Genomic DNA, 144,179 nt, shown 5'->3' on the forward strand with positions numbered 1-144,179 from the left:
TAAAAATAATATTTCAAAATGCCACGTCAGCAATTTAATTTTTGAAAAAAAGCCACCTCAAATAAAAATAATATACATCATATTATTACAGTTTTATCTTTAATAGAGCTGCAAAATAAGCATGTACCAATATACACACTATTGTTTTGTTTTAGGCCACTTTAGGACAAAGGGTGAGTAGAGCTAAGACCTCCCTTTTTTCTTTCCCAAGTTTGAATACCCCTTAAACAACCAAAAAAAAAATCCATCATTATTCAATTAAGGACTCAAGATTTTAGGATATCTCAAGAAATAACTTGGTTTGCCTAATTTCATTGGCCGAGGAAACAAGCATTTTATGAGTTGAAAGATATGATGTGGAAGAAAGTAAAGGGTTGAAAGAAAATTGTCGTCTCAAACTAGGAGGTGGAAATTATTCAAGGCTATGACTTTTATTTTTTATAATTCAATTATGACTTTAAAACCCTAACAGATTACACAATTTAACCAAAAAATTATATTTTTTTTAAAGATAGATGTCACACACGCATACATAAATACATACATACATATATATATATATATATCTTCTGTGTATGCTTTTAACTCCCTCTCTCTCTCTCTCTCTCTCTCTCTCTCTCATATGTTTTTCACCGTCAATTTTCTATTGACTAATTTTTATTTTTTTTAAGTAAATAATAATACTTATTAAAACATATGAACACAAAAGTAATATATAAAGTTTTTTAGACAATAAGAGTTATTATGATTCGTTTGGATTGAGAGGGAAGGAACTTCCTTCCCCCTCAAAATAAACAGACCATAAGTGTCAATTTTTTTTTATTTTTTAATATTTGATTATTCTTTTTGTTTCCCTTTTTTCCCCTTTTTATTTTAATCTTTTTGCATCCTAATCCGGATGTGGTTGGATTAGGATATAAGTATATCCTAAGAAAAATATATCCTAATAAAAAGCAAAATAGCAATTGGTGGGCTAGGCCATGTCCAATGGACACGTTAGATTGGGCCTCAAAAGTTTCAACCTTGCACCCTACTAATTATCTTTCTTATTAAAATGTACAAACTAAGGACGATTAAGTATTAACCCACTTTTTAGGACTTTGGGGTGATTTCAATTCCTAGTCTCCTGCAAGGCTACAATCTCTAAAATGTGTTGATCTTTTTCTATCTTTGAAAGTGTTGATGTTAGATCCCTTATTATTAATGCTTAAGGTGTGTCCACACGTGTGTGCTTGCCTTCGAGTGTGAAAACTTATATAATGGACCATGTATGTAATTTTGTGAGGATTAAGGATAGGCTCAAAACTAGGTTGGCATCCTTCTATTGAACTCAAACAAAATGCTTTTTGCATTGATTACTTATAACAATTCCACGCAAACAACTGGAAGCTTGTATTACAAGATACATGTGAAAAATGGCCTATTACTTAATATAAGCATTTATGCACTCTATTAATCTATTATACCATTTTATTAAAAGTTTTGGTTATATTTTTTAATTGATAAAACTTAAGTACAGCTTTAGAACAGAGGTATTGTATATTAGGTTTCATAATTAATTTAAACTACGTTACAATATTGGGAAATAAGCCACACAGTTAAATTTGGAGAACATAACACATCTTGTGTTGCATTGACCAATGCAATCGCATGAATAAATATAAATAAGGAATTTTTATGGTACAACATCTAAGCAATGTTATATTAATTTAAAATTTTATCCTTTACGCTTTACACACACACACACATATATATATATATGAAAATTTTTAAGAATCTTTGCAATTAATGCAATCAATAAATCACTACTAACTAAAAGTAAGTCACTAATTCATCAACCACAATAAATCATTCCGTGTATAATTTCAAGACATTTGGTAAGTATTGTGAAATTATATAAGGGCAAAATCTAGGTACAGTACTTAGGTGTTGTTTTTTAGATTCTCTTTTTAAAATTCAGTCATGTGACTTTTTTCTCTCTATTTTTTATAGGTAATAGATATTTTCATTAATAAAAAAGTACATTATGTTCACGATGATGAACAAACTGTACTTGAAACAAATACAAACAAATCAAAGAGAAACAAAAACAAATTGTAGGAAATCAAATACGAAAATACATTATGTAGAACCCCAAATATGAGACCACCCAAATAATGTCCCAACTAACAAAAACTTCAAAAGATCAATAGATTTTTCAATATCCTCAAAAGTGCGAGTATTTTGTTCCCTCCAAATTAGCCACATCAAATAGGTTGGCACCATATTTTAGACCAAAGAAGAGTGTATCCCCAAATAATTCTCCCATGTACAAAGAAAAGAAACAACCGTCCTTGGCATCACCCACTATACCAAACATTTAAAAAAAAAAAACTTCACTCCATAAGGCATGTGCAAACTTACAATGAAGTAAAAAATGATTCACTATTTCTCAATCACAGCGGCACAAATAGCACCAATTAACCAAAGGTAAGTTCCTTTTTACAAGATTACCAATAGTAATAATACTATCTCAAGCTATTGTCCATAAAAAGAAAGAAACTCTTCTAGGTTCCTTAACACTCCAAATTAGGGTTGTGTAGCCAATCAGCCAAAACCGACCCGACCCGACCCAACCTGCCGAGTTTGGTCAGTTTTTAGTGGTTGGTGGGTTGGGTTGAGTTATGAAATTTTTGTTAATAGTGGGTCAAGTTAGGTGCGGGTCATAACAATTACAAACCCGCCTAACCCAACCCAACCCAATTATATATTTAAAATTTAAATTATATATATTTTGGAAATATATTATATAATTAATAATGTTTTCTCGTATTCAACCCTACCTATCTAAAACTCAATTACCTTGCAAACCCTAACAATCTTATTTCTCTCTCTACTACCTCCCACTCCCGCTCTCCCATTCCACTCTTATTTGTTTATAACTAAGTTGGGATACTACTTCATGTATATTTTGTTTATCAACTCAGTTGGATATGTTTTGTTTATAACTAAGTTAAAATACTAGTTTATGAATATTTTATTTATCAACTCAAGTGGCAGGTGGGATATATATTTTTCTTGCTCAAGTTAATAATAATAGTAGTAATAAATAATAAATAAATAAAACAGTTCAACCCATGGGTTCAACCGGACCCAATCTGATCCATGTGGGTTAGGTTGAGTTGGGTTGTACTCCTATGATGGGTTAAGTTGGATTGAGTTGGATTTTTTTTAACCCACCGTGGTGGGTTGGGTCGAAACATCCCTTCAACCTAATCCAACCCGACCCAAGCATACCCCTACTCCAAGTATACTTCCAAGGGAAATGAATGGTAGAAGGAGTAGATAAGGAATTATAGAAGGAGTGCACATCAAAAACACCGTTCAAAGTTAACTTCCAAAACAAACTACCAACCCCTTCACCCCTTGGCATTTTGGAATAAATATACTTGTAAAAAGCATCCACTCTCTCCACCTCCCAATCATTAAGAGCATAGAGGAATTGAATATTCCAACTCCTATTACCACACCATGTGACTTTTTTCTCATGGAATAAAAGTGTTTTAGGTTAACGTCATTTAGAGATTTTTAATTAAGTAATCACATGACTGAATTTTAAAAAAAGAATCTAAAGAATAACATCTAAGTATTATACTTAAATTTTTCCCATTATCTAATTGTCAATCATTTAATTATTTTTATCAAAACATTCCCAATAAAATTAATATTATGTAAGTTCATTACATAAGTTCATGATATACATATATATTATATAACAAAGTTGGTTGCACTTTGCCAAAAACTTTGTTGCTCATTGGCATAACCCATCCTCCTTTATTAAGAGAACCAAGTTCAAATCTCCCCTTCCAATTGTTAAAAGTTAATTATAACTATCATCACCAGTTGTGAGGTTGTAGTCACTGGGTGTAGTTGAAACTTGAAAGTCGTCGGATTGATGGGTTTACACTTTAAAGTGCTGGAATTGGTTCTGCATCTCAGACAGTTGGAATTGTTCAGAAACTTGTGAGTTCATAACTTCATTGTGGTGCTCCACTCCAGGTTCACGTTTCACTTGGTTGCCTATATCGGATGTCAGTTGAGACTGACCAAAAGTATCATTATTTAGCATATTCTGGTGCTGTTGAAGCTAGTTCTGTTGGCGTTGCTGTTGAACAAATTGCTGTTGTTGAAACTGATGGGACTTCTGTTGAAATTGATGCTGTTGATGAGAGTGTAGTAGATTGTCTCTTGAAGCTATTGAAGCTTGAAAATTCATCTTTTCTGATTGATCAACTGATGGAGTCTTTATATAGGCAGCCTGTTGCGTTGCTTGCAAATTTGACTTAATTGCTTATCAGAGGAGAGTTGGTTTTGGATGCAAGCTAACTGAACTCAAGGTCTAAGTATTCATCGTTGATCCCACAGATGTTGCAGCACCATAGAAGTTTCTAGACCCAAAAGAATCGGAATTGCTCATTCCATATCCATCACCTAATCATTAAATTGTTCGTTGTGAGATTGCTAATTTGTGTCAAAATTAACATATATCTTCCCACATAAAGTACAATGTAATACACAGAAAAGAAGCCATAAACACACACACAAGAAAGGAGGGAAGGAGGGGCATTACCCTGCATTATCGGTTGCTGATGTTGATCGAAGTGAGGCTGAAAAGGTTTGGGTGAATTACTATAAGATGTGGCAGAAAGATAGCCCTCAGAGGTACCACGTTCTTTCACTAGTTGCAAATTATTCCCCATCAACCCTATCCCACCACCGTTTAAAGCCCCATTTGTAAACCCATAAGCTTTCTGCTGCAAGCCGGACCTAATTCCACTTCCCATTTGACTACTAAGGCTGTGCAATATGCGGCTATTTTGACCACCATGATGCTGCTTTTGATGCGGTGGTTGTGATACCATCGTTGGCTCAACATTGGAAAACCCACCACCATTATTAGAAGATTCCATGTTCATATAAGACTAACTGTTATTATTATTACTGTTATTGTTATTACTATTAAATCCAGGAGTGGGAATCATCTAGCTTGTAATTGTTTGAGCACCCATTGATGACAAGTTTCCACCAGAACTAATGGAAAAATTGGCAAGAGACAGCTGATATCCATTAGACAAAGATCCTGCAAGAGTAGAGACTGAAATGCTGTCGCAAAGAAGCAAAGAGAAATAACATTTGTAAAATCAATATCATATATATATATATAAAATTAGAAATCTCATGCAAGAGTATATAAGGTACTGCCATGTGGTGCTCTAATTTTGCATTTCTCCATTTTTACGTCTTTTTATTAAGTGTTTTTTTATCGTTACTTAATAAATCATAGTAACTTATTTTTACTATTATATAAAATATAGCTTCTTAACAAAAGCAGAAGCCTCATACAAGAGTATATGAAGTACTGCTCCATGTGGCGCTCTAATTTTGCATTTTTCTATTTTTACCTCATTTTTTAAGTTTTTTTTTTACCGTTACCTAATAAATCATAGTAATTTATTTTTACTATTATATAAAATATGGGCTACTCTTGACAATTAGAGTAAATGTTATTTTTTACAAAATTGCCTTCCTTTTACAAATAAACCAAACTTTATGAAAAACTCAAGCTTAATTATTACTTTACATATTATGATTCAAGCCTAACCCTTCCCTTGAGTAAATCAAAGCTAAAACTCTTACTCACTTACAAACTTTATTCTTCCTCCCCCACGTATAGATGATACTTATAGAAAATTTCATTCTCATGAAATCATCTTTTTCTTTTTTTTCTCAATTTCAATTCAATATGCTTTTTTCTATTAATAATATTCTATGCAATTTATGCAAGCAAATTCTCTTTGTCATCGACCAGTGCAACAAATATATATATATATATAAATCTTGAGATTCTTGTGGTGGCTGAAATAATTAACAAGTGCATACTTCTAAATGTTGTAATAACAAAAAAAAAAGTCTAACAATAGCATATACTATCTTACAAAACGTCATTTACGTAATATTTTCTTTCAAAAAAATTCAATTATAGTAATGATAAAAAAAAAACATGATTCTATAGGAACAATAAGCAACATTGATACAAGATTCAAATTGAAGTTTTTGATGCAACTGACAAAAAAACTTTTATGATATTTGATCAAGATTGTGAGAAAATCCTAAATAAATATACAAGAGATCTTATTGAAAAACAAATTGAGGTACAACTTATTTAAATTATTAAATTATTATAAAACTATTGATCATCATATATATTAAATTCCTTATATGTAAATTGATATTAGAGAAGACTCTAAAAAAAAAAAAAAAAAAGATTGATATTAGAGAATGAATCCCACACAAATTGAAAAAAAAAAAAAAAAAGCATTTTCCTACTTCATTTGAATGAATTCAATCTAAAAGATAGTTTTAAAAATTACAGAGTTATTAAGATTTTTGATGCACCTTCAAATGACAAAAAGGTATGGAAGAAAATAAATACACAACCCAATATGCTATATTAACTCTTTTGCTACGCTATTCCTAAATTAACAAAAAAATATAAAAACATTTACAAAAAAACTGTCATATCACTGAAATTTAATATGAATGCAAATACTTAAGAAAAATCTTAGCAACAAATCCACAAGTCCAAACTTTGTAAGATCCAATCAATAGTATGTTAGGGTTTATGCCCTAAAATCCAATTTATTGTCATGTTATAAATAATTAAATTGTTTAATTATATGAAACTATTTATAAATGAATTAATGGGACATTATCATAATCCTTAAGATGTATTGTATGTGATTTATGTGATTCAATTACAGAAGATATAAATCACAAGTTCCTTGAAAACTCAAAATATAGTTTGTAATTGGTGATGAAATTGGGCGTTTCATCTGCGAAGACTATAACTCATCAACTAAGATGGTTTGTCTTGATCATGGAAGTAGAGACATCTAATTGATGTGTTGATATATTTTAAGTGTGTAAAATATATTAAACTGGATCGCTGTGAGATTAATAATTCAATTAACAATTGTCACTTGAATAATTAATGTCACAACTTTTAATTTTATAGACTCTCAATCCTGAGAGAATAGTGAACCCGATCATGAAATGTAGGTTATTTTGATATATCATGAGTGAGATTTAGTTTAACAGACAAAACCTCAGTATGTTGGGTAACCACACATAGTGTTAAGGGAACACATATTCTCAAGATGGAATCTATAATCTCTTTCTATAGAGACACGAAATATCCTCTTGAGATAAATTTAATGAGAACTGGTTATTCAGGACTAGCTACTTTAGTAAAGAGTTACTAAAGTTTATATTTATAAAATTAGATTTCATAAATATAAATAACTAAAAAATTAAATTGGTACTCAAGGAATAAAATAGTTGTTTACAAACTGATAATTTATTATGACTTTGTTCACTATGGATATTTCATGGAGGGGTCTAATGATATCATATTAGAGTTTTGGAATATAATTTATTAATAAGGCCTAGAGTGCAATTATATTTTTATAGTGGTGCTTGTTATATAATTAATAGTAACTTTGGGCTTGTCAAGAGTTGACAGATAAATTTGAAGTCCATTGGAGCTAGAACCTTATTAGTTCATTTGGTCTCATCTCAAGCCACACACTTAAGCTCAATTGGGTTAGCCAAAAAGCTAACACAATTAGATAATCAGTTATTTATTTAATAAGAGTTATTAAATAAAGTAACTGCTAAGGCAATTAAAACATACGTATGATTAAAAGGAAAAGAAAACAGTTTTTCTCTACAGAATCTTGAAAATACACTTTTCTAAAAAGGAAAATTAACGTACGTAAAAACTGATTAAAAGACCACTTATCTTGGGCACCATATGAAATTGGGATGAAAATTGAAAGTATTCTCAAGTCTTGTTTTTTAATTTTATTACACTAAGGTACGTTTTCTTTTCTTTGTTCTAGAATTCAAGATTATATGTTATCTATCATGAATAAAGTAGATTCTTGTGTTACTTTTGCTGTGGGTTTTGTATGAGATGCAAAATTAATTTTTTCCATCAGAGTATTCCAGTACCAATTTATTAGTGATTAATACAAATAATACAACAGAAGAAAAAAGTGATGAAAGCTCAAAAATTAAACAAATAGGAGTGGACCAAACTTCAAACGTTGAAAATGAAGAAATAGACGATGATAACATAACCCTCAAGCGTAGTCATACCACAATAACAAAGTATTGAAGAAACAAGAAAAAAAAAAAGATTTAGTAATGAAGGTCTTTATTCATCACATAATAAAGATCAATAACATGTAATAAATTAATATATTTTTATCAACTTTTATTATACAAAATTACTCCAATTTTTTTTTTTTTTTTTGTGGCTCATTATTTGAACTCATTCCTAACAAAGTTTTATAACAAATATGCTATAATATTTGTATAACATTCTCTAAAAAGAAAATTACATAAAACATTATAACATTATGCATGGACAACCTACTAGTAATTTCAATTACCATCAGATCTATTGAAGGAACCACAATGTATGCCACCACTTGGCAACAGGCTTCCAGGGTTGACAGTCGTAGGCGCACTAGCAGCGATCATTGAAGCGTCTACAGAAGATGCAACGATCATGGTTGTGAATTCCCACTGTGTGACATGCCAGGTGTTGGTATCATTGTACGAACAGGGGAGGAAGAATTAACAAGCTGTGGATATTGAGTCCGAGGATTCATATGTGAGCGTTTAATCAATTGATGCAGACGGCTCTCAAGTGTTTCAAGGTTCATGTAATCCTCCTATGACAGAATTTACAAACATTAGATAACAGCAACAATATAGTCAGATAGATATATACAACTTCTGGGAACAATGCAAGAATGCAAAACATTTTCAGTAAAAAACAAATATTACAATAGCAGAAGGAAAGAAAAGTGCTATGCTTTTAGCGTGACTTTGAGAAACAGTGAAGACACCCACTTGTTTAAATAAGGGTAAGGACAACAAAAACCTTTGAATGAGCTGATCTCAATAAACCCTCCTCTAAACGCTTCACAATATCCTTAAACTTCCTTCTTGTATTTTCATCAAGTGGCTGCTGCTGGAGCCGCTGCAATAAGATAGTATAGCTGGAGAAAGAGCAGAAGATCATAAAGTTTTATCAACACAGAGCAATAAAAAATTGCACAAATGACTAAAGCAAATTCTTGGATAATAATCTAACACTATTATAAAAGAACATCAAGTTCATATTCATACAAGAATGATACCTCAATAATGGTCCAACAGCTGTCCCACATTTTCTGGACAATCTTCCCCCTCCCTTTTCCTTGTCCCAAGGGGAGGGGATGGGGAATTTAAGATAAATGTTTAAACAGAACTTAAAAAATAAGGATTAAATCAGAACCAATTTAATTATACTACCATTAATCATCCATTCCACCACAAATCACTCAGAGATTTTTTTTTTTTAAAATAAAAAAAGGAAGTATATAGAGCTCGAGAAGAGGATTAAATCAGAGCTGCTTCGACAATACTGCCATGAATCATCCATTAAACAATGTATCACTCCTAGTAAAAAAAAACATATTCACGCTGTCTATTCTAGGCATATGTTGATAGAAACATCTAATAATTTCTGTCCACATAAAAGACACAGTCAAAAACTAAAACAGCATATTCTCGCTAATGAATTTCATCTGTAGCCTAAGAAAAATTAATTATGAGAGACATAAATCATACTACATAAGTTATGTGGCACACTTAATTTGCATAAATTAACTTAGGAGTATTGTACGAATACAATTGGTTTTGCAATAATTGGGATCCATCATTATGTGATTGTATGCCTCCCATATGTGGTGGAGTAAAATCATATTATGCTTCATGTGCCAATTAACTCCTGTTTAAACTTTAAACCATCAAAATGGTGAAAAAAGAGTCAGGATATTGATGGACATCCATTAATACTATCATTTCTTAAATTTTGATAAGTAGTCCCTGTTACAAACACATTGAGAGAAATCTTGAAATGTCCAGCATATTGGGAAATAGTTTTTTTCCATATATATAGATTAATGAAACCTTTATTAAAAATAAAAATTTTATTTAAAAAGAAGTAAAAGAAACAGTACAGACCACTCCCAATTCACACAGGCATATAACAGGGAAGGCCAAGAATACCAACAGAAAGTTCACAAATCTAAAAATTTGTAATGCGGGAGACGCAAGAAGATTATTATTTAGTATTATTTATGTTTGCAAGTCAATTGTATTTTTATGTTTTAGGTCCTATTAGTTTATTGGGCTATTAGTATTTTAATTTGGAAGCAAGGTTATTTTTGTAATAAGGCAATTAGGGTTTCTTAGCCAATTAGAATTAGAGTTTAGCAATCCTTTATAAGCAACCTATTGTACTCCTTGAGGAGTTGATATTTTGATAAATAAAAAAAGTTGGTCGTTTAGTCTTTCTTTTGTCTGGTGCTGACTCCAAACAAGGCTTAGGTGCTGACTCCTAGTCATATCCCTTTATTTTATTGTTGTTTTAATTTTTTTTTTGGTTGTCCTGCGTCAATTTTGGTATCAGAGCAAACATCGATTTGTTTGAAGCATCATTGCAGTCAATCCAAAAAAAAAAAAAAACTATTGAACCACCGTCACAACCCATTAGAAATCCCAATCACCATTGCTTCTTACCACTACTACAGAAAACCCCACAAAATCCTGCCGGCAGAACCCTTTACATCCACCATCTCACCAATGTCAAAATCCCTTGCTCTGCATCCCATCAATCCATAGTAACCCACACACCATAAACAACCATCGCAAGTGACAGCTCTACCACCACCAGAGTCCACAAATCCTTCCCCCACTGTCATGCTCTTCTACACAAAAATCCCAAACCCATGCCACTGATAAACCGAAGCTCCTAGATTACAAGAACTGCCATCGCCAAACGCCCATTGACGCCGCTGCCACAAGTGCCACCGCTGCCATGGCCCTCACTTGACCAGTACGACGCCAATGCAATTCCACCAGCAACCAAGTGATGATATCAATAGGTAACCCATAGCCTTGTCTAAGTCTTTTCTTAATTCACCTCTTTAGTTTATCGTGTGAAGAGATTTTACCCGACCCATCTTTGGAAAAAAAAAAAAAAAAAGCTCAGCCCGTCCCACTAGCCCCAGTAAAAAAAATAAATAAAAAAAAAAAAAAAAAAATCTTTTTGCCCAGTGAGCTATGGTAATATCAGAAACACCTTTTTTGATGGTTGTAAAACTAATCCATGGGATTTTGTCCACTGGATGAATGGGATGGAACAATTCTTTGAGCAAAAAAATTTTGCAGATAACAAAAAGGTTATGTATGCAAAGCTGAAGTTAAAAGGTGGAGCACAAAGGTTTTAGAAGAATCTTGAATATTCCCGCTATATGCAATATGAACTTGTCATTAGTGTGTGGAAAGATATGAAAGAAAAGCTTTGTGATGAGTATTTGTCACTATATTATCGAGCTAAGTATCTATCCTAATCTCAGTGCGGTACTTTTCGAGTTGAAGCAAATACGATGAATCTGATCCTCATCCCATTTCATGTCCTCAACGCACTTTCGAACAATCTATCAAGGAATTATCTACCAAGGAATTAAAGGAATTATCTGTAAAGCTCATGAAAGATGTTCAAGACAGGATTGCTCAGATGAAGCAAAAGAAGACTCAAACCGATTCAATTGGGAAACCAAGGATACTTGATCACAATGAACTTATTGCTTCCCCAATAAAAGACAACATTGATGATGATATCTTGGTTGTGGAGAATCCTCCAGCAACACCAAAGCCTAATGTTGACACAAACGTACATGCCTCGACAAGTGTTGCTTTAATATGCGTGCAAGAAAATGAATCTATTGAAGAGCAACAAGGTGAAGAGATGGTGCCTAAAGAGAGTATTATGTTAGAGGGTGCACATGATATGATATTGGAAGCTAATGAATCTGCTTTTGATTAGCCTTCCATGGTACATGAAGACAAATAGTTTGCTAAAGTGGAGAAAGTGGATAATATAGTGCTTACAATGGTTCAAGATAAGATTATGTTGATTCTACACATTGATTTTGTTATTCCAAAAGAGTTTGACAAAGTGGAATTCAAGGTTTTTCTTTTCTCTATGCTATCTAGGGTGATTCCAGACTTGAAGCAAGTGTTACTTGTCAGCATCCTAATCCTTCAACGCTTTAGAACTCGAGGTCGAGTTTTCTCTGACCAGAGAAGAATGATGCGAGAAACACAAGAAGATTATTATTTAGTATTATTTATGTTTGCAAGTCAATTGTATTTTTATATTTTAGGTCCTATTAGTTTATTGGGCTATTAGTATTTTAATTTGGAAGCAAGGTTATTTTTGTAATAAGGCAATTAGAGTTTCCTAGCTAATTAGAACTAGGGTTTAGCAATCCTTTATAAGCAACCTATTGTACTCCTTGAAGAGTTAGTTGATATTTTGATGAATGAAAAAAATTGGCTGTTTGGTCTTTCTTTGGTTTAGTGCTGACTCCTAGTGGTTTCTCTGCTTGGTGCTGACTCCAAGCAAGGCCTAGGTGCTGACTCCTAGGTCATATTCCTTTATTTTATTGTTGTTTCAATTTTGTTCTGATTATCCTGCGTCAATTTGACAAGCAAAGAAAATGAGAGGCCACTCATCACAGACATCCAATCATACAAAGTATGCAAGAAAAAAGGTTTCAGCTATAGAATTGAAAGATCCTCCCCCTCAAGTATTCGATGGTTCCACTCTCCATATAGTCCACATGAGACACAACGTTTAAAATTTAAAAAAAAAAAAAAAAAATTGAATAAAAATATATCCTGAGATAGTGCTTAATCGCATCCAAATACCTACACAAATACTACCAGATCCTTCATTAATAAACCCATATCCAAGCTACCGACAATCTACCATTAATTAGTAACATTTGCTTTTCAGTAAAGACTATTTTTTGTTAGGGGTTTCAGTAAAGGCGAACAATGATATGATGAAGATCTCACATTTACATTTCACAGATGATATGCTCATTATGTGTGATGCAATGCCACAACAATTGTGGTATCTTCAGTGTACTCTTTTGCTATTCGAGGCAGTCTCTAGGGTGAAGATAAATCCGAATAAATCCAAAATGGTCCCTATAGGAGAAGTTGAGAATATGGGAGCACTAGCTGACATCCTAGAGTTTAAAACTTCAACCTTAGTTTTGATACATTTGGGCTTGCCTTTAGGAGCTCAATTCAAAGCTAAAGCTATTTGAGATGGCATTCTTGAACGAATAAAGAAGAGATTAGAGGGGGTGGTTGGATAAAGATTTTATCTCTCAAAGGGAGAAGCTTACTTTAATTAAAAGCACACTCTCAAGTCTTCCCACCTATTTTATGACTTTCTTCCCTCTCTCCCGGCTAGTGTGGTCTATCCTATGGAGAAAATTCAGACAGATTTCCTTTGGGGTGGTTTGGTGGATGAGTTAAAATTCCATCATGTTAATGGACCCATGTTGTTATCAAACTCAAGAGGGAGGTTTAGGCCTTTAGGGATTAGACCAGATTTTCTGGAATGGACAGCTTTACAAGCCCATGAGTCTTATTTTATGTTTAGAGTTCTTTTCTATAGGGTTTAAAATTCTTGATTTCTTTTTATTATTATTAGGACTCCCAGTCTTTCTAGGAAGAGGTCATTTAGAGTCATAATCCTAGGAGTAGTTTTTTGATAAGTACAGAAAGTTCACTGAATCAGAAACATCCAGTACACAAAAAGTATACTAGATGAATCAGTCTAAGAAACACGGACACTTCATTTAGAGTGCCGTACCCATGTTAAATCTGTATCGTGCGCACCGTGTCATACTCATGTCCTTGTCCGTGCTTCCTAGTGAATCACTACATTAAGATCTTAATCTACGAGTACAATCATGATCCATAAAATCTAAGAAATAAGAGAAAGGGTATAGCCTATAAAAGAGATAGCGAGAATGCTTTTAATAAATCCCAGCAGCTTATATTAAGCTTTGAGGGTGTGATTGCCTTCTTCTACAAACTGTGATTGCTTAGAATAACTTAAGTATGATTACCTAGTACTTTATCTTTCTTTATTTCATGATCAATTAATTGTTTAATATCAAACCCCCCACCAACACATTCAAAACCCCATCTTTTCAATATCAAAACCCTTAAACATCGAACCTTACTGAAGAAACCCTTCAAGATGAAGACCTATCACCCAAAAAAAAACCCTTCAAGACCAATCTAGTTTAAGTGTTGAATTCCCAAAAAGATCCCACCACAAAATTTTGGTATTAAAAGCCGATTCAAGCTTTGGTCGTGCAACACTAAACATTACTCAATTGGGTCAATATCTCTTAAAGCTTAACTTCCACTAGTAAAATTACCCCACATACAATTCAAAAAAATGTAAAAACACCAAAACAAACACTAACAAATCCCATCTTAACTTAAACTTCCAATAGCAACAAAATAAGCACGTTCAATTCAAGCATAACAACAATCAATCAAACGATCAAGCTTACATTTTCTCTTGCATATGAGCCCGAGCTCTAATCATCTCATTATCAGCTGCAAAAAAGCCACGCACTCCGCCGCCTCCTCCTCCTCCAGCTCCTCCAGCGCCCAAATTCTGCGCCGCCTGGTTCTGCGCAGCAGTAGCAGCAGCGGGACCCGAAATATGCGCCTGCAAATTCATCGCCTCTTCTTTTTTCTTCTTCTCACCTAGCCCCATCGGAGGTACAACACACAAAAACCGATCGTGATTTTTTTTTTTGTTGTTTTGCAGTGAACAAAAATTTGGGGGAAAAGATTGCAAGGTAACGAAAAAAAAAAGCAAAATTGAAAGATTTTAAGGGTTTTGTACGAATTGGGGAACGAGCTCGCACGTGCGGGGAATTTCACACGAGCGAATTTTTTTTTTTTTGGTTGCGAAGTGACGAAGAAGAAGAACAAGGAACGAAGGGCAACGAAGATGAAGGAAGAGAAAAAGGGATTGAATCGTAAGGGAACTAAAAAAAAGTCAGTGTGTAAGAGAGAGAGTTGGTATTAATTTAATTTAATTTTTTTTTTTTTTTTTATTTCATGTGAGTAATTGTAATTGGGAATTTTATGAGGGTTTCAATTTAGGATTTTTTTTTTTTTTTTGGGTACGGAGTGAGAGAGATAGAGAGAATAAAATTATTGTATAAATATAAATAGTTATGAAAATTTTCTAAAATAATTATACAGGGAAAAATGCTCATACACCTACCTAAACTTTAATCTAGTAGACATAACACTCCCTAAACTTTTACTTCGGCTAATTTAGAGCATTCACATCAGTCCGTGTATAAGTGTGTATAATAGAAAAAATGCTCAAATTTACACATTTTTATTCAAAAACAGCCCACATCAGTCTGTTTAAAATCTTGCAGAATCTTCTAAAATTATCCACGAGCTACAGTATCCGTGTAAATTTACACGGACACTGTAGCATGTGTATATAATTTTTTTATAGTTTTTTTTTTTCTCTCCCCAATACTGTAACATGACTTTGCCTGACATTATAGCACTGTAGTATTGGGTTAAAGAAGTGAATATTTTATTTGAATTAATATGTATAATAGACAAACTGATGTAAGCATTTTGTAAAAATAGGTGTGTAAAATAGAAAAAGTAAGTTTTAGACTTGTAAAATGGAAAAAAATTTCCATGTGGATGCTCTTACTCCATAAACTTTACATAACTGTTAAATCAACATCTCTGTTAATATCCGTTAAAATCACAAACACAATGCTCACATGCATTTCGTGTGAACTTCAAAAATACCAAATTAGCAAGGGCTGAACTAGTTGAGAGGAGAGAGAAACCAAGGGTTCAGTTGAGACTTTAAGAGAGATGATCTAACAAGAAGAATCATCATCGCCGACCGCCTCGCCGTCAAAAAGCCACCGTTGTTACCGTCGTCGTATAGGCGCTAGTATGCCTTTTTATTTTTCTCGCACTCTATTTTCCAATCCTCCACGAGAAAGGGAGACAACGCAAGTGCATTTATTCTAGTTTTGGTGGTGATTTACTATAATTTTCCCCGATGGTTGGTTTGTTCAAATTTTTTGTTGGGATTTGGTTGATTTCGAACTTGATGGTTGACTTCTCTTGCTAGCTATATACTGGGTTTTTGTTAAAGATCTTGTGCTTACTATATGTTTGTCAATATTGCTCTACAAAAAAGTGTCCACTAAACTACCATTTTGATTTCTGATTTCATCTTGATTTATGCTTTATTTTCACATTGTTTCTTACGGGTTTGGTTTGATTTGAAACGAAGTGGGTTTTCCCATTTTGTTTCTTTATTTTTAGCATCAAAATTATTATTCATTATTTGTTTGTGGGTCGTGGAGGATTGGGAAGACAAAGAGCAAAATAGAAAAAAAAAATTAAAAAAAAAAAAAAAAGCATAACAACGATAACAATGGTGGCAGTCGAAGGTAAGCTGGCCGACAATGGTGTTTCTTTTGGTTTGATCGTCTCTCTCTGTCGGTTTAGTTTACCAAGGTATTTAAAAGTTTCACATGAGATGCACATGAGCATTCCGTTTGTGATTTTAACGGAAGATTAACAGAAGTGTTGATTTGACAGTTGTATAAAGTTTATGGAGTAAATTGGGTGAAATAAAAGTTTAGGGGGGTGTTCTGACCACTAGTTTAAAGTTTAGGGGGGTGAATGAACATTTTTTCCGATTATATATATATAAAATTATAATTTTTGTTTTTGTTTTATTGTGTGTGTGTGTGTGTGTGTTTTTTTTTTTTTTTTTAAAGAGTAAAAGTAAATGGAGGTAGAGAGGAGTTGGAATAAAATTATAATTTTTGTTTTTGTTTTATTGTGTGTGTGTGTGTGTGTGTTTTTTTTTTTTTTTTTAAAGAGTAAAAGTAAATGGAGGTAGAGAGGAGTTGGACTTTGGTATGTGGAATTTTTACCATATTACCCATTAATTTAGCCACCAATCTTTCCCTAACTTCCAGCTATATGTATGATTTATAGGATAATTATTTTAAATAAAAACTAAAAAGATAAACAAAAAAATAACTATAAAAAAAAAAAAATCATAGGATAGGCACGTGCAAAATCACAAAATTTTATCTTGGTTTTCAAATTGAATTTTGATGTTACAATTACATTAATCCTAAATATATATAGGATTTAAAATTTTTGTAAATAGAGATCATTTTATTGTGCCTATTCCTATTTTTTTTGCAAGTACCATACTTGCATGATCTTAACCATTCATTTATATACTCTTGATCGAAAACAAAAACATTAATCTATTTTTTCTTGATCTATATATATATATATATATTATACCAAATAAAATTTCTGCTTTAGCCTAATTTATATGTATAGGTATGTGAAGCTACTTCCGAAAGACTTGAATCCCAAAATTTATCCTTCACACCTCACAAGTCCTTATTCTTATGAAGTGAATATTAAGGATTAGAATTTTGTATATATGGTTCATATATATATATATATATATATTGTGGGGAGTCCGAGGTCCGAGGAGGATAAGGAGCATTATGTCCTTCACCAATTCATTTGTAAAGCGCCTTTGACCCGAGAAGTTGGTTTACCCTAGAAGAGGATGGGAAATGTGCACAATGTCTCAAGAGTGCCCAAGTGGGAGAAATAGCCTTCTAGTAGAGGGCCAAGACAATGGGAAGAAGTTTCCTGTAAAAGTATACCTACCACCTCCGCATTGAATGCATAGCAACAACCTTATCAGCTACATTAATAAGGAAATGACGCCTGAACAGTAAATTTACAACTAAGCAACCCTTTCTACCACCTTTGGCAGAACTTTGATGGGACAAGTGTCCTAAGAAAAGCCTTGAAGTATACAAGTGGAGGGCCATGATGAAAAAAAAAAAGAATATATAAGGGAGGGGAACTTCCTAATTGAAGGGATTCCATCCATTTTTTGGGAAGCATAATTAAGAAGATAAGAACTAGAACAGTGGTGAAGGATTGAGATTATAACTTGTATTAATTCTTGTATAATAACTCACCCTCGAACTTGCCCAAAGATAGCATTAATCTTAATTACTCTTTGAATCATTCTACTCTATTCATACTTGGATCTTCGGCCTCAATCCTAAACATAGTTTAACTTACATTAAAATCATTTTCCCACTCTCTGTACAAATTCTATTGCTTTGGGCTTAATTTGAGGGAAAATGCCTCACTATTCTCATTGGGCTTGGGCCATCAAAATTCTAGTACTTATATATATGTGTATATATATTGAGTATAAAATATATGGTAGAAATCTCTTATAAGTATTACTCCCAGGCACATTTGGGTCACATTGCAAAGGACGTACAATACCTTGCCTCTTTTTTCCCGGCTTTTACCTTTTCTCATGTACATAGTCATTGTAACTATGTTGCTTATTCACTTGCAAGATGAGCAATTATAGGTCCTTAGTTGTTAGTTTGGATAGAAGATGTTCCCACAAACATTGAATCTATGCTTCTAACTGATTTAAAAAGCTTCCCTTAATAATAAGATCTAACCTTCTTCTCAAAAAAATAAATAAATAAATAAATAAATACTAATAAATATATTTAAAATCAAACAAATTGTAAAAATAAAAAATAAATAATAACATATCTAATTTAATTATAAATTATTTAGTAAATATAATTTAATTAAATAAGAAATTGTTTAACATTAGGATACTTTATCAAAAAAAAAAATAAATAATAACATATCTAATTTAATTATAAATTATTTAGTAAATATAATTTAATTAAATAAGAAATTGTTTAACATTAGGATACTTTATCAAAAAAGACAATGAATTCTAGGTAGTTTAAAGTTTATTAGGTGACTAAGTAAATGCTCAACTACTATAAAGGAATTTTCACATCTAAAGGGATCTCTTAATGCATAAAGAGTGTTGGATTGTGTGAATGGCCAGGTGAAACCTGATATGAATGATGTTTTGAAGAATCGTTTTACAGTTGATGAGGTGATAACAATGCCTCTTCAAATGCATCCATCAAAAACACCTAGTCTATATTATATGTCAATTTTTCTTTTATCATACTTGTTACGAATCTTTGTGACTGTAGTCGTGTTGTCCTTTTTGAATTCATTTTATGCACTCATCTAATTATAATTATATTGTTCTTATTCCCTAAAGTATATTGTCCTTCTTCAGTCAATAATTACCAATCCTATTATTTACGAAATATTAATTTTAAGTTGATCAGAAAATTTTTAGCAAATAGAATAAAACAAGTGTTTCCAAGGATATTTTATGATAGTTAAAGTGCCTTCTCAAATATTATAAAATTACCCCTAATTTTTTGAAAAAATTTCAAAATATATAGTTGGCCCCTGCAAACTTCTCAAATTTAAGTCTTTTACCCCTAAATTTACCTCAACTTTACAAAAGAGATATGGTTAGTCTCCCAAACTCTTCATATTTCTTGTATGACTCAATTAAATTAGTTCAATTTTTTATTTGTTATAATTTTGGCCCCCTCATTCATAAAATCCTAGTTCTGCCCCTACTTATGCATAAAGTGGTTTGAAGAGAGTGATGAATGTGAAGTTGGGTTTGAGCAAAATTATGGTAAGATTAAGTGGCCCTTCATAAGGGAAATAATGGAAATTTTGGGTTTGACAATAAATAAATAACGTTAATTATAGGTTGTGTTGATAAATTACATGTTCTCCTAGAAGCTTAAGTAAGAAATTGTAAATTTAATCATTTAACTATAATTTTAACATGTCTAAATTTCCTATTTAGTTCATCTTAATGGTTCACCTAAAGGATATAATATCCCTATCCCTACTAGGGCCTAAGGGTTTGAAGTAGGAGGATCTTTTATACTACTATCTATTTTTTACTTGTGTTGAGGGGCTTACATCTTTAATCAAACAAGCTAAGGTTAAAGGCTCTTTCAAATATGTTACAACTAATAGAAGTGGTCATCATATTATTTATTTGCTTTTTCATTGATGACAACCTTATCTTTAGTAGAAGTGGTCATCATACACGCTATTGATTTGGTTGAGGCCACTTTAGGACAAAGGGTGAGTAGAGCTAAGACCTCCCTTTTTTATTTCCCAAATTTGAATTCCCCTTAAACAACAACAAAAATCCATCATTATTCAATTAAGGACTCAAGATTTTAGGATATCTCAAGAAATAACTTGGTTTGCCAAATTTCATTGGCCAAGGAAACAAGCATTTTATGAGTTGAAAGATATGATGTGGAAGAAAGTAAAGGGTTGAAAGAGAGATTGTCATCTCAAACTAGGAGGTGGAAATTATTCAAGGCTATGACTTTTATTTTTTATAATTCAATTATGACTTTAAAACCCTAATAGATTACACAATTTAACCAAAAAATAATAATTTTTTTAAAGATAGATGTCACATGCGCATACACACACACACACACATCCATACATACATACATATATATATATATATATATATATCTTTTCTGTGTATGGAATAACAATTGGTGGGCTGGGCCATGTCCAATGGACCGTTAGATTGGGCCATAGAAGTTTCAACCTTGCACCCTACTAATTATCTTTCTTATTAAAATGTACAAACTAAGGACGACTAAGTATTAACCCACTTTTTAGGACTTTGGGATGATTTCAATTCCTAGTCTCCTGCAAGGCTACAATCTCTAAAATGTGTTGATCTTTTTCTATTTTGAAAGTGTTGATGTTAGATCCCTTATTATTAATGCTTAAGGTGTGTCCACACGTATGTGCTTGCCTTCAAGTGTGAAAACTTATATAATGGACCACGTATGTCATTTTGTGAGGTTTAAGGATAGGCTCAAAACTAGGTTGGGATCCTTCTATTGAACTCAAACAAAATGCTTTTTGCATTGATTACTTATAACAATTCCACGCAAACAAGTGGAAGTTTTTAATACAAGATACATGTGAAACATGGCCTTTTACTTAATAAGCATTTATGCACTCTATTATACCATTTTATTAGAAGTCTTTGTTATATTTTTTAATTGATCAAACTTAAGTACAGCTTTAGAACAAAGGTGTTTTATATTTGGTTTCATAATTAATTTAAACCATGTTACAATATTGGGAAATAAGCCGCATAGTTAAATTTGGAGAACATAACACATCTTGTGCTGCATTGGTCAATGCAATTGCATGAATAAATATAAATGAGGAATTTTTATGGTACAACATCTAAGCAATGGTTTATTAATTTAAAATTTTATCCTTTATATATATATATATATATNCAAACTTAAGTACAGCTTTAGAACAAAGGTGTTTTATATTTGGTTTCATAATTAATTTAAACCATGTTACAATATTGGGAAATAAGCCGCATAGTTAAATTTGGAGAACATAACACATCTTGTGCTGCATTGGTCAATGCAATTGCATGAATAAATATAAATGAGGAATTTCTATGGTACAACATCTAAGCAATGGTTTATTAATTTAAAATTTTATCCTTTATATATATATATATATATGAAAATTTTTAAAATTCTTTGCTATTAATGCAATCAGTGAATCACTACTAACTAAAATTAAGTCACTAATTCATCAAACACAATAAATCATTTCGTGTATAATTTCAAGACATTTGGTAAGTATTGTGAAATTATATAAGGGTAAAACTTAGGTACAGTACATAAATGTTGTTTCTTAGATTCTCCTCTTAAAATTCAATCATATGAAATTTTTTCTCTTTTTCTTGATAGGTAATAGATATTTTCATTAATAAAAAAGTACATCATGTGCACAATGATGAACAGATTGTACTTGAAACAAATACAAACAAATCAAAGAGAAACAGAAATAGATTGTAGAAAATCAAATACGAAAATACATTGTGTAAAACCCCAAATATGAGACCACCCAAATAATGTCCTAACTAACAAAAACTTCAAAAGATCAACAGATTTCTCAATATTCTCAAAAGTGCAAGTATTTTGCTCCCTCCAAATTAGCCACATCAAATAGGTTGGCACCATATTTTAGGCCAAAGAAGAGCGTATCCCCAAATAATTCTCCCATGCACAAAGAAAAGAAACAACCGTCCTTGGCATCACCCACTATATACCAAACATAAAAAATTTAAAAAAAAAAAAAAAAAACTTCATGTGCAAACTTATAATGAAGTAAAAGATGATCCACTATTTCTCCATCACAACGGCACAAATAGCACCAATTAACCAAAGACAAGTTCCTTTTTACAAGGTTATCAATAGTAAGAATACTATCTCAAGCTGTTGTCCATAAAAAGAAAGAAACTCTTCTAGGTACCTTAACACTCCAAATACACTTCCAAGGGAAAGGAATGGTAGGAGGAGCAGATAAGGAATTATAGAAGGAGCGCACATCAAAAGCACCATTCAAAATTAACTTCCAAAACAAACTATCAACCCCCTCACCTAGCATTTTGGAATATATATATACTTGTAAAAAGCATCCACTCTCTCCACCTCCCAATCATGAAGAGCCTGGTGGAATTGAATATTCCAACTCCTATTACCACACCATGTGACTTTTTTCTCATAGAATAGAAGTGTTTTAAGTTAACGTCATTTGGGGATTTTTAGTTAAGTAATCACATGACTGAATTTTAAAAAATGAACCTAAGGAACAACACCTAAGTACTATACTTAAATTTTGCCCATTATATAATTATTAATCATTTAATTATTTTTATCAAAACATTCCCAATAGAATTAATATTATATAAGTTCATGATATACATATATATTATATAACAAAGTTGGATGCACTTTGCCAAAACTTTTTTTTTCTTGATAATCTGCAATGCATTACTAAATAAAAACGGAACAACGGGAGTAATCTGCCTTACAAAGTGCCAGCAAGGCAAGGGGCAAATTATCCAACAGAAACACAAAAGCAATGCAAGAAAGTAAAGAAAATCTAGCTACTTGGTGTGCAACACTATTACCAGTCCTACTAGTCCAAACAAACGAACAAGAAGAAAAGAACTCAGCAACAGCAATGGTATTAAGCAGTTGGGTTCAAATACACCAAGGAAAAGGTTGGCTAGGGGCATTAATTGCATCGAAACAAACCTTGGCATCCCCTTCGAAAATAACACGGCTCTAATTCTCCATTTTAGCAAGTTGAACAGCCCAAAGCAGAGCTGCCGTTTCAGCTTGGAGGGGGGATTGTCTCCTTAATCAACCTAGCCCAAATTTTGATTAGCACTCCACGATGATCACGAGCCACCACAGCAATAGCAGCATTCGTTTTAGAGATGGCGGCATCAATGTTGATCTTAATGCAGTCAGCAGATGGAGGGGACCAAACACTCACAGGAAGAGGAAGAATGTGCGCTACAGGGGAGGTAAAGATCGTGGAGAATTCATGGCACCTGGTCTGAACCAGTCTAATAGAAAAAGCTACGTCCCAAACATAGTTCTGATGGAGGAAGCGATTTCTTGCCATCCAAATTTCTTCAATTGTAAACGCCACCCTCAAAGAGATTTGGCCATTGACAACAGTTCCGTAAGGGAGATTTGGAGGATTCAAGATGAACTTAATAATGTCCTCCGGTTGAGAAATTGCTAAGTTCTTTGTTTTGAGGCCCCAACAAACAGCAAACCAAAACGATCTGGGGCAGTTAAAGAAGAGGTGGCTTGAGGACTCAATACTATCCTTGCAAAAAAGGCAATTGGTATCACTAACATGGGGGCGGGTGAGGAGATTTTCCTTAGTGGGAATAGAATTGACTCCAATCCTCCATAGGAGAATTTTTAGTCTCTCGAGCAGGTTCAATTTCTAGAGCTTATTCCAGCAGATTTCACTGGGGGGGTAAGGAGGGTAGGTAGGAGTGGGTCGTGTGATAAACTGATTTAACTAAAAAGTTACCTTTTGGGTCCGGTGTCCATATGAGTTTGTTAGGAAGAGGTCTAAATGGAATGGGGATGGATAGGATTGCTTGTGCCAAGGGGGGGGGGGGGGTTTGAACAGCTCTTTAACTAAATCATGCTTCTAGCAATGAAGATCGGGTCAATCAGATAGCTTACAAGGATAGGATGTTGGGAATATACCTCTTCTTTTGGGGTTGGGATGAAACCTTCTATCTAGGGAACCCAAGGATCCGTCTAGACTTAATGGATGTCCCATTGCCTATAGTATAGCATGCTCCTTTAACAATGACTTTCTTTGCTAGCTCAATAGCTTTCCAGATAGGTTAGGCTCTCTTAGGTGGCTCGAAGTGCATCCAATCTTCTGAAACTCTGTACTTAGCCCTCAGAATATTCACACGAAGGCTATCCCTTTTGGAGGCAATCATCTAAGCAATCTGAGAAACTTTTTCCATGCACCGCCAAGTTTACTGACTAGATCCACTTCAACAACATCTCCTAGCCTTGAACCAATCTTCCTAATATTATCCTCAGTATTCCACAAGGCGGGGAAGCCATGGACTTGGACCTAGAAAGTTGGTGAGGAAATCCACTTCTTGCCAAGTGACTTTTGGGCTCCATTTTTGAGAATAAGGTGGCCTCCCTTACACGACCAAGGTCGCCTGTGGTAAGCTCTATGGGCATCCACTTCGTGGCTGAAGGAGAACATGAAGATGTCCTTACCCATTCGTTTCACCTCCACTGGGTAGACCAGATTCCATGCCTTCAGAACCACATCCCTCACGTAGGCGAGACCAATGTCTTTATTGGTGATAAGTTTGGCGAGGAGTATGGGTTTTGGAGAGGTAGTAGTGCCTTGGTTTGGAGGGAGCTCTATTCTGGCTTCTTCGCAAGATACTTTTTCTATGCGAGCTATGAGGTCCGAGACCTCCATGGTGATAAGTGAGCAGAGGGTGGTGTTTTCACAATGATGGGTGAGATGAGGAAGAAGGTCAAATGTGGTGGTAAGTGGGGGGAGTGGGTGGCGGGTGGACTGTTGAGGTTGGCTAAGCTACAAAGCTAGGGGAAAGGTGAAAGGGTAAAGAGTACTGTGAGAGTACGGAGAGAATAAGTTTGCAAATGCTTACTTCTGCCGAGAATGGAAGATGACTAATCAATACTTTGCCAAAAACTTTGTAGCTCATTGGCATAGCCTATCCTCCTTTATTAAGAGAACAAGTTCAAATTTCCCGTTCCAATGGTTATAAGTTAATTATAATTATCATCACCAATTGTGAGATTCAACTTAGTTGAGTTACCAAACAACCAAATGCTTATAAGAAACGATTTTTTTTTTTTTTGGGAGATGTGTGGGCTACCCATCCATTGTGGGTGGGGGTGCCCTTTAACCCAAGGGAAACGAATTGATTCTTAGAATCTAATACTAATTAGAGTTACCAAATAACCAAAACAAGGAGTGCATTAATTTTTTCTCGAGAAAAAAAAAAAAAAATTAATACATTACCAAACGTTGCCATAAATATTATTACCATTACCATTTAAAAACATGAAATTCTTCTCCCTGAGAGGTTTTATGGGGGAATTGTCTTGCTTCTTCCTGATATGATATCTGCACCACCACCAGAATGAACAGAACAAATAGTACAACAGTTGTGGGTTCTAGTCCTTAGAGATGGTAGGGATTATCTCCCTAGATCCAGAGAGAGAGAGAGAGAGAGAGAATGTACATGCTTGTTTAAGCAATATAATAATTAACATGGGCAAGGACAAGGCAGAGAAATACATTTTAAACAAACATCAACAGATGAAATGAAAATATACAATACACCCGGCTCCCTGCCCCAGCATCAAACAACCTCTATGCCTAACATAATGTTACTCAGCCTACAATTCCCTGAGATCCCAGATCCCACCGTATAATCAAACAAAAATGAATTGGGTCTGTTTTCAGTGGGCAGCTGTCACGGTTAGAGAATGGGGGCAATGCAAAGTGAATACATCAATTATACGTTGAAGACCGGGGTTTTGGTGGTATATAAAAAGAGTTACCACAGTCAATCGGAGTTTGCAACAATGGATTCCATCTATCAAATATGATTCGGCCTCCTCGGCCAATGCGTCCACGAAATTTACAAGGTGGTGCAGATACATTATTTCTTGTTGATGAATCAGATGGCGGTACAATGCCTGCAGCTGCCAGCTTCTCTGGAACTAGAGGTTTGGTGAACAATAAAATTGGTTCAAGAGGATCCTGCATCATCCAATCCCATTTTAAATTCACAATTAGTGATAAATTTGATATTCTTCAAGCAAAAGCAGATACTACCACAAGTTATAAAGATTGATCTTTCCTGACCCATTTTATATTGGGTAGTTAATATTTTACTCATGGCACAAAATTTCAGCTATTACTTTCGGATTCTTTCCCCCTCCAGAGAAGAGAGGAGAGAGAGATTTGGGGGGGGGGGGGGGGGAGAGGATTTATAGAAAAGGAGAAAGACAGTATGATTGGGCAAAAGAGCTATGAGAGTACCATCTTATGAAGCCATCCTTGTGGTACATGTCGCCGTCTAAACTCTTGTTTCATGCTTCCTGAGGGAACTGTAACCAAATTGGAGTCTGTGAAAGGAGGATTCTGTATTGCAGGAGGCCGTGTACGTGGACGGCTGTTTGCAAGGTCATCTGAATCCACATATTCTTCTTCGCTAGAACCAAACTTGCAAGAGAAGGGCGGAAATCCAGGAAGCACCAAGCTATCTTCCAGGAGCTCTGTTTCATGCTGAAGACCAAGAAGAATTCGCTCAACAATTAACACCAGGTTTCTAATAAACGGAATTGGCATATACTCGACCCTCGATGATACAAGTAACCATCCCAAGAATCACTTAAAATTGCAAAATGATTAATGCACCATATCCTTTTTTTTTTTTATAGGTAAATATGCAACATATTCAATACAAGAAAATATCATGTTAACCAAAACATAGGGCAGACGCAAAAGATTAAAAGGTTATCATGAGGACTCTTCACACATGCAGAACATATAATCTAAAACCACATTGTGGAGGAATCTCTCCAACTCTATACCATACCTAACGGATACATATTTAGAGGCTACCACCTTTAAAAAAAAATCTTTACTTGAAATATCCCCTACAAAATAACCTTTTCCAGCATGAAACTGCATACAATCATAGCATCCTAATCCATTACTGAAAATCATACTTGAACCAAAGGTCTTACCTAAATTCTGGTCTCTACTAAATTATGGTACCATCCCCCTCATTAAGACTATTTTTCTTTTCTTTTTTGATAATTTGTTTTTTGAGAGATAATTATAATATGCTGCTAACCTTATAGCTCGAACCCTTGCCCCTCCCTCCCCCCCAAATAGACCCCCAAGCACTTTGTGCATGGGGAGGTGCCAATTCAACTATGAGGCCCTTGGCATAGGGAATGCAACCCAAGTACACAAGAAGCATAGAAAACAGCACCCCAGAGGGTAAACAGGAAAAAATCACAAATCAGATACTAAGCTTAACAACATTGATACATCTGAGAAAGACTGAATAACCAAAAGCAGCATGAACTGAAGCCCATTCAAATAAAGCCTTGGGAAAACTCTATTTGATCTCTCCTAGTGACTCACTCTTTAACTTTAAATTCCTGTCATTACTCTCTATTCATATACACCACATAGGATGGAGTTAAGCTCCATTCAACTAGGCTCTTCCCACCACCAAGCTTCCTTGCCCCAAGCAGTCAACAATTGAACCATAGAATTGTCACAAAACACAATGGAGTGCGATAAAGATCATGAGCAAAGGATCAAGAAATAAACAGTGGTTCAATTATTCTCCATATTTAGAACGAACTAAGGATAAGATTCCTATTATTGCACTTCCAAAGATTGGCTATCAAAATGCAACCTAAAGCTGCGGTTTACACAAAATAAATTAATAGTGAGGGTTCTAGTACAACAGATGCTTTCCATGTGAAAGTACACAATCAAACCACAAAGTAAAAAGCTGAACGTCTTAAATTTAAATTACGAAACAAGCAGATAGCTATGCAGGGAAGAAAGGGGGGGGGGGGAATTCTCTTATTGTGACCAAGACTCTTTATTATTATGTTCCAAAAATACCATACAGCTACTAAGAAAGTAAATTCACTATACAAAGATAGAAGACACAAAGTTATGATGCATTCCCAGATATAAATGCAATCAAAGAGAATAATATACACTTATAAATAAAAAAGAAATAAAATCAAAGAGGATAATACACATCATATGCATACCTTATACTTCATTTGGATCCTTTGAAGGCTAACTTCAGTCTCCATTATTTCTCTCTTTTTCTCCTCTCTCTACACAAGATCAAATACTGAACATTGAGTCTTACAAGTCCATACAGAAGATCTCCATCCCCACATAAATGAAAAACTACCTAATTTATATTTCAAAACTTCAATTAGGAAGAACAAACCTTAATTAGAGCCTCTAGAATGGTCTTGGCTTGGTCAAGGTTCCGCCTGACCTGAAAAAAAAAAAAAAACCAAATGTACAAATTTAATTATATGTTTATCACCCAAAAAAATAACAAATAAAATTCAAAGACAAGAGAAATGTATACATTTGAAGTTCCCAGTCCTGCCAAGCTCTCAAAAAGGTAACATTTGAAAGCCAGCTCACTTCATGAAAGAGCTATAAGTAAAGTAGTAAACCAAGCACGCCTTGTTAATTGCTATACAGAATAAATCCAGAAACCTCTCTTCAATGTATCCCCACCACACCAAAGGTCATACCAGAATTGCACCTTACTACTCTCTCTTATCTTAAAAAATATAAAACAAGAGAGGGATTCCCATACTTCTTTTATACTCTTCCACAAACTCACACTATTGGATTCTCTAACCTCTTTAGACATTCAGGCACTCAAGCTTCCCCATATTTGCAGATATAAGTGACCTCCAAAGCTGACCTTATTCCACTCCAAACCTCCAATACCATTTACCTAATAATGCACGATTAAAAGGTTTAAATTTTCAAATCCCCAATCTGACTGCTTTAATAGGCAGACACACTATGTTCTAATATACCAAAGTTATTTGTATTCATCCCCAATACTTCCCCATGGGAAGCCCTTTGTAACTTCTCCAACTTGTTTGCAACTGAGCTATGCATTTTAAACAAAGACACAAATAGGGACACAAATAGGGGCAAGCTTAGTTCGGTTCAGAGTCATGGAAGGCAGAGAATTTCCCACCAAACCAAGCCCCTCAGGTTTTTAGTTATTTATTTATTTATAATTGGCAAGTTACACACGCACCCAATGGGTCTTGAACCCACAACCTCACCTTTCACCTAGTACTTACAAGGGGAGGAGATAACAATCGAACTAGAGGTAATGGCAAACCAAGCCCCTTGGTTTTAAGCACCAAATGCAGGAAGCCTGAAGATAATTTTATCTTAACATTGTTTTATTAATTTTTACAAGTCAATTATATTTTTATTGGTCATTTGGATTTTATTTTTAGTCTCATCAGTTACTTAGGTTATTAGTATTTTAATTTCATAGAGTTAAGGTTAGTTTTGTAATTCAGTTATTTAGGCTTTCATAAGTCAACTAAAATGAGGATCTAGTCCTAGTTGTCTATACATGCATGCTAATGTACCGACTTGGCTTGTAAGCTCACAAGCCCACATATATCAGCACACACATGCTTGGACTAATATACAATTTTTTTTAATATGTAATATTTGGACAAATCTACAAATTAAAGTACACTAATGAGTATATATTTGATTGGGCCAGGCGTAGGCTCATCAAACTAAACAAACTAAGCAACCTTAAGCTTGGAAATTTCCTCATAATGAGCTCAAGTTTTTATATTCATAATCACACACGCACCCAATTGGACTGAACCTAAAATCTTATCTTCCATCTTTAGAAAGTGCCATTTGAGCTAGAGCTCACTAGCACCTAAGCAAAGCATGATTCAAACTTGAGTCAAACTCAAAGACCAAAGTAAGCAAAAAAATCAGTAATGGATTAAGTGAAAGTAGTGCTAACCTGACGAAGCTTTTCAAATGATTGTACATTGTTTTCCCTCCTTTGCATCTAAACAAAATATCACCATGAGGATGTTTAGACGTTGATGTTTACAAATTTTATCATCTAGAAAGAGAACTATTTCACTCAAAAACTAAGTTAAAATGCAAAAGTGAGCCAAGCTCAACACTTACCCTTCTTGTGTGAAGTCTGTGGGTTTTCTCCCTTGGCCTAAAGACATTGTAGGGATTGGTGTCGTTAACAGGTGGAGGAGGCTGTAAAATACAAGTAGTAGAGGCTGTGAATAGCTTAAAATTAATGGGCAGTTGAATCAAATTATTTCATGCAAATAGTATGAGGAAAAGTTGCATTACTCAAGTAGTTTTGCAGCAAGTCTTGATTTTGTTGAAGGACCAGTCCAATAAATGTTTTTTTTTTAAATGTAACTACATGTTTCTTTTTAAACATAGCACAATTTTTAAAAAGGGCAGTTTTAAAATAGAAAAATATAATTAGTACCAACTCTAGGTTAGTTTTATGGAACTTATGGGTGAAAATGTTCCAAGAATCGGCATTTTCTAATTTGCTTGCGAACAACAAAAGAATTCCAGTATGGTAGTAAAACGCTGGAAAATGGCACCCCAAAAATTATTCTAAAATACATTTCCCTATAAGTAAACTGGTAAACATTCAGCTTATTGATAGGCCTTCAAGTATAAGTTCTATAAAAGAAAAGCATTTATGCCTTCATTATCTAATACTCTTTCCTTTTATAAATTATTGTAGAAAAGATTCAAATCCATTCCATGCATATTGAAAATCAGAAAAACATTTTTACCATTAAAATATATTTTCAATGAGAAAAATAGAGCCACAATTATGAACTTATATCCTAAAAAAGATTTTTTTTTTTTTTTAAATCAAGAATTATGAGTTTACTTATTCCCTACACTTGTATAATTGCATTAAATGTTATAAAAAAAAAATGTATTAAATGTCAAAATATGACTACATGCAAATCTTGGCACACAATCTAACCATAAAGTGACAATACGAACCTGCAAACGCCGTAAAATAGGCTTTTGCCATCTTTCACGCTGGCCAAAGAAAAGAAAAGGAGCATAAATATTCATGACAGAACAAAAACCACTTATATTGAACAGCAAATGAAATTTTATAATTATGTGAATTAACAATAAATTAATCCCCCCAACCTATAGAAGAGTTCCTACTATTTTTCGGTGTCTTCTCTTACTCGGTTGACTAAACTACATTCTAATTGCATAAAAACCACAACAGTGCATATTGCCATAGTTATACCACCATCTCCAATTGCTGAAGCTCATTGAACTCACATGTCACTGCTCACCATGATCACATGAAAGATGTAATATGGCAAGTCATTCAGAAAGCTAAATGCTCATCCATGTGAGGCATACATTGCACAAGTGTGGCATAAAAGGCTAAAAAGGTAAAACTTCCAGCCTAAACCTTTCCACACATGACCATTATCTCATTTTAGTAAGCTCATGGCCAGAATCAGTGCCTTGCCATGAGGTGAGCTTCAAAATTGCCATTTATAACCCTGGGTGTGTAAGTCCAGTGTAAGCATTCCAAAATTAGCCATGTGTTCTCTGATCGTAATATGATGAACATCAATATCAGTGTCATTTCTAACTCAAAAATCTGTAAAATTATGCTTGCTATTGCTGTATTGTTTAAGTCCATCAAAATATAATGTAGCCACCTTAAACTTATATTGCTTACCATGCATGGTTTTTTCTTATGTTACTACGAACCAAGTCCCTGTCAGGTTTTTTTTTAGCATTTTCTCATACGCTAAAATATTTTGCCACTGCTTCACAAACATTCAATTGCCAAGAACTTTATTTGAGTGGTCTCACACTCTTGGATGTAGTAATATGAATTCAAAGTTCATAGAGATTGTTTTTCTAATTGTAATCATAATCTCTTTGTATTCTTTTGGAGAGCTGTGTACACATCCTGTGTACTCACAGCTTCTTTTATATTAATTATCAAAAAAAAAAAAAAAAAAAAACAATAAATGCCTAAACCCACAAATAATACAAAACACTGTAGAGACCCAGCAGTTTCTAACAGATTCATGCTATCCCAATGACATAAAATCTCTCAATATCATTAAGTATAGTTTTTAAAACATACCTTCTCTTTCCAATAGTTATAAACAGACTGGATAACAGCATATCTGATGGAGTGAACTTGTAAAGCCTAGTATTCAAAGGAAAGGAAACAAAGAAAATTTAGATGCAACCTTTTATACCTACAACAAATAACTAAATAAAGCAACCAATGATATTTAAGAAAGCAAAAAATTTAGATGCAACCTTTTATACCTGAATAACATCTAATGTAATCCAGCAAATGATTTCTTTTTTTTTTTTTTTTGGATAAGCAACAACAAATGATTTCTATTTCTTGCATCAAAGGTACTTAATGACCATAAGGTAAGCAAATCATAGATTAAGGGAGCAACAAGACAGATGCTGATTCCCCACCCCCACCCCACTTACAGGGGCCATCATTCAGGTGGGAAAATACAGTAACTAATATTATTTCAAGAATATGCCTTTTTTTTGGGGACAAAAAAGATAGAAGATGCCATTTTATCTCCAAACAGTGGTTGATTTCTAATTGATGCATCTATGCAGCCAAATTAAGTGCTCTTGTAAGCTTGGGACTTTAAAGAACACTTTACAAGTTTCATTTCATGTTGAATTTCAACCTCATCAGGAACAGAGCAATGGGAACTTTTTCTATATATTCCTACACACATACCTAAGCAACTAATACCTCATTGAGCAAGACCAAAAAAAATGGTACCAATCATAGCCATTTAATGCACAAAGTAATGCAGAGCATCAACTAACATTAATATTGGTGAGAATATACACAATCAAAAAAAAATTTCACCTCAATAGCGGCATCCAGTTGCAGAAGTACAGGAATTGGTGAACCGAGAGTAGGTGTAATAACTCCTGCTCTTTCTCGAGCCTTATGGTCCAATACCTCCAACTTAAAAATAAGAAACTCTAACCTGCAATTACAAATGCACCTCAATGATTACATTATGACTAAAATTTGTGCACAGAAATTTGAAAAATAAATTGTGATTATAGTCCTTCTAGAATGATTCAGCATTTCTATTCACAAATTCATTTCCATTTTTAAACACTTCCTATAGCTTATAGCTGTTTCAGACCAATTTCCATAGACAAAGTAAAAAAAAAAAGGGTTATAACTTCTAGTTATTATGGTACAACACCATGAAACTATTAAGCCACTAAAAAGATATTGATTAAAGGAGAACATTAAACAAAACCAACTAGTGTCGAATAAAAGGATAGAACCAGGCAAACTGATAACGTAATGTTTGATGTGATTACTTTTCAGGCGCAAGACTCTTCCTTTCATTGTTGAAGTCTTGAAGCCAATCGTCATCCTCATTGTCCAAGTCATACTCAACAAATTCTCCAAGCTCAGCCCGAGCTGAAAATAAATTTAACAGAATTTAAGCATGCTACAACAATCAGATACAACTCAAAAGAACTTCCATGCTAATTATAACATCAAAAAGGATCTATCTAGTTCACAAACCTCCCCTTCCACGTAAGTAAGATGTTGGTTGACTGAAAGTGCGGGAATAGTCTCTTTCATATGTATCCACAACTACATACTGAGGAGTAGGTATCTCTGCAGCCACTTTCTTGGTAGGGGCTTGATGTACCTAATGAACATAAATCTTTAAAATTAATTTAAACAATAGTATCAAAACACCTCTCCATTTAAACACAATCATATGTTAAATTGACAAAATTCTAATTGTTGTAAAAGGTAATTTTCATGATGTTACAATATCATTTTTGGGAGCAGTACACATACAAACACACATATTAAGATGTGTACAAGCCCTTTTCAAAAAATACAAATCAAAGAGAGAGAATCAATAAACTCAACAAAAAAAAAATAGAAGGGATGCCAACCAGTGCACTCATCCAATCATACAAAGAAAATAAGGTATGCTCTTTGAATACAAAAGTAGGACGTTCAAGACCATCAGAGGCCCTCTTATTTCTTTTGTACCACAGATTCCACATGACACATAAAGGCACAGCTGGCCACACATTGGATGTTCTATGGCAATGAAAACATCTTTTTCAACACTCCAATAGCTCATAAGCAAATCTGAGCATCACCCACAGCAGCCCAAATAATGAAAAAAGTGAAGGACTAGATATCCGTTGCCTAAGAACAGTGAAGAAACGGGTGATCAATAGATTCCCAACTGCTTTTACACATATATAACCAATCAACTATCAACAAATGCCTCTTGTGAGTTGTGAAGATTATCTACTGTCAAGATTTTCCCAGGAGCTCTAGCCATAGAAAGAATGCCAGCTTACAAGAGACCTTGGCAATCAAAATTCTCTTCCATGGGAAGGAAGAACTCGTGGAACCCTTAAGGGCATTATAGCATGAATAAACCTAAAACACCTCTTTTCTTAATGGCATCCACGAGGCACATAAATACCTAACAAAGAAGGCAAATTATCATACATTAGCTCAAAAAAAGAAGCTACTGATTCCAGCTCCCAATCCTTGAAAGACATAATAAAGTGAGGATTCCAGCTACTGAAGCTTCCTTGTCCGTTGCTAAGGCATATAGGTCTGGCAACAAGTCCTTTAAGAGAGCAGTCATCACACCAAATGTTTCACTAAAATCTCACTCTGGAATCTTCTTGTACCTTGAAGCATAAGAATTTGGGGGACTCTCATCCCCTGCTTATACTCTTACACAAACTAACCTTATGTGGACCCCGAAGGTTTTGTTGTCCATCCTCCCCAACTTTCACCATACTTTACATAAATTACTCTTCTCCAAAGATGATCATTTTCCACTTCAAATCTCCATAGCCATTACCCTAAAATAGCTTGGTTAAAAGAGCTAAGATTTTTGATACTCAATCCTCCCTCTTTTATAGGGAATATACTACTCTCCAATCCACCAAATGGAACTTTTTGGCATCCCCAATCTTCCCCATAGAATGTTCCTTTGAACTTTCCCCAACTTATTAGCCACTTGAGTAAGGCATCATAAACAATAACAAAAAAAAGGCAGGAATAGAAGGGTGTACTCTTCATCACGATCAACCTCCTGCCTTTGGACAAAGACAGCTTTTTCCACCCTGCTAATCGTCTTCCCACCCAACTTATTTAAGCTGTACCTGACAAAGGCCTAATAAGAAATTATACCTTATTCTCCACCATATTTCCTTTTATTTCTTCTAATTCATTTCATGAGATAGACAAGGAAACTCATTTGTGCTATTTAGTTGCCATCTCTCTAGCTTTATGGTATCCTATATGAGTCCCAAAATATATCAACAACTTTTCTGCTTGCTAGTGGGCTCTATTAGAAATTACTACATGACCCACGCATGTAGCTACCAAAGCACCATTATCCATTGCAATATTGCATAAAATTGGAAAAGCTCTTCTCAAAGGGACCTCCACAAAACAAACACCAGAAACTCTAATATTGAAGAAAGACAATTTTTTATTTTAAAAAAAAAGACTCTCCATATACCTTTAGAAAACCTAATGGAAAGTTTGTCCACACATCCCTCTTACACAAATCCCTATCCACCACTCCATATTTGCAGCATCACATACCCCCACAGACTATCCATCTCTGTTGCTCCTTTGAAATGTGCCTCCACTTAAATTCTGACCATTTGACTGTCCCAAATTCCTTCCATGGAAGTTCACATCTCCTTAGTCACCGAAATCCATATAGAAGAATTACTCAAAACTTCTTCCTTCCAGATAATCATTACCCTAACCCATCCTTCCCTTCCTCTCTTATAGGATGCCACAAAGAAACCACCAAGAACTAATCAACCATGTCAAACTCCTATGATATAAATCCCTAAAAAAAAAATTTGGGTTCCAATTGCAAATACACAATCCAGCAAGCATATAGGTGTCAAAGCCTCCTTATTTGTTGCAATAGCTTACAAAATTGGAAAGCATGTTATAAATGGGCCTCCTCACACCACACAATACGCCAAAAACGACCACAAAATAATCCCCAATATTGGATAAACAAAAGCCTAGATAGAGACTTCCAACTCTTTTTTTTTTATAGGTAAGAAGCAAGTATATTCAATAAACTGCTAAATGCAAATAAGCACTAGCACAACAAACGAACAAGAAAGAAAGAAAACTTCCAACTCTTCTGATACTTTTCCACAAATCCACTTCATAACTAGTTCATCGGTGCATCTCCCATACACCAATTTCTAGTAACCACTCCACATTTATCATTGCCCTATTCTGAGTAAGAAGTGAGAAGGTGGCTCTACCGCTAAGTTGAAGCTGAGCTGAAAATCTGTTTCCCGGGCTGGACAGAGAAGGCCATCACCCCATATTTGCAAAAATTAGCAATAAAACATCACTTTAGACTATTCCTGTCAGTTGCTCCTCTGTCATTTCCCTCCACCTGAATCCTCTCCTCACCAACATCCCTCCCCCACTCCCCACCGGAAAAAAGGAAATGATCTTGCATTGACGGAACAAGACAAAGAAGAACTAGTGTAATAGCAGAATACATATAATGTCATGCCACTAACCTTTAGATCAAATAGTATTGAAAGTTTAAGAAACTCATCTATAGTTCAAAATTCAGTACGAGGGTGAGTTGCACTACATATGCATACACAAAAACACAACAATATTACGTCAAAAACTTCACCAAACCCGCCATATTAACAAAGTACTCACACTCCACAACCACAATTCACACTCTTTACTCAAAACCCACTTGACCCCATTCCTTCTCTAGCCATAAAACCAAAATCCCATCACAAAAAACCTCAAAACTCACCTGGGTCTCCAAAAAAATTCATAACGCACACCAACTGTTCGACAAAATGCCCCAGCGAAGAAACCACAAAAAAATATACCTCGGGTTCAGCTGCATCGGAAGAGAGACGAAGCAAGTGGGAATTGCGAGTGGAAGAAGCAGTGGTGGCGGCGTTGGCCGTAGTGGGGACATCGTCATCTTCGAAGTCCTTGACGCTCTTGACGATAGGAAGCTTCTTGTGAATGTCGAGCGGACGAGGCCTGAACGACAACCTACTCATGTCGTTTTCGTCGTTGCCACCATTACTACAGCTACTACTGCACTTTCTTCAATCCAATTCTCCTTCTAACACCTATAAACACTTGCATACACACACACAGCCATGTCTGTGTTAGAAAATTGATACAAAGAGAGAAGCAAATATGTATAGGTATATGTATATGTATGTAAATACTTACAAAAAAATTGGGGCTCTTTTTTTTGTTTGGAGGGGGAGGGGGGGGGGGTGTTTAATCTGTTTGTTCTTCTCAAAGCAAATATGTATAGGTATATGTATATGTATGTAAATACTTACAAAAAAATTGGGGCTCTTTTTTTTGTTTGGAGGGGGAGGGGGGGGGGGTGTTTAATCTGTTTGTTCTTCTCTGAATCTGCTTCGGTTTCCTTTGGATTCTTCGTTTTGGATTTCGAAATTCTATCTGTTTTTTTAGGGTTTAGTGTAAACAAACGGAGAGGAAATTGGGGAAAATTTAAAAATAATGATAAAAGAAAAAGAATATGGATTTTCTAGTTTGGTTTGGGTTTCATGGGCCGGTTTGGGTTGACATTCTTTTTTTTTCTTTTTCAATTTAATTTTTGCTATGGAAATACTTTTTCCTAGGTGTAAATAATGCAACTTAAAATATAAATATATATATATTCACAATAGAGAATAAGAGATTTAAAACCTAAAATGTCTCTTGATTCTAAATACCAAAATATACTATCAATTGAACTATAAGATTCTTTATATGTAAGTGCAGCTTGATTGTAGGGATTTGGAGACTCTAAACCAAATTCACTAGTTTTGGGTTGGTTTAATTTGATTTAGGTGAGATAAAATTTGGATTTGAATGTTTTAGTTGGATTAGAGATGACAAATTTTTGCTTTTGTCCTTTAGGTATTTATGTATCCTATCTCAAATGGGATAGAAAAAAAAATCCATGAGGAAGGGATAAGCTAGGTAAGGGCAGGGTTTTAAACTTATCACTCACAATAAGTGCTAGATAGGGGTTCATATTGGCTATCCACCTCACACTAAGGTAAGGAAAACCTACCCATGGAAATAAGGAGGACAACAGGACAAAGGGAAACAAGCCATAATTGTGAGGAGAGATTGAGAAGTATTTTGGAGATAATAATAAGATGTGCATAAACCCACAAAAATAAATAAATAAATGACACTAGTGCTTATGGGAGTAAATGAGAAAGAATAGGAAGGGATGACAATGAGAGAGGGAGAGAGAGATACACAAAAATAAAGCCTTAGTCACAAAACTTTTGAGGAAAACCATGGATTCTCAAGAGATTAATCGAGCGACCACATGTATTCTTCTTTGACATTCTATCTTATCCAAAATCACACTCTACCTTTTTTGATTTTCTTAAGAAGAATTACATAACTATTCCCCATTGGTGCATTGATTGCTCTCATTTGCATATGATCAAACAATCTTAGACGACTCTTACTCATATTTCTTCAAATATAAGAGCCACACTATATTTAAACAAATTTCTTCATTTTGTATCTCATCATTCATTTTATTTCCACTTACCTATATTAACATTTTCATTTAGTTACATTCATTTTATGAACGAGTTGCTTTTTAAGCCTAACATGCAATGTGTTAGGCATTGAAAATGTAAAATCATGATACATAGAGAGGAAATTTCTCTGTGTCTGATGTACTTTTTGCACCCACCATGAGACATAATCTCATTTATATTTATCGGTCGGATGAACAAGGATTTGAGGTTCGTTTTCTTTTTGGAAAAGTGTCAATTAAGAATAGGCCTGTCCACGGGTCGGGTCGATTCAAGTTTGGGACTGAACCGAACTCGACCCGTTTGAGTCGGGTTGTTGGATCTTAGACCCGTATTCGACCGAATAGTCAGGTTGGATCCGGTGATTCGGGTAATCGAATGGGCAGGTCGGAGTTGTCGGTTAGGCAGTTTGGGCCATTAATGGGCTCAGTTTTTGGACTTCTGTAAAAAAAAATTTAGGTTCAACTTTTTCAGCCCAAATTAAGGAGTTTGGCAGTTTTAAAAATTATTTTGGTGTCAAATTAGTTGGGCCTCCGTTGTCCTTTTTTTTTTTTTTTTTTAATAGCCTTCAAGTAAATTTAAATTAAACTTAGAAATACATTGGGCCTTAAGAACAAAAACTTCCTGGAAAAAAATCCTCACCCCAGGTCACAAAATAAGCCAATTTTTACCACCTCTTAAGCATTAAATATCCTGGACTTCATACCCCACAACATCACAAAATAAACCTATTTTTACATCTGTTAAGCATCCACAGTTCACACATTGACCACAAAAACTAAAGAGCACAACACAAGTAACACCAAATCCTATTTTCACCACCTGTGACTTCTTAAACAACCACATTGACTACCCAAAAATTAACACAACAAATAACCTTGACAAAATAGCAAAACAATACACAAAACATCAAAACAATACACAAAACATCAAAACAATACACAAAACATGTGTATTTCCAACAACCACACAAAGGCAGCAGTAATTCAATGTTTCCAACAACCACACAAAGGCAGCAATAATTCAATGTTTCCACAAGGCAGTAAATCATAAAAAGGCAGTAACCTTGCTGGCTATACAATGTTCTCAGCAATATAATTAATTATAAATTATAAAATACCACAGGTCCCAAAAAAATAGCTTTCCCAAAGCATTAAATGACAAAGGGAGAACTAAGAGTTTGAGAGAGTGGTCTGTTCATTGCTTTTAAAGAGTGAAGATTGAAGATTGATGAAGTGATGAAGATTTGAGATTTCGTATGAAATTGGTGAAGAGACTGCAGAGATTAGACTTTAGAGTTGAGGATTTGGTGAAGAGATTTCAGGTTTTGAGGATTTGAGATTAACTATGAGAGAGAGAGAGAGAGAGAGAGAGAGAGAGAGAGAGAGAGAGCGTCTGAGTCTATTATGTCTGAGAGTGAGAGTCTGAGAGATATGAGATTGAGATTAGAGAGAGAGAGTGAGGTCTAAGCTGAGCTGAGGGTCTGAGGCCATGGATTTGGTGAGAGAGTGGTTAGGTGAAGATTGAAGAGAGATTGAGGCCGTTGATCTTGATTTGGTGAAGAATGAGAGAGATTCTGTGTGAGACTTGATCACTTGAAGCAATTGGGAACTTACTTGGGATATGAGATGAAGATTGAGATATCTAATCAAATATTTTACCTTTAATTGTGACTGTGGATTGTGATATTAGTTTAATTGTAACCATTGATTTTTAATTGCTAGGGCTATAGAGTTTATGATGTCTTTGTACTGTGCTAGGGCTGTAGAGTTTAATTATAGTCGTTGATTTGAAACTGAATTGATTTAGACGGTTGGATTTAAAATTGGGAATTTGTGCCGATTGATCAGGCTTCTATCCACTGCACGTTACCCACTGACCAAAGTTGAAGATGTGATGTGAGTGCTTGGCAGGTAGAGGCTGAGTGGAGAGGGAGACCAGTAACTTATAATTATAAGTTTATTTTATCAAATATTCGGTCGGGTCAGGTTATTCAGATTTTTTATTGTGTAACCCGAAACTCGAACCAAAGAATTGATTCCTCTTAAAACAGCACTCGTATCCGACCAATGCATGCACTTGGATTCACCCATGGACCTTCGGGTCGAGCAGATTTGGTTAGGCGGGTCAGATTACACGAGTTGCTAGACAGCCCTAATTAAGAAGCATGGTAGAATCTTAACATGGAAACTAAAACTAATGGATTGTATCATCTTAGTGTGCGTTTGGATAAATGAATTTTGCCAACTTATTTTACTATTCAGCTTATTTTTGCTACTATTCATGAGCTCTATTGCACTATTTGGTATTATTCATGGGCCCCACTGTACTATTTCAACTAACTTTTACCTTTACCTACAGTACTTTCAGCAAAATAAACGGTTTTCAAACAGACCCTTAATATTGCTTTGTTTGCTCAAACAGACCCTTAGTATTGCTTTATTTGCTAATAGTAATGGATACCAGTTGGTGATGTCACTTATTTTAATGTGAGTTGGTGATTCTTCTTCTACTTATAATGATGTTTGTTTACGTGTGGATGATTCTTGTATATAAAATAAAAAAAGGATGATTAGAATGAGATTTAATTTAGAATATAAATATATATTTTACTACTTAAGAACCCTTGCATATTTGATAATGAATTATTAGCTATTGTATGTGGTCCACAAAATATTAGATCTAGTAGATGTGAATGGAATATTTTGTTGCATTCATAGATGATTTTTTTTGTTATAGACAAATATATTTAATGTGTACAAATCTGAAGCTTTGAAAATTTTCAAGAATACAAAGATGGAGTTGAAAATGAGCTAGGAAGAAATATTAAGATATTATGATCAAATTGTAGGGAGATTAGAAGATTTATTAAAAGGCAACGGGATAATATATTAACTTACTGTACACAATACTAGAACAAAATAGCTAAAAGGCATAATAAAGCCCTATTAGACATTGTATGGTCACTATTTAAAGCCCAATATTTATTTCAAAAACATCTTGATAACCATAGTCACATGACCAAAATATCAAAAGTGGACGCATTAGTTTAGACAAAAAAAAAAAACAAAAAAAAAAAAAACAAAAACAAAAAGAAAAAGAAAAAAAACAAAAACAAAAACAAACTAGTTAATGGCAAGCAATTTTATATCTTTAACCAAAGATGCATTAGTACATTCTTTTTCTCAAGAAGTAAATTAAGAAAGCGTTACAGGAAAAAAAGAAAGGCTAAAAATTGTTCTGGCAATAAGTATCGTAGCAAGTTGCAGCATTGTCGTACACTTGATTCATATTTGCCACATTGAGAATGCCCATGAGAATCTATTTGAAAGAACTTAGATCTTATATGTAAATAATCAAACCCAATTTTATGCTCCATTATTAAATAATGAAGTTCAAACATAATGTGTAATCATTGTGCATAGAAAAATGTGAAGTTCCCGTAATAGTTACAAGAATAATCAAATTTACATGATGTTTTTTTCTTAGTGTTTTATTTAAAATTTTAAATAATATATTACATATAAAGGGGACAAAATTGGCCTATACCATTTCTGGGCAAAATAAGTAGCATTCTACCCCCTTTTTCAAACTAATTAGGTAAATACTCTTCTTTTGAAACTCGACTTACTCAAAATCGAGTTAAAAAAAAAAAAAAAAAAAAAAATTTAAAGCCCTATAGTAACGTTTTTAAGAACCTATAGTGACGTTTTAAAGACCTATAATAGCGTTTTGTAACTCAAGCTCTATGAAATCGAGTTATATGTAATCTTTTTACGTATAACTCAAGTTCATGGAGCTCGAATTACAAAACGCCACTATAGGTCCTTAAAAACATCACTATAGGTTCTTAAAAACATTACTATAAGGCTTAACTTGATTTAGAGAAAGTTGAGTTTCAAAAGAGGGATATTTCCCTCATTAGTTTGAAAAATGAGGCAAAATGTTACTTATTTTGCCTGAAAATGGTAAAGGCCAATTTTGTCCCATATAAAGGTCAAAAGGAAGGAGTTAGGGGCAATTGTTGCCCATTTGGGGAGTTCTCTGATTTCTTCTTGGATCAAAGATGAATTCAAATCCTTTAGCCCATCTTAATGGGATTTTTTGAAGGCATTGGGCCTATCTTCACAAATATCATTAAAATAAAATTGTTAAACATCACTTTTTTCATTTATCAATAATTACTTACCATATTAGCAGTTTGTAAATTTTTTGTAAAAAAATTTGTATTTTTAGCATTTTACTATTAGAGTTACTGAGGAATAAAAAGGATTTCTATTTGGTGATGGGTTGCTAGATTCGTGGGAGCAGTTTTTTTTGTGGTGCTCTTTGGAGAATTTGGTGGGTATATATATTTTTAAAATATATATACGGGTGGGTCAACGGGTTGGGCTATTGGGCTAGCCCAGCCCGACCCGTCCCGTTAACTAGTTAATAGCCCATTATGCCCAGTCCATTGTACCCTTGGGCCAAGTAAAAATGGGCCGGGCCATCCTGACCCGGCCCGTTGACGACCCTTGAGATAGGCCAACGGGCTGGACTACTGGGCTAGCCCACCGGGTGCCCATGAGCATAAAAACTAGCCCACGGCCTAACCCACTGGGCTAGTGGGTTACCCATTGGCCTCAATAACAACGGGCCGGGCTGCCCATTAGCCCAATGGGCTGCCGAGTTTTTGGGTCGGGCCGTGAGCCATGGGCTATTTGATGACCCTTAGTATATATCAATTAAGTTACATGGTTTTTGGAATTTGCATCTCATGTATTTCAGTTTTGGAAAATGTAATTTAATCAACATCTACAATTTGATATGACATTAAATATGATGTTATCACATTTACTACATGATAAATAGATTTATGAATTATTTTCGTTTTCTATTTTAAAAATTAACGTATCAATTATTTTATAAAAATAGTAAAATTTATATTCGTTATGGTATCAAGTTTTCCATGAAACTAAAAATGCTTTAAGGAGTGCATTATTTATCTTTATATATTATTTGAGAAAAGTTAATGGATGAGCTAAAGATATTTTTTATGGGAAAAGAGAAAAAATATTTAATATTTTGATAGTTTTTTTAATTTCTCATTAAAATGATACCAAAACTTTCTTAAAATGGTTTATTAATAATTGCCCCAACATGACTCATATTACATCTATAATGATATACTGATTACTAAGTATTACGAAGGTAGCAACAACTGCACTACTGATCATTAGAAGGTAACATTCATGCAATTACAAATTATTGTTTAGTATGTCTTAGCAAAAAACAAAAAAAAAAACAAAAAACAAAAAAATCAAGAAGCCTTTAATTTTTTCATTTTTTGATAATTAACTGAGAAAAGACTTTATTTAAACACAAATGGAGTATAAAACAAAAGGAAATTCTAGGGCTTCTCGTTCTCAATAACATTTGCAAGAAAGAAGCCTTTATTGAAAACAAGAGTTGAGACACCACACATGACACATCCATTTAAAAGATTGCTTTGAAAAAGCAAATTTCTGGCTTCGCAATATTTAAAATGTTCATCAGCAGACTCGCAGAGGTTTGAACTTGAACATGGGGATCATCATCAGCTTGCACTACAACTAAGACAATCAGAATGGACATTGTTATCATCGCAACTCTCTTCATATAATTTCCATTCATGACTTCTTCTTCTTCTTCTTCTTTTTTTCTTTTTTTTTTTTCCTTTATAGAAATTTTCCTTTTTGGTTTTCAAGATGAGCTAAGGCTGTCATTTCTTAGATCTTAATCATTTATGGTGCATGAAATATAGGGTAATTTAAATGTGTAATAATTTAATTTGGAAAAGCCATTTATTCTTATAAAGATGTATAATATTTTAATTTTGAAAGCTATTTATTCCTATAAAGAGTTTTTATTTGCTCAATTTAAAAAAAAAAAATTAGTTGCTTGAAATGGTGAGTATGATGAAGCATGATGGTGTTTGAGTTGGTACTGGACCATTTAAGAAAAAATAATTTGAAAGAAAGATGTGCTGCTTACGAGAAAGTACGAAAGAGAAATAATGGACAAAAATGACATTTTGAAATCGCCAAAGACAAGGTCAGTTTACATTTGTATTTTCTTCTTGAATTGGAGAGGTTTGTTTTTGGTGGGCTTGGGTGAAAAATAGCCCGGACCACCAATATTCCCCTCCCTTTTCCTTGTACCAACTAATTACAATTTGTGTTTTTTCTCTAATTTTCCCATCTCCTTTTCGCTTCACCCTCTTTTCACCTCCAACCAATGAACCAAACACATACTTAGGTATAATGAGTTTTTGTAAGGCATACTGTCACAATTACTATTTTACATTTGACAAAAGCTTTTGCTACTTAAATGCATTTTTGGATACTAGTAAGGTAAAAATGTGATCTTAGTTTTAATTTTAAAAAAGTGGCATTGAAATAAATTATACTTGAAACCTATTCTAAAGCACTCATGTTGTGGTTCCTCAAAAAAAAAACACACTCATGATTTGATTTCTAATGGAATTCCATGGAAAACTGTGTTCGCTTTCACCATTTGGGCTCTATGGAAACACAGAAACAGAGTAGTCTTTGAAAACACTAATCTTAATGCCAACCTTCATAGTATAAGCACAAGGCAAGCAATTCACTATTTCCTCTATACTGAAAAATTTTTGAGAACCAGAAGATTTAGGACAAATGCAGGTTAAGTGGAGTAAGCCCAGGGAGGGATGGTGCTTCTCTAGGGATCCCAGGGAAAGTTGGGGGAGGAGGATTAATTCGTGAATACTGGGGAGCATGGTTGAAAGGTTTCAGTTGAGGCATTGGCTTTACTACAAGTGTAAGGCTAAGTTTTGGGCCCTTAGAGATGGCTTGCTATTGGTAGTCCAGATGGGGATCCTCTATTTAGAAGTTGAACTTGATGCAAGATCTGTTGTGAATATTGTTTAGTCTAGCTCGATGCCTAACAGAGCTTACTCACCCCTTCTAAATGATTGTAGGTCCCTACTCACTAGATTCCAGCAGGTGCAAGTGAACCATATTTTTCAAGAAGCAGATAGTTGCGCGGATGCGTTAGCTAAGAGGGGGTGCTTGCAGCAGGAAACTTTTGTGTTGTTTAACAACCTCCCATCGCTTGATATTTCTTCTTTTGAATCTAATGATGCCAGTGGTGTGTACTATGTAAGGCACTATGCCAATACTATGCTTTTACTGGCGCTATAGCCCACCAATACTATGCCTTTATTGGCGCTGTAGCCTGTAGCTCTTTTCTTTAATGAAGCTCCTTTTCACCCCAAAAAAAAAAAAAAAAAAAAAAAAACTAGGACGTCTATTCAAATATGATAAGTGTAAATTGACATATGTATTTTATTATTAGGAGGACCAAGAATAGAAATTAGAAGTTGTGAACGGCCACAAGGGTCAATCGGAGGGCATACTTGAATGTTAACATAACTTAAAGAGTAAATAAGGTTTTTAAAGTTTAACCCTTCTGTAATTTTTATTTTTATTTTTTGTTGAAAATAACCTTCTTATACTTAAGTGAATATCAGACACATAATACAAAAACTTGATAAAATGTTGGTTTTGAATTTTCGTTGTATGTCATCACCAAGTCATTTATCAAAACACGTTGACTGTGCAATATTTAACAAAGCTTTAGGAGCACAGTCAAGAGCCTCTTTTAGCAACAGACCTATTCACTTTAATAATTTTGCAAAGTTAAAAACTATTTACCAGTGTAGAAATATCATACAAAAGAGGAGCAATTTCATTTCTAGTGTCTTCTCTGAATTCCAAAAGCTATATCAAAGCCAACGATTATGTGCAAAAGAAAATGTCTATACATCTCACTTTCAGTAAGTTTTCTTAAAGAAAGCATCATTGGCCAATTTTTTGACAACCAAATTGAACCCTGCCTACACACAGAACCAACCTAACCCATAACATCCAGAACATTGCAGCATCACAAAGTGTATCNTTCGAATCCCCCCTAACTATCAAGTAATTAAAAAAAGAAAAGAAAGATATATATATATATATATATATGAGATTTTATGACTTATACATTCATTCCTATGAAAATCACCAACAATATTCATGTCTAGTGTGTGGATAATCATATGTGACGTGATTAAGCGAGCAGACACACGCAAGTCTTACTTTAGTTCATGTGTTTTGAGCAAAAAACAGATGCATAAATGTGTCTAATAAAGCTGCAAAACTTTTTAGATCGTAAGCATTCAGTAAACAACAGAAGGCTAAAGTTAAATGCCATTGTATAACAGAGGGGCTGAGCGTGAATTTTCTGTGTTAATTCATGCTGATTCAGCAATATGTTTTGGACTAGGTACAGTATCACTCAATTCACAGCCCTTGGTTTCAAAAGGGAATGGCACTACAAAAATCCATGAAAAGATTAAAATCTCAAAAAGAACAATGGATGCTGTTTGATGACAATCGTGTACAAAAACCCACTGCCACAAGCGGACATAAAATTCCACCAATTCTTCCAGCTGAGCTTGCAATTCTGATGCCTGTCGTTCGAACTGAGGTTGGGTATATCTACATTTCAGTGAAATAATATAAACATTAAATTCTTGCCACTAATTGAAACACTTTCAACAATAAACATGATAAGTAACACTAACAAACAAGATTAAAGATACAAAGAATCTAACATATTTGTCAACTGCCCATGACTCAATTTTCATAAGAATGTCACTTCCATAGGTTAAAACAATGAGATAAGACAAATTAAAAGTTAAAAAGTTGTGAAGACCTTAAAGCATCTGGATGATATTGGATCCAAATGAAGATTTCAGATGCAATCATCAGAATTCCACAAACAAAAGTAGATGAAATGAGGTAACTTAATGAGATCCATAACAAAAAGAGTGATGTAAGGGCTACTTGATTTATAGGAAAATGGTAATATGCAGTGTTATGCAGGCAGAGACAACATAAAAGATAAACATTTGTTATGCCATATAGCAAGGAAAGCAAAGATAAACATTTCCCACGAATATCTTTAAAGATTTTTATTTTTTATTTTTTTTAGGTAAAGTTATTAGTAAAGAACATTAAATGAATGGGGCATTCAGAGAATCGAACTTGAGACCTCTCGCACCCAAAGCGAGAATCATACCACTAGACCAAATGCCCATTTTTAAAGACTGTTATTATAAAAATAAAAATAAAGAAATAAGTGAAAAGAATATGCTCCTTGTTCCACATTTGAGTGGATGTATTATATGTCCCTCATATTATAATGGGTAATGATTATGACGCACTGGTTATTCTACACACATCAATCATTATACACAAAATGTTACATGATTTCAATTAAAATTGTGAAATGAAAACACGATTTTACCATTTTCACAATTTTGACTAAAATTGTGTTTTTTCACAGCAAGTCAGTGCATGTACAGAGTGTGCAATGAAGAGTTTGTAACAACACTTAGCCTATTTTAACTTCTCATGCACCCCTTTGACATAACTCACAAAAAAGAAAAAAGACGTTCTATATACACGTGTCACTCTCCAGTTAAAGCATACCATGACAACCTCATCTCTTCCATGACTATTCACTACAAAACAATACACACACACACATATATATATATAATGCTAAGTGGTGTTGAAATTGCCTTGGTCCTTCCATTGCCTTCTAAAGACGCATAAATCACATCAAACATTGGAATTTAGACAACCCCATCTCTGACAAAGACTCAAAACAAAGACCTTGACAAAATCAATTCAAGCAAAAAAATTAGAAAGTCATATAGATAGATAAATCCCACTGGAGAAAAACACAACCACTAATAATAAGAGTACTAGCAATAACAAAAACAAATGTGGTAATTCAACTTCAAAGTTAGTTCCTAAACTTTAGCTCATGAACGATTTTAGTTAGTCCCTAAAATTAAAATTAATTCAAAGACTTGAAGTGATCGATTTTAGTCCCTACCAAACTTAAATTGATGTAATTTAGTCCTAATGAAGCGGTAACATGTTAGTTTTTAGTTTGACCAAGTTATTAGAGGGACTAAACTCTCACTCATGAACTAAACTATAAGGGTTTTTTTTTTTTTTTTTTCCAAGCAGATTGTACACATTTATCTGGTTTTGCAGGTAAATGTCAACCAACCACTAGCAGGTATTTGTCTCCATCTTCTCTCGGTATTCTTCTGGATCTTGTTCCAGACGTAGCTCCCTTGCTCTCTGCTCCTTCAAATCTTTCATTGTTATAATCCGCTCTTTCAACACCAAAGAAATTTTCTGCTTTAACCATTCATAATCTACTTCTTCTAGATCCACCTCCTCCATATCTACCCAGATGATTGATACCTCCAAATCCAATGCTCTCTTCCCCTTAAAATCTTTCATTGTACTAAACAGCTCTTCCAACACAAAAGGAATTTTCTTCAGCTTTAGCCTTTCATAATCTATTTCTTCTAAATCCAGCTCTTCCATATCTACCTCTACCCGAATTGATCCCTTTTTCAATGATTTCACTAGTTCCTCCAGCAGGACTTTCTCCAATGCATCATTCACATGCGAGTGAAAAGTTTAGTCAACCGTCTCCATCCACTCTCCATCAAGCGGCTTAGGTGTTCTCAAAACATAAGTATCCCAAGGCATGCAAACGCAGAACTTGAGTTCATTAGAGTCGGCTCCCATTATAAAACGTTCGTAAGTCCTCACAAAGTATTTTGTGGGCCTATCTTCTTCTGATTTTGCTATTTCCATGGAAATAAGATACTTGCTCATGAAAGCACCAAGGATAGTCCAAGTGGCGCCAACAACCCTCACAAGTTTGTAAGACAAATCAAATTGCAAAACAACAATAATATTTCTAAGAAACACATAATAAATAAAATTAACCAACCAACAGAACAGAACAGCAACTCTAACAAAAAGCTAAATAAACCTGATTAAGCTAATTAGAATATAACAAATTAATTAAACATAAATTCAGATTCTACAAATAAACATGTAAATTAATTAATTACTTAGCGCTAATTAAATGAATAGTTCTTCATTGGACAAAAAGAAAAAGAAAAGAGAGAAGAATTCGATTACATTACCTTGTTATTCCAATAATCGAGAGTGGATTGAGCAACTATTCGAGTGTTTGGAGCCCCAAATGTCCCTTTACCTCCAATCGGGTTCCCAAAACATGCCTCCAAAAGTTTGTGACCTTTGTCGTCAACCGTGTCCATCGGCGTTGCCCACATGTGTCGACGACCTTTGACGTGAGCCGTCTTCCCCATGTGGCGGCGACCTTCGACATCAGCCATCGTCCACAAGTGGCCGCCTTCGTCTTCAACATTCACCAATGACATCGGCCTAGAGCTCCAATCATAACTTGGCTTGAGGATGTCGAAGTGCTTCAGCCTAGAGTCAATCGGATTCATGAAAATCAATCTTCTACATGTTTCTTAAATTACAGTAAGCGGTACAAAGGTAGCAGGGAAGTTGAGGAAATACTAGATAACATCAAAAGGCTTCTAAAAGCTGGAAAGTTTCCACACGGTCTGGTTTATCCTACCAGAGTTCCTAGAGCAGTGGAGCATATTCCTGGACCTTCAATTCAGGGTCAAAACAACAGCATCAAAAGTTTTAGAAACAACTATGAGGCTATTGTCTGATGATAGATTTCAGAGGATTGGTATTTGGGGACTGGGAGGAGTAGGCAAGACTACTATGGTAAGAACTCTCAACAATGAGCTCAAGAGTACTTCAAGGAACAATTTTGGCGACATCATTTGGGTTACCATTTCCAAGAATTTGGACATGAAACGGTTAAAAACACAAATAGCTCTGAGATTGAATTTGGAGACGAATCCACATAGTTCTGCTGTTCATCTATTAAACCTTCTGCTCGCCAATGCAGTACTAATTCAATTGAGAAGTCCTTAGGAAACAAAGAGCAGTATAGGAAACAAGATTTTGTGTTGTTACCTTGTAATGAGTCGTAACTCCACTTCAAAGGATTATAGACCTCATCCTCAATGCCTTCTACAGAAGGCATTGACCTTTGCAACTCTTTTAAGGCATCTTCTCATAGCTCAACCTTTGTCTTTCTTCTCATAGTAGCTCCCACTATGATGATGGCTAGAGGTAATCTGCAACATTCTCTTGCAATTGCTTCTGCAAATGGTTTAGTTCCTTCCAAATGAGCCACATCTCCTGCCTTTTGACTAAACAATTGCCAAGCTTCTTCATCATTTAAAACATCAACTTTAACTTCCACACCGGTCATCATTTTCCTACAAACTTCCATAAATCGAGTTGTCAATATGATTTTAGAACCTTTATGAACATCAGGCTGTGGAACACCCAAACTGTCCAAATCAAGTTTCTGCCAAACATCATCTAGAATGAGTAGATATTTTTCCTCATTCATAAGTCTTTGTTGAAGTCTAAGGGCCATTCTCTCCACACTTTCTTCCATTTTCGTCTCCAAATTCAATCTTAGAGCTATTTGTGTTTGTAACCGTTTCATGTCCAAATTCTTGGAAACGGTAACCTAAATGATGTCGCCAAAATTGTTCCTTGAAGTACTCTTGAGCTCGTTGTTGAGAGTTCTTACCATAGTAGTCTTGCCTACTCCTCCCAGTCCCCAAATACCAATCCCCTGAAATCTATCATCAGACAATAGCCTCATAGTTTTTTCTAAAACTTTTGATGCTGTTGTTTGACCTTGAATTGAAGGTCCAAGAATATGCTCCACTGCTCTGGGAACTCTAGTAGTTTTAGAAGCATTTTGATGTTATCTAGTATTTCCTCAACTTCCCTGCTACCTTTGTACCGCTTACTGAAATTTAAGAAACATGAAGAAGGCTGATTTTCATGAATCCAATTGACTCTAGGCTGAAGCACTTCAACATCCTCAAGCCAAGTTATGACTGGAGCTCTAGGCCGATGTCGTTGGTGAATGTTAAAGATGAAGGTGGCCACCTATGGACGACGGCTGACGTCGAAGGTCGCCACCACATGGGGACGACGGCTCACGTCAAAGGTCGTTGGCACGTGGGCGATGCCGATGGACACGGTTGACGACGAAGGTCACAAACTTTTGGAGGCATGTTTTGGGAATCCAATTGGAGGTAAAGGGACATCTGGGGCTACAAACCACCCAACACTCGAATAGTTGCTCAATCCACTCTCGATTATTGGAATAACAAGGTAATGTAATCGAATTCTTCTCTCTTTCCTTTTTCTTTTTGTCCAATGAAGAACTATTCATTTAATTAGCGCTGAGTAATTAATTAATTTACATGTTTATTTGTAGAATCTGAATTTATGTTTAATTAATTTGTTATATTCTAATTAGCTTAATTAGTTTTATTTAGTTTTTTGTTAGGGTTGCTGTTCTGTTTTGTTGGTTGGTTAATTTTATTTATTATGCGTTTCTTAGAAATATTATTGTTGTTTTGCAATTTGATTTGTCTTACAAACTTGTGAGGGTTGTTGGCGCCACTTGGACTATCCTTGGCGCTTTCAGGAGCAAGTATCTTATTTCCATGGAAATAGCAAAATCAGAAGAAGATAAGCCCACGAAATACTTTGTGAGGACTTACGAACGTTTTATAATGGGAGCCGACTCTAACGAACTCAAGTTTTGCGTTTGCGTGCCTTGGGATACTTATGTTTTGAGAACACCTACGCCGTTTGATGGAGAGTGGATGGAGACAGTTGACTTGACTTTTCACTTGCATGTGAATGACGCATTGGAGAAAGTCCTACTGGAGGAACTAGTGAAATCATTGAAGAAGGGATCAATTCGGGTAGAGGTAGATATGGAAGAGCTAGATTTAGAAGAAATAGATTATGAAAGGCTAAAGCTGAAGAAAATTCTTTTTGTGTTGGAAGAGTAGTTTAGTACAATGAAAGATTTTAAGGGGAAGAGAGGATTGGATTTGGAGGGATCAATCATCTGAGTAGATATGGAAGAGGTGGATCTAGAAGAAGTAGATTATGAAGGGCTAAAGCAGAAAATTTCTTTGGTGTTGAAAGAGCGGATTATAACAATGAAAGATTTGAAGGAGTAGAGAACAAGGGAGCTACATCTGGAACAAGATCTAGAAGAATACCGAGAGAAGATGGAGACAAATACCTGCTAGTGGTTGGTTGACATTTACCTGGAAAACCAGATAAATGTGTACAATCTGCTTGGGAAAAAAAAAAAAAAACCTTATAGTTTAGTTCATGAGTGAGAGTTTAGTCCCTTTAATAGCTTGGTAAAACTAAAAACTAACATGTTACCGCTTCATTAGGACTAAATTACATCAATTTAAGTTTGGTAGGGACTAAAATTGATCACTTCAAGTCTTTGAATTAATTTTAATTTTAGGGACTAAATAAAATCGTTAATGAGCTAAAGTTTAGGAACAAACTTTGAAGTTGAATTACCACATTTGTTTTTGTTGGTAGTGGTGTTTTTGTTATTGCTAGTACTCTTATTATTAGTGGTTGTGTTTTCTCTCGTGGGATTTTTCTATCTATGTGACTTTCTAATTTTTTTGCTTGAATTGATTTTGTCAAGGTCTTTGTTTTGAGTCTTTGTCAGAGATGGGGTTGTCTAAATTCCAATGTTTGATGTGATTTATGTGTCTTTAGAAGGCAATGGAAGGACCAAGGCAATATCAACACCACTTAGCATTATATATACATGTGTTGTTTTGTAGTGAATAATCATGCAAGAGATGAGGTTGTCATGGTATGCTTTAACTGGAGAGTGACACACGTGGTCTGGGTGGCCATATTTGGGTATGTTGATGTGGGCCATGTGGCTTGCATTGCCAAACCCAAACAGGCACAACTGATTTCCACACGACCTACTGTAAAAAACAATAACAGAACCCAGGAAACAACTCAACAATCCTTCACTACTATGAGAAATCAGCCTAATATGGTTAAGAGAAATGGGGTTTTTGAGCTCTCAAACCCACAAATTCAAAGGAGTACACAAAGTTGGCTGAATACTTTACAATAAAACAAAAAGTATGCAACAACCATTCTTCAAAAGCATGAAAGATTACCACTTTGGAAAGCCCAAAAAAGAGAACTTCAGAATAATCAAAGCATCCAAAGTCCCCAAATATATTCACCAACACAATACTTCACCTAACAAACAACCAAAAACTTGGAAGCCAGAACATCAAAAGACTGGTCCTCCTTCCAATGAAAGTCATAAACACAATAATGCTTAGCAAAGAACAAATTTTTAACCACTCATAGCTTAGCTAAAGCATTAAATGACTGAAATGTACCATACAAAGTGAGTCACTTTTAGAGATCTAACTAAAGCAAAAATGGAGCATTTTTCTTACCAATGTTCCTCCTTGATTCACAATGTAGGCTCAGCAGAAACTACCCCATCCAAAGATTCAATCTTTTTAGCAACAAGGTCACTTCCTTGCAAAGTTCAGACTTTAGAGCTTTGAACAATCTGATACCAACAAGTCCCACATGGATTACAGCAACAAAAACAAACCCATGAAGAAACAAGAAATGGGTCTCTTACTTTGGCAGGTAAATTCTGTGTGGCGGTGGTGGAGGTTTGGCGTGAAGGAAGAAAGAAAGCAGAGGAATGGCGTGAGCTTGCAGAGGAAGCTATGAGCGTGTGAGCATGAAATGTTTTTTTTTTTTTTTTTTTTTTTTTGAGGTTATATTTTCTAATGATCAGAAATGCAGTTGTTGCTACGTTTGTTTTACTATGCTTCTAAAATCACCACTTATGTAAATAGCAATGGGAAAAGGTGATCTTAATTCTTAAAGCAGCCCAAAGGTTTTATTTCGTTCAAATATAGCCATATACATGCTCCTTTCTTTGAATTGAACATATCAGAAACGAAAAAAAAAAACCGTAATGAAGTTTGTGTAATTCGCAACTCTAGCTTTCTGTATGAGAAAAGAAGGTTCATTTTTGTTCGTGGCCCCGACAGTGCCTGGGGGTTAGCAAATAACTAAAATTTGTAACGAAACAAATTTGTACTGTCTTGGACTCTGCCATTTGCTCTCTCTCTTTAACTTCTCCCTGAATCTCAAACTCTTTTTGTAACATTTCAGTAAGCCCAAAAAAAAAAAAAAAAAAAAAAAAAAACAGCAGAAGTGTAAAGTCAGATTTTTAATGAACACACGTGCCTCCCAACCACTCCCACCAACCCCACCCATTCCCACCACTCATTTTCACTGATCTTTTATTCTCTTGACCGGCTCCTCACTTCTCCTCTCTTTTCTTTGTTTTTCTTCATTTCATTTTCGGTAGACCACTCCTCCTCACTCCTTCAAACTCTCCCGCCGGTGCCTCCATATTATTATTTCCACCATCATTTTCCGGCATGACCACTGGAAAAATCTTTAAGAACCCCTAAGCATCATCATCACTTTTATTTGAGGTAAAATTTGCTGATCTTTTTTGTAGGTTTACACTTTTGCTTGAGGTTATTTTTATTTAAGCTTTAATAATGATACCTAGATGATTTATGAGCATTGTAAGTGATATTTATGTGTTTTTATGTATGAGTTTTGTATTGGTAGAATTATTTGATGAGTGGGTTTATAGTTTGTGCTAATGATGATTACCTAAGATTTATGTATGGTGAAAAATTTGGGAGTTTTGGTTATAACATATGATAGTTGGTAAATCTAATTTTTCTATTGTCATTGGGTTTATTTGGAGTTAGTTAAAGTTCTAAATTTTTTGTCTTTGAGAATATTTTGATTTTGCTTTCACGGGTCTCTTAATGATATAATATAAATTTTATGAAAGTTAGTCATGATGTTAGAGATGATATTGAATGGGTTAAATTTATAAATTGGAGTCTATGCCTTGTGAATTAATTTGTTGAGAAACTTTAGAAAATGAATATGTTATTGATGGGGTTAAATGCTAGACTTGCCTAATTAAGTGCATATTTGACTATTCTTAAATTGTAACTAGATACAATTTTAAGCTTTATGCTTGTTGTGTTAGGTTTGCTTAATATTGTTGAGATTCTAGCTAATCTCTTTTGGAGTTTGGAGAATTAAGCTTTTGCGGTTGTGAGGTAAGTAGCTTTTTAATGGGATTTTGAAAAATAACCATATTATATAAATGTTTTTGGGTTAGACACGCTTTTAGAAACTACCTATGAAAACTATATTTTTCTAAAAACTATAGTGTCTTAACCTTAATATATATATATATGTTTATATATGAAAATGCATCATATTTGATATTGCATTTAGAAAATGCATGATTTAATCTTTGATAAGAAAATCATTGATTTTATGGTATATTGAAAAATTTAAAGATACTTATCTTGTCTTGCATTATTTGGTAAATTGATAGAAAATCTCTTGACAAGAATGAAGTTGAAAACTTTACAAACTTTGTAGAAGTTAGATTATTTAAGATTTTCTGAAACTATCTGGATATGAATTATGTGTTTCAAAGTAATGTAACTTGTGAGTTTATGTGGTTTTAACATTATGCCATGTGTGATTTTCCGGTGATCACCCGATTTGGTCTCCATAGTCATTGTGACAATGGAATCAAATCAAGGTTAGTGCCCTTTCACTTTGGATGACGTGTTCTTCCCTGATGTCCATGGGAGGAAGAGATTCCTTGATTATATGTGGGTGAGACTGCTGCCCATGGGCCAAGAGTCTGCATACCAAAGAGGACAATTTTGTGATAAATTACTGTATGTTAAATTTTATGACTTTGGAAATTATATTGTTAGTGCTCACAGATCATAGTATATAGTTTCAAAATATCTACTTTGAGAAACTTTGTGTTTCATTTTTAATCATTCTTGTCATATTATTATTATTATTGAAAATGAAACTTGTATTTTCTCCACCCCCATTTATTATGCTACTTACTAGGCTTTAGCTCATCTCAATCTTTTACAGTCTTATAGATTAATTAGCTATATCATGGGAATAGAGCTTGCATTATTGATAATGATTGGAGTTTTATGCTGAATTGGGAGACTTACATTACTAATGGTTGGTGATTTGATCTAGTTGTTTTGAAGGGAGCTTGCAGTAGTTAATTTTATTAGAAGTTGGGCTCTTGAGGCTTGTTAGCCCAAGAGTTTTGTTGGGATTGCATATTTTAGAGAACTTTGGGACTTTCCATTTAAATCATCAGAGTTTTGTAGTATATTCATGTATTATGTGAAGGCACATGATTTTTAGTTATTGTTCGTAAATGTGTTATAGAGCTTTGACTTGTAATGTGAAGATTTTAGTATGGTTATATATTCTTATCATGTGGAAAAGAAGGGAAAAGAAAGATCTCTTATAGTTTGATTTGCCAAAAATGAAAAATCTACAAGTACCCTTGGGATGTATTTCTCATGCCTTGGACCCTTTTGGGTTTGGGGTGTGACACTTTTGGCTGACGAGAGTAAGAGACACGCACAGAGAAACAGAAAGACAACCTTTGTTGTAGGCTTGTGTTTAGTCAAGCCAACTAGTCACTAGCCAGCCTATCCAAAACATGTCATTCTGATTTTCACATTTGCCCCTCATGTTGAGGTTAGTATCCAAATCTCAAACCATAATTAGCAATTAGCATTTGGTTCGGCTCCCTATTTCAGGATAAGGCTCTATTTTATTTACTTATTTATAGAGAAGAGTCCAAAAATACTCTCATATAAATTTGACTGACTCTCTTAGGTTTTTATTTTGAGAAAACATTGGGTCCGGAACTGGCATAAAACCAATGTTTTACGCCAGCCAATGAAACCACGCCACGTCAAAGTTCACATGCTCACAGCTTAAAGAAACAATATAACCTCAAAAAAAAAAAAAAAANTTTTTTTTTTTTTTTTTTTTTTTGTCCAAGGGATCCCTCAAACCATGGGTATTGTTTCCTTCTTCTGGGATGGAAGCCCCTCGAGATCCTGGAGATGGGATATTCTAACTCATCATATCCCCAGGTTCTTCCAGGATCTCTTCCTGAGCTATCATGTAAGATGGTGGTCCGGGATCCTTTTGTAGGCTACATTACGGTCCCACGTGCCTTCATAAGTAAAATTCTGCCTTCCCTCCAGGGTTCTTTTTCTTCAGGGATAGGAACCCCTCGGGATCCTAGAGATGGGAGCCCCCCAGGATCCTAACAATAGGATATTCTTTAGCTGAATCCGATTTATCATAAAGTATATTTTCCACAAACTTTACTTTGTGCTGAATGAAAGGACCTGGATTGGCAATGACTTTTGTGGACTTCCCATTCAATCCATTTTTCATGTACTAGTGGTACATTGAGAGGATTAGGCAATACTTGTGATGTTATGGTTGGCCTTTAGAGCTAGTTGTAGGTTTCCTTCAGTGGTCTCTGTATCTCCTCCAAATCTTGTTATTTCCATAGGTGAGCCCAATTGTTGAGCTACAAGAAATGATAGATGTACTGTATAGTTGTTAAGCTTTCAATAATGTTGATTTTGCTGCTGACTTGCAATGTAGTGTTTCTATTAATTTTCTTCAAAATATATTCAAAACCCATCACACAATAGGCTTTAGCCCCCAGGGCATGAGGTAGTTGTTGAACCATGCTTGATCCACCTTCTCTTGACGCTATTGTGGAACTTCTATCAATTTTTTTTTTTTATGCCTCCATTTTTTTTTAATAACCATTTAACTTTGTTGGATCCATGGAAGTACTTTAACTTTGTTGGAACCAAATAATTGTTCCACTTTGCTAGAATCAGAAAACTATTCCATCAAGGAACAACTCGAATTTTTTATGGAACCAAAGAACTACTTCATTTTGCTAGAACCATGGTTGGAACCAAGGAACTACTCAACTTCTTTGAAATCAAGGAGCTACTCTATTTTTCTTGGATTTGTGTCTAGACCTAGGGAACAACTCAGTTATTTTATTTTATTTTTTTTACTGGAATCTAGGATCTCATTTGGAATCAAGGATCTCCTCAGCTTTATTGGGATCAAGGATCTCCTAGGCTTTACTTCCTGGAGTCAAGGATCTCCTAGGCTTTGCTAGAATCGAGGGTGTACTCAACCTTGTTGGAATAAAGGATCTCCTCAAGTTTGTTGGGATCAAAGATCTCCCAGGCTTTTCTTCCTAGAGTCAAGGATCTCCTAGGCTTTGCTAGGATCATGGAACTACTCCATTTTGCCAAATCTGTGGGAGGAGCCAAGGAAACTTGTCCATTTTGTTAACCTGTGCCATATGATATTATCATCAAGTTATTGTAAAATTATTTAGCCCCACAACGTGAGGTGATTGTTTTGCTATGTAATTTACATTTCATCAAGCCTCCTTGATTCACTTACTTCTCTTTCTTTTCTTTTTTTTCTTTTTTTTTTCTTTTTAACCAAATGAAACAATATCATAAATTTTTTTAAAAGAAAATACATTAGCTCCCAAATGTGGGGCAATTGCTTTATTATGTAGCTCATACAATCTTCATTTTATCAATTATTTTTTTATTTTATTTGCTCACTTCTCCATTTTTTTTTATACCAGTGAGACAATGTTATGATTGTTTAAATATTATTACATGACCCCTCTTACTCCATTTTTGTAAAGAGTAGAATCCTCATGAGAAACAAGATTTTGCTTCTTATAGTTGAGTTTAATATTTATTTTCAACTTTTTGGTTGTACTCTATAGGTTGGCTGTACTCTTAAAATACCTTTAGTATTAGTTAAGTTTTTATGAGACTAGTGAGTTGCCTTTGGAGACCAATGGTACAAAGTAGTTTCACACCACCAATACCTTATTTAACCATCTTCAAGTTTTGGACTTCAAAGTTTAGGACTAAAATAACTACATAAATGCTAATCAAACTGACCAGCTTTCTTCTCATCACTCCCTCCTACCCTTTCTATTGCTCAGGGTGTGGAGTCATCAGTTGCCAATCCCATACCATGTTAAAAACATTGTGAACTTTTGATCAATGTCAAAACCATTTAGCAACATGGTCTCAACCACCAATAAGCTGAAATAAAACAATATTGCAGTACCCCATCTCTAACACAAGGTTGAAGAATAAGTTGAGCTGAGCTAAGGGCTTGGCCACCAGAGATTCCAAGTCCTTGTGGAGCAAAGAGGGTCGAACCATTCAGCTTTTGGCCCTGATTGGTCCCAATCCAATCCTACATTTTTCAGTACTTTTGTACCTTATAAGAAGAAAGGGGCAAAAAAAAAAGAGGGCATGCCTTTCATTGTCAAACTAGATAATTTGTCCCTTGAATCATTTTTTATTTTTATTTTTTATACTTCTTCTCAATAGTATAAAGGAATTATCCAAGCCAAAATAATTTTTAAAATAAACATGAGTTTTTTGTTAAAAGAAAAAATTAATTTTTTTTTTATTCTTTTTCGAAACTAATTAATTCAGCTAGGCAGTTATCTTTTATGAATATCTTTAAATGAGGTCCATTTAATTTGAGGATGAGTAAGACAACTTAACTTATCTATGATTCTATATTGTGTAGAACAAGAGTCTAATTCTATTACTAAACAATACAATGCTTTTGCTTTCATACAGCATAGTGATAGCTATCCATTTGAAAACCATATACTTCAGTCCATTATGTTCAAAATATAAAATGGAGAAAATAATGATGCATAAAACTTATCTTGTGTTGGGAAGTTCCCCAAAATTCCATATAGAGTCCCATGGTAAAACGTTCGTTGGAGGAACTCGCACTTTTGGGATCTTGATGATGAATGCACTAAGAGGAACTTTCCTTCCTCTAGGTGTTTCCTAGCTTTGGAGCCATGCTTGCGAAGGGACTGCTTTTTCCCTCTCATTTTTTCCCAGTCCCCAACGGAGTCGCCAAAATGTGAGAGTGCTTTTTTCTTAACACACAGGCCTAAGTAGAGACAAGGATCCCAGGCCAAATATTTGTTGTTTGGTGGACTGGGTTTGGTTCACCACAGCTAAATGGAGGCTGATTATGAACCAAGTTGTGTGCAAGTTACATAAATCTCCTCAAGGCAAAAATGCGATTCCTCCTAAGCATAAAATACCATTATAAGTGTTTTAGTGTCATAAAATGACCATTTACGCTTACAAAATAAGTAAAATAAGTACTCATAATATTCACAATGAGAAAGAGATTGAAATAGAATATTTAAGGCTTATCTTTTATTGTATAAACATTTAAAAGAGTTCCTTCACTTGGTACCCCAGGCGTATTGTCGTGGGATCTCAGGCATACTGTCATGGGATCCCGGGGCGTACTAGGCCTGTAAGAACCTAAAATGCTGGTTCTCTAAACTATATGATCTTTCTTCATGTTTATTATGTAATAGAGTTTTGTCCTTTCCCTATACCTCTATAGGTGCTACATAAATCACACTATACAATACGCATATCTTCAAATAATTGTTAGTTTCTTAGATTAGGATATACATTTTAATACATATACATATACGTAAATGAATTTCATGAGAATGATTCAACCACGAGGATCCTGGCCCCAATTCTCACAGACTTAGTGCTTTCGCACTAGACTTGTGGGATCTAGAACTCAAGTCCGAGTGGCTTTGCTTCGGCATTGCCTTCCAAGATAGTTAGGTGAGAATGATTTTTGTGGGAGAGAGTGATATCTGATGTGTGCATACTTTGGCATATGTTTCTTTGGAAGCTAAGTGTGTCCAAGGCCCAAGTTGAAGTGAGGACCCCTGTGAGAAGACTCAGCTTTTGGCTGAGTAAAAGGAAAACTAGCAAGCAAGAATACATGTACTAAATAGCAAAAAAAAAAAAAAAAAAAAAAAAAAAAAAAAAAAAAAAAAAAAAAAAAAAAAAACACTTAGAAGGAAGAGTAGTAGCCTTTGTCAAGATTTAAAAAGTAAAAAAAAAAAGGTGGGTTTTCATTCAAACATTTAACATCATTATTCAATAATCTTTTTATTTTTTGATAAGTAAATAGTTCATTAAAAGTCAAAAGAAAAAGTGATTATGATTTACACAATAAAGCCTAATAGTTCAATTTTATCAAAATGAAGTCTCAAAATAATAAAATAAATCAAACTAACAAGTATTTTTTTCACTCAAATAACAAATAATTCAATCTAGCAAATTTAACAGACGTATTTTTTTAAAATTAATGTGTAAGTTGGGTTAGTTTACATTTTACAGAAGTGAAAAATTTTGCAACCAATCCAACTGAACGAAGCTCTAAAAACAATACAACCAAACATGGCCATTAGCTAATAAAAAACCAACGCAAAGAATCAAGTTGAAATGGTGAGTTGAATATACACTTGTAAAAACTTGGTACCCCACTCATGAATTGTTCATATTTCTAACTTCATATCGACCAAGCCTAAAAGCGAAAAAGAAAATGAAAAATGTTACAACCCGGGAAAAAAAGGTTGCCAAATTTAGTATTGTTTTAACACCTTGTTTTACATTTAAGCCACGATACAAGGAATAATAAATGTTATGCTTAAGATTTTAGATTTACAACTTTGAGTTTTATATATAATTTTTAATAAATTTAGATTTAGATTAGGTGATTTCAACTCAAACATGTCTTTTCCCATTATATATAAGTGCACAAAAAACATAGATCGAAGTGGACCAAAATGAACCGAAGTGATCCGAATGGACCAAATTGGACCAAATAGACTGAATCGGAACTAGGTGGACCAAATAGGACTGAACTGGACAAACTAGACCGAATAAGACTGAGTATAACGAAAGTGGACAATCGAAGTGGATAGAATGGACCGAATAGAATCAAAGAGGACAAAATGGACTAAATAAGACCAAATTGGACTAAATTACCGAAAGAGGATGGTGGTGGATCAAAGTGAACAGAATGGACAAGATAGGACCATTGTGGACCGAATAGGACCAAATAGAATCAAAGTAGACAAAATGGAGTGAATAGGACTAAAGTGGATAGAATGGACCAAATAGGACTGATATGGATAGAATAGGACTAATGTGGCCAAATAGAGCAAATGTAAACTGAATGGACTGAATTGGACCGAATAAGTATATTAAAAATAATTATATAGTATAATTATATTAAAAATAATTATACATTCTCACTAATATGAGAGAGAGAGAGTCAATTATGGTACCATCAGTAGTTAATTCTCTAATTTTTTTAATTTATACATTCATCATTACAATTCTATTTAGTGGAAAGGAGTCTTATACTTTCAGTTGCCCTTATAAAAAAAGGAAATGCCTTTATTTAATATTTATTGGAAATCCTATGAAAATGGTCATTATATTTGATTGTATAATATGATTGGGTTCCACTTTTAAAATGGTGGGATTCCTAGTCAGAGAGAACTGGCCCACTTCGTTCAACCCCTTTTAAGGTTTAAGAATGATGATAAGGCCTTTAGGGGAGACGTCTTTGATTATGCCCATTTTCTTGTTCCTGGTCTATGTAGTAAAATAATACAAGTCTTTCTATTGATATATTGGCATTTCAATCAATGTCATCAATACACTACTGGCTTGCTTGGTGGAACAGTGCAATGATACACTAGTCCTTTTATTATTTCTTAAAGGGTTGTAATAGGTCCTTTGACAGGCATGTGTTTCTGCTTCTCTAGGGCGCTGGAGCTTTTGTAAGAGATTCTTTTAGGGTAGGCATGAAGTTTTATCAGACTCAAACACTAAAAACATTTTGGATGTAGACATGCATGAATCAGCATGATGCATGTCAAAGTCCTAATCTTAGCTATACCAATAAGTATGGGTTCAATTAATTAGAGACTCCTAACTTCCCCATCCTTGTGGAAAAAGACCATCAAAATCTTCACATTGGCTGGAGTATGATAGTAGTTGGAAGTATTGGGTAGCTTTTTACACCCATCCAGCAGGTACTTCCACCTTAAACCTTGAAAATTCAAGTTTCATGGGTTGTGGAAGGTTGATACGAAGAGAATTCTCTGCCTGGGTGGTAGTAACTCTTGTTGTCTTTTGTTGTTGCCTCCTTAGTTCTACTTCATTCACTTTCTATAGTACTGTATCAAAGAAAAAAATCTATAGACTGAGTAATTGGACTTCGTTGTTGGTGGACTTCATGTATGGGTTTCTGAAATGACAAAAATACATTTGTTCTGTGAATGGGGCATTGTTAATTCACGTGACCCTATGTTTTGGAATTCTCTCTTGTTTTAAAAAGAAAGAGAGGTCCCAACTCAAGTTCAATATTATTCATGAAGATCATACATGTACTTCTTCTCTAAAGTTAAGACCTATAAAACACTTAATCAGCTATACAGTTTGATAGATACTCTTAATTCTGAACTACATAATACATAACTACAAGAGCCTTTAAGGCACTACATAGACTAAGTCTTGATCATCAAAGACACTGTCCTATATCTATGCATTCGTTAATGCTTTTATATTTCCACTTATGAATCCAATAATTTCCAAATAAGGCAAAGCAGTAAGCTAATAAAAAAAATATATAGTAAGAAAACATAATGACTTTATTCAGACAAAAAGCCTTTAAAATGGCAGCTATCAGCTGTCTCAAAAGTTTTCATTGACAAGACAATAGATTAATTCAGTTTGACAATCTAAACCTTATACTGCTATAAACAAACTAAGTGTACTGATTTGGTAGAAATTTTTTTCCAATATTTGTTGCTAAACTGAAATATACACCAATTTTTCGAATTCAAACGCATTACACACTTATTAAGCAGGGAAAAAAAGGTTTGCTAGCCACTAGCTTTAACAGTGCTCAAGTTAAATGGAGTAAACAACTTACCACACTGCCAACTGAAGTGCCCAATATTTCTGTAGTTAGCTGCTCAAATTCTGCATGGCGGTCACTGAAAGTAGTGCTCTCTGCAAACAAGGGGGAAATGAAGAGAACAAAAGATCATTTTATAGCATCAACTAATATCTAAGCTTAAATTTTTAGATTTATTTTAGTGTCAAACAAACCTGTGGGGCAAACAAATGTAAAGTCCAGTGGGTAGAAAAAGAGAATCACGTATTTCTCCCAATGTATTCAGATAGTCTCAAATCACATACGTAGACAAAGCAAAACCTCAAAAAACAAAAATAACATTATAAGTAGTTTTGAATCAAAAACCCATAGAAATACATAATCAAGCTCTCTTCATCACCCACCACTATCAATCCAAGAAAATATTAGTCAAAAACAGTAAATAAACATCTGGGAAAGGGACTGCACAACATGCACAGATAGAAAAAGCGTAACATCATTTCAATTTTTCTAACACATATTTTCACAAACATCTTCTATGCATTTTCAAAATCAACATTAAAATAAAACATAACAATGAGCTATTGCCAATTGCCAAACCCAAACCACAACAGTAACAACTTCTCATCCCTGTGCAGGCCCAGATTGATTTTCAATGAAGCATTATAATATTTTGATTTTTTATTTATTTGTTTCCCTAAGTGATTGATTGAGGAATGGATAAACGTTGAATCTTAAAAAACAAAACCAAAGGTTAAATTCATTGTTTCTAAGCTTCCTGGAGGGATAGCTAAGTAACGTAACTTACATTTATGAAAAAAAAAAAAAAAGAAAAAAAAGATAAGTGACTTACATGTGTTTGTAGAAGATAGTAAAGGGATAACAACCGATTGAATAATAGAGCCCCCTCATAAGAAGATCTTAGACCCTAAACATCACAATGAAATTCTTTGACCTCTCTCCGCAAAAATAACACCTCACCCCAACAACGAAAATCACCATTATCTGCTGATAACCGCAATCTAGGGATTTTATTCCCAATTTGTGTCGATTAAATAAATTTTAGTTCTTCTGTTACTAGTTCAGGTCACTTAATAAACAAATCCCAGAAACCCACGCACCCAAATCTCTCAAACAAAACCAAAAATTAAAAAAAGCTTTGACTTTTGAAATACCCACATCCCCAAATGCAAAGATGATGAACTAAAAAGCCAAAAACACAGACACACACAAAATGAAACCAAATATACTGAGAGAGAGAGAGAGAGAGAGAGAGACAGAGAGAGAGACTCACGGTGGCGTTCGATGATTGCGAAGGGATCGAAAGAATCCAAACGACGCCGGTGGTTTGGAAGAGAGTGTCGGAGGGAGGGATCTGGTGGAGGTCAGCGGAGATGGTGGTGGAGGAGATGAGGGAACGAAGGAAGATCTGCTCTGATGGAGGGTGATGGGTTGAGATCGGACTTCAGATCGATGGAGGCTATGTGTGATAGGAGAGGCAAGGGGTGAAAAGGTTTATAGTTTAGTTTTTATATAATTCCTGAAGCCCCGTTTTTAAACTGCGGCTTTAAGGGCCATCTGAGGCCGCGTTTAATAAACGGGGCCACTTCCTAAAACTAAAGCCGCGTTTTATACACGCGGCTACAGAAAAAACTTAAAGCCGCATGATAAAACGCGGCTTTAGGCAAGCTGGAGCTGCATTTTTTAAACACGGTCTTAGTTAAGATTAAAAAAAAAAAAAAAAAAAGGCAGGTCCTATAGCCCCGTTTTTAGACCCATTCCATGGCCCTTAAAGAGCAACAACACTAGCTAGTTAGGCAACAATGCCAGACTCAAAACATTTAGAACCCCTAAAGAGGCTAACAGCAACACCAAGGTCAAGCAGAAACAAGAGCTGATCATGAGACACCACACGAACACATCCATTTAATGAGCATATTGAAAGGGTTTTTTGCAATTTGTTAGAGCTTTTCCTTGGCAATCTACAGCTTCTTCATAAAACTTTGGGAACACTTTTGCACCATTGCAACTAGTTTTCATCTCCTCCTGAACACAGTTACGTAGCTGAAGCCAAATCAAATTTTTTGCACTTTGTTACAGCGTTTTCCATGCAATGTTTAATGTGTTAATATATACTGAATTAATCTATAAATATTTGTTGAAGATTCTATAATTATGTAGGCTAAATACTAATTACTATCTTAAATATTTATAATCCACTTAATAATATAAAATTTACAAAAGAAAAAAAAAATAATAATNAAAAAAAATCTCAATCTCATTCTAAATTATATTAAATTTTAGCAATTTAATCTCAATTTTTTTTTTCACATATATTTATTAATGAGGCCAAACTCATTTCAAACTCAACTTTTTATTCTTCTTAAAAAGAGATAATTTATCAAATTATTAAGTTCTAAAGTACTATTAAAACACATTCAAATCTTAGAGTACGTGACTATATTTAAGAGTAATATGCATTAATCTATAAATATTTATTGAAGATTATATAATTATGTAGGCTAAATATTAATTACTATCTTAAATATTTATAATTCGCTTGATAATATAAAATTTACAATTAGCTTTTTGTTCAAATTTATTTATTGAAAGCGTGCTAAAATATATTTATATTTAAAAAAAAAAAACTTGAGATTTTAGAAAGCTATATATAAAAATTTAAAAGCAAAAATCTCTAAACACACTAATCTGTAATTTACTGACCACAGTATATTTTCCCTTCATGTGCATATATGTTGAGGATATGGTTAGTTTACTTCTCCGCTTTATGTTACTCACATTAAAAAAAAACAAATTCTACTATTATTTTAAGCACCATCCACCTTATAATATATATTATTAAAATTTTCTTATATTAATTTTTATTAATGAATTATGAATTATTCTCCCAACACTACATAGCCCCACATCCTCACACAGTTGCAGGTTCACTGACTATTTTAGCAGCAAGGAGACGGTCAGATTGGAAAAAAATATATATATATATATATATTTTACTGATTTCGAGGGTTTTGTTTGGTTGTGTTGAGATGAGCTTTGTTGTGTTGATATTTAATAACAACTAAACAATGTGGGCTGGCGTGGCAGTAACATTGAGGAGACAAAGCAAAAGGCGTAGCTTGAGAATTGTGAATGAGAAAGGAGTAAAACGTAAAGTTTGGCTTTAAAATTAGCTGACATCTATGCCATTTTGGAGAGAGATGAGCTAGAAAGCACGGACGCGGCTGGGAGGGTGCCGCACCCGAGTCATTTTTTTTTTTTTTTTTTTTTTTTTTTTTTTTTTCTCGGATTTGAGCCAACGAGGCTCGATTCGCGCCGACGAGGCTCGATTCGGCCAGAATCGGCTTCGATTCGGCCAGAATCGGTCAATATCGGCCGTATCGGATCGTATCGGCCGGCGACCGATACGGCCGATATGGCCGAAATATGCCGGAAGCGGCTGAAACAGGCCGATATCGGCCTTGAAACTCGCCGGAAAATCCGAAATTCTAACCTCAGAGGCATTGTAATGTGTTTCTTGTCTTCTTCTTTCTTTGTTTTGTGAATCAAGGCATAACAATATGTTTTTTATGAATATTTTAATAGGAAAAATATATAGAAAATATAAATAAAAATATTTTTAATAATTTTTTAATCGCCGAGTCTTGCCGCACCCGCACCCTACTTTTTTAAAAATTGCCGAGTCCCGCACCCGCACCCGAGTCCCGAAACGCACCCGTGCTTCATAGGAGATGAGCATTGTCCACTGGATTAATTAAAAGTCAAAATAGACAATTAGTGTGTTCAACTAATACTGGTGATTTTCTAAAGCCAAAGAATCAAAAAGTTCAAAGTATTTTACCCTTTTTGCGTTGTTATTTCAGTACTCAATGACACATCCTCTCTAGGAATCTCTTTGTAATAATAGAATGGAAATCCTAGTGGCTGGGAACACTGCAGCATAGTAAAGTTGGGGAGAACTGATCTTGGCAGTTTGGCTTCTTTCACGTGTGCCTTCAGTAGGATTGCAGGTGAATTAATTGAAGCCGAAAGTAAAATGCTCCCCCAACCCTCTCCTCGTCTTTTAATTCACATCTTTCTGATATTGACCCATCAGTTTCACTCGCCACCCTCCTGTCCTTGTGATTGTTACTTTCTCAGTGGGGACGGTGGTCTGGCCATGGTGGTTTTGAAGAAAGAAGAGAGCAGAATAAGAGAGAGAGAGAGACGGAGAGATGAGCATCATAAATTTATGATTATACAATTGTAAAAATTTTTAAGAATGGAAGACCGGGCAATGAATTGTTTTTGTGCTTGATGCTAAAATATACCAATATATGGCATATAAAAAACGGGGTGTGAATGCTGGTGTTAAAAGTTAAAATAGTGACAAGTCCTAATAAATTCCACAAGCCAAGACAAGTACTACCGTAGGATAAAAAGATCCTTACATTACATCTAAAAATAAACTGATTTAAGTACCCACTTTTAATAACAACAAGTATTACATTCAGCAAAAAAATAAATAAATAAATAAATAAATAACAACAGGGATTACATCATTTTATGCAGAAAACTTTACTACCCATTAAAGAGAATCCAAATTTAGTGATCTGGAAGGTTTATTATTATTATTATTATTATTATTTTTAATATGCTGCAAGTGAATTAAACGAAGCTGAAAGTAAGATATCAGTGAAGATAAAAATGTAAAAATGGCAAGCTGTTAAAAAATGCTACAAATGGCTGACACACAAGACAATTGTTTTTCAGCTTTGAAATCGTTGCAGGGGTTCTAAAACAAATCTCACAAATTTATTGTTTATTCAAGTTTGTTTGGATACGGTTTATTTTGTTAAAATTAAAAACTTATTGTTTAAAGTGTTGTAGATAAAAGTAAAAATTAATTGAAATAGTATAGTAAAACTTATAAATAGTACCAAAAAGTACAGTAGGTTCATAAATGATAGTAAAAATAGGCTGAATATTGAAATAATTTTTATTATTTATTGGTATCCAAATGAAAGCTTCGTATCATTATTTATAGGGGTTTAACGTATGCCACATGTTAATGAATTATTTTTGGAAAAATTTTTATTGGGAGCTAAAAAAATTGTCACAGGTTTTTCAATTCCCAATTGTATTTTAGCTCGGAAATTGTTGCAGAGGTTCTAAAACAAATCTCACAAATTTATCGTGACTTCGTATCATTATTTATATTGTTCCAATCCTTTTTGCTTGTTCCAATCCAAACTTTTTTTTTGTTTACAAAAAAAGAAAAGAAAAAAGAAAACAGAAAAAAGCAGCTTGTCATTTTGTGCCCTTATACATCCATCGGGATCTGTTCATTTTTGGCCAACTACTTTTAACTAACATATTTATTATTAGGCTAAAATGCAAAATTGATCATTACTTTTTTTTCAGATTTCATTTCAGTTATCTAACTTTACTTTCTTTCATTTCAGTCCTTCAAGTTTCAGATTTATTCAATTAAGGCTTTTCTATTAAAGGTAGATCATTCAACAACTGAAAAACAGATGATCCAATATTTGTTTCGTTCCTGCTTTGTAACTGATAAACAGATGATCTAATATTTTTTTGGTTAGATTAATGTATGGTATTAGAAAATTATTTAGGGCATCCATTAATAATCAATTTTAAGAAATTTTTAAATGAAAAATTGAAAATGCTATTTAAAATGTTATTCACTTTTTCTTTTTTTCTTAAAAATTTTCTTTAAAGACATGGTAAAACCTTTTTTTTTTTTTTGCATTATTTTGTTTAAAATTTTTTTATTTTTTATTTTATATAATCACTTTTCGAAACACATATATCATATTATTTATTTTATACTTTATTTTATTAAATTATTATTTCTTTTTCAATTTTTTTATTACTTTCTCAAAGCATTTCTCTCTTTAGTATGCTAGCAAATAAGTATCAGAAAATGAATTTACATATGAATAGTAACCACATATATTTACATTGTTACTATAACAACAATTCAAATTTACACAAAGTTACATAAGTTGATCGATGAGGATAATTTTTTTAATTAAATTTGTAAAATTTACCACTTATGCTATACATTACATGAATGTTTTTAGTGTTTGTTTGAAAATAGTTTATTTTAACTTTTTGTTAAAAAATTTTTACTGAAAAAATGCTAAATTATATTTTATATTTTGAAAAAGTAAGAAAAATTGAGATTTTAAACAAAGCCGTATATAAAAGCTAGAAAGCAAAAATCTAGCTTATAAGTTGATTCAAAACACACCAATTTGTAATTTACTGACCATTGTATATTGATGTGGTTAATTCTTATTGGTTTTTATTTGAATTCACTATTAATATAATTTTTTCACTTATTAATAACTGCTCACCATATTAACATTTTTTGTAAAAAATATTATTAAATAGTTTGTAACTCTAGCACTTCCTAATATAAAAACTTAATCTCAATATAAGATTGAACACTTCAACTTGTTCACTACTATATATAGGTACAGGTGTACAACCAAGAATTTTCACTTAGAGGCTGAGATAGTATTAATACAATAATCATAATTCATAAATATGTTGAATACAAAATTATCAAATTTAATATAATCAGTTAAGATAGTTCAACCTTTAAGTTAGTTCAACTTTATGTGTGTGTGTGTGTGTGTGTGTGTGTGTGTGTGTTGGGGGGGGGGGGGGTTTATTATTTCAACATACTCCCTGGTCAATCCCACTTTCTCTCTTTTCTTTTTTGAACACCTCTCTCTCTCTCTCTCTCTCTCTCTCACGGTGAATTTTCTTTCTTTTTCTTCTTTCTCTCAATCTTTCTTCACCGATTAATTAAGTTTTCTTCTTTTGCCCCTTTCTTCATCGGAAAACTCCATTAATAAACCAGAAAACTCCATAAACAAACCAAAAAACTTCACTTCAACACAAACCTATGTCAATCTAAGTCCATTTGGGTTGGATCTAGCGATTCCAACAAGGCAGATGCGGTGGCGACAGCAAGGCAGATGCGGTGGTGGTAGCAAGGCAAATGCGACAGCAGCAACAAGGTAGATTCGGTGGTAGCCACGGTGGCAGATCTAACTGATTTTCATTGGGTTTTTCATGTGGGTTTATGTTGGATTTTTCATATGGGTTTTTCGTTAGATTTAGTTTTTATTGATTTTGGTTTGGATTTGGAATGGATTTTTCAGCGGGTATGGGTTGCGGTGGTGATAGTTGGGTTGTATTGAGTTAGGGTTTTTCTATTTATCTTCTTCTTCTTTGTTGAGTTGCTGTGATCGTTGGAAAGAGAGAGAACCCGAATGAGGTGGAGAGTCAGACCATAGAGAAAAAGAAAGAGTAAGGTGGAGAGAGAAAAAACAATAAAATATTAAATGTGTATGCTACAGTAATTGTGCATATATGAACGGTTACTATAGCAATTGTGCATTTATGCACAATTTTACACCCGATGTGGGTTTTTTTTTTTGCTCAAAAGGTGTAAAATCAGTTACTTTTTCCATTTTGCACATATTGATGGGGATGCTCTTAGTAAAGTCTTTTCTTATTCAATAAGAGATTTTCACATCAAAATTATACCCGACAATAGTAGCATCTTTATTCTTAAAGAATACTCCAATCGTTTATGACTTGCTGAAATTTGTTTTAGCTTTAATATGACTCAAGAATTAACCTAAAATGAACTTAAAAATGATTTTTTTTTCTCATTTATATAAATGTCACTCGCATTAAAAAATGAATTCCACTATGATTTTAAGCACCATCCACCTTATCATTCATATTATTAAAATTTTCTTATATTAATTTCTTTTTAACGAATTATCCACCCAACACTACACAGCCCCACATCTTGACACAGTTGCGGGTTCACTCTACTATTTTAGCAGCAAGGAGATGGTCTGATGAGAAAAAAAAAAAAGACAGATAATTTATTACTGATTGCGAGGGTTTTATTTGGTTGTGTTGATATTTGATAACAACTAAACAATAGGGGCTGGCATGGAAGCAACATTGAGAAGAAAAAGCAAAAGGCATACTAGCTTGTGAATTGTGAATGAGAATGAAGAGTAAAACGCAAAGGTTTGTTTAAAAATAAGCTGACATCTATGCCATTTTGGAGAGAAATTGGCATTGTCCATTGGATTAATTACAAGTCAAAATGGACAACTGGTGGTTCAACTGATATTGGTGATTTTCTAAAGCCAAAGAATCAAAAAGTTCAAAAGTATTTCACCATTTTTGCGTTGTTATTCAATACTCAATAAAGTCAGTGTGTTTGTGTGTCTAATGAAGAAACAGGTCATAAGTACCATGTACTGGGTTCTGCACAATTATAAATTCACATAAATTAAGGCACACTAATTATATATCTTTAAACCTTTACGGGGTTATGCAGAATTACTGGGTTCTGCAGAATTATTTTAAAGAAACTTTAAAAGTGACGATACTTTTATGAGGCACGGATGTGTTAGTTGAAAACTGAGCTGCACTGCATTGTCTACGTACTCTCTCATTAGTTGAATGACACGTACAAAGAAAGCTCATGGTGAAAACAAAGCCAAAAATGTTTTATTAGTTAGTGTGAGCCTTGATATATCTTTATCCAAAGCCATGAACCCTTGCAATCTCTATTCAGTGAGCTTTATCAAACCCAAATACCGTTTTCTTTATCACTCAGATTGAAGAGAATTGGACACAGAGATCTTCCTTTCTGTACTAGCTTAATTTGTGCATTTCTCAAAACCCAATTCTTCATTATTTACAATTTTTTTATTTTTTTTTTATTTTTATCTTGCAGTTTTTTTTTACTTTTTTCCCCATGTATTTATATATTTGCGCTTAGGTTTTAGAGAACTGCATGTGCATGTGTTTGCAAGTTATTTATTTTTTAGTTTTTAACTTGTCAAACACTTTTAAAGTTTTTTCCACTTCATACGGGCATATATTCATAGATAAAGCCCGATTCATTCTATCATAGATAAATCCTGATTCATTCTATCTACTTTTAGTATGAGAGTTGACTTTTGCATGCATGTATTAGAGAGAACTCTCTCTTTTTAGTGGTGGTGAGAGGGACTCCGATTGAGAGAGAATTCTCTCTCTCTCTCTCTCTCTCTCTCTTGGAGAACCCCTCTTTTGCCGTCCCTCTCCTCTTTGTTTTTCTAATTTCAATTTGTAATTTTTCATGTGTTTTCATATGATAGACACATGAGTTACGTTACTCAATTTAACGGAATGTACTAATTTGACAGATGAGTAAAGTTCAAAAGTAAATTGGTTAGGGGTGTAATGGCCACCACTAAAAATTCAAAAAGTAACATTGAATATATGAAGTTATGCAAACTAATGTGGCACTCATTTGGAAAACTTAGCAAATTTCATACCTAGCAATAGAGGGCACGACAATTTTCTTCATTCACACGAAAAATGACCACTTTGAAAGTCTTAGTGGCCTCAATCAATTCAAAGGCACAAACATCACCTACTTCCAGATTATTGTCCTTTGCAAATGCTTTCCAACGACAGTTAAACCTACATTTTAGATTCTCATCAGTCCTTTTGCAAAACTCAACAGGCCAGTTACTCCCATCGGAAACCCAAAGGTTGACATCGCCATGCAATATATTTGAATATTTCTTCACAAAGTCCTTTGGTATATTCTGTTGAAAAAAGATAATGAAGAAAAAAAAATTAAGGAAAGAATATTTCTTTTCCAGTGAAGAATGAAACTAAAAAGTTGGTAGCCCAAAAGAATGCATTGCTACCAAATTTCCTCTCTCTTAAATGTATATCATCATGCAAAGTGAACACCGTAGAACTTTTGATGATCAAGTAGCTATTAAATTGAAAGCTTACCAAATTCCGATCCAAGTACGACTGTTGAATGACAACCTTGAAATACGGATTTTTAGGTTTGAAAGCACTTGCTCTTTGAAGTGCTCTAGCTATTTCATTGTTGTTCAATGGCTGGATCATTCTAACAGCCTTGGATTTCAAGCATTGTTTAGTCGTAGAAATTCCTTTAACGCCTTTTGCTGAAAAATTAAGTTAAACATGATTATGAAAACATAATAAACTAGGGACTTTGACTCAAACATGATTATATGAAATTTGCATATTGGAAGTGATTGCAATTTTACCACTTGAATTAGTTTTCATGATCTTGTGGGGTTGAAAATATGGTAATGGTGATTTATCCCTTGTTTTTGGGCTTGGTGGAAAGCTGCCTAAGAATTCAATAGCACTATAACTCTCAATCTCTTCCATATTAGGAGCTATAAGTTCATTATGAAGCTTGCCCTTCCCACGATGAGAAGTATTGAAATGATAATCTATTTCTGTTGCACTCTCATCAAATATGAGTACACAGAAGTGGGAATTTCCTTCGTATCGGAAAACTAAGAAGTGCCCCTCCTTTACTGAGTAGTACTTTGCAAATTCTGGCCAGCCCTTTTGTAACCAAACCTCACCATCACTTTCTGTCAGTTCTACATTCCATTCTGCACCGCTTGGAAGTTTAAGAAATGCAAAGTTTGACAGCTCCTGCCCATATTTCCTTGTAAACTTTCTAGGAATTCCCTGTGAAGAATGAGTCTATAATTAAGTTTTTCACATAAAATACAATATGAAGTATTAAGCACACACACACATACACACACATTGTTCTTAATAGGAAAAACGTGGTTTCTATTTCTAAACAAAAATATTTAGAAAATTGGAGTAATGTTTAGTTGACTTGGTTCCATTCCACTATCAAAATAATTCTTGCGTCTTATCTTTATTATAATAAAATGCAAATAAAAAGCTTTACCCCTTTCTACTATTATACATACTCCATATATCTTTGAGAACCAACCAAAGTTATTCCACTATCTTATGGTTTGCATGAATATTTACTCTGCAACTAACAATGAAAAAAAAAAAAAAAAAGGGGAAAGGGGAGCAGATATGAGGAATTCTTTATATTTTTCTATTTTTATTATTTAAATCCCTGTAGTGTTGGCAAACAACAACCTTTTCTTTTAAGTCCATTTAGTTTTTAACATATTTGCTCATGTACAGTTTTTTTAAAAAGAAAAAAAGAAAAGAAAAAAAAAAACTTCATTTTCTCTATTTACAGTTATACTTAAAACTAATTTTCATTTATTAAAAAAAAAAAAATCCAAATGGACTCCTAATCTAGCATAACAAATCTTCAACTGCCCAAAGTGCAAACAAAGTGATAGCTAGGAAGGCCAAAACTAGAATAAATATATTTGTAGGTGAAAGAGGAACCATACTGCTACTAAACAGCTGCTTGTATCCAAAATTGTATAGACTAAAAGTCTGTTTTTCCTTTTCTTTTTCAAAGAATGCTAACCCAAAAACTTAAAAACAATAAGAACATTAAATAATAAAAGAGTTCTTTAAATAATTTTATAAAATTATATTAAAAAAATAAAAAAGAACAAAACCAACAACATCAACTCCTGTTGGCCCAACCTGTCCAAGGTACTTGCAACTTGCAAGTCGCAAAGCTCAAAATATGAGGTGAAAAAATTACAAAGTTCAACAAGCTAGCTAGACTCTTTGGTTCTACATGTATCACTGTTTTTTGGAGTTATTACCTAACATTAGAATTGTAAACTTTTTCCCAAACAAGAGACCAAGGCCATCATCTTACATTTGATCCGATTAGTTTAACAAAGTAGTAGTTCTTAAATAGCACAAAAAGTGAGATAGATGAATATACTTACAAGCTTCCCATCTCGTAGACAATTGTTGAGAACGATCTTGAAAAAATGTGGAGCATTCGCCATAACTGCTGCACTGTCAATGTCTCTATCTCCCGCCTGGTATAGTTCAACAAAGGCTTCTTAGTTTTGTATCTTGAGGTTGTGGGTAGTTCTTCTCACTTCTCAATATCTATACAATATAATTAATGTTTTCTGATACAGAGTAGCTGAACCTTTATAGTAAAGCATTATTATAATTAATGAGCTACCAAGTTCATGCTAGCTGCATGTGTTCTTAATGCTTTGTGAAGAAGACGTACAGAGAAACAGGGATTGAGATCCCGCAATAGCACAAATCTCAGCCGTTGAAAGCATCCAATGGCTCCTGTGAAGTGCTAGCTCATCAATCCGCGTAAAGTTGAAAAAAATAATGATATGAAGACAATAAATTTGTGAGATTTGTTTTAGAAATCAGATATGGTAAACCCTTGCAACGATTTCAGAGCTGAAATACAATTGATTATGTGTCTGTCAGAGATTTGTAGCTGTCTTTAACACTTTTATCTTCACTGACATCTTACTTTTTGCTTCATTTAATTCACTTGCAACGTATCACTGAATGAACTAGTGAAAAAGAAATGTTAAGCAGGTTTTTGGTCTATTTTCGTGCCTTTGTCCTGTTTTCCTGCTCTGTTTTCCTTGTGTGTTCTGATTGCGAGGTTTTTGTTTGGTTGTGTTGATATTTGATAACAACTAAACAATGGGGCTGGCATGGCAGCAACACTGAGGAGAAAAAGCAAAAGCATACTAGCTTGAGAATTGTTAATGAGAATGAAGAGTAAAACGTAAAGGTTTGTTTTAAAATAAGCTGACATCTATGCCATTTTGAGGAGAAATGGTCATTGTCCATTGGATAAATTACAAGTCAAAATGGACAATTGGTGGGTTCAACTGATACCGGTGATTTTCTAAAGCCAAAGAATCAAAAATTTCAAAGTATTTCACCCTTTTTGTGTTGTTATTCAATGCTGTTATATGACACATCCTCTTTAGGAATCTCTTTGTAACAATAGAATGGAAATCCTAGTGGTTGGGAACACTGCAGCATAGTAATTTATAGTCAATGAAGGAACACAAACCAAACAAACTGATCTTGGCTAGTTTGGCTTCTTTCACGTGTACCTTCGGTAGGATTGCAAGTGAATTAATTCATATCTTTCTGATATTCACATAAATTAAGGCACACTAATTATATATCTTTAAACCTTTACTGAGTTCTGCAGAATTATTTTAAAGAAACTTTAAAAGTACAATACATTTATGAGTCGCGGATGTGTTTAGTTTGTTCTAAAAGGGTGTTTTAAAATGCGCAGAAATACGTGCTGTGAGATATAGAAAAACGTATGAGTAGTGTTATGGTAGTTTAAAATGATGAAATGGTGTTTNTTTCCATTTGTACAATTAGAGCATCTGCATCAGTAGATGCAAAATTTTTGTAAATCTGCACATCTAAATCTTACTTTTTCTATTTTACACTCCAATTTTTATAAAACACCAACATAAGTTTGTCTATTATATACACTATTTTCTTTAAGTAATCATTTTTTATTATTTCAACATACTCCCTGGTCAATCCCACTTTCTCTCTTTTCTTTTTTGAACACCTCTCTCTCTCTCTCTCTCTCTCTCTCACGGTGAATTTTCTTTCTTTTTCTTCTTTCTCTCAATCTTTCTTCACCGATTAATTAAGTTTTCTTCTTTTGCCCCTTTCTTCATCGGAAAACTCCATTAATAAACCAGAAAACTCCATAAACAAACCAAAAAACTTCACTTCAACACAAACCTATGTCAATCTAAGTCCATTTGGGTTGGATCTAGCGATTCCAACAAGGCAGATGCGGTGGCGACAGCAAGGCAGATGCGGTGGTGGTAGCAAGGCAAATGCGACAGCAGCAACAAGGTAGATTCGGTGGTAGCCACGGTGGCAGATCTAACTGATTTTCATTGGGTTTTTCATGTGGGTTTATGTTGGATTTTTCATATGGGTTTTTCGTTAGATTTAGTTTTTATTGATTTTGGTTTGGATTTGGAATGGATTTTTCAGCGGGTATGGGTTGCGGTGGTGATAGTTGGGTTGTATTGAGTTAGGGTTTTTCTATTTATCTTCTTCTTCTTTGTTGAGTTGCTGTGATCGTTGGGAAAGAGAGAGAACCCGAATGAGGTGGAGAGTCAGACCATAGAGAAAAAGAAAGAGTAAGGTGGAGAGAGAAAAAACAATAAAATATTAAATGTGTATGCTACAGTAATTGTGCATATATGAACGGTTACTATAGCAATTGTGCATTTATGCACAATTTTACACCCGATGTGGGTTTTTTTTTTTGCTCAAAAGGTGTAAAATCAGTTACTTTTTCCATTTTGCACATATTGATGGGGATGCTCTTAGTAAAGTCTTTTCTTATTCAATAAGAGATTTTCACATCAAAATTATACCCGACAATAGTAGCATCTTTATTCTTAAAGAATACTCCAATCGTTTATGACTTGCTGAAATTTGTTTTAGCTTTAATATGACTCAAGAATTAACCTAAAATGAACTTAAAAATGATTTTTTTTTCTCATTTATATAAATGTCACTCGCATTAAAAAATGAATTCCACTATGATTTTAAGCACCATCCACCTTATCATTCATATTATTAAAATTTTCTTATATTAATTTCTTTTTAACGAATTATCCACCCAACACTACACAGCCCCACATCTTGACACAGTTGCGGGTTCACTCTACTATTTTAGCAGCAAGGAGATGGTCTGATGAGAAAAAAAAAAAAGACAGATAATTTATTACTGATTGCGAGGGTTTTATTTGGTTGTGTTGATATTTGATAACAACTAAACAATAGGGGCTGGCATGGAAGCAACATTGAGAAGAAAAAGCAAAAGGCATACTAGCTTGTGAATTGTGAATGAGAATGAAGAGTAAAACGCAAAGGTTTGTTTAAAAATAAGCTGACATCTATGCCATTTTGGAGAGAAATTGGCATTGTCCATTGGATTAATTACAAGTCAAAATGGACAACTGGTGGTTCAACTGATATTGGTGATTTTCTAAAGCCAAAGAATCAAAAAGTTCAAAAGTATTTCACCATTTTTGCGTTGTTATTCAATACTCAATAAAGTCAGTGTGTTTGTGTGTCTAATGAAGAAACAGGTCATAAGTACCATGTACTGGGTTCTGCACAATTATAAATTCACATAAATTAAGGCACACTAATTATATATCTTTAAACCTTTACGGGGTTATGCAGAATTACTGGGTTCTGCAGAATTATTTTAAAGAAACTTTAAAAGTGACGATACTTTTATGAGGCACGGATGTGTTAGTTGAAAACTGAGCTGCACTGCATTGTCTACGTACTCTCTCATTAGTTGAATGACACGTACAAAGAAAGCTCATGGTGAAAACAAAGCCAAAAATGTTTTATTAGTTAGTGTGAGCCTTGATATATCTTTATCCAAAGCCATGAACCCTTGCAATCTCTATTCAGTGAGCTTTATCAAACCCAAATACCGTTTTCTTTATCACTCAGATTGAAGAGAATTGGACACAGAGATCTTCCTTTCTGTACTAGCTTAATTTGTGCATTTCTCAAAACCCAATTCTTCATTATTTACAATTTTTTTATTTTTTTTTATTTTTATCTTGCAGTTTTTTTTTACTTTTTTCCCCATGTATTTATATATTTGCGCTTAGGTTTTAGAGAACTGCATGTGCATGTGTTTGCAAGTTATTTATTTTTTAGTTTTTAACTTGTCAAACACTTTTAAAGTTTTTTCCACTTCATACGGGCATATATTCATAGATAAAGCCCGATTCATTCTATCATAGATAAATCCTGATTCATTCTATCTACTTTTAGTATGAGAGTTGACTTTTGCATGCATGTATTAGAGAGAACTCTCTCTTTTTAGTGGTGGTGAGAGGGACTCCGATTGAGAGAGAATTCTCTCTCTCTCTCTCTCTCTCTCTCTTGGAGAACCCCTCTTTTGCCGTCCCTCTCCTCTTTGTTTTTCTAATTTCAATTTGTAATTTTTCATGTGTTTTCATATGATAGACACATGAGTTACGTTACTCAATTTAACGGAATGTACTAATTTGACAGATGAGTAAAGTTCAAAAGTAAATTGGTTAGGGGTGTAATGGCCACCACTAAAAATTCAAAAAGTAACATTGAATATATGAAGTTATGCAAACTAATGTGGCACTCATTTGGAAAACTTAGCAAATTTCATACCTAGCAATAGAGGGCACGACAATTTTCTTCATTCACACGAAAAATGACCACTTTGAAAGTCTTAGTGGCCTCAATCAATTCAAAGGCACAAACATCACCTACTTCCAGATTATTGTAGTAGTTTAAAATGATGAAATGGTGTTTTAAAATGTGAGAACAAACATAGCCTTGAAGACTGAGCTGCACTGCACAAAGAAAGCTCAAGGTAAAAACAAAGCCAAAAATGTTTTATTAGTTAGTGTGAGCCTTGATATATCTTTAAACCTCCAAAGCCTTGCACCCTTGCAATCTCTATTCAGTGAGTTTTATCAAACCCAAATACCATTTTCTTTGTCATTCAGATTGAAGAGAATTGGACATGGACATCCTCCTTTCTGTTCTAGCTTAATTTGTGCATTTCTAGGTTTCAAAAAAGAAAAAAAAAAATTTGTGCATTTCTCAAAACCCAGTTCTTTATTATTTACATTTCTTTTTATCATTCAGTTTTTTTTACTTTTTTTCCCCCATGTATTTATATATTTGCGCTTAGCTTTTGGAGAACCGTGCATGTGTTTGCAAGGTATTTATTTTTTAGTTTTTAACATGTCAAACAATTTTAAAGTTTTTTCCACTTAATACGGGCATATATTCATAGATAAATTCTGATTCATTCTATCTACTTTTAGTGGTTGAGATTTAACTTTTGCATGCATTGTTGCAATTACAGTGTAGTAGGCCTTGCCAGCTTAAAAAAAAAGGCCATTCAGTGAGAAGAAGACAAAGCTAACTGAATGGCCTTTAGCTTTGTTTTGAGAAGAGAAGGGGCTGCCGTTAGCTTTGTTCTCTTCTCACTGAATGGCCTTTTTTTTTTAAGCTGGCAAGGTCTACTACACTGTAATTGCAACAATGCATGCAAAAGTTAAATCTCAACCACTAAAAGTAGATAGAATGTTGTTTTAGCTGCATCATTGATTTTTGGCAGTACTCCACGTATTGATTTCTGTTCTTACTTTTCCATTTGGGATACACTAGAATGCCTACAAAACCACATTTAGGATATTAATCATCTCAAAATATTTTGTTCAAGTCTCTGAAGAGCATACATTATTGTATTTGAGTGTACAACTAGAATTGACAATTCATCAAGATACACAGCAGCCGACCAAGCTAGCTTGCAAATCACCATTTCCTTTAAGATAATTGGTAGCCCAACCCACCATGTCCAGCCAGTTAAACCGACGATCCCCATTTTAGATTTTCCTTTGCAGTGACAATGCTCATTGTGGTATAAATATCAAATCTTGGCATTCATGTGCAATGTGAGTCCAGTGTTGTCACTAGAATACTTGGTTTAAATTGCTTTAGGGTTCGTTTGGTTGGAAGAGTGGAAAAGTGAGAGGATGGAAAATTAGTGGGCAGATGAATAGATTTGGTTTTTCCTCATGTGTATTTGGTTGGAGGGATGGAAAAGTGGGAGGGTGGAAAACTTTTTTGTTTGGTTGGAGAGAAAAAGGGAATGATAGAAAATGTAGTTTATATAAATTGATTATTATGTCCTTATTATATAATAGTGGGAAAGTGAGAGAAGTAGGTGAGTGTAATAAAGTGGGGTATTTGTATAAAATGTATTTCTCATCACTTTTCCCTCCTTATTTTCCTCTCAATTTGGGAGGATAAAAAAAGTGGGTCCAGTAGGGAAAACTTTCTCCCTTATTTTCTGTCTTTCTTATTTTCTTTCATCAATCAAACAGTGGAAAACAACATTTTTCACCCCATTTTCCTCTCTCTATTTTTCATTCTTCCTGTCTTCATCCCAACCAAACACACCCTTAATCTTTATTGAGAGAGAGAGAGAGACACACTAATACTAACTGGCCGTTTTGATTGTACAAGAATTTGTGAAAGCCCTCATCCAAACAAGTATTTTACAGAGTCAACAGGGAATTCCATTAATTACTAGCTGTTTTGATCCATTGGAACAGTTCGATGAACACGGAGTAGTCATGACCTAGCCATACATCTCTCGACCCATCCTCCTATAATGTCCATACTAGTAAATAATTTGTGCAACCACCTACCAAAAATGAAGAAAAATTGGGATTACTAAACCAAAATCTTGCCATAAGAACATCATAAGTCAAAACAACATTCTTGAAATGTCTCTTTATACGCTAAACTAGTTCTATCATAATGAATCAATCATCTCTAGTCCCCCTTTTAAGTATAACAACTCTAAAGCTTGCTTGACATGACTACCAAAATAAAGTGTAGCAGGCCGTAGGCATAAATCGGGCTGCCATACTAAAAGGCATAAATTGGGCTGCTAACAATAATCCATGGTCTTAATAAGCTGCCTGTTCACTCACTCAACTCTTGGTACAGTCTAGGTGTTGTTCATGAGTGCTAAATCAGAGTTGCCTATTGTCATGTTCAATGCAAAATTAAGGTCTCACGTTTCGTAATCAAAAGCTACATGAATTGTGGCCTTTCTAATATCTATGCAGAGTCTTACCAAAATACACAGCTCATATTACCTCATCTAAGGCAAGATAAATTTGTGTCAACAACTCTAATTGCTACACCAACATAAGGGATACAATGTGCTTGTTACGTTTATGCCAACAAAATGCTGTATGATAAACCTAACATAAACTAAATACTATGCATTAATACAAATATCACAAAAAGGAGTGTAGCATGCAATGACTCGAACTCAATTCAAAGGTTTAGATACATTACTTTTCATGTAACGTTAAGCTTAAATTAATGCCTATATTGCAGCAAATTGAAGCCTATGGTTTTGGTATACTATCTTTCAAGAATTTAACATAGCGTTACTAAATGCCAAAAATATAATCAGCCAGAATGTCATTAAAATATTTCAGTATTGACAATTCATCAAACTTAGAGGCTGTTTGCTTCAGTTTTTTAATTTTGGGCTTTTAAAAAAAAATGACGATTTACAATTCCCGCTTAGATGATGCAACACATAAATGCACTTTTTTAAAAATGTTTATAAGACTGAAAAACACAATTTCAAAAGTCAATCAAAGGCCCTACGGTCATATTTTCAAACTGACAATGTGATTTTGACCCAAAAAGCTCTAACCAGACATGAACTTTAATAGGGAAAATTAGACTCCTAGATGCACCCTAAAATAATTTCAATATTATCAAATTTATAATCCCAAAATTCATAACAGATCGATCAATTTAGCTAAAGTATTTTCTCTAACAATTATCAACTAATCTAACAAAGTAGAGAGAGGAATTAGGTGGGCACAACCGTTGAATAAGAGTTTTCACATTACATTTGCAAAGCAAAACTTAGTATTAAATAAATAAACTTAGTATTTTTAGATCATCAAAGTAGCTTAAATTAAAACATCTTCTTCTCAAAATATATATTATATATATATAACACAACATATCTATATCGATGTGATAAAAAGCAAACATTGGTCTAAAATTTTGCAATAAAATGCCATTATTAGTCTTATTTGCTACAAGTGAACATACATCTCTTTGACTGACTCCAAATAGAACAAAATTGGCATTTGAGAGGACAAGAGTCAAAGGAATACCCTGTTGTTGCTTGAGAATGACACCAAAATTATGAGAACTTACTGTTTAATATATTTTTATTTTTAGTTATGTTTTTTTTTTCCTAAAAATATCTATTTTTTTATTTTATTTTATTGATTTTTTAAAGAAAGAAATTTTTGAATAATCAAAATTACTTCATTTTTGGTATTTTACAGTAAATCACCTAAATTTTATGGTGATGAATTTTGAAATTGTGAAACCTTAAGAATTTATATATTATTTTTAAGTATTTTGTTATTTTTGACATTCAATTTATCCTTTTTTATTTATTTATTTCTACTTGTAATATGACCTAACTTGATTGAATCTACCGAACTCAACCCGACTCAACCCATTTGCTAGGCCTAAAAATAAAAACCTAAGAGAGTCAGTCAAATTAATATGAGAGTATTTTTGGACTCTTCTCTCTAAATAAGTAAATAAATTAGAGCCTTATCCTGAAATAGGGAGCCCAACCAAATGCTAATTGCTAATTATGGTCTGAGATTTGGATACTAACCTCAACATGAGGGGCAAATTTGGAAATCAGAATGATCTGTTTTGCATAACCTGGCCAGTGACCAGCTGGCTTGACTAAAACACGAGTCTACAATTTCTGTTTCTGTGTCTCTCACTCACACTCATCAGCCAAAGGAGTTTGAGATTCAGAGAGAAGTTTTAGAGAGAGAGAGAGAGAGAGAGAGAGAATGGCAGAGTCCAAGACCGTACACTCACCGTTGGTGACATATTTTTCCATGCTATCTCTACTCACACTTTGTCCACCCTTTGTTATCTTACTGTAAGCCCTTTCCAATTCTTTTGTTTGTTTGTTTGGTTTGTTTCTCTGGAAATGATTTTCCAGAGAAAAATGAGAAATGGGTTTTGATGTGTAATGGGGTGTGATTTGAATTTCAAGTGAAGGGACGTTAGAGTTACCCCTGAATCTCATTGATCTTTTGATTTTCTGTTTGTTTCCAGGAAAACTTTTTTTCTGGCAAAAACTTATATTTGACTTAGATGTGTAAAGGGTGTTCTTTTTTGGCATTTGTTTCTATGGGAATGAATTTTCTGAGTTAAAAAAGAAATGGGTTTTGATGTGTAGTGGGGTGTGATTGTATCCAAGTTTTGTGAAATCCTAATGGATTCATCTGAATATTATCAAATGCATAAATTAAGATTAAAACAAAATGTTAAATTTTGTAAAGGGATAAGCTTTGGTTGAGATGTATTTTAGTAGCTGATTGCTAAGTTCTGCTCCATTCATATTGGGTATTGATATCAGAATTTGGCATTTCTTTCAGATGGTATACAATGGTACATGCTGACGGGTCTGTGTCCCAAACTTTTGATTACTTGAAGCAGCATAGGCTTCAGGGACTCATAGATATATGGCCAAGACCCACTGCCACTGCTTGGAAAATTATTGCTTGTTATTCAGCCTTTGAGGCTGCACTTCAACTTCTTCTACCTGGGAAAAGGGTTGAGGGCCCAGTATCTCCAATGGGAAATCAACCTGTTTATAAGGTACTTGATACTATTTGTTGAATTTTTCTGAGTGATTTGTCAGTTTTGTCGCATTTATGCTTGTATACTTGATAGATTATCAATTTAATTATTTTTTGCTTTGAATTTTCTTGAGCTCTGCAAAGGGAGGAAAATTCGCTACTTATATATTTATATTTTTTGATAAGTAATGTCAATTTTATTCAAATCATAAAAAGAGTTGCCAAAGTATACAAATGGAGACCAAAACAATCAAATACACAAATCACAAGCTTCCATCAACTTCCTTCCTACGATGGGCATCAAATCCAATAGCCTTTTTGTAAAGAAAAAAACTAATTTTTGTTTTTTTACTTGTATATATTACTTAGTTGTTATATGTATATGTTAAAACTAATGTTTTACTTTATGTTATTCTTATGCTAATGCATGTTGCAGGCAAATGGTATGGCAGCATATGTAGTGACTTTGGTTACCTACCTTGGACTTTGGTGGTAAGGACTCTCCCCATCAAATCCAGTGTTTAAGCGTGTCCATCTGGTTTTTGAGTGTGATATGTTGTGTCCTTTGAAGAGTTGGTGTATCTTCTCTCAGCTGCTGCTTTTAGCAGTCTTTGTTTTGTAGTTTCTTTGTGAGGGAAGTGCAGAGTTATTGATCTCTGTGATTATTGTGGATTGCATAGAAAATTTGTTTATTTGTCATGTCTTTAGTTATTGATGCACTAAAATGTTAGAATACCAAGCAAGAAAAAGCAGTATTATTGTCATTCTGGGTTTTTGTGCTGTGTTTTTCCCTTAATGAAAAGTTACGAAATAGTATTTTGGCATCAAGAAATCATGATATGACTTTTTCTTACTCTGCTATGGTTAGTACCTGATTATTGATCTTTGAATACTTCGCATCACTAGCCTTACTGTCAAATTAGAAATTTCCATTTGCTTCTTTGAGTTCTTTCTCACTTTTAGCAACTTTATATTTCACCTAATACCCTTATCTAGAAGACTATATTAAAGGTTTTGTGGTGTCTTACTTCACTGATTCTCTAATCAGTTGATTTTCAAATTGTTTGTTCCTATTTGTATGAACACATTTCTATTTTTGGATGCCTTGTAGTCGTCTTTTTCAAGCTACATATATCACTGGCTTTGGTTTTTTATATGTCAATACCACTTAAATTTCAAGGTTATTTGATCTTTTTCCTTTCTATGTTCTTCAGGTTTGGGATATTCAACCCCACAGTTGTTTATGATCATCTGGGAGAAATATTTTCGGCGCTTATTTTTGGAAGCTTTGTCTTTTGTATTTTCTTGTACATTAAAGTGAGGATTGAACTTTGATGTAAAAATTCTTTTGCAAGTTGCAACACACACAACTTCAGTTTATATTTCTATAACTAACGGTTTTTGTATATTAGGGTCATGTTGCACCATCTTCCACTGATTCTGGTTCATCTGGAAATGTAATAATCGATTTCTACTGGGTAAGTGTCTTCAGATATATATGATTTTCAGATTTTATGTATCTAATTTTTATAATTTACAATTGATTAATAATGTGGTATACTTTTCTAATCATTATTGCATATGATGTTACAATAGTTTACTTTCCTCATTTTCCTTAGTAAAGTTGTCCAACATCTTATATATTCTGACTCAATGTGACTGTTTTATTATATTTTTAAAAGTATTTCTGCATCTTTAAGATCCTTTTTAGTTCTAAGAATGTGAGAATAAAGAACTTTGTGTATATTCTGCAGCTGTCTGACTTTTTTTATATTGTTGTTTGATTAAGTGTCACTCCTAAATTTTGATGTTGCTTTCTGTACCCTTTCGTGTTACATATCAAGACCATGCTATCAAGAATCCACATGTGCTACCATTTGAAAATGAAAAATAATTAAAGACTCCATCTTAATATGGGCCTTTCAGTTTATCTATCAGTACCAGGCTATTAATTATCCACATTTGCAACAAAAGTGTACTTAAAGAGATGAATTCAGGCTGCCAAATACCTAGAAATTCTTTGGCGCCCCTTCTCTTGTACATTTTGTGTGTGCTTCTCTTCATTTATCTGATGATTATGCAAGATAAAAAATTGTCCTCCTTTACATATGATCACGTTGTATTATGGTGTGAAGTATTCTTTTGATAATTACCCCTTTTACATCTGTCCATGCTATAATAATTGCTCCAGTACAAGATTTATTTGAGAAAACATCGGATCTTCTAGTCAAGGGTATGCTCTTATGTAAAAGTTCCTTTTAGTTATCCCCGTTCATTCTTGCAGGGTATGGAGCTGTATCCTCGAATTGGGAAACATTTTGATATAAAAGTTTTCACAAACTGCAGATTTGGGATGATGTCATGGGCAGTTCTTGCTGTGACATATTGCATAAAGCAGGTAGGTGCTCCAAGGATATCTCTATATACAAATATCAAAGTTACATATATTGTGTCAGTTAGTGTGTTACTTTCAAGGTGTGTGAGTTTAAAGCGTGACATTCTGTTGGTTACATTAATTAATTGTGCAATCTAAGTGTGACAAATGGGCAGGTTAAGGAAGATCATAAATTGATTCAGTCATTTATTTCCCAGTTTCCGATTTTAACCCATATGGGATATGTCAAATTCCTACTGTCCACCTGTTCTAATAATTTGCATGGGCTCCAACTTGCCGGTTAACCTCATCGATTTTCTCTTTTGATAATTTTTAGGCTGAATATTTCTAAAAAATTAAACCATCATTCTGCTTGATTCCTCTCTCTATGTGCAATGTAATGTAAAAAAGGGTTTCTATTAAAATACAAATCTGCAGTCTCTCTATAGTCTTTTCTATTGGCTACTAAACACAAAAAGATCCAAGCAATCAAAATAAAATGATGGGAGGAAAATTGTCATTGAAACAATGGACTCTATTCCATGATCATCCTGCAACCACTGTGGTCACTTTCTATCTGAGGACTGCGTTTTCTATTTTTTCATTCCATTGCCAAATCATTGACACCATGAGTGGCATTGCCACTGCAAAAATCAAAAGCACCATATCAGCTTCAAAGATTTAGAAGTAAAGGAACAAAAAAAAGCAAAAGGCATTAAAAAATGTGATAAAATTTGAGGTGTGGGCTGGTCATGGCCAAAAACTAATTTTGAAGTGAAGCAGTTGGAGGCATTGGAGAAGCTGAAGCACATGGTGAAGGAATTTCTGGTTGAGGTCCTTGAGGATATAGAAAAGACTTTTAAGTTTGAACAGTTAATGAGAGAAACAAAATGTTGAAAAGTAGGAGGTTAAGGTGGTGGTGGTGAAGCAAATATGTTTTGTGGGTAGCAGATACCTGCAATTTTGTTTGGTCTACATGGGTACATAATGATCATCCAGGTTTTCATTAGCTAAACCTGATAGGTAAATTCTTAATCCCAAGGGGTAACACAATCAGCTGGTAATTGATCCTCTTGAAGCAGAGGTCACTAGTTCGAGTCTTCTACTCCCCATTCTCTTGGGGCCTGAACTAAAAAAAAATAGGGAATGGGTAGATCTCGCCATTCTTAGTGAAATAAATGAGTTGACCCTTGTCTAATTTCTTAGGGTGCGTATGAGCAGGGAAATAGGAATGGGTAGATCTTGCCATTCTTGGTGAAATCCTAATTTAATTTATTGCATTCTAAAATAATCTAGTGATGTGGTGAGGTTTTAGATCTAGTGTAGAAGAGTGCTTAAGGAGAGATTACAGCAATAAAATTGATTAAAGCAAAGAATACGATATTAGGATTTCATGTTGGAAAACTAAATATTTTTATATGAAATTTCATAGATTAAAAAAGAACTTGAAATGGTCATTTATAATGAAGTACTAATTTACTTATAAAAAAATAGATTAGATAAGAAAAGGCATCCTACAACGAGTCAAAGAGGCTATTTATAATAGCATTTAGTAATTCTAGAAACCTATAGCTTCATTTTACTTATAACAATTAAATCCTGACTATCCAATTGCATTAAAAGTCATATGCTAGTAACTTGACCTTTTAAAATACTCAAATACTCCAGACATAATGATAAATAAAATATAACATAGAGAAAAGAAAAGATAGTCTTATAATAACTAGGGGCTAGCTAAAATAAACTATTGGGCCTTCTTTGCTTTTGGCTTAGATGCTGTTGCATAATCTAGGAATTGCTATTGGTGAGGGAATCTCTCTTTGGAATGCCTCATTGAACTTTGATGAATGTCCTTGTTTGGTTGGATATAGCATAGGATTAGGGGGCATTATTTAATTAGGGATTTTATCAGATCATGGTCTGATAATAATCCATGATCTGAGCAATGCAATTATCCAATCATAGTATAATAAAGCGACTTAAGCATATTTGAATTCAGCTTGACACAATTTAATGTGGTTACTTCTGTCTTCATAGCAATTACATTAGGCATTCAGCCCCAAAAAAACTGCAATTATCTTAGGTGAAGTATTACAACATACAAAATCTTACTACTGTCATATTGACCAATCCTCCCTTTCTCTCGTTATACCATGCTAAAATCCCAACTTTTTTCTGGCATCACCCCAAAGCAACCCAAATCAAGGTTACACCAATGACCACAATTCCCAAGCCACAAGTGAAATGCAATAGGAAGTGACCAACTGTTTCACTACTGTTCTTATAGTTTTATGTAATTGATCTTCCTATTTTACCAGGTGTCTTGACATTGTGGTGATTTGCAGCTACCATAAAGTGGATGTCATTGGTCCATCCCATTCTTTTTTGAGACACACAAACATGCACTCATAGGAAATGATCTTTTGCTTGTTTCTCTAATATCAATCTCCTTTTCCAGTATGAAGTTAATGGGAGAGTGGCCGATTCCATGCTTGTGAATACTGTATTGATGCTAGTCTATGTTACAAAGTTTTTTTGGTGGGAAGCTGGATACTGGAGTACCATGGATATTGCACATGATCGAGGTATGAAAGTGCTCTGTTGTTTGAGTGTTTCACAAGCTACTTTTTTGTCCTTGTGTTTTGTTAATACATAGTTATAAAGCCTGCTTTTTTTTTGGTTGATAACCTATGAAGCAATGCTAATAACAAAGAATCACCAGTGCATCTAATATGAAATGTTACCTTGTACCTAACTTGATTGAATCTACCGAACTCAACCCGACTCAACCCATTTGCTAGGCCTAAAAATAAAAACCTAAGAGAGTCAGTCAAATTAATATGAGAGTATTTTTGGACTCTTCTCTCTAAATAAGTAAATAAATTAGAGCCTTATCCTGAAATAGGGAGCCCAACCAAATGCTAATTGCTAATTATGGTCTGAGATTTGGATACTAACCTCAACATGAGGGGCAAATTTGGAAATCAGAATGATCTGTTTTGCATAACCTGGCCAGTGACCAGCTGGCTTGACTAAAACACGGGTCTACAATTTCTGTTTCTGTGTCTCTCACTCACTCTCATCAGCCAAAAGAGTTTGAGATTCAGAGAGAAGTTTTAGAGAGAGAGAGAGAGAGAGAGAGAGAGAGAATGGCAGAGTCCAAGACCGTACACTCACCGTTGGTGACATATTTTTCCATGCTATCTCTACTCACACTTTGTCCACCCTTTGTTATCTTACTGTAAGCCCTTTCCAATTTTTTTGTTTGTTTGTTTGGTTTGTTTCTCTGGATATGATTTTCCAGAGAAAAATGAGAAATGGGTTTTGATGTGTAATGGGGTGTGATTTGAATTTCAAGTGAGGGGACATTAGAGTTACACCTGAATCTGATTGATCATTTGATTGTCTGTTTGTTTCCATGAAAACTTTTTTTCTAGCAAAAATTTTACTTGACTTAGATGTGTAAAGGGTGTTCTTTTTTGGCATTTGTTTCTATGGGAATGAATTTTCTGAGTTAAAAAAGAAATGGGTTTTGATGTGTAGTGGGGTGTGATTGTATCCAAGTTATGTGAAATCCTGATGGATTCATCTGAATATTATCAAATACATAAATTAAGATTAAAACAAAATGTTAAATTTTGTAAAGGGATAAGCTTTGGTTGAGATGTATTTTAGTAGCTGATTGCTAAGTTCTGCTCCATTCATATTGGGTATTGATATCAGAATTTGGCATTTCTTTCAGATGGTATACAATGGTACATGCTGACGGGTCTGTGTCCCAAACTTTTGATTACTTGAAGCAGCATGGGCTTCAGGGACTCATAGATATATGGCCAAGACCCACTGCCACTGCTTGGAAAATTATTGCTTGTTATTCAGCCTTTGAGGCTGCACTTCAACTTCTTCTACCTGGGAAAAGGGTTGAGGGCCCAGTATCTCCAATGGGAAATCAACCTGTTTATAAGGTACTTGACACTATTTGTTGAATTTTTCTGAGTGATTTGTCAGTTTTGTCGCATTTATGCTTGTATACTTGATAGATTATCAATTTAATTATTTTTTGCTTTGAATTTTCTTGAGCTCTGCAAAGGGAGGAAAATTCGCTACTTATATATTTATATTATTTGATAAGTAATGTCAATTTTATTCAAATCATAAAAAGAGTTGCCAAAGTATACAGGAAGTATACAAATGGAGACCAAAACAATCAAATACACAAATCACAAGCTTCCATCAACTTCCTTCCTACGATGGGCATCAAATCCAATAGCCTTTTTGTAAAGAAAAAAACTAATTTTTGTTTTTTTACTTGTATATATTACTTAGTTGTTATATGTATATGTTAAAACTAATGTTTTACTTTATGTTATTCTTATGCTAATGCATGTTGCAGGCAAATGGTATGGCAGCATATGTAGTGACTTTGGTTACCTACCTTGGACTTTGGTGGTAAGGACTCTCCCCATCAAATCCAGTGTTTAAGCGTGTCCATCTGGTTTTTGAGTGTGATATGTTGTGTCCTTTGAAGAGTTGGTGTATCTTCTCTCAGCTGCTGCTTTTAGCAGTCTTTGTTTTGTAGTTTCTTTGTGAGGGAAGTGCAGAGTTATTGATCTCTGTGATTATTGTGGATTGCATAGAAAATTTGTTTATATTACTGTTTAATATATTTTTATTTTTAGTTATGTTTTTTTTTTTCCTAAAAATATCTATTTTTTTATTTTATTTTATTGATTTTTTAAAGAAAGAAATTTTTGAATAATCAAAATTACTTCATTTTTGGTATTTTACAGTAAATCACCTAAATTTTATGGTGATGAATTTTGAAATTGTGAAACCTTAAGAATTTATATATTATTTTTAAGTATTTTGTTATTTTTGACATTCAATTTATCCTTTTTTATTTATTTATTTCTACTTGTAATATGACCTAACTTGATTGAATCTACCGAACTCAACCCGACTCAACCCATTTGCTAGGCCTAAAAATAAAAACCTAAGAGAGTCAGTCAAATTAATATGAGAGTATTTTTGGACTCTTCTCTCTAAATAAGTAAATAAATTAGAGCCTTATCCTGAAATAGGGAGCCCAACCAAATGCTAATTGCTAATTATGGTCTGAGATTTGGATACTAACCTCAACATGAGGGGCAAATTTGGAAATCAGAATGATCTGTTTTGCATAACCTGGCCAGTGACCAGCTGGCTTGACTAAAACACGAGTCTACAATTTCTGTTTCTGTGTCTCTCACTCACACTCATCAGCCAAAGGAGTTTGAGATTCAGAGAGAAGTTTTAGAGAGAGAGAGAGAGAGAGAGAGAGAATGGCAGAGTCCAAGACCGTACACTCACCGTTGGTGACATATTTTTCCATGCTATCTCTACTCACACTTTGTCCACCCTTTGTTATCTTACTGTAAGCCCTTTCCAATTCTTTTGTTTGTTTGTTTGGTTTGTTTCTCTGGAAATGATTTTCCAGAGAAAAATGAGAAATGGGTTTTGATGTGTAATGGGGTGTGATTTGAATTTCAAGTGAAGGGACGTTAGAGTTACCCCTGAATCTCATTGATCTTTTGATTTTCTGTTTGTTTCCAGGAAAACTTTTTTTCTGGCAAAAACTTATATTTGACTTAGATGTGTAAAGGGTGTTCTTTTTTGGCATTTGTTTCTATGGGAATGAATTTTCTGAGTTAAAAAAGAAATGGGTTTTGATGTGTAGTGGGGTGTGATTGTATCCAAGTTTTGTGAAATCCTAATGGATTCATCTGAATATTATCAAATGCATAAATTAAGATTAAAACAAAATGTTAAATTTTGTAAAGGGATAAGCTTTGGTTGAGATGTATTTTAGTAGCTGATTGCTAAGTTCTGCTCCATTCATATTGGGTATTGATATCAGAATTTGGCATTTCTTTCAGATGGTATACAATGGTACATGCTGACGGGTCTGTGTCCCAAACTTTTGATTACTTGAAGCAGCATGGGCTTCAGGGACTCATAGATATATGGCCAAGACCCACTGCCACTGCTTGGAAAATTATTGCTTGTTATTCAGCCTTTGAGGCTGCACTTCAACTTCTTCTACCTGGGAAAAGGGTTGAGGGCCCAGTATCTCCAATGGGAAATCAACCTGTTTATAAGGTACTTGATACTATTTGTTGAATTTTTCTGAGTGATTTGTCAGTTTTGTCGCATTTATGCTTGTATACTTGATAGATTATCAATTTAATTATTTTTTGCTTTGAATTTTCTTGAGCTCTGCAAAGGGAGGAAAATTCGCTACTTATATATTTATATTATTTGATAAGTAATGTCAATTTTATTCAAATCATAAAAAGAGTTGCCAAAGTATACAGGAAGTATACAAATGGAGACCAAAACAATCAAATACACAAATCACAAGCTTCCATCAACTTCCTTCCTACGATGGGCATCAAATCCAATAGCCTTTTTGTAAAGAAAAAAACTAATTTTTGTTTTTTTACTTGTATATATTACTTAGTTGTTATATGTTAAAACTAATGTTTTACTTTATGTTATTCTTATGCTAATGCATGTTGCAGGCAAATGGTATGGCAGCATATGTAGTGACTTTGGTTACCTACCTTGGACTTTGGTGGTAAGGACTCTCCCCATCAAATCCAGTGTTTAAGCGTGTCCATCTGGTTTTTGAGTGTGATATGTTGTGTCCTTTGAAGAGTTGGTGTATCTTCTCTCAGCTGCTGCTTTTAGCAGTCTTTGTTTTGTAGTTTCTTTGTGAGGGAAGTGCAGAGTTATTGATCTCTGTGATTATTGTGGATTGCATAGAAAATTTGTTTATTTGTCATGTCTTTAGTTATTGATGCACTAAAATGTTAGAATACCAAGCAAGAAAAAGCAGTATTATTGTCATTCTGGGTTTTTGTGCTGTGTTTTTCTCTTAATGAAAAGTTACGAAATAGTATTTTGGCATCAAGAAATCATGATATGACTTTTTCTTACTCTGCTATGGTTAGTACCTGATTATTGATCTTTGAATACTTCGCATCACTAGCCTTACTGTCAAATTAGAAATTTCCATTTGCTTCTTTGAGTTCTTTCTCACTTTTAGCAACTTTATATTTCACCTAATACCCTTATCTAGAAGACTATATTAAAGGTTTTGTGGTGTCTTGCTTCACTGATTCTCTAATCAGTTGATTTTCAAATTGCTTGTTCCTATTTGTATGAACACATTTCTATTTTTGGATGCCTTGTAGTCGTCTTTTTCAAGCTACATATATCACTGGCTTTGGTTTTTTATATGTCAATACCACTTAAATTTCAAGGTTATTTGATCTTTTTCCTTTCTATGTTCTTCAGGTTTGGGATATTCAACCCCACAGTTGTTTATGATCATCTGGGAGAAATATTTTCGGCGCTTATTTTTGGAAGCTTTGTCTTTTGTATTTTCTTGTACATTAAAGTGAGGATTGAACTTTGATGTAAAAATTCTTTTGCAAGTTGCAACACACACAACTTCAGTTTATATTTCTATAACTAACGGTTTTTGTATATTAGGGTCATGTTGCACCATCTTCCACTGATTCTGGTTCATCTGGAAATGTAATAATCGATTTCTACTGGGTAAGTGTCTTCAGATATATATGATTTTCAGATTTTATGTATCTAATTTTTATAATTTACAATTGATTAATAATGTGGTATACTTTTCTAATCATTATTGCATATGATGTTACAATAGTTTACTTTCCTCATTTTCCTTAGTAAAGTTGTCCAACATCTTATATATTGTGACTCAATGTGACTGTTTTATTATATTTTTAAAAGTATTTCTGCATCTTTAAGATCCTTTTTAGTTCTAAGAATGTGAGAATAAAGAACTTTGTGTATATTCTGCAGCTGTCTGACTTTTTTTATATTGTTGTTTGATTAAGTGTCACTCCTAAATTTTGATGTTGCTTTCTGTACCCTTTCGTGTTACATATCAAGACCATGCTATCAAGAATCCACATGTGCTACCATTTGAAAATGAAAAATAATTAAAGACTCCATCTTAATATGGGCCTTTCAGTTTATCTATCAGTACCAGGCTATTAATTATCCACATTTGCAACAAAAGTGTACTTAAAGAGATGAATTCAGGCTGCCAAATACCTAGAAATTCTTTGGTGCCCCTTCTCTTGTACATTTTTTGTGTGCTTCTCTTCATTTATCTGATGATTATGCAAGATAAAAAATTGTCCTCCTTTACATATGATCACGTTGTATTATGGTGTGAAGTATTCTTTTGATAATTACCCCTTTTACATCTGTCCATGCTATAATAATTGCTCCAGTACAAGATTTATTTGAGAAAACATCGGATCTTCTAGTCAAGGGTATGCTCTTATGTAAAAGTTCCTTTTAGTTATCCCCGTTCATTCTTGCAGGGTATGGAGCTGTATCCTCGAATTGGGAAACATTTTGATATAAAAGTTTTCACAAACTGCAGATTTGGGATGATGTCATGGGCAGTTCTTGCTGTGACATATTGCATAAAGCAGGTAGGTGCTCCAAGGATATCTCTATATACAAATATCAAAGTTACATATATTGTGTCAGTTAGTGTGTTACTTTCAAGGTGTGTGAGTTTAAAGCGTGACATTCTGTTGGTTACATTAATTAATTGTGCAATCTAAGTGTGACAAATGGGCAGGTTAAGGAAGATCATAAATTGATTCAGTCATTTATTTCCCAGTTTCCGATTTTAACCCATATGGGATATGTCAAATTCCTACTGTCCACCTGTTCTAATAATTTGCATGGGCTCCAACTTGCCGGTTAACCTCATCGATTTTCTCTTTTGATAATTTTTAGGCTGAATATTTCTAAAAAATTAAACCATCATTCTGCTTGATTCCTCTCTCTATGTGCAATGTAATGTAAAAAAGGGTTTCTATTAAAATACAAATCTGCAGTCTCTCTATAGTCTTTTCTATTGGCTACTAAACACAAAAAGATCCAAGCAATCAAAATAAAATGATGGGAGGAAAATTGTCATTGAAACAATGGACTCTATTCCATGATCATCCTGCAACCACTGTGGTCACTTTCTATCTGAGGACTGCGTTTTCTATTTTTTCATTCCATTGCCAAATCATTGACACCATGAGTGGCATTGCCACTGCAAAAATCAAAAGCACCATATCAGCTTCAAAGATTTAGAAGTAAAGGAACAAAAAAAAGCAAAAGGCATTAAAAAATGTGATAAAATTTGAGGTGTGGGCTGGTCATGGCCAAAAACTAATTTTGAAGTGAAGCAGTTGGAGGCATTGGAGAAGCTGAAGCACATGGTGAAGGAATTTCTGGTTGAGGTCCTTGAGGATATAGAAAAGACTTTTAAGTTTGAACAGTTAATGAGAGAAACAAAATGTTGAAAAGTAGGAGGTTAAGGTGGTGGTGGTGAAGCAAATATGTTTTGTGGGTAGCAGATACCTGCAATTTTGTTTGGTCTACATGGGTACATAATGATCATCCAGGTTTTCATTAGCTAAACCTGATAGGTAAATTCTTAATCCCAAGGGGTAACACAATCAGCTGGTAATTGATCCTCTTGAAGCAGAGGTCACTAGTTCGAGTCTTCTACTCCCCATTCTCTTGGGGCCTGAACTAAAAAAAAATAGGGAATGGGTAGATCTCGCCATTCTTAGTGAAATAAATGAGTTGACCCTTGTCTAATTTCTTAGGGTGCGTATGAGCAGGGAAATAGGAATGGGTAGATCTTGCCATTCTTGGTGAAATCCTAATTTAATTTATTGCATTCTAAAATAATCTAGTGATGTGGTGAGGTTTTAGACCTAGTGTAGAAGAGGGCTTAAGGAGAGATTACAGCAATAAAATTGATTAAAGCAAAGAATACGATATTAGGATTTCATGTTGGAAAACTAAATATTTTTATATGAAATTTCATAGATTAAAAAAGAACTTGAAATGGTCATTTATAATGAAGTACTAATTTACTTATAAAAAAATAGATTAGATAAGAAAAGGCATCCTACAACAAGTCAAAGAGGCTATTTATAATAGCATTTAGTAATTCTAGAAATCTATAGCTTCATTTTACTTATAACAATTAAATCCTGACTATCCAATTGCATTAAAAGTCATATGCTACCTTTTAAAATACTCAAATACTCCAGACATAATGATAAATAAAATATAACATAGAGAAAAGAAAAGATAGTCTTATAATAACTAGGGGCTAGCTAAAATAAACTTTGGACCTTCTTTGCTTTTGGCTTAGATGCTGTTGCATAATCTAGGAATTGCTATTGGTGAGGGAATCTCTCTTTGGAATGCCTCATTGAACTTTGATGAATGTCCTTGTTTGGTTGGATATAGCATAGGATTAGGGGGCATTATTTAATTAGGGATTTTATCAGATCATGGTCTGATAATAATCCATGATCTGAGCAATGCAATTATCCAATCATAGTATAATAAAGCGACTTAAGCATATTTGAATTCAGCTTGACACAATTTAATGTGGTTACTTCTGTCTTCATAGCAATTACATTAGGCATTCAGCCCCAAAAAAACTGCAATTATCTTAGGTGAAGTATTACAACATACAAAATCTTACTACTGTCATATTGACCAATCCTCCCTTTCTCTCGTTATACCATGCTAAAATCCCAACTTTTTTCTGGCATCACCCCAAAGCAACCCAAATCAAGGTTACACCAATGACCACAATTCCCAAGCCACAAGTGAAATGCAATAGGAAGTGACCAACTGTTTCACTACTGTTCTTATAGTTTTATGTAATTGATCTTCCTATTTTACCAGGTGTCTTGACATTGTGGTGATTTGCAGCTACCATAAAGTGGATGTCATTGGTCCATCCCATTCTTTTTTGAGACACACAAACATGCACTCATAGGAAATGATCTTTTGCTTGTTTCTCTAATATCAATCTCCTTTTCCAGTATGAAGTTAATGGGAGAGTGGCCGATTCCATGCTTGTGAATACTGTATTGATGCTAGTCTATGTTACAAAGTTTTTTTGGTGGGAAGCTGGATACTGGAGTACCATGGATATTGCACATGATCGAGGTATGAAAGTGCTCTGTTGTTTGAGTGTTTCACAAGCTACTTTTTTGTCCTTGTGTTTTGTTAATACATAGTTATAAAGCCTGCTTTTTTTTTGGTTGATAACCTATGAAGCAATGCTAATAACAAAGAATCACCAGTGCATCTAATATGAAATGTTACCTTGTGTAAAATTTTTAATTATTCTTCCTTGGTTGATTGTAAAGTCATTCTATAACCATGAGCTGCTATTACCTAATTGTTATGTTTTGGTTTCTGACTTGGTCTGAAGAGGGGTTTGCGTGTGTGTGTGTGTAGACACATGTATATATTTGATAAGTGAAGAAGGGTATGATTTATGAGAGGAAGAAGGGAGAGAGAGAACATTCTAGGAAATCTTGCCTCAAGGTTTGAGCACGACTCTTCTTTCTTTGTGTAAGTAAGCTGTATCTATAAAGATTCCTAACTCTTCCTTAACCTACTAAGATAGAAAAACATTAAGACAGCACCCTAAAAAGACTGCATATAAATTTTTTGCAGCATTTGCATAAAGAATGTTTCTGCCAATGAATAAAAGAAATAACTCCTAATTATCAATTAAAATTAATTTTTTTTTGACTCTTGACTTAAACTACTTATGAAACATATTGCTTCAATTTGAAATTGCATGTGGGCTCCACAATATAAATCATGAAATTGTTGAAATTGGGGAATAGCACAAATATAGCAGAAAATTGATCATCCACATACTGGTTTAGACATGAGCGAGACATTCTAGCTCCAAACTGAGCTCACAAGATTATGGTCAGTAGCACGATCTTTTGATTAGGTTAAGCATGAATTTAAATAAAATACCAGGGGTAATATGAATATGTCAAATTCCAAAAGTACTTACAGGCAGCTCTGTACTTGTAGTTGATCTCATTTTGTTATTTTGGTAAATTGACTTCTTCCATCTATCTATATTGGCAAAATATAGATATTTTAACAGCTAGTATGATTTCAACTATTAGCTTCAATATTCAGTTAACGCTTGAGATCTTAAACCTTATGTGCATTACCCATGCTTCTGTTATTGCAGTTCAGAGGCACTGGTCTCTGTACATGCCTTCACAATATTTAAGCTTCCACCTATGAACATAAGTGGTTGCTTGAACATGTTGGTAGCCCATCTTATTGATACTACCATTTGTTATGTGTTGGTGCATGTCTAAACCAACTTAATTATTACTTCTAGCTATCTGTATTCTTAGCTTCTCTTTAATCTTACTCTCATTTTCTAGCTTTTTGCTCATTTTATTTTATTTGATAGATAAAAATAATTTTATTAACAAAAGACTACTTCATGAAGAAGGCTAAACAATTACAAGATAGTAGTATGTACAAATATAATGATCCTACAAAAGTCACAATAGAATCACAATGCGTAAAACCCCATGCACCAAACCAATCAAATTAAGAGCTAGAGAAAGTTGCTAGCAACTGACTCCCCGTACACTCTACATCAGCAGTTACGGTCCCTCCAGATAGTCTACATCAAACACAAAGGAACCATATTCCAAATAGCCGAGGTATGCTTACCCACCCAATTCCTCCTACCAAACATGACATCCATCACCTTCCCCAGTGGAACCCAATGGATTCCAAAGTACATAAAAACAAAACTCCATGGATTATGAGCAACCACACAATGAGTCAAAAGGTGGTCCATTGTCTCCCAACTACACTAGCACCTGAAACACCATCCTACTAAAGTATAACCTGTCTTTATGAGATTATCACATGGAAGAATCTTCCCCTATGCTGCTGTCCGCACAAAAAAAGAGACCCTCTGTGGGGCTTTCACACCCAAAATGCCTTTACAAGGAATGAATGAATATCAAAGGGCTTTCTCCTTTAGGTCATTATAGAATGAATGAATATCAAAATCCTTGCTCTTCTTAAGTTTCTACCTTATCCAATCACCATCCTCTAGGGATATGGGAATTTAAGAGTTGGAGGAATGAGGCCACCAAATTTAACTCCCAATCTTTAAAGTCCCGAACATAACTAACATCCCAACTATTCATCTCCCCCATGGTATGCATCACCAACAAAGACTCCACTAAAGCCTTTCCATTAGTGGAATTTTCATATGATACAGGGTAAACCACCTTAAGGGTTGTTCACCAGACCAACAATTGTGCCAAAAATGAATCCAGCAACATTCTTTTCATCAAACAGAATGTTCTGCAGGAATTTTTCCCATACCATCCTAATACTCTTCCACAAACCATACCCATGAGTACCTTGTGCTTTGTGGTCCAACCACCCCAATCCTCTCAAAACTTCTTAGTTAAACACGCCTCCATAATCGTGATTTCTCTCCCCCAAACTGCCATAGCCACTTTCCAACAAGGCCTGATTAAAAGTTGTAAGCTTCCTAACCCCTAACCCCCAACCCCCCATTTGCAATAAGAGTACAAACCTTACCCCAACCCACCAAATGATGCTTAAACTCATCACCTAAACCACCCCACTCATTCTTGAACTAGATAGATAAGCACCCAGTGGGTTCAAAACCATGACCTTACCCCCTCCTCCCTCCAATTTTTGGAAGGAGGAAGTGCCATTTGTGTCAGAGCTCATTGGTTGTTTGTGCTTACTTTTATACATACTAGAAGTGAGAAGATGCAACAAGTGTGTGAAACAATAAGTATATATTATAAATGCAGAGAGAATGCAGGGAGAGAAAAAGGGGGGTGGGGGGGGGGGATAGTATATCTTTACAAATTTAGTGGAGTCCAAACCACAGAGGGCTGATAAAGGGAGAGGAAGAGTGTTGTCTCTTGTAGCTCAATTTGTAGGGGTTCAAATCCTCCGTCCCCCAATCATCAAATTATTAAAATAAATATATTGGAGGTTGGTAGATGGGCAGTTTTTCTTGTTCTAATATGATGAGTTAGTTAAATGTGAGACAGAAACTTGTGAGTGGAATAGACTTCCATGGAGATGAGAATACCAAAAGGGATATAGACATGCCAATGAGCTCTGTCTCAAGCTCTCATTTGGTTACTGGATTTTTTTTTTTTTTTTTTTTTTTGAGAAACATATTTGGTTACTTATAAACATTATAAGTGATGGTGTGTGTGTGTGTGTGTGTGTGTGTGTATATATATTTTGAGTTCATCAAGGTAGGCCAACTTTCTTGAGTGAGAGACCAATTGAATAGTATAGGATTTATCTTTGCCTTTTTTATTGTTGACTTATCAAAAAAAGGGCTGATGATTTTCAATTTTTGGTTTTAGATTAGCCTTCATATGCCTTGAACACATCTTTCTTATTTTCTTCATTCAAATTTAGATAGCTTTTGCTTCCATTGTTCATAATCTAATGAGACCTTGTCAGATATCTCCTCTTAATCCACCTTTCTTTAATTTTGGGACACTTTTCTCTTGCTTTAAACTCAAAAATTTAGTTTCTCCCACATCTTCAATTTATTAAAGAACCTTGTATCTTAAGGTGCTTGTATTCATTTCAAGTTCTGAGTGTTCACCATCGTGAACATGATATTCTTTTTATGAAATAAATTTTTGATTACCTATAAAAAAAAATGCAAACTAGCATCACATTAAAAAAATCTTAAGCTAAAGTTTTGCTTTCATTTTTTTTCTCTTCCATTGAGTAGAAAGGACTTGATTTCAGTGGTTGTCTTTAGAATTCAGATGGATCGCTCAATACTAGTTTTTGTTGGATACAATATAAAGATGTTTGGTGGTTGAAATTGATTACAAAAGAAGAGAAGAATGTACTATATATAAGCTTAACTCTAATCAGCCTTAATTGACATTCTAATTTATGTGTATGAGTAAATTACCTATTGCCTGCCCCCCATTTTCTATATTATGTGCTATAAAATCATGCATGACATGCACTGCGTTATCAGCATGAATCATGTCTCAACCATGCACCAATTGAATTTTTTCTAAAACCATGGTTAATATTTTTTTTTCCCACAAATAATGTCAGATATGTACCAAACTTGCTGCGTACTTTCTTAGAGATAAGTTACAGTTTTTTTTTTCACACATCTTAGTATGCTTAGTCCTTAAACATGAAAATGTCAGAAACATCATGTTTTGACAGTAGTCTATCTCATTTATCATGGTTTCTTCACCCTGCTTCTAGTGTTATCCATGCTCAATCTCAATATTGTTCATTGTACATATGGCGCTCGCAGCTGGCTTTTATATTTGCTGGGGATGCTTGGTATGGGTTCCATCTATCTATACTTCTCCAGGCATGTACTTAGTCAACCATCCTGTTAACCTCGGAACTCAGGTTTGGCCAATATCTTGGAACTTTGAAGCATGCTTTTGTTGGTTATCTTCTTTTGGCATTTGGATTTAAGCTATGTTGTAGTTTTGACAAGATGTTCGCAATCTCCAACATGAAACACGTTCTATTTGCCAAAGTAAAAAGCACTCTTTTTTCTTGCACTCTACATTTTGAGTGTTTGTGATGTAGTTATGGTTATTAATTTGATTAACAATTCACCACTCAGGCCCTGGAAGCAAATTGGGGTGAAGGTTGGATGGTAAAAACTATGTTTTGAATAAACAAAGTTACATCAATTTATGAAGTATAAGCACTATGGTTGAGACGAAAAAAGAAAAAGAAAAAACCATTGGTTTATTTGGTTAAAATTGGATGAATGATTTCAGATGATTTTGAGATCATCAGAATAAATGTTTTTTCTGTGGTAAATTTTAGTTGTTAAAAGTCAGGTTTTATTAATTCTTTCCCCAAGAATAATTGGATTCTGGCCATAATCTACAGAAGGAACTTCGACTGAGCTCAAATAATGTTTAATCCCAGCTAAATTGGTTTGGTCTGGTGGATCATTCTTAAGCATAAAAAGTACCGAATGGTTGCAAGTTAAAAACCATGCCTGGGCTAAAGTTACCCAATTGGATGAGCTCAAGCATTTAATTGTCCATGTCTTGACAAATTTCTGAAATTTCTATTTCTTGTTCCTTTTTCTTTCCCTCTTTCTGATATTATCCATCTCTTGTTTCAGCTAGCACTTTATATTCTAGTGGCAGGCATTCTTTGCATATATATCAACTATGATTGTGACAGGCAAAGGCAAGAATTTCGCAGAACAAATGGAAAATGCTTAGTTTGGGGGAAAGGTCCTTCAAAGGTGCTCTTTCTTGGCACTCATTAATTGATTTTTGTTATTATGTGCATTTTCTAAGACATCTAATTGCTGGATTGGCAAATTTTCCATAATTATCTGCTGAGAAAGAGAAATGATTTAGTTCAATTGCTTACACAGATAGTTGCCTCGTATACTACCACATCAGGGGAAACAAAAAACAGCCTTCTTTTAACCTCAGGATGGTGAGTTTACCATTTTACCAATTTGAAATTTTATGCACAATGGACTAAGAAGCTCTTTTACCCTGTCCCACAAGCCCAAGGGGGTTGAAGTCACCCTTTTGTTGGTTTTTATTTTTTTGTTTTCTATATTTGGATGAGACACAGTCAGATAATGCCAAAATTGACAAATATCAAATGTTTCGTGGAAGTTAGTATCTTTAATTCTTTATTGGTGAATTAATTTGTGCATCCATTGTGGATGCTAATGAGGGCATGCATAAGCTTGATAGAGGGAACTCTATTAATTTAATTTAATTTTTTTTTAATAACAGATAGAGGGAACTCATCTCACTGCATTGCATAATCTTGTATTCATACTGTTCATCTAATGGAATTGAATACTGAAATTTGGCTTTTGACTAAAACTAATTTTGTGATGCTTTTCTGTGGCTCCTGCAGGTGGGGATTATCTCGTCATTTCCATTATGTACCAGAAATATTGTCTGCTTTCTTCTGGACTGTCCCAGCTCTCTTCAATCATGTAAGCTCTGCGTGTGTGTGTTTTTTTTCCCCCTTTCTTTTTGTGTGTAACTCATTCTTTTATTGTTTTTTTGCAGTTCCTACCTTTCTTCTATGTGATATTTCTTACTATCCTTCTTTTTGACCGAGCAAAAAGGGATGATGATCGATGTCGGTCCAAGTAAGCAAATACAAATTTCTGTGCTATCTTTACTATTCTCTGTCTTGAACATGCAATCATGCACTAAAAACCGTCTTGCTAAAACTTTCTAATACCATGAGAGAGGAATATATATATATATATATATATTTGGTGATTTGATTGGTGTGCCCCTTACTTCATGCTAATGCTCTACGGATGAGAAAGGAATAGTAATGTGATGAACTGTAGGGATAGTAAACCATTTATATTCTTGGATGTTGCCACCCCATGATTTGCAAATGCTTCAAACAAAGACAGTTTTGAAATATTATCAACTAATTGTTTTACTTAGATAAAGATAGTGTGCGTGTGTGTGTGTATTTGCATGCGCGTGCAAATTCTGACAAGTTCCTGCTTGCAGGTATGGAAAGTATTGGAAATTATATTGTGAGAAGGTTCCATACAGGATTATCCCCGGGATCTACTGATCGTACTAAACCATTCTTGGAATCTACGGAATAACATTGTCTCTATTGATCAATTTTAATAACAGATAGAGGGAACTCATCTCACTGCATTGCATAATCTTGTATTCATACTGTTCATCTAATGGAATTGAATACTGAAATTTGGCTTTTGACTAAAACTAATTTTGTGATGCTTTTCTGTGGCTCCTGCAGGTGGGGATTATCTCGTCATTTCCATTATGTACCAGAAATATTGTCTGCTTTCTTCTGGACTGTCCCAGCTCTCTTCAATCATGTAAGCTCTGCGTGTGTGTGTTTTTTTTCCCCCTTTCTTTTTGTGTGTAACTCATTCTTTTATTGTTTTTTTGCAGTTCCTACCTTTCTTCTATGTGATATTTCTTACTATCCTTCTTTTTGACCGAGCAAAAAGGGATGATGATCGATGTCGGTCCAAGTAAGCAAATACAAATTTCTGTGCTATCTTTACTATTCTCTGTCTTGAACATGCAATCATGCACTAAAAACCGTCTTGCTAAAACTTTCTAATACCATGAGAGAGGAATATATATATATATATATATATTTGGTGATTTGATTGGTGTGCCCCTTACTTCATGCTAATGCTCTACGGAGGAGAAAGGAATAGTAATGTGATGAACTGTAGGGATAGTAAACCATTTATATTCTTGGATGTTGCCACCCCATGATTTACAAATGCTTCAAACAAAGACAGTTTTGAAATATTATCAACTAATTGTTTTACTTAGATAAAGATAGTGTGCGTGTGTGTGTGTTTGCACGCGCGTTCAAATTCTGACAAGTTCCTGCTTGCAGGTATGGAAAGTATTGGAAATTATATTGTGAGAAGGTTCCATACAGGATTATCCCCGGGATCTACTGATCGTACTAAACCATTCTTGGAATCTACGGAATAACATTGTCTCTATTGATCACACCAAACCCTCTATTTGAGTTAAGCAATATTGTATATTGCTTAACTCATGCTAGGCTTTGCGAAAGTTGCTTTTGGTGTGTACTGGTGATAGTCTTGTAGTACAACGTATGATGTGTACTAGTTTCTCCGAGTCTTTTCTATGATCTAGGGAGGATTTAGCTTCTACTCGGTATTAAATGTGGAATTTTGTCTGGATATCTTATTTAGATCACTTTTCTAATGTGTAGTGATCAAATTTTAGCAATAAAATCTTCCTCAGTTTTATTGGTTTGGCAGGAAATATTTTATTTTATTTATTATTAAGAGAACAAGAAAAAAAGAAGAAGTGGTTTTAGCTGGCAGTAGATCATTAGTGCAATCAAACAAGAGTTGAAGTAAATGTATTCAAAGCGTAATCTAGGAAGGTGGGGACTGGGGAGTAAATATAATTACATGGTTTCTGGTATTAAGATCTTCTAGATTTACTAAATTAATTTCAAGCTCTTAGGTTGATGAAAGCTCCTAAGGATTTTTTTTTTTTTTTCGTGAGTTCTTAGGTTAAGTTCATCATGGCTAAATTTTTATGCATCTACTTCAAACATAGTAGATGTGACATTAATAATCTATATGATATATAAGAGTAATGGTAGGGGAGGTACATTTTTGTCAATATGCACTTTCTTTCCCATTTATCTTCCTAACTTTAAAATTAATAATAATAATAATAATAATAAAAGTATCTTATTAAGTTTTCTCAAATACTTTCTAATATCCAAAATTTTGTAATGGTCTTATATGTTTTTACTTTATCTATATTTTAAGCGCATTATTTAGATCTCTTATAAAATTAATAATTTATTTATATTAAATAGTCACTTGAATATAATGCCCCACAAATGTTCTATTCATAGACTCAATTTTTTCATTATTTTTATTTTTTGAAATTAAATATTGATATACCAATACAAAGGTAAACCACAAATGTGAGATTATTGGCCACTCATTAAATAGGTGACTAACTCTATAGTTTTTCATATAAAATTGGCCACCCATTAAATAATTTTGGCTTCTCCAATACATCAATCTAATACATTTAATCTATTGGATCGAACCTTCTTCTCAAAAAAAAAAAAAAAAAACTCAATTGGGTCGCAACTTTTTGTTTTATTAACATCGGATTAAATTTATAATAACAATAAAATCCTTCTTTCTTTTTTTTCTTTTTTCTTTTTTTTGAGAAACCGATAAAATCCAATTTAAAACCCTAGAAGTAGATGCAACCTCTGATGACTTAATAAATATATTATTTATTTTCTTCTGAAAGCTCATGATCATAAGCAAGGGATAGGAGTCGAAGGAAAATTCAGTTGGATCAAAAGACATTATGCCAAAAATTACAACTATTTGTTTAAATAAAAAAATTAAATTTCTAACAACAATTTCATTACGAAAGCTCATCATGCCTGATGATAATTTGTATTATTAAGAATCAGGGGCATTGAACTTCGAAAAAACCAAAGATTTCTATAATCTATAGAAGAAATATACATGAAAGCATGGTGATAGAATTAGTGATAATGTGGATTATGGTTGTGCTTTGCAGTAGGGCATGAAGATGTCATGTCCTATAATGACCTTAATCGTATCAAATATTGTCCAAGATTTTGTTCTGCAATATGTGGGCAAAAATGGGCAAATACCTCTTTCTGGCAAAATTTTCAGCAATATGTCTCATTTATGAAATTATTTAGGCATATGCCCCTGTTTTGAAACTCAATTTTAATAAAATTGAGTTTCAGTGAAGAACTCGAGTTCTATAAACTCAAGTTTCTTGAAAAATTTCAAGTGGAACTCAAGTTTCATATTATTATTATTTTTTTTAAGCTTCGGAATTTGCCTATAACTCGATTTTCTAAAAATCGAGTTTCACATTGAAACTCGATTTTTAGAAAATTGAGTTTCAAAATAGGAGCATAAACTTAAATAGTTTTAGAAAGGGGGCATATCGCTGAAATCTTTGCTAGAAAGGGGTATTTGCCCATTTTTGCCACAATATGTGTGAAAGACGTAGAGAAACTATTGCATAAAAAAGGAAAAAACTAGAAATGTTATATGATCATTGTAGGAAAAAGATTTGTGACAACCACCGTAATCTAAATGACGTCTCCTAATTGTGTTTCAGGTTGCTGAATCCATGAGATCAATTAGGGATGGACTAGGTATAAGACAATCTATATTCTCTGGAGGCTTTGTTTGTTTTAATGCAAGGGTAAGTTTTTATCTCAAGCAAGTGAAGAAATCCTAATCAAGCCCAAATCATACCGACCTACCCAATTGAGCATGTTTAAGCTCCCAATCAAGTTATGCAAGGAACTCAATGCTATATGTGCCCGATTTTTGTGGAGACAATCCAACACACGAGTAATCCATTGGCTCTGTTGGAAAAAGCTTACTATTCCTAGAAAAGAAGGGGATACGGGTTTTCGTGATCCCAAGGCAATCAATTTCTCTATGCTTGCAAAGCAAGGATGGCATCTTCTCCATGAGCAAGATTCATTATTCTATAAATGTTTCTATTTTTTTTAGGAAAACATAAATGTTTCAAAGCTAATACTTCATATTAAATTACCAATTGTCTTAAAAGTTTAAACTATTAGGAAATGATATATTTCTCAAAAAAAAAAATTCAATCAATTAACTATAATTCTAACACTCCCACACTCACATGTTGGGCCTTAACTCCCTCTTAATAAGTAAGGTACAAGAAGTGTGATTTTCAATATTTTAAATAGGAGATAGAGTAAGGTTAGAGATAGAATTCAAGATCTCATACTCTGATACTATGTCAAATTAACTATTATCTTAAAAATTTAAGTTATTAGGAAATAATGAATTTAATTATTTAACCATAATTCTAATACTTCGAACATAGTCATTTTCTAGATGCTACGGAGGGATCAAACAGCTCAATTTTACACTTCTCATTCTCTAATTAAAAAGAAAAAGAAAAGAAAAAGAAAAAGAAAGAAATACATTCGGGTGCCAATACCACTGTGAACGGTTTAGAATATTAGTTGTACACATTATGCTTAATTAGTTTAGATTTTTTTTTTTTTTTGAAATGAATTAGTTTAGATTTTGATGGGAAGAAATAGAATTAATAGATTCCATGATTGCATGGTTTAGAATAAACTTCCTCACCCATTATATAATTTTTTGGCTTCTCCATTACACACAAACTCGTATATATGCAAAAATTTAAAGTTACACTGTATAAGTTTGGTGTAAAAAAAAAAAAAATACAAAAACAATTTAACACATAATTAAGAATAAAAAAAAGATAATTATGTTCTTAAGTTTGAAAAATAATTAAATATTTGTCAATTTACGCAAGCAATATTACAATTGGTTCATATTTTAAATATTATAATATTAAAAAATTTTATTTTCCCTTTATCTAATGGCTTGTAAATAATTGAATTTTATTCCTCAAATATTATAATATTTAATGAGTATTATTCCTCAAATATTAAACTTTTTCCTATTATAATCTAGTCATCAAATAATTTCTTCTCAAATATTTTATAATAAATTTATAGCATACAAGCGTATCACATGGGAAGCTCAGTTTAATTATTGGACTGCACCATTTTGTTTTATTAGGGATTGGAATCAGTTTGTGATAACAATAAAATCCAATTTAAGATTGTAGAAGTAGACACTATCTTTGTTATATTTAAAATTATGCATAAAAAATAAATTTGTTAATTGAATGGTAAATAATATTAAATTGTCATGAAATTTGACATAAATAATAACTAAAAAAAAGAACAAATTATTAAAATTTTTTTTTTTGATTTGACCATCTAGGCTACATGTTGGTGATGGGAGACAAGAACAAGCAATGGTGGAGGTTGAGTAGAAGATGGAGGACAAAGTAAATAGGTGAAAGACAAATGTAATTGTTCACTCTTCAAATAGTACAAGAATTTGGAAAAACTCCTAAAAACACTCTAATTATCGATCATTTTGAGATCTACATAATGACATTAATTTTTTTTTTTTTCTAAATTCCAAAACTCACTTTTTAAGTTTCACTATTTTTCATTTTAGTCTCCAAAGTTTCAAAACCCCTCAGTTCAGTTATCCATTAACTTGGTTAAATCCCTCCAAAATGACCCTGTTTTGCCCTTAAATTAATATTTAATTTTTATTTACTTATTTATTTCTTAATTTTTATATAAACCTTAAAAAAAAAAAAAAAAAAAAGTAAGCAAATCCCCAAACGGTGTCGTCCCCTACCAAAATCAAAAAATAACCCACCCCCAAAATCCAAACCCTAACCGGAAAACTGAGAGAGAGAGAGAGAGAGAGAGAGAGAGAGAGAGAGAATGTCAGGATATGAGAACGTGGTTGGGGGAAAGCTGAAGCTAAAGGGAAAAGCCCTGGATGTGAAGGCTGGTGGAGTGAAGAAGAAAAAGAAAAACAAGAAACGTCAGGATCAGATTTCAGAGGTTACAGAAAATGAGCTTCCACCAGGTTGGTATTTTTCTGTTCATCTCCAATTCAGTCTTGTATTGCATGTACCTATTGTCATGGTTATTAAGATAATAGTTTGTTTGTTTTTTTTTTATTTTTATTTTTCCAATTAATCAGCTTTAAATTTTAATTCACTCTGAATGAATGTGTTTTTTTGTGCTTAAGATAATAGTAATGAATAAATAAATTCAGATTATTGTCGAACCGATATTTATATTAATGGGCAGCACTTTGTTACTTGTTGTTGGCATAATTAGAAGAATGAGTTTGGTGACCTGTGGTTCTTGTAATTGGATTTTATGCTAATTGGAATGGGAGAACTGTTAAATCTATCATTCTTGCAAAAGACATAGTTTCTTATTGTAGCATGGGCATATAGTTCTAGTTTAGGAAGCATGAACACTTCATTTAGGGTGCCGTGCCGGTGTCGTATATGTGTCATACCCGTGTCATACTGGTGTTGTACTAGTCATTTTATGTTATAATTTTTAAAAAATTACCCGTGTCACTGTATCGTACCTGTGTTTGTGTCTGTGCTTCCAAGGTTCCAACGCTAAGTGGCATTGAACCAAATTATTGGAACTATAAAACTATAGTTTAAGCTGCTCTTAATTTTTTTTTTTGGATAGGTAATAAAAGTAATATTATTCATAATAAAAAAGAAACGGAGAATGAAAGTACAAAATGTTAACAACAACAAAGAACTAAAGGACTCAAGGGAATAGTCTAAGAGAAAAAAGGAAACTCTAGGATAGAAGAGCAATTTGAGGAACCCAAACACCTTGGCCAATCGAAAAGAGTTCTCTGGCATAAATCTTTTAATTAAACCAGCGATTTCTTAGTAGCCTCAATGGAGCGTCAAGTTTGTTTCATTCCAATTTGTTAGAAATATTTTTTGGTTCATCTGTATTCTGAATGGAGATAGCCAGTGAAAGTTCAGAGTTGCAAAGAATTAGACCAATGCAGTGTTCATTTTCAATAGGCTGGATAAAGCCAGTTACCGCAAATCTTAGTCATGACCATGTTTGCAAACCATAGGTGACCATGTGCACAGTTACTACCTCTGGTTCTTGTGCTGAAAGCAGCTTTCTTCGTACTGTGGACATGGCAATGGTAGTGGTCAACTACTTGATATTCCTGCACTGAAGTCTTGAAATGGCAGACTTGAAATTTTCTGCAAATTAGAGAGAGAGAGAGAGAGAGAGAGAGAGAGAGAGAGAGAATGTCAGGATATGAGAACGTGGTTGGGGGAAAGCTGAAGCTAAAGGGAAAAGCCCTGGATGTGAAGGCTGGTGGAGTGAAGAAGAAAAAGAAAAACAAGAAACGTCAGGATCAGATTTCAGAGGTTACAGAAAATGAGCTTCCACCAGGTTGGTATTTTTCTGTTCATCTCCAATTCAGTCTTGTATTGCATGTACCTATTGTCATGGTTATTAAGATAATAGTTTGTTTTTTTTTTTTTTCCAATTAATCAGCTTTAAATTTTAATTCACTCTGAATGAATGTGTTTTTTGTGCTTAAGATAATAGTAATGAATAAATAAATTCAGATTATTGTCGAACCGATATTTATATTAATGGGCAGCACTTTGTTACTTGTTGTTGGCATAATTAGAAGAATGAGTTTGGTGACCTGTGGTTCTTGTAATTGGATTTTATGCTAATTGGAATGGGAGAACTGTTAAATCTATCATTCTAGCAAAAGACATAGTTTCTTATTGTAGCATGGGCATATAGTTCCAGTTTAGGAAGCATGAACACTTCATTTAGGATGCCGTGCCAGTGTCGTATATGTCTCATACTCGTGTCATACTGGTCATTTATAATTTTTCAAAAATTATCCGTGTTCGTGGTGTCTGTGCTTCCAAGGTTCCAATGCTAAGTGGAATTGAACCAAATTATTGGAACCATAGAAAAAGGTTGAGCAGTGTAAGCTGCTCTTAATTTTTTTTTTGGATAGGTAATAAAAGTAATATTATTCATAACAAAAAAGAAACAGAGAATGAAAGTACAAGATGTTAACAACAACAAAGAACTAAAGGACTCAAGGGACTAGTCTAAGAGAAAAAAAGGAAACTCTAGGATAGAAGAGCAATTTGAGGAACCAAAACACCTTGGCCAATTGAAAAGAGTTCTCTGGCATAAATCTTTTAATTAAACCAGCGATTTCTCAGTAGCCTCAATGGAGCGCCAAGTTTGTTTTGTTCCAATTTGTTAGAAATATTTTTTGGTTCATCTGTATTCTGAATGGAGATAGCCAGTGAAAGTTCAGAGTTGCAAAGAATTAGACCAATGCAGTGTTCATTTTCAATAGGCTGGATAAAGCCAGTTACCGCAAATCTTAGTCATGACCATGTTTGCAAACCATAGGTGACCATGTGCACAGTTACTACCTCTGGTTCTTGTGCTGAAAGCAGCTTTCTTCGTACTGTGGACATGGCAATGGTAGTGGTCAACTACTTGATATTCCTGCACTGAAGTCTTGAAATGGCAGACTTGAAATTTTCTGCAAATTTGATTTCTATTTATTTCGTTGTCCTCATCTTGTTCTGAGATCTGAAAACTCTCACTATTAACTTGATTTGAATGAAAATATTAAAATTTGCTAAGAATTGGACTATATATGTTATCTAAAGAAGACAGTGTGAAAAGTATGGAGTAGGGCTGCTGTTAAATCCAGAGATTGTTTGAACACTCTAACAATTTTGTTTGGTCCATATCTTTTCCACTTTCCATTCTAATTGTTGAACATCATGACTGTATATTTGTCATTCATTTTTCTTAATATTTGGTGAAGGTGAAAGTGCAGAGCTATCCACTGATCCTAACGAGGAAGATGTAGATGATGCCAAAAAAATGAGTGGCGATGGGAAGACTGTTCATTGTGATGATCATCTCACTCCTGCAGAAAGGCGATATATTGAACAGAGGGAGCAAATTGATGTTCATAGATTAGCTAAGGTAGCTAATAAATCTCACCGTGACAGGATTCAGGATTTCAACCAGTATCTGGCAAACATGAGTGAGCATTATGACATTCCTAAAGTTGGTCCAGGATGATTCAGGCAAGTTTATGAGTATGAAGAAGGATCAACCTTTCATGTCAGTGCTATGTATACAATGTGGTTCTTGTCAACAGTATTTTTTATTTGGTCATATTGTGCTATATGGCAGATGATTTTCTGTTTGGTGGTTCCTTTCTGGTCTGGAACTTGATTACAAGTTGCTTTCTATGAAATTTGCATTTGCAAGAAAAACTCGTATATATAGCCATCTTAATATGCTAATTAGTGCTTGACTGTCATCTGTTCCTGCTCTAGGTTTCCCACAAGTCCCTTCCACTTCTTAGATGGTATTGGTGAATTGACACACTTAGAAGTAGATAGCATTTATCAGCTCTTATGCATGTGAAAGCATTGGTTTGTTAGAATTTTTCCCGCTTGAAAACTCTCTTTCTTTGTGTGTTCTTTTGTTATTGTATTAAAAGTTGGTCTCGTATATATGATTAGAAGACCCTCTTAATTATCATTGTCAAGATATTCATGAACAATTATGATCAAAGTTGGAGCAGAAGTAATGGAAAAATTGAGAAGTGGCTAAAATGTATGTGAGAAGTGTGCATTATGAGATATACAATGTACAAGAAGATGATAATGGAGATGTAAGGAGCTGATGTCTTATGTTCAAACTCTATTTTATCTATAAATAAAGTAGTATGTTAATGGAATAAGAGTATGTTAACGGTTCCCCGTGCACTCGTTGAGGAGGATAAAAACGGGTCCCACTTGCGTTGGTAAGTAACAAAAGCTAATAAACAAATACCCTTTAAATTTTAAGCAACTTGACCACTAAACCAAAAAGGAAAAAAAGTCAATATTATATAAATAGCAATGTATAATTCTAAATTATTGATATTCTGGAGAGTTTTTATAATAATAGGTATGTATAATTCTAAATTATGATGTAGAGTTCTTTAAATTTCATTTCATCATTTCAAATACTTGAAATTTCATACTCTAGTAATTGATAAGCAAACATAAGAAAGCATGTTTAACTCAGGAAATTTGAAAAAAAATTAAGAAAAAGAAAAATTGTATTGTCGTCGTCTCCATTATTCATCAAGTGTCAGGATATGAACTAAACAAAATAATAATAATTTACAAAATTACTTGAATTGAAATGGATAAATTTTAAGTGATACTCTCAGGGAAATCCTAAGATAATTCATGATGTAGAGTTCTTGAAGGCCAGTTTTTGTGAAATGAATGCTTGAAATTACATCGCCTCTATCAGTCACTTAGCAAACATCATAAAGCATGTTTAAGTTTAACACAATTTAGAAATTTTGTCATCATCTTCCTACCAAAGACTCTGTGGTTGCATAATCTACAATCTTTGTTTTAAATAGTCTGTTAAGTTTGTTTGGGTGAATTATTATTTCGGTCATTAAATTTATTTTCTCATTTTAGTCCTTAAATGTAACATTTCTACCAAATTAGTCCGTCCATCCATTATTATTTATAAAATTGTTGAAGTATAGTAAAACAGAGTTGCATCATATATGTAGTTTAAGGAGTACAATGGCAATGGATGGAATGACCAACTTGACAAGAATATCAGAGTTTCAAGGACAAAACAAAAAAGTAAATTAGGGAAGAAGATGACAATTCACTCTAATTTGGAATTTTGCCAATCATATACTTTTTGTGCTGACCGAAAGGAGACGTCATTTTTGAGTTTATAATATTCTGCTTGTGTTGCTGCTAACTTCAACCTTGGCTGCTTGCTGTCAATCAAGCTGGTCATATACATGCCTTTCCCTGCAAGTAATTTGACAATACCTTGAAGTCCAAAGAAGCTTCTCTCATTGATTTCCTTGTCAAAAGAGAATAAAGGACAATATGAGACCAAATTACTTTTCAATATAAGAATTTAAAAGTCAGCTTAGAAATCTCAGGATCATTTCTATGAAAACATATTCATCAAAAAAATAATAATAATAAAAGTCTATGTAGAGGAATGGTAATACAAAATTTTTCTAGACTCCACATTATAAATTCATTGAGGCATCCTACAAAAATTTTAGGAGAGTTTTTAGTGTCCCTCAACAGCATAAATCTTGTAAAAGACTTTTTCTCAAAAAAATATTTCAAAATTACCTATTGCCAACAAGATTGTGCTCTCTGAAATGTCCCTAAACCAAAGAATTCCCAATGTTCAAAAACTTCTGTCAACAGCAGCCACTGTTGCTGCAACAGCAATGCTGGTTAGGAGCATTGCCTATGATTACATACCAAATGATATCCACCGCTACCTATCCTCTCATTTACAGAACCTTTCCAGACTTTTCTCTTCTCGATTCACCATTGTGATAGAAGAATTCCAAGGTTTCTCAAAGAATCAAATGTTTGATGCGGCAGAGGTCTACTTAGGTACCATAACTAGCTCCTCAGTTCAAAGAGTTAGAGTGGGCAAAGATGAGAATGAAAAAAGTTTAGTAGTTACCTTGGATCGAAATGAAGAGATAGTTGATGTTTTTGAAAATATACAGATGAATTGGAGCTTGGTTTGTACACAAGTCGAGCCATCAAATTGCAGAAATCAAAACATGAGGGATCTTAATGCCACTCTGAGGTCAGAGGTCAGATCCTATGAGCTAAGTTTTCACAAGCGACATAAAGACAAGGTATTAAGTTCCTACTTGCCATATATTTTAAGAAGAGCAAAGTCCATTAGAGAAGAGTGCAAAACAGTGAAGCTACACACGGTTATAGAATATGGCTCATGTTGGGACACGAATGCAGTCAATCTCAATCACCCAATGACGTTCAAGACCCTTGCCATGGATTCCGAGCTTAAGAAGGAACTGATGGAAGATTTGAACAACTTTTTGAATGGGAAGGAGTACTACAAAAGAATTGGGAAAGCTTGGAAACGAGGGTACTTATTATATGGTCCCCCGGGTACAGGAAAATCAAGTTTGATTGCAGCAATGGCAAATTATTTGAATTTCGACATCCATGACTTGGATCTATCTGAGGTCAGGTCCAATACTGAACTCAGGCTTTTGTTGCTCAGCATGCCTAGCAGATCAATACTTGTCATAGAGGATATTGATTGCTCTATCAAGCTAGAAAACCGGGAAAATGAGAATGATCACAATACTGGAAACAATAAGGTAATCGTCACAATACTGGAAACAAGACTAGAAACAAATTATAGTGTTAATTATTTAAGACTCCCACAAATTTCGACTAATACTTCTTAAACTATGCCTTTTAGATTTTAAGCAATCTTACATGGATATAAAAGAGAGGAATTGGTAACAGCTAGTTTCTAGATAATAAGGGAGCTATAGCATGGATAAAAAGAAAATGGGTACTACAAATTAGGCAAATCGATTTTTCTTACATAGGTGCATTATAGCCTTGAAGTAAAATTCTCTCTAACATTTGCTTTGATTTATAAACAGATGACTCTCTCAGGACTGCTCAATTTCATAGATGGTCTTTGGTCATGTTGTGGTGATGAGCGTGTCATCATTTTCACGACCAATTACAAAGAACAACTCGATCCTGCTTTGTTGAGACCTGGTCGTATGGATGTGCATATTTGCATGTCATATTGCACCCCTTCTGTATTCAAGCACCTTGCTTTGAACCATCTGGGGCTTTGCCATCACAGTCTCTTTCAACAGATCGAAAGGCTCATAGAGGATGTAAAGGTCACCCCTGCAGAAGTTGCAGGGGAGCTGATGAGAAACAAAGACACTGAAGCTTCCCTTCAAGGACTACTGAACTTCCTCCAGAACAAGATGAATGAAGGAGATAAAGTTATTAGTAACAACATCTGAGTAAATAAAAAATAATTAGATCAAGAAAGCATATTTTAGGCTAATAGAGAAGGGCTTTTTTTCATTGTTATCCAGGATTTATGTGATAAACCAGATGAATTTTTGTCCACAAGTTTCTTCAATTCAGAAATACCAAGTATGCCACATGCCATTTCCATTGCTTCTTAATAAAGTGATTATTTGCATTGGTATCAACAGAGTATGCTAATTCATTTAGAAGATTATAAATGCGCTAGCAAATTGTCAAATGCCTCACATTAATAAACCAGTGTTTCACACATCCATATGATTCATACAATGAGTTGAAAAGGTCACAATGACATTCAAAATGACCCTTCTAATGGGGTGTTTCAGAATTTCACATACTTTTTAATTTGGGTAAAGAGAATGTTTTCTGGATATATGTTGGGATACCTACATTCTTCGGATTTTGAGGAAACCAAAAGCCAAATAGTTTCTCAAAAGAGAACCAAATTAGCAAATCCATCTTGGTTCATGAAAAAACCAGATATGCTTATTGACAGTGTTCATGAGTTCAATCCTATTTGCAACACCTGCCTTTGCTCTTAAAGTCCTTAATATTCTATCACTGTCAAATAATGCTTGCCATATTTATCTAAACACGAAATTGAACTTTTGATTACTCGTTGACAGATAATGGCACCATTACTTTAGACTTTACCAGTAGAATAGAACAATAGTACAGTACAAAATAAGAGAAATTGAGTTTCAAATTGGGGAAAAATGGGAATGGATTAGGGTTTTGGAGAGTGTTTCTTTCACATTTGGGTTTTCTATTAACCTAACTACCAACTACAACTAGCATTGTCACCACCATACAGGTATTCTTCTTGTTTTGAATTTTGATTTTTGAATGATTCCATTTCATTTTTAGAGATAAGAGAGTTTTGGTCCCTTTGGACAGTTTTTGCTGAAAATTTTATTATGTGGCCAGTGGCCGAAAAAAATCAAACATCTTAGTTAAGTAGCATCTTGACTCTTAGAGACTTAAGTTCATTTAAGCAACCAAAGGGCCACAAAAAATCCAAGATCTTAGTAAAAGTCAATGCTTAGTCTTCTAGGAGATTATCCTTTTCAGGTTGGCCTCAATTATTGCAGCCCATTTTTTAAAGCATTACGAGATTTAGCTGCAGCATCTTCATACTCCCAAAGGTCATAGCCACCATTGAACATAGTTTCAATCAATTTTTGTGGAATGGCAGAGGTGAAGGCAGAGGAGGAGTCAGGGTGTCTTGGGAAAAAGTTTGTCTCCCAAAGAAAGAAGGCGGGCTTGGCTTGAAGAGAATTAAAGACTGGAAGAAAGGAGCTATTATGAAGCTTATCTGGAACTTTTTTCACTCAAGTTGGCTCACCATGGGTTGCATGGGTGCAGCAGTGCCTTCTTAAAGGAAGATGCTTTTGGACAATAAAAGTTCCCCAAGATTGTACTTGAGGGATGGAGGCTATCTGATGCCGGGCATTTCAAGTAGCTACACCCTAATCCTTTAGTAACTAAATACTTAGATGATTGTTTAAAGCATTGGCCAATAGGTTTTAGACACTTGTCAATCATCTAGAAGACTGTCAATGCCAAACAACTAGTATAAGTACCAAAATGTAAGCACTTGTAAATCAGTTTTTGTATGTGAATGAAATAAGCCTTTTAGAGCTTTTTTTGAGAACTTTGTGTTCTTTGCAAAGGTGCCTAACCACCTTTCAATTTGTTCAAAGCAACTCACATCCCATTTAGTTCTAATTCATATCACAGTCCATCACTTTCCCTGCATCACTAACCTTAAACTAAGACCAACATCTAGGAAATTCCTGAGTTTTGAGGTTGGAGACTGAAAAAGAATCTTCCTATGGCATGAATTTATGGCATCTTGATGGTGTTTTGTTCGAAAAATATGGGTATAGGGTTAAATAAGATGTGGCTAGTCAGTTTGAGGCAAAGGTAGAGTCTGTGTTCAAGGAGAAGCAATGGATTTGGAAGGCTGCCAGGTCTGACCAGCTTGTTGATATTCAAAGCATGGTTAGTCTAGTTTAGTTACACGATGCAGACAGCTCTTTGGGCCTCTTCACACAAGTTTACTTGTGCCAGTACTTGGTGGAAGCTGGTCTGGTCTGAGATTAACATACGTAGGAACTCTTTTATTGGCTGGTTAACTATGAGAAATAAATTGCCTAACAAGGAAAGAATGATCAAATGGGGTTACAATGAGAAATAGTCTGAGAGTATTGATTTGCAACCTAGCTTGGTGGGCTACTGTGTATCACATCTGGCAGCAAAGAAATGATGTAATCCATTCAAGCAGGATTAGGAGTGATAAACAAATTGTCAAATATATCATGAGAGATGTCGAGGGCATATTGGAAAGTAAATTGCAAAGCCAATAACTCTATTTTGAGCAGGATCTTGTGTTGTAGATGGGGCTTGAATCCTAGTTTGCTCTTTTAAGAAGACATAATCTGGTTTTGATGATGGCTGCTGTTTCTAGGCTTATGCAGGATGGTGTATTCTGGTGCCTTAATGTAGTTACATCAGTTGGTTTCATTCACTAGGGGTCATGATGTTTCCCTTGGTTATATTGCTCTGTTGGTTTGTTATTTTGTAAGTTACATTTGCACCCATTATGCTTACTTTTGGACCACGTCAGGCATAGTTTATGAATGCCTTCCTTGAGATGCAACCTTGCCTTCTCAGCCTCTTCCAAAAATTTCACATTCTCAAGATTCTTGATGCTGAGTTCTCCATGAAGGTCATTAGGATTTTAGCTCTTCAGTTTGATATCCATCTTTCTTTAGGATGGTGAAATTCATAAGAGTTTGAAGACATGTCAATCTACCAATAAATGTAGGCATCGCAATTGGAATGCTAGGACTAATGACAAGGTGGCATAAGTTAGATAATAAGTGCAGGTTGTCGGGAAAGCTGGTCAATTGAAAACAGCAAATGAGTTTCAAGGTCTGGAGATGGAAGAGATTAATAATCAATCCACTCAAGGTCTGGATAGGATTATAAGAGAGGTCCAGGTGTCTCAAATGTATTAACTCCCAAACATAAGAAGGGAGCATTTTGAAGCCAGCATGAGATAAATCAAGTACAAGCAAATACCTTGCCCTGAGGAACAAATATCCTGGCACATAATTGAGTTGGGAATTAAGAGTGACAGTGAGGCTGTTCCTTCCTCGGGAGAATTGTGCTTAAACCCCTTGAATGCACAAGGCATCCTTCAGATATGGAACTGCAAATCACAGAGCATGGCGCACCTTGTCTGAGACCAGACCATCAAAACCACAATGTTGAACGAATTCATGGTCCATAGCAATATGATCAATGGTTCTCCAATCAAGTCTCAATTTATAATATAGAGGGTCCAAGTCAAATGATTTAAGACCTGGTCCTGGGTGATGTGGATATGCAAGCTCAAAGTGTGACCAAGAATTGAAGTAATTGGAAGCTTCATCTTCCAAGATACATGCAGAAGCAGGTTCAACAAGTCCCTCAGCCACCCATAATAAGATAAATATTGTTTTAAGAATTTGAAATCAGCGGGGAATAAGAAGCAAAATTCCAGGCATCTTCTCAAATACCAAGGAAGATTTTCATATCCGGGTCTTTTTGGTCCTCAATTAAAATACCAAGACCAAGGCCGCCAGCTTTCCCATTATGCTTATCTGTGAGCTGCTCCTCATGGGGACAGGAGTAATGAGTCACTAAATGAGAGCATTTCCCCTAAAAGATTATCAAGAGATTGCAAAATGGGAAACATTCTTTCCTCCAAGGAAGGGTCTGGTACTTGTAAATAAGTTTGGAGAAACAGAAAGTGATTCGCTCTCTGTTGCCTTTGATACATTAAGGACCAAAATGTTGTTAATGTTGGTGAGGGAGGAGTAGAACAATAAGAAAAGGGAGTAGAAGAAGGAGCAGAGGTTGAAATAAAATAAGATGAATAGAAGAGTCCAAGCCGTCATCTTTAAGTAACTCTTCAAACTTGTCTTTAGATAAAGAGGGAGAGTCATATGACTCAACCATAACTTGGAGTTCAATGTCTTCAAACAGGTCTTCAAGTTGGTAAACAATGTCTTTCACCTTCAAATACCATTCCCGGATTCTACTGTTGTATTTAGGAATCTCTCTTTGAGCAACTTGCAAGCCAGGCTCTAACTTCAGTAAAACCTCCTTCACCCTCTCCACACCAAAGAAGAAGCGTTCACCACATTCATATTCTTTCAATAAATACTTATACTGAAATTCAGTGATGAGACTCACAAACCGAACAATACTGCTACCGAACGAGTGCAATGGTACTGGTATTCCTTCTTGATCCTTACTATCCATTCCCATGTTCTTGATTTCTTCAGTCTTCAAGGTTTCAATTTCAATTTCTGTGTCATGAATAACCAACTTTCCTCAATTAATATAAACAAACACTGTTTATATATATATATATATATATAGGAATAGGCTACAAAGCGGTCGTGGCTTAAGTCTAGTGGGCAGCGACACCGGATCCGCACCGATTGTGACACGTGTTTAAAAATGGATATGTGTCACAATCACAATGCGTCCAGTGCACTGAAACACTAGACTTAAGTTGCACCCATATGAAACCACCTAGCTAATATCTTAAATCTTATCCTCCCATAAGAAAACAAAAATAATAATAATAACATAATAATAATTTATACATTGCTAAAACTTTAAGCATAGTATTTAATGTTACTGTTGAGCCACATCAACGTCCAAGTAATTATCTTTTTCTTTTTTCTTTTTTCCAATTTTTTATAATTGTTTTTAACATTTATTTTTTTAATATTTACACTTCTTCAACCTTTCTCTCTTGATTACCTTTTCATCTCTCCACTACTTCTTCAATCTTTCTCCCCTCCTTACCTTTTCATCTTTCCACTACCCTCTACATTAATATTATTCTTCTTCTTTCCTTTCATATTCCTCTGTTTTTGTCTCTTCTTATTCACACTCTCTTACTATAAATTTGTCACTATCTTTTCCATTCTATGCATAGTTTTCTCTCACAATAAAGAGGTTCTCTCTCTCTCAATTTTTTGTTGGATTTATTTGCTTGCATCTCTACTTTAGATTGATAATTTTTTATATTTTTTAGAACTCTACTTTGAGTTAACGCGATTTAGTTTTGTTTTTTAAATTGTTATTGTTGTTTATTTTTTTTTTTTGTTCACTTTAATTGTTAAATGTTATCTTATTGCATTATAAAGAATTAAATATAGCATATAAAAATATAATATTATTCTATTACATGGCGTGATTTAGATAATTTGGTATATATTCTATTACATAGCATGATTTTTTATAGTACTTAATTTAGATGTCAAACTATGAAACTTGACTAATTTTTGTTTATTTTTTAATTCTTTGTGGTGGACAAAGTACTCTTAATAGTTGTATTAGAATAGTTGTATTAGAAGTACTTTATAATGCCATTTATTTAGAGAAAAGTTTAAAAGTTAGCCAAACAAAAATAATCGGATGAGTGACAAATTTTAGCTTTTGCAATTTTATTTTAATAATAATAATTATTATTTTATAACAATGCATATATAGGAATTTAATCCTTAGATTTTGCTAATAATTGTTTATTTGATAATAATATGTTTTGGGTGGATGAAATTACAATTTCTGCAAAGAAAATAACCTTAATAGATTATCAACAACAAATTGTTTTCCTAATTGTTTCAACTAATCATTGTTAAGTTTTATTAGTTTTTTTAGTTACGTTTTTCGGTGTTTTGGATTGTAGGCAAGAAAAATAAGGTTTGAGAAAATTTGTTTACAACAAAAAGAATAATTTCCAAATTTATATTCTTTTTAATGATTCAGAAAAATGTTATAAATAACTTTTATTAAAAAATGAATATTTTGTTTACTTGCCTTTTGAATTTCTGAGAAAAATTTAATTGTTTTCATTTTGGTACAACAAAATTTATATTTATGATTCATGATTGTTCTTATATTATATTTATTATTGTTCCTATAATAAATAAAAATATGATTACAAAATACATCACTATTTCTTAAATTAGTTTAAATTGTTAATTTTTTTAATAAAACCACTGTAATAATAACTGTAGGGACTCAATTTGGGTTGAACGTTAGGTTCCCGGCCCAACAAGCCCAAACAATACATTTATAGAGAGTGGGCTGAAAGGCTTAGGTGCTGGCCGTTGATCACCATGGCCAAACTCTTATTAAAAAATGGCTAAGTGTTTCCTTACAAATGAGGGAATGCTCCTCGGCCACAGGCCGAGGAGGCCTTCCTCTGGCCTTTTTTCCCCCCCCCCTTTTGGGGTTACTAACTCTTCTTTTATAGTTTTTATCTTCCTATCTTCTACTTCCATCTGTTGATCATCTATTCGCTTTTCTTCTGGTCGTCCGTCCCATCAGAGGCCTTATCGGTACTCAAGTGGCTCGCTCTAACCAACGTTATCCTGTCAAAGGGTTACCTCCCCATTAATGCAGCCAGGGGGGTTAGTTGAGTGCATTCAATGCGATAGTGACAACTTACCTTGGGGTTAAACTCTCCCCAAAACCACCCTTGTCAGGCCGAGGACAAGGTATCCTCGGCCTGGTCCTAGGAAAGTAGGATTCCCCCCCTTCTCCTCAGAAATAGCTTGCACTCCTCGGCATGGGCCTTGGGCTTGCTATATGATGAGCCGAGGTTATCAGGCCCACGGGCCCCACAATAGCCCCTCAAAACTCTGCTGCACGTTCTCTCGAACGGGGAGGAGGGTTTTGATACATGCGGACTCACTGGACGAATGGCCTCACTTCAGTTTATACTGATGCTGGCGGCTTCTTGACTGCCCGATGCGCGTTTTTAGCATTTCGAGACTTACTGAGTGCCCTCATTAAAGTATGGCGGCACCACGTTTCCCACTTTTAATGGCATGATCTCCCGCCTTTATGGGCAAGCGGTTTCTTTTGGAGAAATTAAGGGAGAGTATAAATACCTGTTTGACTTGCCTGGTTCCATTATTTTCACGATTACCATCGTTGATGCACATAGTTTGAACTTGACTCGACTGGCACACTATCTGAAGAGTATCGTCATACCTCTGTAAGTTTTCTTTGTCTAGTGACCCCAAATTTCCCTGATTTCACTTTTCTTTTTCTTTTTTAGAGCTTGTAGTTGTCTTTTGGGGAATGGGTAAGTTTAAGAAGTTGGTCGAGTCCGACGAGATGATGAACCAATTCATAGCTAAGTATGGGATACCCAATAATGTAAATTTGAAGTACTGTGAAGAAGGAGAGTGGTACCTTAGAAGGAGAGAGGGTGAGGTCGTAATTCCAATAGTTGCCTTTGTAGAAGGAGGGATGAGAATCCCTATGAGGCCGGTGACCCTCAATTACCTTAGGCATTTCCGCCTGGCTCCCACTCAGTGTGCTGTGAATGTGTTTAGGATACTAGGGTGTGTAGATACCCTGAATGAGAAAATGGGGCTGAGACTGACTCACCATGATGTGAACTGGTGTTATAACCTTCATCACCTGAGGAGTAAGACATATTACATGAAGACAAGGGACGATAGGGTTCGTCTTATCCAGTGTCTTCCTGATTCTAATAAAGGGTTGAACCAAGACTTCCTCATAGTGTCGGGAGAGTGGCACGACGGCTTTCACTGCCCAACTGTAGAGGGGGAGCCAGGTAGGGCCTCCGATGTACACGATAATCTAGGTTTCAGCACCTTCAAGTTTTATATCTGTATATTCGATTTGGTTGACTAACCAGGGAAGTTTTGCCTTTCTTTTCGCAGATCCGCACGCCTTTACACGTCATTTCCACCTAGTTAATAAGGCGGATTTGGAAACCGTTCTCAGGTCGGATCTCTTCTTGAACGAAGCTGACAACCAAGTCAGAGCTGCTCATAAAATCCTCGAGTGTGACCCAGCTCAGACGTCATTCCCTGTTCCGCAGCACGTAATTACAGCTCGTGATCCTCGGCTTACGCAGATTACCGTGGTGGAGAGCGGTTTTTCTTTTACTGGGGGGTCTTACGTTCCTGAAGGTATTCCGCTATTAGGTCCTTCTTCATCTCGGCAAGTAACAGTGGCCGAGAAAGGACCATTTAAGAAAGTAAGGGAGGTGGTTGAGTTGAGTTCCTCCGAGGACGAGTATAGTGTATTTAACTTAGTTGATCAGTCCGAGGATCCTCCCGGTGACCTAGGGGACCCTCGCCTATCCGAAGCTGATCTTCAGGCCTTAAGAGTTAGTACTCCAGTTGAGATGGGTTTAAAGAAACAGCCCCAGACAAGTCTTCTTGACCTGCTCGAAGGTGGTTCCAAGAAGGACGTACCAGGGGAGTTACAGTCCCAGCCCCCAGCATCTCAGCCCCATACTTCAACCATGCAAACCAGGTCATCTTCCACCTTGATAATAGCTGCCCCTTCTACTGAGTCTCCTGATCCGAAAAGGAAAAGGCTTTCTAAGGGCAAGGATCCAGTAGATGGGAGCAAATCCCATTCTTCGCCCGAGGAGGGTAAGACTCGTAGACCCCCAAAGCAGTTGAAGCTCGGTGATCAAAAGAAAGGCAAGAAGGTCATCCAGCAGTCCCAGGTTCAAGCATGGCTGCCTGCTGCCATGCTCCATGACCAGCCCTTAATGGACAACGCATCAATACGAGAGTCTCAAGGAGACGAGGGAGCCCTCGTGGCCGAGGCCCTAGAGAAATCTCTTCTTCTTCCCGTTGATATGGCTGAGTTAGAGAAGATGACTGGGGTAGAGGTTGTCCTCGACCTTAAGAAATATCTAGGCATGGTAGGTCCTTTGGCAACTGTTCTTTTTACTAGAAATTTCTGTTGCTTAGTATTTTTCTTTCTCTTTATAAAGCTGCTTGTTTTTGCTGGCAGGCCGTCCAAGCCCTTTTTAGGTTGGGCGAAGAGGTTGATGACCATAGTCAGGCCTTAGCGCAGGAGCGCAATAAGTTCTTAGAAGCGGCTAAAACTCTTAAGAGATCTGAGGCCGACCTGAAAAAGGCGACCGAGGATCTGGCAGAAATGGCGAAGGCCAGGGACGCTGCTGTTTCTGACCTAGCTGTGGTCAGGAAACAAGCTGAGGGTCAAGCTGCCCGCTTGCAAGAGGTTGAAAGCCAATTGCAGAAGGCCAAAGGAGACGTTTCCTACGTAAAACAAAATTTGACCAAAGCGATCCACGATAAAGGTGTTGTTGAATATGCCAGAGACGAGGCTGTAAGAGCCAGAGACGAGGCAATTTTTGCAAGAACAGATGCTGAGCGCTCTGTGGAAGAGGCAAAAGAAGAGGCCTTCGCAGAAGGGGTGGCTAAGACTGAATCCACCTTTCAGGCTCAAGTTCCTGCTGTGTGCAGGCATTATTGCTCTCAAACTTGGCATGAAGCCCTTAACCAAGCAGGGATTGATGCTTCATCTGATCTTAGAAGGGAAGACAGGGTATATTACCCTACTGCCATTCGCGAGATTGTGCCTGCTCCTCCTGAGGAGGAGTCTTCCTTACCCTTGGTTGAAAGTCAAGACAAAGTCGCCGAGGAGGTTCCGTTAACTGGTCAACCATCCGAGGAGGTCGAGCCCCAGATAGCGTTGGGGAGGTCGTAACCGAGGGTCAGGAAAGACCTCAAGACGTGGCCAGTCCTCCGATGGACTTTTAGAAATCTAACTTTTGAGCTTTGGCCCCAGCCTTTTGATGTACCTACTGAGTTGAAGGAACCAGCATACGGCCTAGGATAGCCTTTTTTACTTTTTCCTTTGATATTATTCCATTTTCTGGCTCAGTGGCCTTGTAAGAGAATCGTGCACTTTCTCTTTGAATCGAATACTTGAGATTTTGCTTTCATTTAATGATACCTTGTTTTATTTGCTTTGCTATTGTATTCTATTCACTGTTGGTATCATAGGACCATCTATTACTATCCAAATATAAATCGAAGGATTGTATTATAGCTTGGCATTGAGTAACGCTTTGGCTTTTCTCGGATCATCTATTTTCTTTATGGGTTTGAGTCCGAAGACCATATAATACCCTGGTAATGCACAATACTTATTTAGTTTCCTATAGGTTTGGGTCCGAGGACCATGCAACACCTTGGCTATGCCCGTCACTTCAATTTTTTGTATAAGCACCTGGTTTCCCCATAGGCAATGCCTTGGTTCTGTCTAGTACTCAGGTATAATGGTGTGTGTAGTTTTACCATAGGTTTGGGTCCGAGGACCATGCAATACCTTGGTTCTGCCTACCACTTTAACTTTTGTAAACATTAAACGTAATCGGTGTGTGTAGTTTTACCATAGGTTTGGGTCCGAGGACCATGCAATACCTTGGTTCTGTCTACCACTTCTGTTTTTTTCTGTAAGCACCTAGTTTCCCCATAGGCAATGCCTTGGTTCTGTCTAGTACTTAGGTATAATGGTGTGTGTAGTTCTACCATAGGTTTGGGTCGAGGACCATGCAATACCTTGGTTCTGCCTACCACTTCAATTTTTTGTAAACATTAAACGTAATCGGTGTGTGTAGTTTTACCATAGGTTTGGGTCCGAGGACCATGCAATACCTTGGCTCTGTCTACCACTTCACTTTTTTTTGTAAATATTAAACGTAATCGGTGTGTGTAGTTTTACCATAGGTTTGGGTCCGAGGACCATGCAGTACCTTGGCTCTGTCTACCACTTCTGTTTTTTCCTGTAAGCACCTAGTTTCCCCATAGGCAATGCCTTGGTTCTGTCTAGTACTTAGGTATAATGGTGTGTGTAGTTTTACCATAGGTTTGGGTCCGAGGACCATGCAATACCTTGGCTCTGTCTACCACTTCTGTTTTTTCCTGTAAGCACCTAGTTTCCCATAGGCAATGCCTTGGTTCTGTCTAGTACTTAGGTATAATGGTGTGTGTAGTTTTACCATAGGTTTGGGTCCGAGGACCATGCAATACCTTGGCTCTGTCTACCACTTCACTTTTTTGTAAACATTAAACGTAATCGGTGTGTGTAGTTTTACCATAGGTTTGGGTCGAGGACCATGCAATACCTTGGTTCTGTCTACCACTTCACTTTTTTTGTAAGTACAGGTTTGTCCTCAGATCACTTTACTGGATATGATTATTCCTTGCGTCAGATTGCGATCTTTACACGTGGCATTAATCTTGCTTCCAGCTTGAGGTCTCATCTTTTTCATTTATGACTCGCCCTTCTGTCTGTTCGTATTCCGCGCTCAACGCTCCGGTGCGCGAAACGCGCCTTCATTAATGCCCTCGTAAATTGACACGAGTCCAGCCGTCCGTGGCCTCCTTGGAAATTGGAGACTTCATTACTGATCCGGCTGATAATACCCTTTTCGAATTCTGCACGAATTAATTCTCACCAAACTCTCATCCCCTATATAAAGTAAGTAGATGGTTATCCCACAACCCATGAACCTCTCAGCACAAACAGAGCAAAACACCTTCTTCCAACTTCACATGTCCTTTTAATAACCCCGCCGGAATTGTCGCCGGGACTGAGAAGAACCGGTATGGCCGCAGCCCCCACTGGGCTTTCGGTGCGGCAGAGTCTAGGCGTAATCCTGATGGTGCCCTTCGAGGTATCCCAGAGGGGTGTTGCTAGAAAACCTCATGTCTCTCCTCGGAGCACACCCCCGACGAGGAAGGCGCCTAAATTCACCTCATGGGCGGTGCTCGAGTGTTGCCGTCTCCAATGGCCAACACTCGAGAGGAACGGAGAAAATCGAGGGAACATCATGGGGGAGGATACCCCCGAGCCCCTGCGTCTGCTTCTCTCTCTGTTTCAGCACTGCCCAGCCGAGGAGGGAGTGGTTGGGGGCCTGAGGGCATGATTGTCCTTCACCTCCTCCACCTCGTGTCAAGCTCTCCCATTCTTTTGATGCCAATAAAGACACGAGTTGACACTTCCCTCCTTCCTGTTCTCCCCCGGAGCGGCTTCACCTGGGCCTCTGATTGTAGGAGTAGCTAGGAATAGCAGGTGGCTATTAGCTTGTAAATTTCCTTGTAACACAGGCTTACTTGAGCCTCTGATTGTAATATGTAATTTGTTTATGTTTGAATCAATAATATCAAGATCTTTCGTTTTCCTCTTTCGTTTTTTTTTTTTTTTTTTTTTTTTTTTTTTTTTTTGCGCAATAAATACTTAAAATTTAGAACTCTTATCTTATTCAATCTACTACAAAACAAATACTTAGAACTTACAACTTTATCTCATTCGGTCTACTGTAAATCAAAGTCTTATAACTTGGCACATTTACCTTTTCCAATCTATCGTAAAGCAAACACTTAGAAATTAAAACTTAGAACTTTATCTCATTCAATCTACTGTAAATCAAAGTCTTACAACTTGGAATATTTACCTGGTGCACCGGCCAGCACCCTAATCCTTCCCACAGACGGCGCCAATTGTAGGGACTCAATTTGGGTTGAACGTTAGGTTCCCGGCCCAACAAGCCAAACAATACATTTATAGAGAGTGGGCTGAAAGGCTTAGGTGCTGGCCGTTGATCACCATGGCCAAACTCTTATTAAAAAATGGCTAAGTGTTTCCTTACAAATGAGGGAATGCTCCTCGGCCACAGGCCGAGGAGGCCTTCCTCTGGCCTTTTCCCCCCCCCCCCTTTTGGGGTTACTAACTCTTCTTTTATAGTTTTCATCTTCCTATCTTCTGCTTCCATCTGTTGATCATCTATTCGCTTTTCTTCTGGTCGTCCGTCCCATCAGAGGCCTTATCGGTACTCAAGTGGCTCGCTCTAACCAACGTTATCCTGTCAAAGGGTTACCTCCCCATTAATGCAGCCAGGGGGGTTAGTTGAGTGCATTCAATGCGATAGTGACAACTTACCTTGGGGTTAAACTCTCCCCAAAACCACCCTTGTCAGGTCGAGGACAAGGTATCCTCGGCCTGGTCCTAGGAAAGTAGGATTCCCCCCCTTCTCCTCAGAAATAGCTTGCACTCCTCGGCATGGGCCTTGGGCTTGCTATATGATGGGCCGAGGTTATCAGGCCCACGGGCCCCACAATAACTATTACGCGCAACGCATGAGTTCGGTGTTAGTAATATATAAAACCCTTTTAACTGACAGTCCAGCTATATAACAATAAAAAATAATAATAATAAAAAATAAAATATTTTACTACGATGAGACTACCTAGTTTCATTAATCCTATTCTTAATATTCTTAGCAGCAGATAAGATAACCAATTCCAGGCGACTGTTTAACTTTTAACAAAATCCTATTCCTATTTGTAATGCTACATATATCCTGGTTTTTTTATTAGCCCTCTTAACTCTAAACGAAAAAAAAAAGAAAAAGAAAAAAAAAAGAAGCTTATGAGAGTTCAGAGTAGACCTTTATTTCACTTTTTTTTAGGATAGTTTATAATCTATTAGGATAGGGATACTACGCTACGGACTATAAGTTAGTGACATTTTTGTTTTCGTTTTTCAAGTTGATCATAAAAATTGTTATTGGTTACAGGAAAGTTTGGAGTTTGAATTTGAAAAGGAAAAGCTAAAATGGGGATATGGACATCGAACTTGAAAGGAAAAGAACCGATCAATTCTGCGGAGGCCGAGACATCGCCACCATCAACATCAACATCAAGAAGCCTGTTACCAGTACCCTCTCATCCGTTCACTGGCACCATCGTCTGGTTGGTGAATTTCATTACCGAGTTTCAGAACACATATTTGTCGGAAAAAGAAGACACTGAACACTTCATCTATGTGGACTCGGAGAGGGTGAAGGAGTGTTTGTTTAAGTTACTGCCTGGGCTGATAACTGCGCACAGGGAAATTGGCAGTGGCGCAAGCAAAAACAAACGTCCATTCCGTGAGTGGTACTGCAAAGTGAAGGATTTGGTATATGAAGTAGAAGATTTATTTGAAGACATTGAATCTCTCTCGTTGTCATGAATTGACCAGCTTTCCTGACAACCTGTACTTGTTGTCTAACCTGCGCCATCTTGTTATTAGTCCTGTTAAATTGAATCTGATGCCTACATTTATTGGGAGATTGACCTCTCTTCAAACACTACTTCAATTCACCGTCCTAAGGAAAGATGGCTGTCAAATTGGAGAGCTAAGAAACCTAAATAACCTTCGTGGGGAGCTTAGCATTGAAAATCTCGAGAATGTGGCAACTTTGGATGAGGCTAAGGGGGCAAGGTTGCATCTCAAGATTGGTATTCACAAATTATCCTTGGTTTGGTCCGTAAACGAACCTAATGCAAATTTTGACATTGCCCAAGGTCTTCGACCTCATTGCAACCTCAAGGTTTTGAAGATTTTCAACTGTAATTCCAAGTTTCCATCTTGGGTGTCAAATCCTTCATTCACACATCTTATATCTATCACCTTGACCAAATGTTTAAGTGAAGAGCTCCCACCATTTGGTCCATTGCCTCTCCTGGAATCTCTTTAAATTGCGAATGTTAATGGGGTTAAAAATATTCGCCCCAAGTTCTACGGATGGGGAATTGTCAAAATTGCTTTCCCATCTTTACTTTCACTGAAAATGTGGCATATGAATGATTTGGAAACTTGGGCTCGGTGCAAATCCAGTGACTTCCCAGTGCTAAAAGAAATTTATCTGAGCGGCTGCAAGAAGTTGAAGAATCTCCCTAAGATGCGGCCACTTGTCAAAATAAAGATTTTCGATTGCCCTAAATTTTCACATGTTAGTGGTTCAAATTGATCTTTTAGACATATAGTAATCCTTTATCAGGTACAATATTCCTCTGTTGTTTTGTTTTGTTTTGTTTTTGCTTTTTTGTTTTTTTGTTTTTTCTCAAGTAGTATGATTCCTTTGTGTAAACTAGCTTCTTAATTTGACCTGGTTAGTATATATGTTATCTACTTCTTCCTTCTTTTTTTTTGGGGGGGGGAGGGGGGGGGGGGGGTAGAATTTCACAATGTTCTGGTTGTTATCGGTGGACACTGTAAAATTTGAAGTTACATTTACAATTGAAGGGGAACAATGCAAGTTGTTCTTTTGTATGTTGTCTTTGGGCTTTTATTAATATATTCTGATCAATAAAACTCTTACTTACCTATTAAAAAAGATATTCATTGATTAATATATTGTGTATGTGGATATTGCTATGAGTGATTTGGGGAATATAAACTTGACTCATCATGCGCCTTCTCTTCTAAGTTCTTGGTGAAGGGTGAGGCTGTGGCTCAGGACCCATTGGATGTGTGTGTAACTTACCAAAAAAAATAAAAATCTTGACTTCTTGTTATGAGTTTAGTTTGTACCTGCCAATGAACTCTAAACTCAAATTTAATTTCCTTCCTTTATAATAATTGGGTTGAATTTGAGATTATGAGCCCAAAACTGACTTTAACCTACCGATGGAAAATAAAAATGATTTGTAACCTGAAGGCTGAAGTTCAACTTGTATGCGGTGTCCTATTGTCAATGCTAGCTTCTTTTCGTCTTTTTTCCCTGAAGTTTCTTGGCCTCTTGTGTCAGCTTTGTGATTTATAGGAAATAAATCATATAGAAATATTTGGAAGTATTAGGAAGTCTTAGGATGCCTTGCATTTCCGTGGGTGTATACTCTTGCATACTTCTTTGGTTATGCCCATTTGGCATGATTGGTAATATTTTAAAACTAAAAAACAAATGATGTCCTAAACACTAAGTTGGTGAGAACTTCCATAACAAGAAAGATTTTGGTTGCATGGAACTAGCTAATTTTCCAAGATTAGGAATGATCTTCAAAACATATTAAGGTTTTCATACTCAAAAATGAATCTCAATGAGTTACTAAAGCTACTTTGTGTTTCCTTTTTTAGCTTGCTTTTTCACCTGGATTACAATTCAGGTGATATATCAATCCCTACTAGTTCTTCTGGATGACTTGATACACGGTTTTGACTGACAGGGTCATGTATCTGTGGTTTACTCCCCAGGATAGGTTCAAAGGGCCCTACCTTGTTGAGGTTCCACTCTATAAATAAATAAAAATTAAAATAAAAACAATTCAAGTGATAGATCAGGGACGGAGTCAGAACTTGAAGTTAATGGGGCAATTTTGCTGTTAGTTGCATGCGGTGGCTCTAGCTTCCGGCTCAGTTACATAACAGCTAATGAGTTTGTGTGTGTGTGTGTGTGTGGACAAAATTATTTTGTTTAAAATTTTTTGGTCAGGTTGTTTGTTTTAGGTAAAATTGGATGATTGAGTTTAATTGTTTTTAACTTTACTATTGGTAATTTTTATTGTTGAATAATTTTTTTGGGCTTGTTTATTTTGCTTTAGATTTTAGATCTGGCTTTTAAAATGAGGAAAATGCTAGAATTCCAAACTTTTTTTTTTTTTACAAATTATTAATGTGGTGAGTGGTTATTAGTAAGTAAAAATGTGATGTATGTGATGAGTCCAGATGCAAGCCAATAAAAGTTTACTACAACAACAGTTTGTAAAAATGTTATAGAAAATTTTGTGGCTATAATAGTACTCTTAAAAGAATCAATGATAATATTTAAGGGGGTAAAATGTGATTTTATAGAACAAAATTACTAAAATTGGTGACTATGTATATATTAATTAAAAAATAAATAAATAAATAGGTAGGCCATTGATTATTTTGCATTAAATAAAATTGAAGCCCCCCCCCCCAAGTCCAAGTCTCCCTCCATCCCTGTATATGATTATTTTGCATTCATGAGTGCTCGGTCTAGACCATGGTTCTTTTTGAAGATATATTAGCAAAAGTGGACTGAAATATTTCAATCATTTGTGACAAGCACCTGTTAAAACATTACTGCAAAAGGCAGATTAATTTAGTTCTAAAAAGATAAAAAGGACTGAAGAAGAATCAAAGATAAACAGTTAGGTAGACTATGATCATAGATGCAACCTAAAGCTTATATTTAGGAAGAATTGACTGGTGGACCCATTAGATGGGATTTAATCTTTTAGACTAGCTGCTGCCAACTTTGTTCATGTCATATTATGCATTTTCTTGAATTCAAGTGCATTACTAGCTAAGAAGTTCTTCCTTTATTTTCCTTTGTCACTGCATTTCTTTTCAATGTCTTTTCCCCCCAGTTTTACTTCTTTGTCTTATCTTTTCTAAAGTATGTAGTTATTCTTCCTTCTCTGCAGGACAGTAAGAGATCAAAACGTTAATAAAGAATTTAAAGGGCTCTGGAATGCCTAAAAATGCAGATGGCGTGAATGTTGGCATGTATTAGTGGGGATAGTGGTTGAATTTGCTAGTTGGAGTTGTTAAATAGTAATATTTTATATTGATTTTCTGCAACTTGGAATGACTCAGTTAATGGCTCTTAGCCTCTGACCATGTTCTTTTTTGCTCCATTGATTTTTGCTCTTTCTCTGATTTAGTAGAAGGTACTATTGGTAATGTACTCTTTTCTTCTTACGCAATGGAAAATGGTAGGCTTGTTTTCTGCAATGAATTTTATGAAGGGTAAAGGATAATTTTCCCAACAAAGTAATTCTTTTATTTTGTCCAAAACCGATAGTTTAGGGAAGATTTGGCAGTGGAGATAAGGCTTTTATTATTAAATTATAAGATGGATAGTTATTGACAGAATCTGCGGGGAAAGGAGACCTTGGTGGTGTGTTTTTTGAGTTATATATCACATGCACTCTCTATCCCTCTTATAGTTATGGTTTGAGTTAATTTTTAGATACTTTAGAAGTGAGATGATTACGTATTTGAATGTCTTTATAAATTGTTTGAGTAATATCAATTGTAAATATGTGATGAGGTTTGGTTATTATGATAATCTTCTTAAAAGAATAAGAAATTCAAATAATTAATTTTGGAACTTAAAAATTTTAGTTGTAGAAAAAAAAACCATAACACACTATACAAAAGTTTGAATAATATAAACCACTTAAAAAAAAGAATACTATTTCTATCTTTTATATAAAAAATAAATAAATAAATAATGGAATAATATGAATCAAATGCACCTAAGTTAAAATATATATATATATATATATAATGCTATATTTGTAGAGATGGAAAGATGAAAAATAATTTTAGAAATAATATTTTCAGTACATTTTATAGAATAAATCATACATTATAGCACATTATAAAATAGTTGTATATTCTCACGCATCGCGGATTCGCATAAATCTGCGACTAGTTTAAGCTTAAGGTTAATTTGCCAATCATGCATGAGTTGTACAGAAGATATTTATTCTATTACGTTTTGCAACAATTATCCAAAAGCCTGCAGAAAACAGCAATCAATAATAATGTCTATTTTCAGCGGAAGTCAAGGCGTAGAAGTTGGGAAGTATCAATAATAATGTCCATAATTGATTGATTTTAGCTGTGCCACGGGCCCAACCTTCCTATGCATCATATGTAGTCCCAATGTCCCATCCCATTCTATTAACATTAAAAAAAGGATCTGGTTAGAGAACATATTAAGCCATTTTTAGAAATATTTTTTCGAAAATTGAAAAGCTGTCAATACTTTTTCAATTTTCGAGAAAAACTTTTCTAAAAATGAAAAATAATGTGTGCCCTAAGGGTACACATTAACAAAATCCTTAAAAAAAAGGGGATAAAAACATTGTTTTATTAAGTGATAGGCAATTTTGAAGTGATAGACAATTTTGTCTTAACAAAAGGACTTCTTTCTCCAAAAAAAAAAAAACAAAAGGACTTTCTTCAATAAATGACACATGAAAGTGACCTTGTTTGCAAATTGAAACTTGGAGAAATATACTTCCAAATGAGGGACTCCGATTCCTGCAAACCACAAAGAATACAATTTTGGCTTACGTTCTTCTTCTTCTTCTTCTTCTTCTTTTTTTTTTTTTTTTAAAAAAATTTTATTTTTCCTTCAACTTGCAAAAAACGTCCTAAATAATATAGGTTAGTCAATGCATGCCTTAAATTTCCACATTGAAGAACACATATTCACATTCATATTTTGATTAGACCCTTTATCTTTTTGCAATACGATGCCGAAAACAATAATCTTATGCAGTAAGCAATACTTGCAAACTGGAGAAAGAACGTGCGTGAAAGTTTTGAAGGAAAACGCAAAACTTGACTTAGCATTTAGCGCATGAATTTAATGTTAGGACTAAATTTCTACAATGACATGACATGGATTTAGTAGGCCTTTACTTATTGTCTGCATTTCCTTATTGAAACCAACCAATGCATTATTAGAGGTAACTAAGAAAATTTCTAAATTTCCACATTCACATGAATTGGTGTAGTTTTAAAGTTTGATAAAGACATGCCGTTTAGTTTACTCCACATTGCAATTTTAAGTCTCAACTAATAATTCAATGAACAAGAATTGCATCTCAACAAAAATGATTGATAAGTGAAGCGAAAAAAATGACTAAAGTGCAAACTACACCCCTAAAGTTTAGGGGTCTTTAGATTTTACATCCTAAAGTTTCTGAATTTGGATTTTAACTCCTAAAGTTATATTTTGTTTGCATCAGTAGTCATTTCATCTATATTTCCTGTTAAGTGCCACATAAACTTGTCACATGTATTTAATTTATCCAATAAAATAATTTTATGTCATTTTCATTATGTAACATGATATTATTTTATTAGATAAACTAAACATACATGGCAAGCTAGCTTTTGCGTCACTTAAGTGAAAATATGGACAGATGAGCTATTGATACAAATAGGATGTAACTTTAGTGGGTTAAATCTTAATTTTGAAAATTTCAAGGTGTAAAATTTAAAAATCTCCAAACTTTAGCCATGTAATTTTCACCTTTGCCAAAAAAAATTTTAAAAAATTGTGCATATTTTACTTAATATAACATTCTATTTAGAAACATTGTTGTAATTTAAAATGCTTTTGTAGTATTATACTATGACCGTTTATGCCTAGGAGAGTAGTGATTGTACTTAGGGATGGAGGTAGCCCTTGACTTGGTATAGTCACAAATTTTTCTACAATATTTTTACAAACTATTGGAGTAGCAAATTCTTATTGGTTTGCATTTAAACCCAAAACTTACACCACTTTTTATTTACCAATAACTACTCACCATATCAGTAATTTGTAAAAAACATTTATAGCTCTAGCATTTTCTTCTTTTTAAAGGCCATAAAAAATCTATAAATTTAAATTTTAAAACAAAATATACAAGCCCAAAAAAAATGAGCCCAACAACAAAAATTACCAATAATAAAACTAAAAAAATTAAGTTTAATCAATCAATTTTACCCAAAACAAACAACCTGCCCTTTTAAAAAAATTTCAAATAAAATATTAGACCTTACCCAATTACACACATCAAAATCACACACACACACACACACACACACACACAACACCTTAATGGCTAAGCCACCACACACAATTAGTAGCAAAGTCACCCCTTACATCTAACCGAACTTTTGTCACATTAAATAGCTCCCTTATTTTTTACTCATATTTGACGGTTCCACTATCACGTTAAACAATACTATCATATATGACCATACTTTTGTCATATTCAACGGTTTTGTTATTTCAACCAATATGGATATTTTTATACCTATAAGAGTATTAATAAGGCCCCAAATACTAGCCAATAAATTTCTATAAAAAAAATTAATGCCATGGACACAACAAAATGTTATAATGATTTCACAACATTCCTAAATTAACATGTCAACTCACACATGGGCTAACCAAAAACTCTAAATTTTTTTTTTCTTTTGCTATGCTAATATAGGAATGTTGTGAAATTGTTGTGTCCTTAGCATTACTAATTTTTTTTTTTTAATGTAATACGACGTCTACAACATTTTCTAACAAATCCTAGGTGAAAATCTGTTATTAATAATTTAACATTCACATAAGTGGAGAGCATAACTTAGAATCAACAAAATTCTACTATTTAAAATTTGTTCTGAAAATGTTATAGATGGTAGTATCACTCAATTGTTATCAAAAACCAAAAAAAAAAAAAAAAATTGTTGGTGGACCTCTATCCACTCATTTCTTTGCTTTATTTATTTTTTTAATTTTTCTAATATTTGTAGCTTTATATATATATATATATATAAACTAGTATAGTAATAAAACTGAAAGTAGATTGATAGTATTGAAAATAGATTGAAACACTTACAGTTTAACAGTTACAAGATTACAAGGTTTAGCAATAAGGCTTGAAACTGGTTACGAGCCTTGTGAGTAACAAGGGGTAATATTGTGTTCCGAATAACAAGTGTGGGAAAGGAAAGATGGGGGAAGAAAAGGATGATTTTTTTTTTTTTTTTGCCTGAGGGACATTCCCCTTATATAGATAAAAAAAAAAAAAGCATAATTGAAACAGTAAATAGTAACTTTTTACTATTCATAGCAGGTCCGTGAGGGACAGCGGGAGCAAAACCTGGAGCTTTAACAAAAGTATCAGTTTAGCACTTTTGGCCTTTTGTGCCGAAAGTAACATTATTTATCGTGGGGAACAACCAGAGAAATAGTCGGAGCTTTAACAGGGGAAACATACTAACATTTTAACATTTTGGCCATTTGTGCTAGTAGAATCAATTCTCCCCTAAATCAGGTGTGGATTCTTCATCATGACCAAATAACTCCTGATTGTAAGGGTAATAGGGGTTATAATTTGCAACAGGGGCCTCAGAAGATGCTTGAGAATCTTCTTCTTCAGAGGTAGTATTTGCAGCAGCTTCTTCCTCCTTCCATTTTTGTTTTAGGAGGGCATAAAGAGCATCCTTACTAAGATCATCAAGAGGAGACTTTTTCTTCTTGGACTTGGCAAAGGATTTAGCAGATGAAGTAGCAGGTGCATTTGCTGTAAGTTGAGGTACAGCTGTTTGCACTGGAGGGTAACCAGTGATTGGGCTTTAGCATTGGAAATGGCATTAGCAGTCGGGAATTCCTAGTAACATTCCCAATAACATTTTGGATGTAAAATGAAGCATGCCTTCTATAGGTAAAAATAGGCGCTATTTGCACAGTGTGAAATAGTGGCAGCAGCAATCACAGGTGAATAGTAGCAGCAAAGTCCCGGAGTGAACAATACTTTTTTACTATTCCTTTTACAAGGTTAAATCAGCCGCAGGCAGCGGTAACAACAGTTGGTGAACAGTAACACGTCTGGAGGTAGCAGCAATAATTTGGTACCAGTTTTGTCGGTTTGTGCTGACGTGGCAGTCTTCAGTATTCTGAGTACAAAACAGATCAAGGTGGCAAGGGCCTGGAAAAGCCTAACAGCAACATTGGCCTAGGATGAAAGGAATCAGATTTAGAAACAACATTGATATACTCAGAAGCATTTGTTGAGAAGGTTTTTCCTTCTTTCGGATCAGGAAACATTTGTCATCTATCCCACTTTGGGAAGAAGCTGATTTTATAAAATCAAGAGGATCAGTTTTTGAAACAATAATATGGGGGGAAGTGGTTGGAGGACCAATTTTTGTGAAAACAACATCTTTTCTAGTAATAGTACATGTGTTACTAGAAGAAGGTGTTTCTAATTTTTCTTTTATGACAACAGGTTTCTTGGTAGAAACAAGAGGCTTTGGAACAGGAGTATTAGCAGCTAGCATTTTTTTTCTTTTTGTAATTCAGCAAGCATTTTATCAATCAACTCAATTGTAGAAGAAACAGGTTTCTTAAAAGAATCAACAGGAGTAACAGGTTTCTTTGTAGAAACAACAGGTTTCTTGGTAGAAACAAGAGACTTTGAAACAGGAGTATTAGCAGCTAGCTTTTTTTCTTTTTGTAAGTCAGCAAGCATTTTATCAACCAATTCAATTGTAGAAGAAACAGGTTTCTTAAAAGAATCAACAGGAGTAACAGGTTTCTTTGTAGAAACAACAGGTTTCTTGGTAGAAACAAGAGGCTTTGAAACAGGAGTATTAGCAGCTAGCTTTTTTTCTTTTTGTAAGTCAGCAAGCATTTTATCAACCAATTCAATTGTAGAAGAAACAGGTTTCTTAAAAGAATCAACAGGAGTAACAGGTTTCTTTGTAGAAACAACAGGTTTCTTGGTAGAAACAAGAGGCTTTGAAACAGGAGTATTAGCAGCTAGCTTTTTTTCTTTTTGTAAGTCAGCAAGCATTTTATCAACCAATTCAATTGTAGAAGAAACAGGTTTCTTAAAAGAATCAACAGGAGTAACAGGTTTCTTTGTAGAAACAACAGGTTTTTGGTAGAAACAAGAGGCTTTGAAACAGGAGTATTAGCAGCTAGCTTTTTTCTTTTTGTAATTCAGCAAGCATTTTATCAATCAATTCAATTGTAGTAACATCTTTTCCTTTTTTGGGGGGATATTTTCTCTTTTTAAAATAATTTGGAAGTTTTCCAATGACACGACTTTCAACAGAATGATTACTACTATAATAACAAGAATGTTACTATTATAATAGTTGTCGTAATCATCATCACTATCACTAGAATAACAAGAATGATTACTATTATAATAGTCGTCGTCATCATCATCACTATCACTAGAATAACAAGCAACAAGTGAGTATCATTATCAGAACAAGTATTTTCATTATTAACAGAATAATGTTTATAAGCAGGGTCATATCTATCAACAGAGTATTCTTCCTCATTAATGGGTTCTGGAGGGACACTAGATTTGGAGCTAGCAGATGAGTTGGATCTAAAAAACCTATCCATTTTTAAACCTATTAAAATCCTAGCTTCTAAACACTCACTTATCATGTTTTTCCTTCTTGACATCGTTGTGTGACAATCGAAGGCAACCCTACCGCTCTCCTAGCTTGACGGGAATTACTGTTTGGTTTTGGGATCTTTTACGCTTGTGTCAGGAACAACGACAACGTATCTAGAAAAACACAACAGGCAAGAGTCAAAAGGTCAGAAGACAATAGACCGCTAAAGGGACAAGGTACAAAGACACAGCAACAGCTATCAACAGATAGGGACTAGTAACACAATAGACACCAGCAACTTGGGAAGGTGGAACACTGTAGAATAAACACAACCCGTCCAGGGGCGAAACAACAATATATGGGAATGCACAACAATAATGTCATATTTAAAGTACATAAATATACGTATGTAAATAAAGTTAAAATGGAGTTTCTCAAAAAAAAAAAATATCAAGTAAAAAAATATTGCTGGTTTATGCTTTGGGACTCTGGAGGTTTATTTTTTTGATAAGGGGACTCTGGAGGTTTTAAGCTGATAGAAGTCTCAAACTCTAAAATGAGCCTCTGATTACAAATGAAATGAAGCATGCCTTATATAGGTAAAAACAGGCCCTATTTGCACTGTGTGAAACAGTGACAGCAGCAATCAAAGGTGAACAGAAGCAGCAATTACGGGTGAATAGTAAAAGTGAAGAGTACTTTTTTTTTTTTTTTTTTTTGAATTTAAGGTGAAGAGTACTTTTTACTTATCCTTTCACAAGGGTAAATCAGCCGAAAGCAGCGGTAAAAACTGTTTGTGAATAGTAACACGTCTGGAGGTAGCGGCAATAATTTGGTACTAGTTTTGTCAGTTTGTGCTGACGTAGCAGTCTTCAGTACCCTCTCATCCGTTCACTGGCACCATCGTTTGGTTGGTGAATTTCATTACCGAGTTTCAGAACACAGATTTGTTGAAAAAAGAAGATGCTGAACGCTTCTTCTATGTGGAGAGGCTCAAGGAGTGTTTACTGATGTTAAGGCCTGGGTTGATAACTGCGCACAGGGAAATTGGCAGTGGCGCACGCAAAAACAAACGTCCATTCCGTGAGTGGTACTGCAAAGTGAAGGATTTGGTATATGAAGTAGAAGATTTATTTGAAGACATTGAACTGGAGATTAAAGCGGAGTCTTCTGAGTCTCCTCTATTATCAAATGAACTCTTTGAAGAGTTACTTGAAGATGATGGCGGCATGGAATATAGGATTGAATAGTACCTTTGGTCTCTCAAAAAACATTCACATTCTCCACTTCTTCCTCCTCTTCCTTCACAACCATTAACATTGTGGTCTTTATGCTTCAAAGGCAGCGGAGGTTAAATGAGTTTCTCTTTCTCAAAGATTATCTACCTGCCCATATGCTATGTACGGTAAAAAGAATGTCCCTCATTATGGAACATCTAGAAAATCTTGTAACAGACACGCTCTCTTTACCCTCACTCTCACTGCCCCCGTTCTCGTCATCCTCCTCCTCGTGTAGTAACAATGAAGACCCAAGATATAATTTACTTCCTTGGCATTTGAGAAGATGCCTGGAATTCTGCTTCATATTCACCCCTGGTTTCACCTTTTACAAGAAAGATTTGGTCTTATTATGGGTAGCTGGGGGACTTGTTCACCCTGTTGTTGGACGTAGCTTGGAGGAGGAAGCAGGCCATTACTTTGATCTAATGGTGTCTTGGAACTACTTTCTGCTCGTATATCCTGATCACCCTGAACCAGGTCTTACATCATTGGACCTAGACCCTCCTCTGTACAAACTAAGATTTGACTGGATAAACATTGATCCCTTTACCATGGACCATGAATTCGTGCGCCACTGTCTCTTTGATGGTCTTGTCTCAGAGAAGGCACGCCATGCTTCTGTGGGTCGCTGTTCCATATCTGAAGGATGGCTACAACCTTCAAGGGGTTTACGCACAATCTTCCTTAGGAGGAGAGGCACCCACTGTTACTCCAACTCTCTATTGAATGATGCTGGGCGTTTGTTCCTAAAGGTAAGATACCTACGTATACTCGATCTGTCACATGCCGGGTTCAAAAGTCTTCCAGATTATGTTTGTGACTTGCTGCATCTTAGGTCTCTAAATCTCTCTTATAATCCAATCAAGACATTGAGTAGATCAATCATCACTCTCTTCCGTCTTCAAACCTTGAATCTCTTTCGTTGTCATGAATTGACCAGCATTCCTGACAACCTGTACTTGTTGTCTAACCTGCGCCATCTTGTTATTAGTCCTGTTAAATTGAATTTGATGTCTACATTTATTGGGAGATTGACCTCTCTTCAAACGCTACTTCAATTCACCGTCCTAAGGAAAGATGGATGTCAAATTGGGGAGCCAAGAAACCTAAATAACCTTCGTGGGGAGCTTAGCATTGAAAATCTCGAGAATGTGGCAACTTTGGATGAGGCTAAGGGGGCAAGCCCTCTCAAGACTGGTATTCACAAAGAATCCTTGGTTTGGTCCAAAAACGAACCTAATGCAAATTTTGACATTGCCCAAGGTCTTCGACCTCATTGCAACCTCAAGGTTTTGAAGATTTTCAACTATAATTCCAAGTTTCCATCTTGGGTGTCAAATCCTTCATTCACACATCTTATATCTATCACCCTGACCAACTGTTTAATTGAAGAGCTCCCACCACTTGGTCCATTACCTCTCTTGAAGTCTCTCCAAATTGTGAATGTTAACGGGTTGAACATATTGGCTCCAAGTTCTACGGATGGGGAATTGTCAAAATTGCTTTCCCATCTTTACTTACACTGGAAATTTGGCATATGAATGATTTGGAAACTTGGGCTCGGTGCAAATCCA

At 34.6% G+C, this 144,179-nt stretch overlaps 9 protein-coding genes and 2 long non-coding RNA genes across 15 annotated transcripts in view; 7 read left to right on the forward strand and 4 right to left on the reverse strand.

Moving 5' to 3' along the window:
• Positions 1-8,237: 8,237 nt before the first annotated feature.
• On the reverse strand, positions 8,238-15,049 carry LOC136069420 (histone acetyltransferase HAC1). Its single transcript, XM_065777926.1, has 3 exons — positions 14,550-15,049; positions 8,993-9,110; positions 8,238-8,780 (listed from the first exon to the last, which is right to left on the reverse strand). Exons 1-3 carry the CDS (start codon positions 14,756-14,758, stop codon positions 8,613-8,615), a joined length of 495 nt encoding a protein of 164 aa, XP_065633998.1. The 5' UTR covers positions 14,759-15,049; the 3' UTR covers positions 8,238-8,612.
• Positions 15,050-25,713: 10,664 nt separating this feature from the next.
• LOC112034209 (uncharacterized) lies at positions 25,714-37,419 on the reverse strand. 2 transcript variants are annotated; one of them, XM_065777928.1, is made up of 13 exons: positions 37,349-37,419; positions 36,991-37,242; positions 33,623-33,752; positions 33,412-33,514; positions 32,939-33,062; positions 32,171-32,236; positions 31,045-31,083; positions 30,181-30,261; positions 30,008-30,055; positions 28,421-28,471; positions 28,233-28,301; positions 26,467-26,712; positions 25,714-26,184 (listed from the first exon to the last, which is right to left on the reverse strand). In XM_065777928.1, the coding sequence occupies exons 2-13, from the start codon at positions 37,168-37,170 to the stop codon at positions 25,933-25,935; spliced, it is 1,389 nt and encodes a 462-aa protein (XP_065634000.1). In that variant the 5' UTR covers positions 37,171-37,242; positions 37,349-37,419; the 3' UTR covers positions 25,714-25,932. The 2 variants fall into 2 exon arrangements, with proteins under 2 accessions (XP_065634000.1, XP_065633999.1); XM_065777927.1 differs by having other exon boundaries at positions 36,991-37,251.
• Positions 37,420-46,937: 9,518 nt separating this feature from the next.
• LOC136069421 (uncharacterized) lies at positions 46,938-66,007 on the reverse strand. 3 transcript variants are annotated; one of them, XR_010630660.1, is made up of 4 exons: positions 65,227-66,006; positions 64,589-64,694; positions 64,410-64,489; positions 46,938-47,240 (listed from the first exon to the last, which is right to left on the reverse strand). It is a non-coding gene; the product is annotated as an uncharacterized LOC136069421 (long non-coding RNA). The 3 variants fall into 3 exon arrangements; XR_010630662.1 differs by having other exon boundaries at positions 65,668-65,992; XR_010630661.1 differs by lacking the exon at positions 46,938-47,240 and adding an exon at positions 61,762-63,651 and having other exon boundaries at positions 65,227-66,007.
• A 7,758-nt stretch (positions 66,008-73,765) lies between these two features.
• On the reverse strand, positions 73,766-76,180 carry LOC112034365 (B3 domain-containing transcription factor VRN1). Its single transcript, XM_024067187.1, has 4 exons — positions 76,118-76,180; positions 74,522-74,960; positions 74,238-74,416; positions 73,766-74,041 (listed from the first exon to the last, which is right to left on the reverse strand). Exons 1-4 carry the CDS (start codon positions 76,178-76,180, stop codon positions 73,766-73,768), a joined length of 957 nt encoding a protein of 318 aa, XP_023922955.1.
• An 8,380-nt stretch (positions 76,181-84,560) lies between these two features.
• LOC136069422 (7-dehydrocholesterol reductase-like) lies at positions 84,561-90,507 on the forward strand. Its single transcript, XM_065777929.1, has 7 exons — positions 84,561-84,756; positions 85,259-85,481; positions 85,899-85,954; positions 86,677-86,779; positions 86,875-86,940; positions 87,747-87,860; positions 90,295-90,507. The coding sequence occupies exons 1-7, from the start codon at positions 84,665-84,667 to the stop codon at positions 90,490-90,492; spliced, it is 852 nt and encodes a 283-aa protein (XP_065634001.1). The 5' UTR covers positions 84,561-84,664; the 3' UTR covers positions 90,493-90,507.
• Positions 90,508-90,857: 350 nt separating this feature from the next.
• Positions 90,858-92,315, forward strand: LOC136069423 (7-dehydrocholesterol reductase-like). The gene is made up of 3 exons (XM_065777930.1): positions 90,858-91,077; positions 91,579-91,801; positions 92,230-92,315. Exons 1-3 carry the CDS (start codon positions 90,986-90,988, stop codon positions 92,287-92,289), a joined length of 375 nt encoding a protein of 124 aa, XP_065634002.1. The 5' UTR covers positions 90,858-90,985; the 3' UTR covers positions 92,290-92,315.
• A 758-nt stretch (positions 92,316-93,073) lies between these two features.
• On the forward strand, positions 93,074-105,445 carry LOC112034052 (7-dehydrocholesterol reductase). Its single transcript, XM_065777931.1, has 13 exons — positions 93,074-93,249; positions 93,752-93,974; positions 94,397-94,452; positions 95,175-95,277; positions 95,373-95,438; positions 96,245-96,358; positions 98,783-98,909; positions 103,105-103,205; positions 103,945-104,070; positions 104,206-104,270; positions 104,709-104,790; positions 104,867-104,949; positions 105,332-105,445. The coding sequence occupies exons 1-13, from the start codon at positions 93,158-93,160 to the stop codon at positions 105,396-105,398; spliced, it is 1,305 nt and encodes a 434-aa protein (XP_065634003.1). The 5' UTR covers positions 93,074-93,157; the 3' UTR covers positions 105,399-105,445.
• A 95-nt stretch (positions 105,446-105,540) lies between these two features.
• Positions 105,541-106,612, forward strand: LOC136069424 (uncharacterized). The gene is made up of 3 exons (XR_010630663.1): positions 105,541-105,672; positions 105,749-105,831; positions 106,212-106,612. It is a non-coding gene; the product is annotated as an uncharacterized LOC136069424 (long non-coding RNA).
• A 5,417-nt stretch (positions 106,613-112,029) lies between these two features.
• LOC112034060 (uncharacterized) lies at positions 112,030-114,136 on the forward strand. Its single transcript, XM_024066850.2, has 2 exons — positions 112,030-112,220; positions 113,647-114,136. The coding sequence occupies exons 1-2, from the start codon at positions 112,073-112,075 to the stop codon at positions 113,907-113,909; spliced, it is 411 nt and encodes a 136-aa protein (XP_023922618.1). The 5' UTR covers positions 112,030-112,072; the 3' UTR covers positions 113,910-114,136.
• A 121-nt stretch (positions 114,137-114,257) lies between these two features.
• Positions 114,258-117,900, forward strand: LOC112034382 (AAA-ATPase At3g50940). The gene is made up of 2 exons (XM_024067201.2): positions 114,258-117,027; positions 117,322-117,900. Exons 1-2 carry the CDS (start codon positions 116,038-116,040, stop codon positions 117,700-117,702), a joined length of 1,371 nt encoding a protein of 456 aa, XP_023922969.1. The 5' UTR covers positions 114,258-116,037; the 3' UTR covers positions 117,703-117,900.
• Positions 117,901-142,199: 24,299 nt separating this feature from the next.
• LOC112034651 (putative disease resistance RPP13-like protein 1) overlaps positions 142,200-144,179 on the forward strand; it is a 4,118-nt gene continuing 2,138 nt past the window's right edge. For both annotated transcript variants that reach the window (XM_024067469.2, XM_065777932.1), the window contains exon 1: positions 142,200-144,179. This exon is cut by the window's right edge and continues 166 nt beyond it. In XM_024067469.2, the coding sequence (XP_023923237.2) occupies positions 142,656-144,146 (1,491 nt within the window). In that variant the 5' untranslated portion in view covers positions 142,200-142,655 and the 3' untranslated portion in view covers positions 144,147-144,179.

The sequence above is a fragment of the Quercus suber genome, unplaced genomic scaffold (assembly GCF_002906115.3).
Source record: "Quercus suber isolate HL8 unplaced genomic scaffold, Cork oak 2.0 scaffold_169, whole genome shotgun sequence".
NCBI classification, from domain to species: Eukaryota; Viridiplantae; Streptophyta; class Magnoliopsida; order Fagales; family Fagaceae; genus Quercus; species Quercus suber.

Coding starts and splice junctions, on each gene's coding strand:
- LOC112034365 (XM_024067187.1), bottom strand. CDS start 76,180: ATGGCGAATGCTCCACATTTTTTCAAGATCGTTCTCAACAATTGTCTA. Junction 74,961..76,117: donor GTCTACGAGATGGGAAGCTT/GTAAGTATATTC, acceptor CATTCTTCACAG/GGAATTCCTAGAAAGTTTAC. Junction 74,042..74,237: donor CGTACTTGGATCGGAATTTG/GTAAGCTTTCAA, acceptor TTTTTTCAACAG/AATATACCAAAGGACTTTGT.
- LOC136069423 (XM_065777930.1), top strand. CDS start 90,986: ATGGCAGAGTCCAAGACCGTACACTCACCGTTGGTGACATATTTTTCC. Junction 91,078..91,578: donor CCACCCTTTGTTATCTTACT/GTAAGCCCTTTC, acceptor CATTTCTTTCAG/ATGGTATACAATGGTACATG. Junction 91,802..92,229: donor GAAATCAACCTGTTTATAAG/GTACTTGACACT, acceptor TGCATGTTGCAG/GCAAATGGTATGGCAGCATA.
- LOC136069422 (XM_065777929.1), top strand. CDS start 84,665: ATGGCAGAGTCCAAGACCGTACACTCACCGTTGGTGACATATTTTTCC. Junction 84,757..85,258: donor CCACCCTTTGTTATCTTACT/GTAAGCCCTTTC, acceptor CATTTCTTTCAG/ATGGTATACAATGGTACATG. Junction 86,780..86,874: donor GTATTTTCTTGTACATTAAA/GTGAGGATTGAA, acceptor TTTGTATATTAG/GGTCATGTTGCACCATCTTC.
- LOC112034382 (XM_024067201.2), top strand. CDS start 116,038: ATGTCCCTAAACCAAAGAATTCCCAATGTTCAAAAACTTCTGTCAACA. Junction 117,028..117,321: donor ACAATACTGGAAACAATAAG/GTAATCGTCACA, acceptor ATTTATAAACAG/ATGACTCTCTCAGGACTGCT.
- LOC112034060 (XM_024066850.2), top strand. CDS start 112,073: ATGTCAGGATATGAGAACGTGGTTGGGGGAAAGCTGAAGCTAAAGGGA. Junction 112,221..113,646: donor AGAAAATGAGCTTCCACCAG/GTTGGTATTTTT, acceptor TATTTGGTGAAG/GTGAAAGTGCAGAGCTATCC.
- LOC136069420 (XM_065777926.1), bottom strand. CDS start 14,758: ATGGGGCTAGGTGAGAAGAAGAAAAAAGAAGAGGCGATGAATTTGCAG. Junction 9,111..14,549: donor GCTCATATGCAAGAGAAAAT/GTAAGCTTGATC, acceptor CTCTTTCTCCAG/CTATACTATCTTATTGCAGC. Junction 8,781..8,992: donor TGAGATCAGCTCATTCAAAG/GTTTTTGTTGTC, acceptor ATTCTGTCATAG/GAGGATTACATGAACCTTGA.
- LOC112034052 (XM_065777931.1), top strand. CDS start 93,158: ATGGCAGAGTCCAAGACCGTACACTCACCGTTGGTGACATATTTTTCC. Junction 96,359..98,782: donor TGACATATTGCATAAAGCAG/GTAGGTGCTCCA, acceptor CTCCTTTTCCAG/TATGAAGTTAATGGGAGAGT. Junction 98,910..103,104: donor GGATATTGCACATGATCGAG/GTATGAAAGTGC, acceptor TGGCGCTCGCAG/CTGGCTTTTATATTTGCTGG.
- LOC112034209 (XM_065777928.1), bottom strand. CDS start 37,170: ATGAGTAGGTTGTCGTTCAGGCCTCGTCCGCTCGACATTCACAAGAAG. Junction 31,084..32,170: donor ATAACTATTGGAAAGAGAAG/GTATGTTTTAAA, acceptor TTCTTTGGCCAG/CGTGAAAGATGGCAAAAGCC. Junction 26,713..28,232: donor GGATCCAAATGAAGTATAAG/GTATGCATATGA, acceptor CTTGGTCTTCAG/CATGAAACAGAGCTCCTGGA.